The sequence below is a fragment of the Phaethon aethereus genome (genome assembly GCF_964289735.1).
Source record: "Phaethon aethereus genome assembly, chromosome: 14".
NCBI lineage: Eukaryota > Metazoa > Chordata > Aves > Phaethontiformes > Phaethontidae > Phaethon > Phaethon aethereus.
Genome location: NC_138590.1, coordinates 7,033,354 through 7,177,532, shown reverse-complemented (window position 1 = coordinate 7,177,532; position 144,179 = coordinate 7,033,354). Strand labels below are relative to the sequence as shown.

The 144,179-nt window shown below is 39.9% G+C and overlaps 4 protein-coding genes across 4 annotated transcripts; 3 read left to right on the top strand and 1 right to left on the bottom strand.

Moving 5' to 3' along the window:
- Positions 1-34,536: 34,536 nt before the first annotated feature.
- On the top strand, positions 34,537-37,428 carry CCNG1 (cyclin G1; the record flags this gene model as incomplete). The annotated part of the gene is made up of 5 exons (XM_082006019.1): positions 34,537-34,800; positions 35,883-36,136; positions 36,736-36,814; positions 36,897-36,995; positions 37,237-37,428. The coding sequence occupies 5 exons, from the start codon at positions 34,537-34,539 to the stop codon at positions 37,426-37,428; spliced, it is 888 nt and encodes a 295-aa protein (XP_081862145.1).
- A 4,026-nt stretch (positions 37,429-41,454) lies between these two features.
- NUDCD2 (NudC domain containing 2) lies at positions 41,455-45,923 on the bottom strand. Its single transcript, XM_082005953.1, has 4 exons — positions 45,587-45,923; positions 44,812-44,860; positions 43,407-43,558; positions 41,455-42,462 (listed from the first exon to the last, which is right to left on the bottom strand). Exons 1-4 carry the CDS (start codon positions 45,815-45,817, stop codon positions 42,379-42,381), a joined length of 516 nt encoding a protein of 171 aa, XP_081862079.1. The 5' UTR covers positions 45,818-45,923; the 3' UTR covers positions 41,455-42,378.
- Positions 45,924-46,007: 84 nt separating this feature from the next.
- Positions 46,008-65,336, top strand: HMMR (hyaluronan mediated motility receptor; the record flags this gene model as incomplete). The annotated part of the gene is made up of 19 exons (XM_082006388.1): positions 46,008-46,053; positions 47,204-47,302; positions 47,756-47,832; positions 49,014-49,094; positions 49,824-50,012; positions 50,326-50,412; positions 50,943-51,043; positions 52,237-52,311; positions 53,312-53,490; positions 54,352-54,500; positions 54,823-55,037; positions 55,644-55,760; positions 56,579-56,737; positions 58,391-58,543; positions 58,653-58,752; positions 59,004-59,180; positions 59,712-59,874; positions 64,176-64,317; positions 65,138-65,336. 19 exons carry the CDS (start codon positions 46,008-46,010, stop codon positions 65,334-65,336), a joined length of 2,508 nt encoding a protein of 835 aa, XP_081862514.1.
- Positions 65,337-65,758: 422 nt separating this feature from the next.
- Positions 65,759-76,281, top strand: MAT2B (methionine adenosyltransferase 2 non-catalytic beta subunit). Its single transcript, XM_082006238.1, has 7 exons — positions 65,759-65,836; positions 69,191-69,385; positions 70,290-70,404; positions 70,704-70,856; positions 73,643-73,836; positions 74,777-74,890; positions 75,907-76,281. Exons 1-7 carry the CDS (start codon positions 65,774-65,776, stop codon positions 76,075-76,077), a joined length of 1,005 nt encoding a protein of 334 aa, XP_081862364.1. The 5' UTR covers positions 65,759-65,773; the 3' UTR covers positions 76,078-76,281.
- Positions 76,282-144,179: the final 67,898 nt, after the last annotated feature.

Here is a 144,179-nt window from a genome sequence, read left to right as displayed (position 1 = left end):
AAAAACTGAAGAACAGAAGAAAAAAAAAATTTACAAAGTCGCTCGTTTCATCCGCTGCCATTCCGTGTCCCTTCCCCCTAAGCCACACATTCCTACCTGTAGTTTGGAAGGGTTAGGAATTGCTTCCCCAGTGCAACGCAAGATTGCCACCTACAGGCCTCGGGAACTAGAGCACTCCGACAACAGCCTAAAATTAAAGAAAAATAAAGATTAAACAGGTTGTATTCTCCATACAAACTCCGGCTTCTTCTTTTTTTTTTTTTTTGTCTCAATACTTAGATTCAGAACATTAATCTACAGTTCACGAGTAAAAGTTAAGTGCTATGTGCTGTGGCACAAAGAGATTAAGTAGACATGATAAAAATTATTACGTTTTCAGTGAATTCTTCAACATATTCATGCCCCAGCTCTTATCATTTTCTTCTAGCTCTAGGAGACTGTGATATGCTCTTGCCTTTTAATTTTTTAATAGTTTAACTTTCCCTGTTCATATTTTGGTAATAAAGCAGAAGCTAAGAACATATCCACCAGGACTCTCATACATGGCAGACAAGATTATCACAAAATTGACTGGGTCCACACTGATTTTCAGAAGGAACAGAGTTTGTTACTACTTTTATCTTGGACTGACACCAAAATGATTTTTACAAATCATTGATGAGCATGCTTGCTTCTACAGACAAAAACCTATATCCCAGTGCACCCACAGTGAATACCAATTCCACATAATATTATTGAGAACAAAGAAAAAGCACCAGAAATTTGCTTCATATATGCTCTGTTTATTTCAAGTGGACATAAGTTTGGACAAATCTTTTTACCATTACACTTGTCTCAGTAAGACACTGTAGAATAAGATGGCAGAGATGACCAGTATGCAACTTAGTAAGAGGCATGTAGCAGTGAAAATTATCAATTCTACACACAACATACGTAAGGAATAGTTAAAACCTGAACACTTGTCTGCTTCAGGGACCAAGGAACCTGGAGGAAAAGCCCTTGACAGGGGCAATTCTAATCCTCAAGACAAAAAGCTACATTAAGTCATGGCTCGGAGCATACACTGCGGCTCAAGAAAAACAAACATTACAGGGATACAGATATCTTCTAGAAACCAAGCACCACAAATATCAGATTTTCAAAACTCAACTAACTACATTTAATAGGAACCAACCATATGAGGCAAACAAGTACACTGGTAATGCATCAAGCAATTTCAAACTCAGTCTGAAGCAAAACCAAACCAGCAGCTGGTGTTTCTGGACTTACAATGGTACAGTGACTTTCTGGAGAACTGTATTTTCTGTATTTCTCCTGTTTATGAAGAAAATGCAATCAACCCACAGAAAACCTATCTAGCTGCCTCATTAGAAATCCAGAAGCTTTGCAAATAAATGAAAGCTTCTTCATAAGGGACCATTCACTGTACATAGAATGTACATTCAGACAAAGTAGAATGTCTACACGCTATGTAAGTGCCTTCAACAAACAGAGCTTTTTTTTTAAATTTAAAGATGTGCAAATTTTACCATTCTGGAAAGAATTTATATTGACTACCAGATAGCAACAATTCACCAAGCACATTACACATATTTTTCTGAAGTCAAGAAGTATGGCACAAAGTGATATTTAACTGGCTCTATTTTCTAGTTCCTTTTTCACACTGTTTTTTTAACTTACAAACAACCACTAGAGACTTCAGTAGCTTACGTGAAGCACTGAAATCATCCTGCTAGATTTGGTCAGTAGTCAACCAAGTGCCACAGAGCAGTAATCCAAGTGTAATATGGTCAATGAGTTTTTAACAAAACAGTGCAGATTCGAGTGTATTTCAGCATAATGTTTTAAACAGTTTAGATTAAGCCACTTTAGAGAGGGATAATGATCTGCAGATCTAGGTTTGGGGGGGAATTGCATTGGTTTAATTTGGTGAACTTAAACTGGGGCAATTTTTTATGGATACACTGACCTGCCTGCTAGTGGCTGGCAAGGAAGTAGTGAAAAACTCAGTGAAGACTCACTGAATCTCATCCTACATTTGTTCTGATAGCTTGCTCATTTTCAAACAGAGAAACAAACACTAAACAAGAACATGAAAGAGACAGGACTTGCTGAACACACACAGCTTCAGCTGAAATAAATGGTGATGCTGAGCCCTTTTCAAGATGACTTCTTAAAATCCATGGTTGGTCTAGAAACAAATGCAGGGAAGATGTATCTTTGAAAGCAATACGAAAAGAAGTCTTACCAGCTGAATAGCAGCCTTTCTTGAAGCAGAAAGACATGAACTGAGCAGTGACAATATCAAGAGAAATCACCAACATGAAAGCAGGTTGCAACAAGTTACCTTAAGTGAGCTCTGGACTATCAGCCATTGTTGTTTATTTCTGGCTGAAGGAAGACTTTAACTTATTCCTTTCCTTCCCCAGCCATCATCTACAGCCTGAAGCAGAAAACATGAACACTAATCAAATGCATCAAGCAGAAATAAGGTGAAGAGAGAAACACTGAGTGATTGCTACTAGCAACTGCAAACAGAGATCACAGAACAAATTATGATGAGACATGCCCGACCAGAGTCAGAGATGCACGGATAATGGAACGAAGTAGTGGTGGGCAGAAAACCAATCCCACAGACAACATAGCAGATGGACCAAACTAGTGACAGGACAGAGCCCTGAAACTGGAAAAGTCATGATATTTTGTTTGATCTCTCAAAGTAGAGAAACATTACCTTTTTGAGAGAGAGAAAGAGAGGTGACATGATGCTCAGAGGGACTAAGAAAACTGCAAGAGGCAAGAAATATTTTTCAGGGTTCCTTTTTGACGGAAAAAAAGAAGTGATGGAAGTTCTCTGAATTGTGATCCCTGTGCCTTTAACAAGTTCATCCTTCTAGATGCTAGGAGTTTTCAATGGCAAACAAGTTCTCTTATGAGGACAGGGGAAGCAAACGTTAATAGGGTGTTTTCTAGTAAAGAGGGCAAAGTATACAAGAGTCTGCAAATAGGTTGGATTGAAATACCTGTGCTTATGCCCAAGTATTACCTGGGACCAGGTTTTCCCTTATATTCCTCATGAATAAATCATTCTCTCTAAATTCAAAGGGAATACATTTTCCAGATTGTGAGTATTTAACAGAAAGAAGCAGCCCAGAGTTTTGTGTGTACATCAGCTGTAGTTTTCCAGCACAGCCTCTAGTTAGCAGCTACCATGCACTCATGCTTCATCCTATAAACTAGAGATAACAAGCTCTAGTCAACCACTGAAATCTGTGGTTAGTGTTTAACCATTACAGCAACTTAAACTATTCTTTTATCCCTTGGTGTTCCTCAGAAAAAGTCTCTATAAAAAAAATCTAGGAAAGATAGAAGCACAGTATGCGACACAGACAACGTAATAATTAATACCTGGACCAAAGCACCACTTTCAGTCAGTACTCCTTTCACACTAGGCAGTACCCAAATATTTTCTGTAAATCTATCTTACATTAAAAACACATAAAGTTCTACTTTCCTCCTTTTGCCAGGAAGGTAGCAAAACCCTTTCCCCCGCTCCCAACCCTCCATACAGCTCTAATTCTAGTTTTCTTTGAGAATATCAAGGACCTTTGCTCTTTTCTCAAGAGCCATGGTTGAAAATAACGGGCAGGGATCAAGGGCTACAGCACTTAGTTACAGATGGTAAAGCATTTCCACAAACGTCTAATCTGTGAAAGGCCTGGGTTGCCTTATTCACAAAGGGTGCATGACACAGATTTATGAACTTTGTGGTCCCAAGAGATCTCACCCACCTCTCCTTGAGGATTGCTCTCATTTTCCCCCTCAGCATTAGCTTGCTGCACCTCTCTCTCTTCCTATGACCTTCTGCTCCCTATATCTCAGCCTGCAGAATACAGGGGGGAAAAACACAAGAAATCTAATGACCTTCCTCCCAGGTAGCCAGCTGCCTCTTCCTTTTCACATCCAAGGCTTCTGATCACCACCATTTTTCTTGAAATGTATTCATCTTCCTGCTCAGCTCAGGTTCCCAGGGAATAAATATCCCGTAAAAATATTTCCATCAAAGAATTTCACACTTGCCTCCTAATAAGACCCAGAAGAGAGACTGAGGAAATACCACAGCCTATCAGTAAAACCATCGCTAAGTGTTACTTATATCACTTTAGAGGTTTGAATGAAGAGCAGCCTATGATTTATTGTACTGCAGGAGGCCAAATACTTATTACATATCTCCACTGTTATTACATGACTTGACAATACTGATGATCACATAAATCACCATATATTAAAACTACCTATGTAACTATCAAGGTCTTTTTGGAGGTGTTTCAGTTAGAACCCAGGTGTCCGACCAGTCATTCAGAATTAAGGAATTTCAAGTACCTAGTGAATAATTTACATTAATGTAGACAAAACTCTGCCTTTGAGGCCATACTCAAAGTAGTAGTTTTTTTTCAGTTTTTAAGGGCAGGGCAAGGGCTGAAAAGAGAAAGGAAGAACAGAACATTTAGATATAGTGAAGCAATGCCTAGGTACCCAGACTATGTTTCATGTTAACTTCTATTTGGCAGATTTGTAACGTGGTGTACAACTGATCATCTTGATACTGAAGGATCAAAATATGAAGACATAAGGACATGTGTTTGCCTTACAGTGTTGAAGTAGGGCAGGAATTCACACCCTTCACGAAAAGAATCAGAACACAGTTGTTTTGAAAAAGAAAATGAAGGTTTTTTCCTTATTACTCTCCCTGGCAGTCAGGCACAGTGAGACTAGCTACGGGCCCATAGAGACTGACATTCAAATCAGTACAGAAGGTATCAGATGGTATCGCGTGTTCCCTTCATAGCACAATTTCCAGAGTTAGCAAAAGGAGACAAGCAAGCGAGTATGCCATCCTGCCCTTTTAATTGGGAAAAGTATGTGCTAGATCAGCATCACAGGTAGTCCCCAATACAAAGCAAAGGAAATGCATTAACACAAGCTGATAAGAGTTACTATATCCTTCACAGAAAAATGTCTGTGTGTCTGAAGAGAAATCTGAACTAACAGGTAAAGATCTTAAAATGTGTTTGATCTCCGAAAGTCATAGAACACTATGCATGTTTTCAAAGGGGGCTTTATAAAATAGCTATATATGTCACAGCAGAATGAACAATAAGAAGCCCTAAATTTCTGTGGAATGACCATAACAATCTCCATTCCCACACTTTTGATAACCAGCAGGTGGATGGGAAGACCTCCTAACAATGTACACTCAGTCATATCTTTGAGAGGCTGCCAGAAGATCCAGTCATTGCATTGATTCTGATAACAAACATCTTTAAAGACACTCAGGGAATAAAAAAATGGGTAGTTTGCTCAAAAAAAAAAACCATTGATTTTACAAGCTGTTTAAGGAAATGACGGAGGAAAAATTATCTAAGCAGGGACAATGACCCCGTGTAGAGAAGACAGCCTGGATGACAGGACCTTACTGAAGCTGTATATATAAGAGCAATGCAGTTCTAGAACAAGAACCTTTGCTTGTCTTGACAGTTGTATAACTGAATCTGTTTGCAGTTCAGATTGGGATGACTATTCTCTGTTATAGCACTTCTTTAAATTGTCTTTCTATAGAACCACAGAATGCCACAAGTTGGAAGGGACACGTAAGGATCAAGTCCAACTCCCTGCTCCTCGCAGGACTACCTGGAGATAAACCATATGACTAAGAGCATCGCTCAGATGGTCCTTGAACTCTGACGGGCTTGGTCTTGTGACCACTTCCCTGGGGACCCTGTTCCAATGACCAGCCACCCTCTCAGTGAAGAGCCTTTTCCTGATATCCAATCCATCCAATTCCCCTAATGCAGCTTCATCCCATTTCCTGATGTCCTATTGCTGGTCATCAGAAAGAGTTCAGCACACACACACACCCCCACTGTCTACTTGAGGTGGTTGTAGACTGCCATGAGGTCATCCTTCAGGCTTCTCTTCTTCAAGCCAAACAGGCCACATGACCTCAGCTGCCCCTCCTAAGTCGTGCCCTTGAGACCTTTCACGATCTTGGTCGCCTTCCTCCAGACACACTCAGTTCAATGTCCTTCTTAGATTAAGGCACCAAAAACTGAACACAGTACTTGAGGTGGGGCCGCACCACTGCAGTGGAGAGTAGGACAACCTACATGTTATAATAATAGCACATTATTATGTAGTATCATAATACTACATTACTCCTGTCTTCTTAGACAAAAACATACTGTCTTCAAGATACATCAGCTTTCACTATATGAAAGAAGAAAATTGTAATATGTAAGATAACAAAAAAGCCATACTACTAGGACATTTATAACAACATCTTCTAGATAACCTGCATAATTTGTAACAAAGCACAAAAGGCATAGCTGTCTTTCTAAACGTTTCTAAAACGATATGCAATCAAAACTTTTGCTCATAACGTCAGGTTTGATCATAATGAATGCTTTCTGGCACTGCAGGCTGACAAATCCAAATTACATTAACTAGTTCTAAGTCAAATCAAGCTCAGCTATGTGGCTTGAACTGTACAGTCAGCCTGGCTACACATACAAATTACTCCCAAGTATCAGAGATCAAAGTCTAATACACCTTCCAATAAAGGGGGACTGGTCAGCAGTAAGCCATACATTCCACAACAAGAGCACAGGTGATAAACATCATGAGAACATTTGCTTTGCTGCAGTATATTTTCTTGCAACCATTCTACCTGTCCTCCCAGATTCTATTAATCTGAATACCATGACAATCTTGTATTCTTGCACTGACAAAAAACTTTTCTCCCATATTATTTCTAATTCAGAGTATAATATGAAATAATTTGGGAAAGCCAAGCTCAGCTTTATTCTTTCCAGTGAATAATCAGCAACTTGGCAACAAAGGACGCACTCTCTCTCTGCACTGAGATGTATTCCAGTGTTGAGACATCTGCATTTCCACAAGGTACTTAGTAATGCTCTGTACATTGCATTTAGTGCATACAGGCTGCACTGCTGTTCTGCAGTACGGTATTTGACATCCATGAGCTCCATCATAGATATCGGAAACAGCAGCAGTTTATTGCTGGTGCAAAACTACCTGCTACGTGATGTAAAAGGGATCACTACTTTGCATGTACCCAGGAGGGAGGCCTACCTGCCTTCTTTTTGAAGAAGTTGATCACAACTGACCTTTGTTTGGACATAACCCAGTTGTGATGCCTCCACCATTACATTGTGCATGTGAGTTTTTTAAAAGCCTAGAATTGTCACTGAAGATAAGAGGGGCAGTGGAGCAGAAGAAGAGAAAAATCAAGTAAAAAAACCAAAGTTAAGCAAAGCCATATGGCTGCCTTGAGTCAGTGTCAAGGCTAAAAAACACAAGCTCCTGGTTTTACATCCAGTTCATTAAGCAGGTGTCCTTACCTGTAGATCTGGAGCTACAAACAGTTGAGGTGCTGAACTTATATCTCTGTTGCACCTGATGAACAGTCCTTACATGTTTATTTCAATTTAACTGAGGGAAATACTTTAGATAAAACCTACTATGTGGCAAAACTTAATCCCATACATCCCTCCAACTCCTCTGTACACAAGGGGGACTAGTACAGTGTAACCGAAATTGTATTTACTGTTTGTTCAAGGCAGTAATTAATTCAACTAAATGAACTGAAGGGGAAAATTCAAGGATAAAGACTACACAAAAGCAGTAATTTAAACTTTTTTCTTCAGCTCAGTCACCAAGTGAAACAGAGAAGCTCTTCCATGCCTGACAGTCATAGATCAGTATGAATCTGGAGAAAACAGTAACTGGCCTTGAATTATCGAAATGGTGACTATCAGGGCCAATGAAGCCTTAGTGTCAATTTTGCAATAGGGGCAGAAGCAAACTAAGTTATCATTTCTACATCAGGGTTGGTCAACAACAATTTAAATGAACCAAAAAAACCAAAACCCAAAAAACACCAAAGGTTTGAATTTTTCCCCAGGTAGACCTTGCAAATCAACTGAAAAGTGACTTGCATGGGCTTGCGTTTAAGGGCGGGGGGGGGTGGGGGCGGCAGCGGCAGAGCAGAAAGGAAAGTAGACTCTAGTAGGAAAGAATAAAGAACTCCTCTCTAATAAGATGTGGAACAGTAACCACAAAGGAACAACAAACATTTCATCACATATTTGTAACATTAAATTACTTCAGCTAAAGAAAATGTGTAAGCTGTTCAGCTAGGAGCCCTGATCCTCATTTACCAAGGAGTTTGCCTTGCTCTCTCAAGTACTTGACAACTTCCTTCCATAACAAATAATAGAGAGAGGCTGGAATTTGAGAGTTCACATTCGCTACTACTGAGCATGAAGTTTGGATTGAAAAAGAAAACCAGGACTCTTGATGTGGATGCTTATACCCTCTTTTTAATTTGAAAGGAATGAATGAGATGTCATTTTTCTCCCTATTGCAACAAGAACAAGCTAGTTTCATCTGAGAAAGTTGCATGCACCACAGTTACCAGATAAACCACATATTAAACAAAAAAATTGACATGGCTAGGGCAAACAATTAATCCAAGCTTCTCCCAGGTACTTGTGGTCAAAAAGGACCTATAAAGTTCAAATGAAGTCTCTGAAGGATCTTCAACTGTTTCTAAATTTAACACCTCTCACACTTTTAATGTATTTTATCATAGTATTCTTTGAGAAATACTCAATTCCTACTTGGCAGATACATCCTATCCTCAAGAAAATATCCTTGGCCTGGTAGGCAGCCATCAGACTGTTACAAAGACCAAGCTAAAAATACGCAGTTTAATATTTTCAGAATTTCCTCTTTCCTGGAAGAAACAAAACCAGAACCAGTATTGCATAAACACAAGAGGTTATCCCTCGATACCAGTAGCATGCAGGTTCTAGTCACACAGCCATAGATGGAAAACAGTGAAAGAATTTGTTTGCTTGTCTGGTTTGAGTAGGGATTTGGGGGCTTGTGTTTGTGTTGTTCGTTTGTTTCCTTTTAAACTGAGAGCATAAATTGATAAAAACAAATTCATAAGAGTTCCTATGACAAGGTTACTGAAGATCAAGTGTAATTTTAAAAATTTGTCCATACACAGAAAACAGAATGAAAAAAGAACAGATAATTTCTCTCCAATGTGGCATAAAAACAGGAAAAAGAGATCTGTTTTTTATTTCCATTCCAGCATGCAGGAATACTGAAGACATAACTTAATTAACATGGGTATGTTCTGTACAACGTAAATTGGTAAACAATTTCTATGCTTAAGATGTACCAGTTATATGACTGAATTCTCCCCCCTCTTTAGAAGAAGGCTAAACTTTGAATAATAATTTCTTAGGCATTTAAAGAACATCAATTCTGAAAATTCCTGAAGGTACTTATAACCTTTCAGATTGCTTTGAGAAATGTCAGGAACACTTCATCCCCCACTGAAAGACATTCTTCAGCTAGGGTGGAATACAGCAACTCTTCTGCAGGCAACAAGAGGAAACACAAAAAATATCAATCCAGGAAATTATATGGATACCTGAGGCAAGGAGAATGAAATTACCAGAGCTAGAATTTGATCAAGGTACAAAGATGCTACTGTTGGTAAATGTTTTGTGAATAATGATGGTCTGAGGGTCCTTTTTTTCAGCACCAGCAACTTGAAAATGCAGGGCAAGATGAGAAAAGAGAATTACAATTGCAAATGCCAGCAGTTACTTGAGCAAAAAAGGGAAGAGAGCGCATTGCATTGGGTTATTGTGACCATCCACATTTATTGTGTAATTCAGAAGGTCAAAGATTACAGGTGATAGGCAGACATCCCTTTTAGCATCTGTATATTTTTAAGTACAAACAAGCAGAAGCAAAGTTTCCAATCCCAAGTATCACCTTTAACCTATGCTGGCACATAAATTGGCTCAAAAGTATTTAAATGAGAAAAAACTATTTACATAGGAAGCACCAACATGAAATCATGTTATGCATCGCGCTGGTGTTTCTGTACACGTTTTCCACTTGATGGGAAATGACACATAAAATTAAATTAAAGACAAATAATGGCACAGTGCCAACATGTATGAAAGAAAGGGGAATTCACATGAGGCAGTCTAACTTTGTAATCGACTTGACCTTGTGTCAGATGTATGTGATGATGCAATCCTTGTGAAGTGCTTGAACTGTTTATGTTATGCCTCTATCCTCAATTTTCTTTTCTAATGGTGGGCGCATCAATCGCTATTAGAACTGTACAAAGGCACTAGAGTTTTTTTTTTTGACAGTTAAAAACAAAAGAAGCCTATGAGAGTGAATTTATCATGGCCTTTGTGTCTTAAACTGCATCCACCTCAATACAGATGAGTCCAAATTCGGCTGCTTTTCTTCACACATTCCTCTAACTTTGTCTTCCATTTCCTCATATATTTACACTTTCAAGAAAAAAAAAAAATACTCTGTCAATCTCTACTGTCTACCCCTTACAGCTACTTTAAGCCTTCAATAATTCATTACCTGATAGTATTAGCATAAAATACTTGGAATTCAAGGCAAAATCATAAGAAAATTTGCATCAAAAAAATTTCACTTAAAGATCTTTCCCCCCACCCTTCCTTCCACAATTTGATGTGTAACATGGTTGGTTTACATCTTAAGCTCACTGAAGACAAATGCTTTCTAAATGTAATTAGTAACTCTTTCCCAGACCTCTTTTACTAATAAGAAAATCTGAAAATTTTAACAGTAATACTTCACTGCTCAGGAACTGCATTTCAACCTTTGCATAAAATAAGCATGCAAGATCATTCACTGTTGTAATTTCTCTTTTGAGTGCCTAAGACTACCAGTACGTCCAACACTCATCTCAGAGGTTAACTTAAAATACAGTACTTCCTTTCAGAGCAATGGAGTTCATGTAAATTGTAGGTTAAAAGAATACATGTGGACTGACAAAAACCTAATTTAAATTTTAGTGCTGATCCAGTGTAGGATTAAGTTAAGCTTTCAGTGAAACTACTGCAAATATGCACTGAAGTATCAGATCAGAAAAAAATATCGGATGAAATTTTGAAGTCAAGTGAAAGCTTTTGTTTCCAAAGATAAGGAATAACACTTACACACCACAGGTTTATTAAGTCAGCACCTCTCCTAGGCTTTCTGATACTGTTTTCATTACCATGATCTTTTCACTGAGTACATATATGGACATAGAAATCATGCATTCAGTTCCTAGGTAAGCAACCAATTTTCACTTCCTTAACTATCTTCTGCATATGATATACACAAGCCTAAAAAGGTGGTTACGGATATAGTGTCAGGTATTAACTTTTACAGGCAAACCAGTTTTATCTCCTCCTGTATTTACCAGCAAAGTTTCAATAAGGTACCTTTGAACCACACTCTAGTATAGGCAAAATTTTCTCATAGTTTCTGAGTATGCATAGGCCCCAAGAGTATTCTAATTTCTATGAATTCCTTCCCAAATCTCTTTTAATATTTTAAGTTACTTCTGTAGTTATTAGGCATTGATTTGTACACTTGCCTTACGACCAAGCCTTCAGAGCTCTAGAAAGTAAAAATAGAATTTTTATCACATATCCTACTACTTTTACTGCTGAAATAATTAAACCTTGTATAAAGTATTAATTTCATTGTAACAGTTTATTACACTATTTCTTCCGGAAAAGCCATTCAAAACAAAACTATGCAGACAATTACCCAATAGAATGAAGCATTAATGCTAATTAGCAAGTTAATGTTCAATTAGATTTAACAAATATACTGCTGGGAATTTGAGAAGAGCCATAATACTGATGGCCCTTTATTATTAGAATGATAGCATACAACAAAGCAAGTCCTGCTACCAACAAGACCTCAGACTAGATAAGAGTCCCAAGAACAGATGACTCATCCTGAGATTTGAGCTTCCCGCAATCCCTACAGCTCCTTGGGGAGCCATGTCAGTTATACCATCATCAATGCAAATGGCATTTTAAAGAGTGTCTGCAACAGGCAGAGAATGCTAATGCTGATCAGAGGTAACAGTGTACAGCACGTTTCTCCCAAAAGCTCTTTAACTTGTTGTGCGTCTATTCAGTTGCTTCTAATCCTATATTTTTTGTGACAGGCCACTGGTGCCGTCTCTGCCTTTGTCAGTCAAAAATCAACCATTAAAACCAACCCATTTTCCAACATCAGAGGAGTGTGGAATGCAGTAGTGGCAGCAAAAAGATAAACTGCTGTATAGAAGTGTGATAATGTGAAGTCTGCTGGCTTTCTTGCTTGATAGGTTATTCTTATTAAGATAAAATGTTTTCTAAAAAACTACTCTAAATAGAAAGTTAATAAAAAAAAGGAGTGATGGAGCATGAAAACACTTAATACTGCTATGTGGCATGAGCAGGAAGTGAAACTTTGCCTGAAATTTAATTATCACTATTCTCCAAAAAAAGAAAAAGTCCCACATGCTCATTTTCCAATGGCATTTAATCTATATACTTCTGAAGCTCCACTCATCATATAATATGGCTCTTTAGGGAATAGATGCAAAAAGTGTAAGTGAAGTAGCCGTACAAATCAACAGGAAAATGCAGTATTACTGAAGTAACTGTCACATCAATTTGAAAACAAATGAGAACCCAGCAAGCCACCCCGCTGCAAAAACATTCATATGAGATATATCCACCTGACATAGAGGAAAGCCCAAGTTAAGTTTCCTATGATTATCAGTGTTGAGAAATTGTCATGTCTACCCCAAATGTTAAAGCAATTCCTTTTGCCTTCATCAAAATTTTGTATTGACTAGCAATCTAATGAAGTTTAATAACATAGTTCAGTTAGCCAGCATTAGAAGTTATTTTCTAAATTACTTGTACATAATACCTACAATTTTTTTTCTAAAGGCTGTTTCTAATACTGCTTCACAGATGGACGAAGGTGAAGTCATTTGGTAAACCATGCAGATCTGCACAAGAGAAGAAAGAGCAAAAATAGAAATATTGAAATAAGAAATCAAGAGCACAGGTGGAATAAGCATTTAAACCTTCCATTTTAACAAAAGCTGAGAGGCTTTTTGAACTATGCTGTGATAGGTGATGTTCAGAGAAACCAAGTACCCGATCCTAATACCACATTGGTATTGAATGACTATCCTTTCTGAGCTGAGCTTTAGCCACACTTGGCGGTATATGCACACTGTTTAGGCTAGAAGGTGGCAGAGGGGAGAGAGGAGAGAAAAAAAGTTAAGAACTTAAATCCAAACGTACTTATAGAACAAGTGTCATGTTCAAGATCGAGGTTCCCCCAGTGCCCACATCTTGCTTGGGATTATCTTTATCTTAATTATGAAAAACATTAAGAAATAAGTTCTATTTCAAGGACTGTAAAACCTTTATAGTGACACTGAAGTTCGACAAAAATAGAAGACATCACTGGAAGGTGAACTTCCCAAGGGATGTTTTACCTTGCAGAAAGTCATCTGTGCAAGCTCTTCTGAACACATTTCTCCATGCGCACTCTTTCAAAATACAGGAAGGGGTGCTACTGGGCACTTTCCCCACTTAAATATAATTAAAGTTTATGTAACTTTCTGGGAACAAATGGTGAGCTATTTTTATTGGTTTGTTTCCTAGCACACAGAGCCCAGCGATAAAGTAGATTACTTTTAGAATTCTCATGCCTTTGAAGAACTCAACAGCTCTACATCAGTTTCATAGCTTTTAAAAAGACATAGTCTCCTTCTGCAAGGAATTCTGTTCTTCCAGAAAATACCATACTTTCCTAACATGAACTGAACATCATTTTTGACTTCAGTAAGAAATCCTCTGTTTTCAACACTGAAGTCTGATAACTCCATGTCAGTACCAGAGACGTTCCACTGATCAAACCGTGCAAGCATCAAGTGTTGTACTTTCCACACAGCAGAAGAAAGTTTTTGATTAACATGAAGTTAGAGTGGCATTCTGCCCTGCCCTCCCCCCACCCCCAAAGGTAAACTCTCCAACTCTTCTAGCAGAACTTACTGGTCAACTGACCAGTTTACATATCAAAATAAGACATCAGTCCCTTCTGCACAACATGGCAGCAATGCTTACTGATGGTAGTGTTACATACCTCCCAATGTTCACTGTGATGCTCATTTGCAGACATATGCTGGGCTGGCCTCAGCTCAACCCTCCCATCCCACCACTCCTTTCTGTGGCTGTGCAGATGGAGCCAGGAGAGCTCTACAGGCAGCACACATCAGCAGCAGTGATCCCAACTCCCATCCAAGCACAACTGCCTAAAAGAAAAGCTGCTCTGCCAGAGATGTGGCAGTACTCACAACTTCTCCTTGTTGAAAGCTCTCACACATTCAAGAGCACTCTGCACTTTTAGCAGGCAAGGCTCTGGGCACACAGATGCCTTCCCTGCAATTAGGTTCACTGGTTTATAGACTTCTATACCTTTGAGAAATATTCTTCTTCTCCCACAACATATTTTGTCAGAATATGACACCATTCAAAGAACCAGTTTTATCTATATGCACCAATAAAGTATTTGATGTTACCAAATGCAAGTTAATTTGGGGAGTTTTTAGAGTATCTACATAGTATTTCTAAAGGAGTTTAATCTGTTCACCTGTATTTAGATGTAAAGAAAGAAAATACATTGCAGTTGAGCCCAGCTCTCCAGTATTGCTGTATTTATAAACACGGAAGGCTTGGTTCCATAATCATACCAATTCTTCAAAAACCAAAGCACAAAAACCTCACCAGAAGCCATGTGAACTGAACGTTTCAAGTCCACTACGGAACAGGAATCCCTAACGCAAATAGTTTATTTTAAATTAGCTTTTAAATGAGTGAGATAATCCCTATTTTTAATTTGATATTTCAGTAAAGGTTTCCATTGATGTCAGTTTTCCAAGTACACTTGAAAGCTTCTAAGTAACAGCAGTAGGCTGATTTTTAATTTTGCTTTCTCACCACTTGAGTGGATTCAGATTCTATGAGGCAAAATGATATTTGGCAGCAAATGACACAAGATACCACTTGGCATCTTCTTCTGATTTTTAAACAGAAGCTGCTGGATGGTTTGAAATAAATTATTTGTCTTACTCTATGGTATCTGAAATACAGATCTAATTTGTTAGTAACACTGATACTAGAGCGAGGAAGCCAACACATTAAAACCGCCTCTTTCTGTGATTAGAAAGACATGGATTATATCAGTTTAGGCAAAGTTCAAAACACAGCAGGGTAATATGTCTGAACAGTAAGATCTACTATATGGTCAAGAAAAGCTACAGACAAGTAGAGTTTCTACAGTTCGGTGACTTATGATGGTCAGTTTAGTAGTTACATGCATATTTATAGTCCACTGCAAACTCAAAGAATTTGGTCAATCTATGATTATATCATGAACACTATTTAAATCAGTATGATTGACTTTGTTTTGTCTAGCCCACATGAACACTTACCCCATCTCAGTTAAGCTGCAGTACCACTGAGTACTATGAATATTATTTTCATGCGTCCCGCCCCCAACTTCCACTATTCTTCTGTTATCCTTGCCTTCATCTTGGTGACTTTGCCATGTATATGGCAATTTCTTCTAAAAGCTTGACTCATACTTCCAGACTGCGCAAAATGCTGAACCAAGTAAAACAAGTAATTCAGGTACTTGGAATACCTTTAGGAGGACTGTACAGTCCTTCAACAAGCATTAGCTAAGCTCCTGAACAAACAGTATTTATTTTGCAGATAAGTTATCCCTATGGTCACTGAATTCAACAAGATCCAAAAGCAAAACCAACAATGAAGCATCCACAAGGAACAATTTTTCTGTTGGGGGACCCCTCACTGGTTGGAGAGTACACAACCAGACTTAGGAAAAAGATGAATGGGAATTAATGCTTTAAAGCAGCACTAGTTCTCACATTTGTTTCTGGTAATCAAGCTTATCAGGAAGAGAGAAGAATAGAGCAGCAATAACACACCTCCCAGTCTCCCTCTGGTACTCCAGGGAAGGATCCATCATTAGGTGCTGAACTGCCAGGAGGCAGTACTTGCTAACATCTCTTCATATTAACACATAATGCAGTGGTCAAGGGGTAGAGTTTTTCATACCTATATTTGGCCAGACTTCATATCATTAAAGTTGAGACATTTAAAAAACAGTAATATCATTTGCTTCTGAAGATTCAGAAGGACCCAGTGTTAGTATGTTTGTTCTGGTTTGTCACCAGGGATGTAGAAAAGACCCATTCAAACCTCTACTTTATAAGTGTCCAAATAGCATAGGGTTCGACCCAAGTTCCCCATAAATATGGAAGTAGAGCATCGGAGCTGCTGATGGTAGGGGTCTCTCCTTTGAGTTCTGACCAGAAGTAACACCTTGACCTTTTCAAACCAAGCCTTTGTTGCAGTTGGCCTATCCTAAGAGTTATTTTGTCAAAAGTTTCTTAACCAGTTCTCACTCACCAGTTAGGCACTTAGTTTCATAAAGGCAGATGTTTAATTTTTATTTTTGCTGTTGCTACTCCATACAATTTCAGTAAGAATACCCCTATTTCTCTCAAGCAGCTTATTAGCATGCCTTCGCACAACTGCCTAGTAATTCAGCACATGCATTTGAGCATAATACATTTTCACATTAAAGAATGAGAAATAAGAGCTTGGCAGCTGCTATTTGTACACACAAGCAGCAAGATTTATTTCTGGTAGCTGACAAAAATATGCAGAAGCATAGATTTAAAACTTAAAACACCACTAAATAAGCAGAAGGAACCAAAACTGACAATCAGTTCAGACTGGCCAAGTATCCCTTCATCTGTAATTCAACGTTACACAGCTGTTACAGTTTGGAGCTCTGGAAGAATCCAGATCAAAACACTGACTCATAAAAACACAGTAAAAAAACCCCAAAACCTTGTGACTACAAGTGACTGGGGTCTCACTGCAACTCGGCTCCCCAAGGTATGAAAGAGAAGCTGTTTTCTTTTTCAACGAACCCCAAAGTTACACTGGAACATTTACTGCCTTCATCAAAAACCCTTGCCCTACTACTTGGCATCCAAAGGAGGCATAAGAGGATCCATCTATTCAAAGGTCTGTCCAAGAGTACTAAGGAGAAGTCACTCAGGTTCACCTCCTGTAATTACTTCTTTTGAACACTAGCTAACCAGAAAGCCTGGCTCAGACGCAATGTGCTGAACAGGACATCGAAGAGACCTGGAATAACTGCAGAGGGGAACAAGTGCAAAACAGTTCCTACATGATTATATATTTGCCCACTTTATAGCAAGGGCCTGTCTGCTTATGTCTCAGGGAAAATCCTATGAAGTACACAGTTTCTAAACCAACAAACAGCACACTGAACTTTGATCGTTTTTCAGAGGTCATCATCAAGAAAGACACAAACAAAACAGTGCCACACATGCACTTTACAGAGCTTGTGCCAGAGGGAGCTCTCAAATGTTACATTTGAAGGTGCTAAAATGATTGTTCAAAGAAACAAAGCAAAGCAACAGAGGCAGAGAGGGCAGGCAGGCAAACACAGACTAAGTCTGGACAAGAGCCAGTCCTGGAGCTGGGCAGGAATCCAGTACCTCATGATATTCCTACTCTGACTTTTGCCTCAAAAGACTTTTTGTCCTCAGTCCAGCTCCCACTGCTGCCAGCTTTTTCACTGATTTCAGCAAAAGGTTGATTGGGCCTCAGGGCTTAAGTTTCAGACATGCTGGATGTGCACTGACTTCTGCTGTCATTATGAATGCACCACACATGTGGAAGGGCAAATTCTTCGCATGCAGTCCCTAGCTTATCGGTAAAATAAGTCATGGCTTACATTTTCTTCTCCATTCAAAGGTAGTTGTCTGCTGTTGAAATTCTTGCTTCCATTAAAACACACAAAAGGCACTTAGGTTAGTTCTTAAAAGGTACTTCTGCAGTATTTGATTTGCATATAGCCACAATACAGTGACCACCATGTCAGTTTTTTCCTTAAAATATTTTTTAATTACCTGAGAATTTACATAAAATCATGTAGGAGACCATCTAGAACACGACAGGCACTGTATAAAGCTTTTCTAGAAATTTTTTAAGTGTTAAAGTATCCCAAAGCCTCAAAGAAGAATTTCTAAGGGGCAGGGGGAAAATCAGGGAGTTTAGTTCTCTGGACCTATTAGGAAAAATAGTTGCAATAACGACATGTTGCAAATGTGTGATTTCTATGACACAGGGAAACTAGTTCAGATTTTCTCAACGTATCAACCGTTCTCTAAAAATTTTATTTCAAAAGCAAAAACCAAAAAACACCCCAAAACAAATCACCAAACCCCAAAACCCATCTACTACTTCCTTTATAAATCCTTCTGTCCTGCTCATCAAAAACAGCCTTTTTAATTACAAACTAAATGCTGCAATGAATTATAGCATAGAAACTTTCTGAAGTACTTCATGAAATCTACTGATTTTCAGTTCTGTCTTGCAGATGTACCAAGTGAGAGTGACACACTTCATTAATTATGAAAATCCAACTAGGATACAGGTACAAGCATTGCTAAGTAGAAACACTATTGTGTTGGCTTTTAAAAAAAATAAAAGGTAAAGCATGTTTCTGATTAAACATATTGAATAAGAACGTAAGGATTCACAAAAAAACCTGCCATTTTACCTCACCCATACTTAAGTCTTGACTAGTTACCAGCTATTCAAGATGGGAATTCTTGCATTATGTCTAGTCAATGCCTGGTACAGTGATGACTACAAATACTATTAGGATGGGATTGCAAACAAGTGTCTCGCTGGATCCTGGAATGTTAATAACTTTCCATGCACAGGGAAGAACAGAACACAAGTGTCCCAAATGGTTTCACTTCAATAAACTCTCCCATTATCTACGGCAAATTTACCTGGTTAAAAACTGTGTGCCATCAGCACATTGACGTAGCAGACAAGCAGCAATACTGATTTTCAGTAAAGCTCTGGTTGAAAGGAAATAAAAAAGCAGAGCTGAAAATCTTTGGCAAAACAAAAATCCTTGTCACATTGCCAGGAGCTACGTGGGTCTGCAGTAACACACAAAGTGGCTCTTGATTGAGGGATATGGGTCTACGCATTTTAGCGGCATAAGAAGCACTGCAAATGGCAAGTATAGCTAAGAGGTTGTAAAGAAGTCTTGGACCAGGAGAAGCAAAGGTGGCTGATAGCACACCACCTTGGCTATGTAGTCCTGCCAGAAACAGGGAAACAGACAGTTAGTACCACAAGACCCAAGAAATTACAGGTCAGGTTGTCTGTGGACCGTTTTAATCACAAACCCTCAGATTATTTCTGTTAGCCAGTTTTTCCCCCTATTCTTTTCTTAGATAAACTCGGTTGCAACTGATGTCTCAAAATTTACAGAAGTAGCTATTGATTGTGCCTTTCTTACTCTTTAAAGTTTCAGTATACTTCCTAAGAAAATTAATTATTTCTTCTAGAAGATAAACAAGTAAAATGTATTTCCAGCGTATCTACAGGAATAAAGAAAACAGTTATTGGTAATTAATCTCTTGACATGATTCTTTTCTTCAGTAGGAACTGGGACAGTAAATCGGTGAGCACAGAAGGGAAGAATAGCAAAAACTCCTTCCAACATGCTGCAGGCCTTTATTTCATGGCAATGATTATGAAGACAGCCTCTACAGGTCTCCTTCTGTCAATCTGAAAGATCTTCCACGTTACAATTACATCAGATACAAGAAAAGCAGAGGCTAGAGAAGTAGAAACTTAAAGATGCTCATTACTCTGAAAGAAAAGTGAAACTGCATACACAGAGTAACTGAATAAACTGTATGTTCTCATGTCACCAGCCAATACAAGAGGCTTTATTGATATGTATTTTTCAAACTGACATTACTTTGAAATAACGTTTTCAAACAATAGTCCTTTCCTACTGTTTTTCTCTGCAATCCATTACCATGAATGCTATAATCTTTGAGCCAGCTACAGGGTTTTAACCTTCCAAGATGTCTGGGAACAAAGATATGACAGTTTTCCTGAGCAGCATTGATTGCCATGTATGTTAAGTTATTCTGAATGGGAACACCAAGAAAATAGCTTCTAGGTGCATAATGTATAAGCTCATTTACAGGAAGCAAATTGAAAAGGGAGAAGTGACACAGAAGAACTGATAGAAGCAACAGTAATTTTATTGAAATAGATAATATAATGGAAATTTAACCTTTTTTTTTATTTAGAGTGGATGTTTGATAAACAGCTTTTTATTTCACAAATTGTGCTTCCCCGAGATCATAGAGAGCAACCAAAATGAGGAGAAAGAGTCTTGTCCTGTGTTTCTGGGGCCACAGCACACAGACAACCTGTCAAAGCTCCAAAATGCAGGCTTCCTCCCACAAATGCCCAACTCACATGAAACATGGTATATGGCTTAGTGGCCATCAGGCATATTCATAAACCTAATGATAAATGTTAAAATAGAAAGTTTGCAAGCAAAACACTACCTTAATCCTGGTGACACCCAAGTAAGATCAAGCCAAACCTCCAGTGAACTGACCAACCACTTCTCACCCAAATTCAAAGAACAGCAACACCAGCATGCACAAGAGTTTAGCTCTCCTAGTTTGTCCATGTTTGCTGCAGTTATTCGGACCTATACTTGTGCTAGATTCAGATAAGCTGCTAGTTTGGTCTAAAGGCCTACTAGGAAGGGCTTCCCAAGTAAAGATAAGGATAAATTGTATTTCACAGTTTTAACCCAAAAGACACACTATGTTACAATGTAACAAACATCCAGTCAGGAGTGGGAAAACATTTAACTCATCAATTTAGGTTCTGTCTCAGCTGGCTTGACAATTTACAGCTAGTGTGCTTTATGAAGCACAGATTCTCCAAGCAGCCACAAAGCTCAGTAAAACACGGCAGCGGTGTTTTCCCTGTCTACTTTTTAAGAAAAGATTCTCATATTCCTGTCACTGACCATTCTGTCCTAACCATGCACATATACACCAACCTCAAAGGAACAAGCCAGTCCCTCCTGGCTCCAGTGACGAGTGGCAGACTGTGCCTCGCACACTACTTCAGGCACAAAGAAGTGACGAGCAAGGATGCTATAACCTACACATTCCTTAGCTAGAGGTCTACAGAGTGTCTGAAGACATACAAGAACCAAAATGGCAGCTTCAGAATACAAAGTATAGTTGTACTAGGAATAAATTTCCACAGAAGAGTGCAAAGTTCAGTTAAAAAGTGCCACTTCCTCCTTTTATACATTATGAAGGCAGCAGCCGTACATTAGAGCATAACATGTAGCCTGCAGTTACCCTACAGACACTCCCCCAATGTTTTCCTCATCCCATCAAAAGGTTGCTAGCTACATACATTGGAAAACATGAGCTTATATTTGCCAGATTGGTTTTTATTCACATTTAATTTAGACTCCTGACTCCATCCAATCCATTGCTTACCACGCATAGAAAGTAAGGAAGTTATTATTCTATGGTATATTAAGACTCCTTTGGCATACCGGCAGATTATCCAACGAAGGAAGATTTAGCTAGAAAAAAACCTTGAATTATATTTCTGCTTGCACATAATTTTAACTAATACACTTTTTTTTCTTCAGCCTAAAACAAAAGCTATGCCTAACAGTTACCACTTACAACAGAACTGTGGTTTGTCCTCCCTTGCATATCAAAGCCAGTAACTCCACTTTACCACTTATCATCCAGACATTAGATATACTTCTTTCACATTGCTTTAGCAAAGCCTTAGGGAAACTCTCAAAAGCTGCACTGGTGCTAGCGGGCATGCAAATACAAACACCCCACCATTGACAAGTCAGCAGCAGTTGTGCTTGCGTGGAGTTACCCTTTCCACTTCATTTAATAGATCTAGGGAGTCTTCTGTAGAAAGACCTCGATTCCCTGTTCTGCATGATTACTGGCTTGCAACGGCAGAGTTTCCAGACTCAGTGGCACACAAGGACAACAAGCTTATGTAAAGCTCAGCAGTCACAGAGGAAAAACCAAAAGCAGATTGGACATGATATCAGCAGTTTCTTAAAACCATATTATCCAATTACATAATTAATACTATAATTCAGTCTACTAGGCCAGTCCTTGTGCCACCTCAGCAAGATACCTGTCCAGCTGTAATCTAATCTTCACTGCTATATTAACTGCTCCCAAAATCATGTCACTAGATACCAAAAAGTCCTCAATTAGTAGAGAATTCATGCTTCAGAAGATGACACTCATTAAAACACTTACAACAACATATATTGTTTTCTCAGAAATCTACTAATGCTACTCAATACTGAAAGTCAATCAAGAAAACATAACAGGTCTCATGTTGAGGCAGAGCGAGTGGTAATTATTCACCTAATACTTCCATAACTGCTGCTGCAAAGCAGCCACATGAGGATGTAACAGTTAGAAGTACATGATTAAGTACATGTAAATAGACTTGGTGGGTATTGAACTAAATTATAAAATTAAACATTGTGTGTCAAAAAACCCTTCAGTAAAAATTGGTCAAGTTTTACAGAAATGAAACATCTCCTGAAAACCTAGAAAACTTTAAATGCAGATTTGCCAAATCTACTTGTCAAGTGATAGCATTTTCTTCTCTTCAGCAAGTTGTCTTGCTTTTTTTTGGAACTCAAAAATCATTCCAGTGGGAGGTTAAGCTGAAAGTCCTCTCTATAAAAATATGTCCCTTCACAGTCTTTTTTGGTATTTCTCAGCTCTGAATTTATAAAAGCAATTCCACAACACATTCACTGAAACACCTAATATAAATATACCAAAGCTCACAGTGGTTAATGAGTGTTATATTAAATATGAATAAGGACTATTCAAATCATGTGCCACTACTGCCCTCATTCGGCAGAAGTCTGAATCTCACATTCTTCTTTCCCAAAAGACTGTAGTTTTCCACACAATTATTTTTATTATTAGTTTTTATAGTGTAGATCTGAGCACATGTACTGTCATTTACATTTTCTTTCCACTTGAAGTGTCCTCACCTAACAAGAGGTATTTCTATTAGATCCCAGAGAAAGGCAGGGAGGAAAACATGTTAGTACACTAAAACAAAAAGAAACCGAGAAACCCACAGCACTTGCTTAGACACAAGTGATCACAAGCAAGTGATTTCAGTGCTGAACCCATTTAAGTACAAATGCAAGTACCAAATAGATAAAAAGAAGTTTCAAAAGCTGAAAGCAACTTGGATTCAGATTGCATAGAAAGAAGTATTAGAACTAAAAATAATGACAACGGGAATAGTTTAAATATGCTCCACTGTTGTTCATGAAGGCATAATTACTCAAAGGTGGATAAAGAATAAACCGGGGTGGGGTGGGGTGTGTGGGTGTGTGTGTAAAAACTGCTGTTGAACAGACATGATTAAAAAAATAGTCAGAAAAGGCAGACAAATGGAAACATAAGTAACAAGAGTTTGGTTAACCATAATTTTAAATAAATTGATATGTCACAAACAATAAAGAGCCAGATCAGTTTAAAGGAGCAAAAGGGATGTAATAGCCTTGGCCCACTATGACACAAAAATAGTACAACGATCAACAGAAGAAACACTGACCGAATATTGTTCTGCTCTCCTCTTAAGTAAATCACTGCCCTAACAAACTAAATTTAAACAATATAATTTAGCTATTAACATTTGATTTCTAAAAAAACACTTGAAATGGCTCTATTCCAGAAAACGTGCACTCATAAAGACCACCCTGTACTATTAAAGTTGATTTCTAAACACTCCTAAACAAGCTGCAGTCAAGATATTTTAAAGGAAATACAGTCAGTCTAAATCAATCCCTACTAATATCATTAAATATTTGCCACTTATTCCTCCAATGCACTACTCATTTGGTCATCTTGACACAAAAGAGAAATCATTCCATTCCAGTCTGATAGCTCAGCCTCTAAAACTGGCAGCTAATTCTAAGACCCGCAAGCTAAATTTTAACTGTTTATTAATCAGTGCTAGTTTCTACAGAAAATACTTCTCTCAGCTTTGTTTCAGAACTTGTAACGGGGAGGGAGACACAAGGAGAGGAGTCAGTGAGATTGCTCACACACATTTTATTTATTTAACCAAGGAAGAATGCTTGCTTTGTTTTTATCAAGCACAGCCAGCAGCTTTGGCCATCTGCAAGCAAGTTGCAGGGCACTTAGCCCACTGCATAATTACTGATTTCTTCTACAGTTATTCAAGCCTGAACAAAGTGGTATCAATGAGATCAGTGACCAAAAAACTTCGAACTCCAAATACTGTAATTTAAGAAAACTGTGCCAAAAGTAAGTAGTGATATGTGTGGGTTGGAGGGCAAGGTAAGGGTGCCACTACAGGGACTGCAGCAAGCTCTTCCCATTACCAATTTTCAGAGCACCTCTCTAACCTACTTATTAAAAAGCAAAAATAGGAAAAAAATACACTACCTTTGCCCTCCTCTGGAACCTGCTTTCCAGATGTGCAGCACCAGACAAGCAGCACAACAGGGCTCATGTTTACCTCAGAGACAACACTGTCACTCCAGCTACACTTGTCTGACATTTTACATTCACACATTAGGAAACGATGCCTATTTCTGGACTGTAAAATGCTATCTGAAGGACAAACAGATTATATACCACGCATTCTCAAGTGGCAGGTTGCTATGGTTTCTCAGTGCAAGAACAAAATTCGCTTCATTAGGTTATCTAAAGATCTCCTCTACTAAGCCAAAAGGGTCCATCAGGGAAGCAGACTGGTCTTTATTCACAGCTCTGTCTTGGTGAAAGCCAGTCCATTTTCCCTCCTAAAACAGCTTTTGAAAAGAAGGATGTAGCTCTGGACATGAACTGAAATATCCTAATGTTTCATTTTCCAAACTGCGTACCAACCACTGAGTTCCCACAACAGCAAGGACGCTATCTGACTTGCAAGATACTGCACTCTAAATCTGTCATCTGGAAGAAGATATTTGACTCTTGATTGCTTAAACTATTACCTGGACTACTCAACTTATTAATTTGGTAAAGCACTTTAGCAATGACAATCCATTAGTAGACTCTCTTCGCTTGAAAATCTGACACACATAGCAGAAATGAAACTATTTCCTCGTAAAAAAAAGATGCATCACTCTTTACTCAGGCACTGGAAGAATGAGTTATTCCAATCTGACATGAAGTGATCTTCTGTATACTCAGATCACTTATGGGACACTCTGCAGAGTGTGACAGAGCAAGGTTTATTGGAGGACAGTCTTCAGCAAGATATGGGTATGGGCCTTGCTTGAGAGGCTTCTTCCTTTCCATCAAGCTAAGACATTCACAGGATCCAACCTTCAAAGATACTCTTCTACTGTCACTTTAATCTAGCGATTTAGAAAAAGAATAGGTTTCAACTGAAGCTGCTCTCCAGCCTAACTTACCACTTAAGTGCTAAAGCTAGGCCAAGAAAGGCCATTCACATGCAACCAGGGATAACAGCCAACACTTCAGTGTGGAAAAAACACTCTCAGTCCCATAATTTTAAGAGATAATAAAAAGGAATTTGCATTACAATCATCAGACAGTGACATTTCTCAATCAAAAATCTTAACATAATTTCACCATAGTGTTTGCTTATTTGCAAATACATCTGAGTTAGTAGCTCTTGAGGTTGGATGGAAATAGAGTCAGAGGAAAAAGCTTAAGCTGTACATATTACTCTATCTTGAGATCAAGGCATTAATTACTTGAAAAAAAAAAAAAGGCCTTGAGATCAGATCCTGTGGGTGGGGAGGAGAATCAGCTCAGAACCAAGATGAGTGAATGGTGCAAAACCTATACCCACATTGTATTCAATTCCAGTTCTTCAGAAAGCACCTAATCTTTGTGACACAACACCAGTAAACATCAATTCTACTCGACAGTACTGCCAAGATGTCACTTTGCTTCTGGAGAGTGTGGCACAGAGGATGCCTTCAGCCAGTTACTTTTTTCCCCCCACCAATCTTTTCCGTGGCTGTTTATTTCCAAGTACTACATGATCTGTCGTGATCTACCAGTCAAAAAACGAAAATACTTGTTCAGTCCATCTCTTTGTGTTCATCAACAAAATATGGAACAAAAGATCCCCAGGTATTGCTTTTAGCAAACTATTTGCAACCATTTTTAAGCTCCTAAGCTGTCAGTCTTTCAAGTTGCATTAATTTAGTATGTATTGAAAAGTAGAATTTTTTGTTAAAAGCTTCCAAATTCAATTACTTTGCTTACTAATATTTTTTCTTAACAAAAATGACAAGCCACGTATTTCCATGATGTCAAAATGCAGCTAATAGGGTTCACAAACTGGTGTTCCAGGGTATTCATGAACAATCAGCTCAGTATCAGTAAGCGCAGACCAACTGTGCAGCACCCACACAACCACTGGAAACATTTAGTCTGCAAGCAAAAAAAGAAACAAAAAAACGACTCTAGCACGAAACATGACTCTGTACTGTCTTGTAATGACTGAAGTATTTCAGAAGTTCTCTCTGAAGCAAACTGGCACTGTCCCCAGACTGCTCCTCACAGGGTGATTAACAAAAACTCACACACCTTTGTAGGCTTATTAGCACTCAGAATTCCCTGGTCTCAGCTTTTCCTACTCAGGAAATGACCCTGTGTTCTGAACCCCAACACTACTCTTACTACTCTTCCTAGAAAAGAAGTCCGGAATCTTTTCCAAGTGGGAGGAAATACTGAGCTGAAAAGTCAGGGCAGAGAAGACATAATCATGAAGAGCTCAGGACTGCTGCTGTTTTTTAAGTTTTTGCCAGAGCACTTAAGTTTTCATACCCCATGCCCTTTTCTTCTAGGACAGCTAGGTACACGCTAGTCCACTTTACAATGCTTGTTGACTCTTTTAACAAAGGCTGGGGAAAATGGGTGTGAAACAAAGAATTTTCCTGAATAACTTTTAGTTTAAATACCTTGGGGTAAAAGCAGGCAAAACACATAAGCAAGCATACAGATCAAATACCAGATCCATACAAGAGACTGGGGCATTTAGATTACATGTTATTCCAATACACTAACAAAAAAAGCTTGATAGAAGTCCATTGATTTCTATCATCCCTGTCCAAAACAGGGGCTTGTGCATTATCATTGCAACCAAGGGGGAGAAACACACATGTCTGCTTAGCTTGACAATTTCACTTAAGCATGCAGTAAGAAGTTTTACAGTTTGAAAAAGCAGATATCCTGTTATTACTTTTTACATTTTCTTTATTAAGAAAATAAGGGGAGAAGAAAGCATGGAATAGATGTGTGACTAAGATCAGTATAAGAACATCAGGTAAGAACTAATTACAACTTCTAGATACATTCCAGGTTTTGGTATTTATGGAAAGTGTTAACAACCTCCATATTCAGTCTGACAGAGCTCATTACCTTTCTTTCTGGCTTGTAGAGTTCTTTCTGTTTAAAAGCTGAAGAATGCAGCGGAAAGCAAAAGTCACAAGAAACTTTTGAAGTCATTTAATCTAAACTTCAGTCAACTCCATGTATCAATGTCAGGGCTAACTGATCCCCCTTCTGATCTCCATGACCTTTCTTCTCAGATTAAGTTTAGACACCTAAATCCTTTACATTAAGGACAGTGGGAGTTAGATGCATAAACACCTTACAAAGCCTGGATCTCTGTGAGTTTAAATGAGGCCTTTGAAGTTAGAATCCCACAGCTGTCCTGTGCCTATGCTGGACTTCAAATTATGAACAGACTTTCCCTAAAGCAGGTCCAAATAACTTAGAGACTTGTCTCCTCAGCCTCTCAGGCTGTATTCACCAGCACTTGTACTTAAATCTCTTACAGGTCCTCACACTGACTTGGAAAGCTTCACCTCTTTACTTTTATTTCCCTTTCTTTCTCATGTGCAATTCTTAACAATTATGTTAATGAACTAACTCAAGACAATTATTACAATAAGGGAACAAACATGACATAATTACTGACAACTGTAATCAAAACCCTGATTGATTGTGGGTTGATCTGAATTGTATATGAAACACAAGAGAAGGGGCAGGGGAGAAATCCTTCTGGCTCTTACAGTAAGTTTTTTTTACTGAAATCCCAGAAAAAATAGTTTCAAAAAGATTTATCTTAATTCTGGTGTTATAGTCATAAGACATTACATGGTTAAGTGTGAAAAGCCAACATTAATGTCAGTAGCTGTCTTGAAAACAGGATGATATTTGAGACCTCTGAAATCAGAGGCCTCTCTGCACAGAGGTAAAAATAATACAATAGTATTTCCCACTCCCAAGGACTCAGACTGCATACAAACATTTCTCCAGTTACGACAACCATGTTGCAATGCTTCCTGATGCTGTTCAGGCAAGTCAATATATGTTCCTAACACATCACAAACTAATCATATTTCTGCTACAGCAGAAATTCCTCTAACTGATAATAACAGATTTACAGTCTCCAAAATACTTAACTATAGCATTTATCCTCTACCATAAACTCTTGATTTTGTCCAAAACAGCTCACAGAAAAGGAAGCCCTATTCATTTCAACAAATATCCTTGCAGAAGCATTTTTTACAATCTTATATAAACATGTAGGCGGAATTGTCAATGTTACTTAACCTAAATACAGTAGAAGGATAATGAGAAAACTATATCCTAAAAAGTTCTAAGACTCCCCCATGAAAACCTGCTTTAGATTAAAGCTCTTTCATTTACAACAATACTACTTAGAGCGAGAAACATACAGGATTTTTCCCCTTACTAGAAGGCATTTCTAGCTGAACTGAAATGGAAAGGACAGAGGATTTTCTATAGAATCAGGCAAAAGTTTTGAGGACCAATTCATAAAGATGAAAGAGCCAGCAAGCAGCATCGCTCCACCAGGCGAGACTAGCCAGAAGCTGAGGACAACCCTAGCAAAGGCAGGGCAGGACCCTGCCAAAGACACCGCCCCACAGCAGAGTGAGCAGAGCCGGTCTGGTGACAGCCACAGGCTGTCTCGTTTGACCAGACAAATGAAAGGTGACAAGGCAAGTCTGAGGTCAGTCTGGGAAGTCCAATCAACAAGTATGGACAAGAAGGGGAGACGGCTGAACACAGTCCTTCCTAGACCATAGCTCTGAGCTTAAGTGAGGCTCCTGGAGCTCTGGGCAGAGAGTGGAAGTCCCAGCTGAGCCCCATCCAGGTCACGAAGACCTACTGGTCCTCTCTGACTGGCAGTAGGGATTAAACAGACACTTACACAGACTTCTGAAAGACATACAGACATATATGAAATAGAAAAGAGACGAAGATGTCACTCCCACAACCTCCTGCCCCTGTAGCAGCCCCAGGGCTAGCGCAATCCTCAGCTTGGCAGAGCCTTATACGCTGGCTGGGATCAATGCGCCTTCAGCTACCAGACTGATTCACAAGAAAATTGGATGTTCTTGCCTCAGGAATGAAACCACCAAAGAGATAGGCTAGACCTACAGAAAAGAAGATGTAACACCTTTAGCTATCCGGTCTTAATCCACTATCTCATATCTGCCAGAGCTGCTAGGGAACAGCTGCAGCATTTAAGAAGTTACTGGTGCCCTCACTGCTTGCTGCCACCCTCTTCTGTGAGTCTTCTACCCACAGGCAGCAGATTGCAGAGCAGATGGAGTGTGTGCACTTGCTCCAGCCCCTTCAGCACAACGTCTGGCACCTTAGAGCAAGAAGCATCTCACAGCTGCGGCCCAAGTGGCTAACAGCAGCCTAGACTCCTCACCACACTGATGAAGGTGTTTTGGCCTTCCGCTTGTTAAGTGTCTAAGCCCTAGGAAAGTTTTTAAATCAAACGTGTTACACTACATTTAGTGACATCGGTTTTCCTTAGTATGGCTTCAGTCCAGAATACTTATGACAAAATCAAAAAAATAGGCCAGTGGCTTCGGCTTCTGTCAGTGGCTTCCAACCAGCTCCATGGCCTACTGCTTTTTAGAGTCCTCAGTCTATTTTTAACAGCAATTTAAGAAATAAAAGCTATTTAAAACCAGCAGCATAAAAAGAAGTACCATGTGCTTCACATGATTGTTATGTGCATAGTAATGACAGGAAGACTACTGCAAATGTTTTCCAACTCTTAAAAAAAAAAAGGAAGAATGCTTCCTTTGCAATATATAATTTTGAATTTTAATTTAGATAACTCATATTATTTACTGGCAACAAAAATATGCATATTCATGAGATCTGATTTACTATAATCTTTATTTCTGACATTCTGCATCTGTGAGTACTTGAAGTACTTCAGTTGGCATTCATGGGCAATTATACAGGAATCTTACAGAGTAGCAACAGATTGATTTATAGTTAAGAGTTTGTAGCACAGAAAGCCAATCCATTTCCTTTCAGAAGGGCTATGGCATGAGACCCGGGATTGATGCTTCCACCCTCATTTTTGAGCAAATTACTTTTTCTTGTCTAGTAGACATACAAACCAAGGTCATTATAATGAGGGTCAAAGCAGTGATTTTTTTTAAAATGCATTCACTCTACCAATAGTTAGCAAAGGTCTGAGGAAGAAAATTAAATAGACAGCAAGTGGATACCTAGAAGGTAGATGCTATGCAAGTGAATGATGCTTTCGAGGGGAACAATAGACACACCGTTTCATCATTCCACCTTCACACCCAAGGACTCCTCAAATTCCCTTATGCTGACTTCCACAGAGCCTTCTAGAAATCAAAGCACTTATAAGCAAAAACTTTTTTCTTAAACTCTGCATCTGTAACTACGCTTCTTTCTGGTTTTGCCTTTCTTGTCGTTCATTCCAGCTTTCTGAAGTACAAAGATTCTTCTAATAAAATCAACTTTAATTTCTAAAAGTAAGTCATAGGGAAAGCGAAACAAACCCATAATAAATCAGTGAGAAGTACAATAGGATGAAATAGGATAAGTACAGCTTTTGATGCATATAGTTAGTAAATAAGATGATAAAGCTTCATGCATGAAACAGTCCCTCGGTTTTACACACACACTCCTTCAAATGAAGGAACATAACTACAGAGGCTTCCCAGGAAAGCTGCTCCCTCATCTTCCTCTCTTTGTGTGACAATAGACCAATGAATACCGGTAATGACAGCCATTAACACTGAAACGGGGAGGATGTGCAAAGTGCTTTTAAAACTGAGTTTGGAACACCGTATTTAGAGCAACTCAGACAAACTGTTGCTCTGATGAGTCTCAGTCTTGCTGAAAACACACATAATGCTCTTGACAGTATTTGGCCAGTGTTTCTAAAGAGTAAAACACACATACGAACAATTTCTGCTGAACAAAAATCTTTCGTAACTAATCTTTATTTTCCACACAGTCCGCTTTAGGGTTAAAGTATTTCCACAGTATTATTCCAAGACATACAAAGATAATGAAAACAACTGGAGTTTCTCATCGCTATAACGCAAAAGACCTGCCTCAGAGCAAATCCACGATGCTGTTCATTTCAGGTAGAAGGGACCAGAACTTATGCACACCAGTTCCTTCTTGGGTGCAACTGTATTAGACATACCCCAGGCTAACAAAAGTGCCCTGGTGTAAACAACTGCATCACATCAGTCAGTTAAACTCTCTCATGCGAGTAGATACCTACCTTTTTTTTTTGTCTCACAAATATTATGCTAATTTTACCCCAAAGGGCTTTAAACTCAACTTGTCCTCCACTCGTGGCAGATGTGATAAGCTCTAATGTTATGAGTATTATAAAGAAAACGCCGTGCTATAGCGAAAGGTAAAATGTTGCCTGGAACAGGTGTTGGCTGTTTGCAATTTGCCACCACTTCAAGTGCAACTCATCCTCCCTCCATTTTTAAAGAAGGGCATAAAGTACTTCAGAAATAATGCTTACAGCAAGTGCAAAACGAACACTTTCATAAGCCGAAAACGTAGAGGCACGAAAACACTCTGTCTCAGAGGACACAGGATGACTTCTTTGACTTGTGCATTCAGTTGTAGACTGTCAGTAGAGCTAGCTAAAAGTGGTGCCAGGAATGCTGCCTAAATAAATCATTCAGACTTCCATTCAGGAAGATGTTTTTAAACAGAGAAGACGACAGACTTCACTGAAAAAAAAGCATTCTACTCAGGATAGTTATCACCTAGACTGTACTGAAATCTTGGGACTTCCGGAGAGAAATTACAAAAACCATAAAGCCCACCCAGATTTGAACTCTTTCAACCCCTTCTGAGATTCAGAGAACTTCCTCCCATGTGCAAGGTGTATACCTTCAATATCTATATATTTAATGATAAAGGAAGTTTAGGGCTGCGTATCACCTCATTTATTAGTCACATATCAACACGTATTTTCTTTGAGGAGCCAGAAGATCAAATATAGATAAGAGGTTTCTCTTCCTGAAAACCTTGCTTTGCAGAAAATGTCAGTTCACACCTTCGGAGAATTTTAAGTCTTTCAACCAATTCATAGGCATCATCACAAAATAGCTTGAAAGTTTTAAACTGAAGTACAAATAACAGCCCAACAGTTTTCGGAACGCAAGTACTTCAGCACCTTTAACCCATTTGAAACACTAGCATCCATTATAGGTCTGCAAAATACCTCCTTCAGCCATTTGTCAGCTTTTATAAATAACCAGTATTCACGTTTGATAAATGTTGCATTATCTGTTATTACATGGATAAATCAATAAAGTCTTGAGCCTCCAGCATGCCCTAAACAGACGCTCTCTATAGTAAGGAACCCCCTTTACTTGTCTAAAGTCAGTTCAGAAGGGGACTATTTTCTGCTCCTGGAATAGTTTAAAACACCATTTAACATGTTTTTCAACAATACCGTATGTTTTTCACATCTTGTAACATAACTACTTACCTCAAACAAATAAAGTTTATACACAACATAACCCGGTACCTACAACAAACTAGAATTAACTTTCCTCGGCAACACATTCAGTTTAACATAACCCCAAGTAATTCCTTTCAGTTTTCTCCACAGGAAGAATATTTGTTATTTAATTCAACCAAACACACACAAACGAGGAAAATGAGGGCAAATGTATTTGTAAACGGCCGCCTGAACCCCAGACAAAGCTCGCCAACTCAGGCTACTGTAAGCGAGAGGTTGACGGGGTCCTTCGGTTAGTGTTGACCTTCCATGAATATACAAAAACATTTCTGAAGGACTGGAAAGTGTTCAGAAAAAAAAAAAAAGTCTTACTAATTTATACCTGACAGATTCAGCCCTGCCGGGGACAGGAACAGTCACACAGCTGTGTGTATCGCCCACCGTCCTCAGCCCACCAGAAAAACGCTTTCAACTCCCCCGACCTGAACACCCAGCGAGGAGCTGTAACAGAGCACCTGAAGGTGCCTCAGACACAGGCCGGGGCGCTCGGCCGACAAGCTTCCCGCGACCAACGCGCGCCCGTGCTGGGCCCCTCGCAGCGCCGGGCGCAGCCGCCTCAGGCGGGAGGCGGCGGGTCCGGACCTTACCGCGGGCCTCGCCACAGGGGGAGGCAACAGGGGGAGGCAGCAGCGCGAGCACAGCGCGAGCCCGGCGCACACCACTCCGCCTCGCGGCACCCGCGCGCCTCCCGGGTTAGGCGGGACGCGGCACGCGGAAAGACCGCCAGAGAGCGCCACTGTTCCAGCCCTGCCTACTTCCTAGCGACGGCGCTCCGCCCCTTCCCTCCATCCGCGCCCTGTGATTGGCCTGCGTGGAAGTCTGTCACCCCCTCGGCCCCTCCCCCCGGGACGGGCGGAGCGGGATCCGGAGGCTGGGGAGGACGGGGCAGGCGGGTTGTTTGCGGGCTGGCGGCTGCATGGCGTTCTCTCGGTGGTCGCTAGTGCTCGACGGACCAGCGGGGCAGCGCTTCTGAGTGACCCCTTTGGCGCTGCCGCGGCCGTCACTGCGGGTCACGCTGGCTCGGGGCCCTCCCAGCAGTGCGAAGGGCGCGGGGCAAGAGGGACAAGGTAAGGACGCGGGCCCGGGTCCCCGCCGGCGGCGGGTCTGGACTGCTCCGCGCTGTGCTCGGCCCGTCCGTGGGGTGGGCGTTGTTCCTCCGTCCTGCCGGCGGAGCCCCCGAGGCGGTGAAGGGCAGGCCCGGGCATGTCCCGGGCAGGCGGCGCGTGCGCGGGGCGGCGGGTGCTCGCCGCGGGACTTGGACTGTGCCCGCATCTCTGCGCGGTGCTGCCCAGGACGGTGGGCCCCGGCGGGGGACACTGTGTGCCTGGTGCTGGCCCAACTGTGGTGTCAACCGGCCCCCGAGGTGGGTGGCATAACTCTGGCGTTTAAGGGGTAAATGTGGTGGCGGTGAGGAGAAGGGTGGCTGAGCTGCCCCGGCCTCCCAGCGCTCTAGGCGGGGGGAGCTTGCTGCCTGCGTCCGGGGGACCGGTGCCGCCGCTGTTGCCCGAGCGTATCTATTCCAAGTGTTGCACACGTGTTGCTAATTGGTAAAGTACTTAGACTTACAAATGAGTAGCTCACATCCCAACAGAGGAAGGAGAGTTTCTGTCTTTGCTGTAGAGACAACTGGAGCTGTGTAAATTTTTCCCCTTTTAGGCGTTTGATACATTGACTTTTTTTCTCGGTACAGATGATTGAAACACTTGTAACTACTGAAGCTCAGGAACTGCTGTACCAGCTCACAGCCCTGTTGGAACAGGAGTTAAGATGTCAGCCAAAGGCCTCTGGGCTGAGACTAATAGAATCTGCTCATGATAATGGCCTCCGAATGACTGCAAGGCTGCGAGACTTTGAAGTGAAAGATCTCCTCAGCTTAACTCAATTCTTTGGCTTCCATACAGAAACGTTTTCACTAGCTGTGAATTTCTTAGATAGATTCTTGTCAAAAATGAAGGTAAGGCTTTTTAAAGTATAAGCTCTCAGTCATTAGCTTCTGCTCATTGCAACCGTGTTCCTAGTATAAGAATAACATATTGGCTTTAGATGGCTAAAGGTTAACCTCCTTCCAGAGATAATGATTGCAGAAGAGCTAAAAATTAGCTTTCCCTGTTCAGATTTTAGTATTGTTAAGCAAGCTGTTTTCTCTGGAGAAGGATCTTCTCTTCTGGAGGAGTTTCAACTTGAGGATGCCCATAGGCTTGGAAATGCTATGTTAATAGGTTAGATTAATGCCATGTTAATAGGTTAGATCAATACAGGTTGTCTTGCCTGTTGCATGTATACAAGAACACCTCAAAATACTTATTTTACTGCTGTTTTGACCTACCTGTAAGCCTCGTGTATGTCAAGAGGCTTGATTCTGTTCAGCACTTAGAATCTGGTAAAACATTTAGTTAGCGCTCCATTCTACCATGCATATGTGGCATGCTGACCTAGGTTGTTTTTAATTGTCTAATGAGACAGGATTACCACTGTACTATTTGGTCAAGAACAAAAGCTTGTTTTCCTTGTGTGTTAAAACAAAAATGAGAAAGCTAGATGGAGTGGATAGGAAAATGATGATTTGAAATTCTTCTGAATCCAAAATAAGCAGTAAAAATGGGGACTGTAATGCCTATGGAATAAAACAAGTCAGTTAATACATATATGTGTACATACGGAGAGAAAAGAGTAAAAAAGAAGATTTTTGTTTTTGCACAAGCCAATATGTACAACACTTTTAAGTCCTAAAAGCTTCTGATAGGCTATTATAGAACCTCATTAGGAAATCAGTTCTACCTCAATCAAATTTTTAGATAAATGAGGCAGAACTTATAGGGTGTAACAGTCTTCTCATTTAGTTAAAGAAAGATAAGAATGTAAGTAGACAAAAGCCTTATTTCTCGATCTTCAAAAAACAGAACAGGCCCCTCTCTCCCCTCCCCCATAGTTTTTTCCTAAAACACATTGTTGACTACATAGTTTGGTACTTAGATGTTGAAATGGCTGATCAAAGTGCTTCCTCTTTGAAAGTAACAACAATTTTCTTTTCTTTAGGTACAGCCTAAACACTTGGGCTGTGTTGGACTTAGCTGCTTCTACCTGGCTGTGAAGGCATCAGAAGAAGAGAGAAATGTTCCCTTAGCCACTGACTTAATTCGGATAAGCCAGTATAGGTTCACTGTTTCTGATATGATGAGAATGGAGAAAATTGTATTGGAGAAGCTGTGTTGGAAGGTCAAAGCTACAACAGCCTTCCAATTTCTACAGTTATATCATTCACTCATTCATGAGAATTTAAGCTGTGAAAGGTAAAATATTTAATATTTATTTTGCTAAGACTGTATATGATCAGGAAGCCTATGTGGAAAAGTAAGCAGGGAAATTACTTGAGTAACTGGCCTTTCTATACTCAAAAGGTCCCACAAACTTTCCCCCTTAGTGGTAAATATAATAAATGTGAATATCTGTGGTTTAATTTTATTTCAATTTTAAATGTTCTTTGCATAAATTGATCTAGAAAGTATTGCACTCTGAGCTGAAAACCAAACTTGCTCAATAATGATGGGATAATAAATCTCTGCTTATGCTGCACCAAGTATTGCCTCATTGCAAAGATTTCAAAATCTGGCTTAGAAAGAGATTTCTTTTGCCAGTAAGCACTAAAATTCCTTGTTGGTAAGCCTGTTTTGACAATGCTACTTTCCCCAATGTTACACAAGATTTATTTTTGGCATTAGGACTGCCAAAACTGAACACCCATTTGACTGTAACCCTAGAACTTCTGGGAAAATGAGGCCTTTGTTTAGATAGAGAAGCGGTGTGCATGTTCCTTGAGTTTCCAGGGTGCTGCTGCCTTGATCAAGCTTGCATTTTTTTTTCTACATTCACTCATCTGTTTTTATTATAGGAGAAAATACCTTAATTTTGAGAGACTTGAGACCCAGCTTAAGGCATGTCACTGCAGAATCATGTTTTCTAAAGCCAAGGTAAATGTCTTGAAAGCTCAAAGGTAACGAGACTACTGAAACTTAACAAAGCAGTGTTTAAAAACATTTTCTCTCTCTCTAGCCTTCTGTCTTGGCGCTGTCTATTATGGCATTAGAGATAGAAGAACAAAAATTGCTGGAGTTGACAGACGCATTGGAATTTCTGCAGTTGCATTCCAAGGTATGTATAGATAAAGTTTCAGGGTAGGAAGGAAGAAAAATGCATGCAAGGGCCTATACAGTGGGGAACAGGGAGGTCCATTGGTATACTGGTTTCTTTTGTGCCTTTGTTGGTTTGGGGTTTTTTTCCCATTTGGCTTGGGATCTTTGGCTTCCTATCTTATGTGAAGAAGCTGAAAGTACATGAATGAAATAAGGATTTAATGAGTTATTAACATACGAGATTCTGTTTTGCTACTTAGATAAACAACAGAGATTTGACCTTCTGGAAGGAACTGGTGTTAAAGTGCCTTACAGAATATTCCTCGAGCAAGTGCTCCAAACCAAATGTCCAGAAATTAAAATGGATTGTGTCTGGACGTACAGCACGGCAGCTTAAACATAGCTACTACAGAATAACACACCTTCCTACAATTCCAGAGACCAGCTCATAACAGGTAACTCCTTCTAAAAATCCACTTTTGATAATGTAGAAGTAATTGATTGTTAAATACCTCAAACTTTCTTATTCCATATAGGTAACCTCTTGAAGACATGTAACATAAATGTAGTAGGCCTGTCATAGAGGCTGGTCTGTTTTCGTGTTCGTGCTTGAGCCAGTACTGTACCTAAAGAAGTGGAAACCTAATGTATGAACGTTGGAGAAAGAACTGATCCTCTGGTGTGCTGTGGGAGCAGACAAGTGTTCTACAGACACTGGGACCTCATTCAAACTAAAATGTGGAGTAAAATTGGTAAAAAGGCAGAGAAAAATCTTGGCTTGCTCCTATCCTAAAAAGCATCAGATAAGAGGAAACGGTTGCCTATTAGAATGACTTTTTTGTTCTCATTCACTTAAACCACTTAAAAGGAAGACAGTTTTCTACAGTTTTACTTGTATAACTGGCTGTTCAGTAGAGTCTAAAAAGTGTTACTCATATTAGTTTTTTTACTCTGTGAACTAGGCTTTATCTAGACTTTAATTCCAAAGGCTCCATATTTTCTGTAACAGCTGTCTTGCTATATGGAAGTCATGCCTTGTTTGGCTCTTGTAGATGGCCCTTCAGCTGACTGGTTTTTGGTTGTTTTTTTTTTTTTTTACAGGACTACAATAAAATGAGGAGAAAACTATCCTGTGACCTTGTCAACAGACACATGAATATTTGAGAAACAAAGTCTGAAACATGATCTTAATAATGAAGAACTCAACTCATGAAAAGAATATGTAACATTTCAGAGTAAAGATCCTTCCTGTAAATGTGTTCTTTTCATGATGATTACAACAATACTGTGTCAGTTTTCAGTCTTATTTGTTAGACTGTTTACTGTTCAGTGAAATGCCACACTACCAATACGAGGAATTTTAACACCTTATAGTTTGTAGAGCAGCTTGTGTAGTCTAACCTTGGTTTACTATAACTGTGGGTGCTGAATGATACATTTAATTTTTAAAAACCTGGTTCACTTTCCAAAGATTAAGTGACACTAGGAAAATGTCATGTGTAGTAGCACAGTGCTGCAGTGTCTCAGTCAAACTAAAGACTAATCCCGCTCAGTATCGATGACAATAGCAAATGCCTGTCAGTCCACCTGACATGCTGTTTGGGCAGTGTCACGCGTCTGCATGTTCCTGCTGGGCAGGGCACTGGCCTTCTATCACAGACACATTAAAAACTAGGCTATGTGGTACCCATCAAACATGTCAGGTATAGCAGCAGCAAAGAGAAGCAGTATTTTGTTGCCTTGTAAAGGGTAATCCCTAAGACAGCATCAGTAACTTCAGTATTATGTAAGAGGTGTAGTTTGCTGAGATTACAAGTTACTCCATAGAGTATAAAAACTTCATGATACCTAATGAAAGCTGAGGGAAAGTACTGGGTCACCTGTCCCAAACTGGACATCAGTCTTCCAAAGTCTCACTGTACAAGAGGTGAATGCTGATGCTGAGCAGGCATTTTTATAGGCACAGTAGGAGCAGGCCTAATGCCCCATCTTGGCCTATATGTAGGAGCAATCTAGTTGAGAAACACTGAAGATTGCTTCACCTCTGATCTCTTTAATGGTAATCTTCATAAAACACAACTTTTTTCTGAAGACTAGATCAGTACTTGAGGTGTATCATGCTTCTGGTGCGAACAAGGAAGTCAATAATAAGAATGTATTGTTGTATGTAAGACGAATAGAAGTGTTGAGGGAATGATGCTAATGACCTCCTGAATTCTGGTCACTGCAGAGCAGAGGCTGTTAGTGATGGGCTGTTAATAACTGATGGCCATATGAACTGGCTTAGCAGAGAAGAAGAGATCAGAAAATTCAGAGTACAGTGTGGGCTTAGACACTAGCCAGCAAACCCTTTCCCCTTTATGCTAGTAGCTGAGGGGAAACCATTCTTTGCCTGTCTCCAGAAGCCTCTCACAGAAGACATGATACCAAAGCTCTACACTGGACAAATCAAGCTGCCTTATGAACTCATGGGAGCGACTGCACTGCATAACACGTAATTAGGTTTTGCATCTGCCAGTGCTATCTGTGCATGGTGCTGGCCTCTGAAAAGCCTACAAGGGTTTAGGGCAAAAGTGTGGTTGGCCTACTGGGAGAAATGGAGTAGATGCAATGTGCAATTCTGATGGTATTGTCATGTGTCAATAATATGTACCTTTCAATTAAACATTGAAATGTGTTTAACTGAGTAACTTTTTTCTCATTTGTTATAAAACATTGTAGTAGGAAGCCTATGAAGTGACTTAAATCTGAACAGTACCTGGAAAACTTCTGGGTGGGAGGTAAGAGATTATGGAAACTTTTCCATTGTCTTTTTGTTTTGTTTTTAAGAGATTGAGGCTGCATGGAAAAGGCTAGAGGACCAACAGGAAAAACTCAAGGTGCTTGATTAAAGTTATTTCAATTTGGTTCACGATTACTCTGAATCCTTTGAGATGTGAAAGTGTCATGATTGAAAAGACTGACTCACAGCTTAGACTGTTCAAATTTGACTTCAATTCTCTTCCGTTATTTATCTACTAATATATATCACCTGTTTCTATATATTGCAGTAAATATATGGATGATGCTTGCTTAAGAGAATCTGACGCTCAGATTTCTAATCCCAAGATCTGAGGACCCCAGTTTGGCTAGGTGTAAGTTTAGCTATAGATTTCTGTGCCTAACAATGACTCGGAGGTGCTGTGGTCCTTTTGATAAAGAAAGCAATGCTGTGGCATTACTCTAAGCTGATCTTGAACCAGGTACGTGAAAACAATGCCAAATAGACTGTCCTCCACTGCTCTCCAATAGCAGAGCAGCATTCATTTGAATGAGTGCAGAGGATTATTTTCTATAGAGTGGGTTGCTGTAGACACTATCACATACCCAAATTTATGCATCTGTCAAATACCTGTTACTGTTTGTCTCAGAAGCAATGGATTGAACCCAGTAAGACACAAACCACTGTCTGTTAAAGTATAGAGTAAGAACTGAGTAGAGATACTGATTAAGGAAAGTCATAGTATCAATACCTTTTGATTTTCATCTAGATTCTTCCAAAATTGGAGGTCTGTAACTTACAGTAAACACTAGAAGTAGCTAAGTAAGTAGTTCAAATCTTTCCTCTTAAAACAATTCAGAGCTGTGATGTCTGAATACATACTCCACAGTTGCCCTCCTTCCTTGACATCAGTCTTGGACTTAGCTGTAGGATGAGTTTCATACTACTTCATAAAGCAGAAAATATGGGAATAAAGTTTAGCTTTCAAAGCACATATAGTTAAGTCATGCACTGAACTGTCAGATGCTATTCTAAACTTCCCCTATAAGCAAGATGTACAAAACTGTCCCATGTAAACCAACTGCTGTAACAAAAAATGCTATTTCACTGGGTAGTACTGCAGCATTTTGATGCAACTTCAAGTATTTTCTATATTCCCTCTGTCTTCAGTTACTTTTGCAGCGGTTTTGTTCATTTCTTAACTATACCATCCACCTCCTATAGTAGGATCATGATGAAGATACAAAACTTCATAGCCATAAATCAGCGCTTGATACCACAGTACTTCCCTTTGTAGAGTACAGCAAGTTCTCTAGAACCCACGCACAGTGTCTGGACTTAACTTTACATTCTGTAAAGATGACACGGGTAGCAGGAGCACACTTGCGTATTTTAGGACTACTTAATGCTTGATTGCTCGTACAACAAGAAAGCATTGCATATAATTACAATGGAAGCGTTCTTCCTCAGCTATTGCTTTATTTTTGCCATATGCCAGCTGAAATAATAATGCAATTATAGAAATAAGACTCAGCAGTATGACAGACAGCTGCTGGCAATTTATCTGCAGTGAGGCTTCTGCTTAGAACTTAAGTATAGGCAGTACTTTCAGAGTTCAGAATACAATAGGACTTGGCAATCATGTTTTTTTCCCCTGTTAGTCTGTTTGACACAGCATTCATCCTATATAATCCTGTGGTTGGAGTGCTTCTCAGCTGCATCCTTAAAAATGAGTAGAAAATTTCTGATACATAATTGGCACATGCAAAATATTATATCATGCAATAGCTAAATTTAAAATGCGTCTATTAAATTTAAAACTACTATCTACAAAAATCCACAGCTGCTTAGATACACTATCAACAATTTGTGCTACGTGTTGGTAATGAATAGATACCATTTCCTACTTAGGGACTTCCTTTGAAAAGTCATTATATGATCTTACTTTCAAAATTTTAAATATTTGTACTGAAAGGTTGTATAAACATGTATTACACGAACACATAAGATTATTTATATCCAGATTAACATTTCAGTTTGCTAGTATCACTTACCAGGGAGCAAGTATTAATCATTAGTGCTATACTTGACAGCACAGTAGATTGTTAAACCTTATTTGAGGCAAGATACGGTAGTTTGTTTTAAACCACTATTTTAGAATGACAATTAATTAGTTCTCAAAGGGCTGCTACAGAGGGAAAGTGTAGCTGTAGTCGTTGTAATACCCTTCCTGTTGCAAGTTAAGAGAAAATATTAAATATCTTGCTTATGAGATTTATTCTTTAACGGTGAATAGAATATTATTGCATGAAGACAAGTGGCATATTCATAAGTGACTAGTTTTCTATGGTGTTGCTAAAAAAAAAAAACCAACCCAGAACCAACATTCTGCTTGATGTTACTGTTTTGTGTACACTTTTCTCTATAGTTTGTCCCTTAGTATTAGAAAATTATCACAGCTTATAAATCAGCTGGTAACACTTTGTCTTCATTCTACTGGAAGAAATCTTCTCTCTTTTGACTGAAGTAATTACTTGACAGCAATCTGCTGAAGAGATCACTGAAGTCTGCACCAGTTTCCATGATTCCAGTCTTTAAGTGTAATGTGTCATTCCTTTCAAGGAACACAGATACAAACAGTTTACTTTTCAAGACTAGAAAAGTCTGGTCCTCCTTTGCTGTAATTTCCAGAAATTTCTGCACCGCTGAAGTCAAATCCAGGGTTCTGATGGAAATAAGAGAAAAGTTGAGTAGATAGATTATTCTTAATAAAAACGTTTAAAAAAAAAACCCAACCAAACAACCAAAAAGCAAAAAGGCCAAAGCTGTTTCTGTTAATATTCTGCCATTGTAACAAGGACATACAACGATCAACTTGTCATCCGTGTGTCATGTCACTGAAATTCTTGGAAAATGCATCAGCAAATAAACCTCGAATTGTCATTGTTTGGTTGCCTGCTGCTGAGGTGACTTTGTAATGCTGTTCTCAATTTGGCAAGCAGTTAGATCTCCGAGTAAGGAAATATTAATGAAAGTTTAAGAAAGATTTCTGGCTTCTGGTGTTCCTTGAAATTCCTACTTGAAAATATAAGTACCTGCCATACTGGATAACAAGTTTCATAAAAATTATGTTCTTTGTTGCAGTATGTAGTGTGCTGATTCAGCTGTTAAGTAGGAAGTTGTAATTCTACAGCTCTGCAGACATGCATAGGAATACTTGCTCACTGAAGGTGTACCAAAACAATGTAAGCAATTTTAGTAAAAGGGCAAGGAAAATATTTCCCAGCTAACTATTCTACATCATCTGATGTTATAAACAAACTTATTCAATAGAGCTTGATGTTACAAGTTGTAAATATGGCTATGTCATAATTCTAGATAATAACTGAAATTGTGTGTAGCCTAACTTGAATGAAAAGTTGTTAGTGTTATGCAACAAACCCTAAAACAGCAATACCTTCCACAAACTCAACTTATCACAAAACTTTCAGACAGAATAACCTCCGAAAAGGACACCGATAAAGCCTCCTGAGTGTTCTATATATACACTGAACTACAGTATATGCTTCCATGGCATGGGACAGCAGAACAATTTTGCTCAGCTTTCATGGCCATAACTTCTATGTGCAAACACAACATATAAGAAGTAATGACGGTCCTTCAACTTGCCTCTCTTTGGAATCGCTCCAGTGTAAGTTTCCTTTGCATCTGGTCCTGTACCCAAGGATCAGCAGCATATTCATTTTCTAACAGAGATGTCCAACAATTTCCAGCATCTCTATTTGTCTTCATTAGAACAATTCGAATGAGCTTCCTGTCTTCTGTTGAGTGAAGAGACACATAAAACAACTGTTAAATTTAGTCCTACGCGCTAGTCTTTTCTCTCGTTTTGGTGCATTCACCATTAACAAGCACAGGATTCTTGTGGTAAAGTAATTTAAATTCTTAACCCTGTTGCCAATGCCAACAGGGTTATTGACAACTAAATAAACATTAACAAGAAACAGAAAGGCTGAAGCAAAGATAGAGTCATCTCTCCCCTTTCTGGCCTGGAAAATGCTGAAGCTCTTTTAAGGGAGTAAAACACAGTTCATAAGTACTTCTGCTGCAGACATAAATTAACCTTTTACAGGGGTTCACATCAGAGGAAAGATTTAAGCTGTAAATACATACGCCTCAGCCAAGGCAATAATGAAGGATCTGAGGTCAGGCTTTACAGAAAGTTATTACCAATAAAAGCCAGAACTATGTTTTAGCAACATATGGGGGTCTAATCAATGTACTTAAACACTGACAGTATGCCTATAGACCATATAGGGGAAGTACATTTAAAAGTTAACATGTAGGATGTTTAGTTCTACTTAATTGAATAAACAGCATTATAAAGTGTATTTTGAAGATTATTTGCATACTGGAAAAGAATGGGCTTCACTTCACAACATTTGTTTACACTTCTAGTTTTCATGTTTAAGTTACTAAATTATTAATCAATATTTATAATAACTACTGAATGTAAAACAAAATCCATCATAGGAAAACACTGAGAGGCACAGTCCACAAATACGATTGCTAGAACCCAAAATATTCAGAACACTTTACAATATTTATGATGTAATGATCAGAGATTTTTTTTGCTCATTATCTGTAGATACCTCAGTGTGACTTTTAGATTGCTTTTTGATTGTCTTGGACGGTAGGTTTTGTCACCTATCCCAAAAATATAATGCATAAGAGAAGGAGAAAAACCAAGGTAAGTAACAATTACGGAGAAGCACAGACCATATAACTGTATTGCAATTGTCTAGCTTTAATGAGGGTTTGCAAAAACCTTCTCACTGTATGGAAGTGTTTGTAATCCATTGACTACTGCCTTCCAAGTTACAACATTTTTCCATTAACCTTAATCTCTAGGGCTTTTGTCCTACATCAACTCCTTAGTCTGGCCATACTGATTGTTGTCTTTACAAAGCCAAGTAACTTTTCCCATCAAAAAAAGAGGGGGGTAAACTCTTCTGCAGCGTATTTTAAGAGGTTCTACCGCCCGTGTAATGTCATTGCAGGTGTAAGTTATTACCTAATGTCCATGTTCCTTCATCAGTTATTGTAGAGTCAAAAAGTTTACCCTGCAAAAGACATGTACAATATTACAAAACAGGAAAACCTGTTCAGTATCTGCTTCGTATTGAATTGTTAAGTTTTACGCACAACTTAACCTTCTTGTTTTCTACTGGTAACAAATAGGGTAATCTGGCCCCATAAACACAGACTTGCATACGGACGATCAAAGAATCATCTTTTGTTACACAATTATCTTTCTTTTAATTAGAGCATTTAATGCTGTAAAAATACCTGTCACCATTTCAGTATCTCAATTCATTGAAAGGGGTTGTGTTTCTCAGAGGGTAATGCTATTTTTAATAGGCTCGCCACGAAAATGCCAAGGGAAGGTACAGCGACGGTGCAACGTATGTATATTACGCTAGGAAGAACTGTTCATTACTAGCGTAAACCTGCCTCTTGATCTGGCGGTTTTTTTGCCTTTCAGCAGTGAGCGAAAGCATGCGCTCGAACACCGCCCAAATCCCTACGAAAGAAGAATGCAAACCCACGTCAATTTATCTTTCTTTTTCCTGTCGACGGTGCAGTTCGACGGCGCGGCTGCTAATAAACGTCATTCTTCGCTTACCAGACTCCGGACACTTCATGAGGAAAAAGAAAGGGAAGCGTGGCAGAGAGCTACGCTAACCCCGCGGGCCCGCGGCGGGGCTGGCTGCTGCCGCCAGCGCCCCGAGGCCCTCCCCGCCCTCCCGCCGCGGCGCCCTCGGCCGCCCCCGGGCCGCGGCCGGTACCTGCAGCACCTCCCGGCCCCGCACGGAGAGCGCGATGTGCCGGCTTTGCAGGCTGCAGCGGACGTCCTTAGGCCGGGTGCCCGGCGGCACCTGCACCTCGACGAAGACCTCCTCCAGCGTCTGATACCAGCGGCCCCAGGGCGTTCCGCAGGGCACCACCCCGCTCCGCTCCTCGAACGGACCCGACATGGGAGACGGCCAGCCCGCCCGCGAGCAGCCCGCCCCACGCATGCGCACAGCCCTCCCGTGACTCTCACCCACCTCCGCGCGCCTCCCCGTGACGGCGGTGCGCGTGCTCCGCGCTAGGGGCGCTGATTGGCTGAGCGAGCCTTGAATGAGAGGAGGTGATTGGCTGATGGGGGCGCGTGGTGGCGGCCGTTGGCCCCTTTGAACGCTGAGGTGCGGAGTGGTGCCCGCTGCCATGGCCTTCTCCCGTGCTCCGCTTCGGCGCTTTAACGACAGCTCGGGTACGTACGAGGCCGCTCCTGTTCTCGGTGGGGAGCGGGCGGCGGGGGAGGAGAGGGAGCCCGAGCCCTTCGCGGTACTATCCGAGCGCAGGGGGCCCGGCCGGCTGTTACCTCCGCCTGTCCCGGTCCTTCTGCCTATGCTCCCGCTGCGAGGGCAGTCGCATATAACGGCGTATTCGCGGACCTCTTGCCTAAGCGCTTGCAGGACTTTCCTGCTGAGGAATAAAAATGCCGTCTTCAGGGCGAATCCTGGTTGTAAAGGGCTACTAAATGCAAGTGTGACAGTATCTACGTACGTAGTAAGTACACCGCTGGCAACCCAGGATTTGCTAGCCTTCTGATCTCATGATATAAAGCCACAAGAGAAACGTACAGAATTAGTCACACTGAGTCAGTGCTGCTGAGACGGTTTTCTAATGTAAAAGTTTCTCGGGATGAGTTTTTGGCTGTAGCTGAATGCCTCTGCTACCGCCGCCTGTTCTCGTGTTAAATGAAGTTGCTCTCGTTTGCAGAAAGCTGAACAAAGTAGAGAAGCGTTTACTGGTCTTGAGACCACCTGACCATAACGATAATTGTGGAAAGAATTTGTAGTTATTTTATTTCTGTCTGCTGTTTCCGTTGAAAGTGTTTAATTAAAAAAAAAAACACACGATTTTTAATTTTTTATATGAGTAATTTAGTTCCTTGGAGGACAAGTTTGGCATTCAATAACATCTAAGTAGTCTCTTCTAAACTGAAAGAAGATGTCGAAAAAGTAATAAAGTTTGCTTTTTATTTTTTAACACTTTAGACTGGCTTTTTTACCAATTAGCATTGAGATGCTCTAACCATTTGGCACTTTTATTTATGGAAGTTAATGCACTGCTATTACTAATAAGATGCCTTTACAATATTGTATATGTAAAACACAGTTTCTGACTTTGTTAGCAGTGTAATAAACCAACCCTTTCCCCTGCCATGTGTGCTGTATATTTTCTTCATGTCTATGGGGAGGGTGAGGAGAACATGGACTCCAGTTGTTGGTTGGGGTTTTTTTTCTTTTTTTAAGCAGGTTTAACTTAGGTGTGTTACCAGCCTTAACTCACTGAAGTTGAAAACCCTATCATTTATCTTAATAGCTTTCTGCTGTTCTAAAAAATTTCATTTCTAGTATGTACACCATTGCGAGGATCCTATGATGTTAAATCTTCACATGCGCTGCAAAGTTCTCTGTCCTCTGGAACATGCCAACGGGTTAGGAAACAGAAGAGTAAGTAGTCTTAAAAGTTGCACAGAACACAATGGTATCATATCTTTGAATGCTCCAATTGTTAGTGCTTACACACTGTTACTACTCTGTTCTTACTTAGAAATTGTTTATAAGTCTTTCAGATATCGGGCGTCTCTCAGTTGAAAACTGACAGCATGGATTTGGGTGAGGCGGAAAGGGGGATGGGACTTGGCAGAAGCTGAATTCTCAAAACTGGCTGTCATCTGGTAGTCTCTCTAAACTCTATCAGGTGCCCAGATAACTAATATTGAACTGCCTGACTGCAGTAAGAAAACAGCTGGCGCTGGGATGTGAAGTTGATAGCGTAATAAGTGGGTGGAGCTCTGTCTTTTTGTATAAAGTCAATTAACCTTGTCTAGTTTGGTTAAATTTCCCTTACTGTGTGCATGTGCACCCTCTTCCTTCACCATTCTTTTCTGCATCCTTCTGTAGGTGAGACAAATCTGAACAGTGAGAAGAATGCACCTACACCTGTAACTGGAAGGAGAATTGCATCTCTCAGATCAACAGTAAGACTTTTCTGTGGTGTCTAGTCCTGCTAAATTCTGGCTAAAGCTCGCTGTAACTAGTCACATTATCACAGAATCATGAAGGTTGGAAAGGACCTTTGAGATCATCAAGTCCAACCATTAACCCAACACCACCACGTCCCCTAAACCATGTCCTGAAGCACCACATCCACACGTTTTTTGAACACTTCCAGTGATGGTGACTCCACAACCTCCCTGGGCAGCCTGTTCCAATGCCTGACCACTCCCTTGGTGAAGAAATTTTTCCTAATATCTAGTCTAAACCTCCCCTGGCGCAACCTGAGGCCATTTCCTCTTGTCCTATCACTAGTTATTTGAGAGGAGACACCAACATCCACCTTGCCACAACCCGGTTTCAGGTAGTTAGTTGTAGAGTCTAACATAGTCCCTTTCTACTATTACTGTTAACCTACCTGAGTAAACTATGTAACACATTATTGTGCCTGTATTCCTTAGTAACTAAGGAGGAAAAACAAAGTTACAGTATCTTTGGGAATCATGTGATGACTACTTGGCACTACAGAGTAGCTTGTTGTCTTTGGTGTTACGATGTTGGGGTGTTTTTGCCTCTCGCTCACCATGGAATTGTGGTTTGGCTGCCTCATTTTAAGAAGGTCTGTGTTTCTGTGTTCATACAGAGGACAGGGCAGAGCAGAAACATGGAAAAACAAGCCAGGAGGGGATGATACTGTAAATACAGGTTCTCAGTGCAATGTGTGAGGATGTTGACTTGAAGGTGCATAGGTTAACAAGGTGAAAAAATATAACTTTGACTTATTAAGTTAGTTTACTAGTACTCATGATGTAGGATGGAATTCTGCAAACAAACCTGTGGTTAAGAGATTAAAAGTTTTTTTTTTTTATGGGGATTAGGGAGTCTTAAATGTATCAAACTTTCTTAATTTTCTTCCTGTCACAATGGTTATGAGCTGTCCATTCAGAGTAATGCTTACAAGAAAGTACTGTGGTAAAACCCATCCTAACCTGATACTTGTCTGCCCTATGTGTGGGAAGGAAGATGTTTGCTTTTTATTTTGTGTGTGTATATCTTTAATAGTATTATGTATATGAAAGCATCCACCCTAGATTTAACTGTGGTGTTAAACTAGTATGCAGCTAGAGACCAGTTTAAATATTTTGAATATATCTGTTTTCAAAAGCCAGCTAATGGGATTCTGAAGCCTAAAAAAGATCTTATCCTTATGAAGGAGAGAAAGAAACAGAAGACATTGGAGAAGGAGGTATGAATACATTATGTGAGTGCAATCCTGTAATATGTTTTAAAAATGCCATCTGGTAAAATTAGCCTCTTCTGCATTATATAGCATAAAAGTAGTTTGCAAACAGCTCTGTGCAGAGCACAGATTATCAAATGTAATGGTCTGTAGAAAACATTGGGTTTGTTAATGGAATTACATGAATTCCTACTCATATTGAACAGCTATGCAGTCTTTTTTTGAAGAAGAAGAGAACCACGTCTTATGTTCTCTACCCCAAAAAGGTTCTGTTTTATTTAATGACTGTTTGCTGAGATTTTTGCTTAATAACTGACATAACTTTGCAGTTTAAGTGGCATCTAGCTTTTCCTTATTAGTATACTTTTGTGTACTAATCCATGCCTTGTGTGTCTCAAATGCCACATTATGTCTTTCTATTCTATACTCCAAGAGGAGAGTTGACTAACACTGCAAGTTGAAGCTAAACTATTCAAACTTCAATGTATTATACTGGCTCAATAGCATAAAATAAGTCAGATGAAATGCTAGGACTGCAAATCTGTGGTGTGTAACAATAGAGTATTGTGATTGTTATCTCTTTTCTTGTGAACAACAGAGTTTAAGATACGTATTCTGAATGAAAGTTAATAGAGTTTGGGTACTTAGCTTTGCAAAGAAAACCGCCGGCATCAGCTAATGATGTTATTTAAGAAGAATGATAGTAGGAAATTAAGAAAATGCCTCTCATTTTAGATCCGTGCATTAGTGAGAGAGCGTGGAGAGCAGGATAAAAAACTTCAGGCTCTGGATGAGGATTTTGTGAAGGTTGAAGCAAAGCTGAGTGCTGCAGTTCAGGAGAAGACATCTCTTATGGCAAATGTCGCATGCTTGAAAAAACAGCTTCTAGAACTAACAAGAACCAATGAACTACTGAAGTCCAAGGTATTCAAACAAATAAGTGCGTATTTGCTTTGATTTTGCTATTATTAAGCTCCCTGGACTTAAGGAACCTGTAGTTGCTGATCAGCATCTGTGTTCATGTTACCCAACCCCCTTCACTGGCACAGGGATAGAGCATGTTTGGTTTGGGATCTTGCGCGCTTCTGTCTAAAGACAGAGCGGGACCTGCTAACATCCGTCTCGAGGACGAGTAGAGATCGGTGTTGTGGGTGGGAGGGGGACGCTTTTAAAAGCTTGTGTGAAGAATAATTTGTATGAAGGAGTTACGCTTAGTGCTTTTGTGTTCATCTCTAAGCTGTCTGAAGATGGCGTGCAAAAGAAAATGAGCAGCCTATGCATGGAGTTAATGAAGCTCAGAAACAAGAGGGATGCTAAGGAAAAGGTATGACCATTTGTACTGAACAGGATAGCAACTCTGAGCTGTTCAGGAAGAGACAATGAAGGGCTTACAACAGAACTGCAGATCATGTATTCTTTCTGTCCTCAACTCAGTAGTTCCTTTAACTTCCCATGGAGAGAAAATGAAGAAAGATGAAATTATATATGTTCTTGATATTGCCTTTGCTGTGCAGAGTAAATCTGAGTTCAAGTAGGGAAGCCTAGAAATACATGTTACAATATCGATCCGTTGGTCAGAATATTAATTTCTTGGAAAGCCAGTGGTCCTAAGTATAGCTTGAAGCTCTTATACATGTTTGCAATTTTCCGGTGGTGATGGTGGTGATTGTTTTTAACAAATGGCTAGTATCTGTACAGAGGGATACTTTGAATCACATTTAGCCTAGTGGCAAGCGCTATCATTAAATTGTAGCTATGAAATAATTTCCGTTTACTCCTGTCTTTTAGGCAAGGAATATTATTTTTCTACTAAATCTCATATTGGTGGTAATATTTGTCATTTTTTCTTTTAAGACTGCACTTGCAAAGCAGGAAGACATGGAAATGAAGTTGCAGGAAGTACAACGGAATCTAGAGCATTCCAAAGGAAAAGTAGCACAGTTAGAAGAAAAACTGTAAGTAGTAAGGAAGGGAATTGACTTAGATGACATTTTATCATCTAGCTGTGCTTACATGATTATACCTTGTAGAGAGCAGGTAGCTTAGGGAAAATACAGGTGGTCTCCCTACTGAGAAGGAACAGACATCATTGATATTTGTGACCTGGAATAAATTTGATGGAACGAGGTTATAGGAACTGCTGTATTCTTACAAAATGAACATACACTAGAGGAAGAATATTTTGTATCTAACCTTTTTCCGAAAGACAAACCATATCATCTCAACCCTTTGCCTTCCAGTGTGGTACAGGTGGAGCTTTCTTGGCTGTGGGGTGGGGAGGGAAGACATGTATCTTGAAAAGAATTGTCATTCATCTTAGAGCAAGACATGCATATAGATTGGATGCTTCAGTGTCTGGCCCTTTAGACTGGTAAGTTAGGAATAAACAAGGATGAAAAAGCATTGGACCAGGAGTTGAGATCCTAGTTCAGTAGCCAGGCATTTTACACAGAAGCGGTTGTGGTCTCTTCAAAGTTTCTTCATAGTAGCTACATCCTCTGCAGAAAGGCAACTGCAAAGTGTCTTGGCTGAAGCAGGTCTCGTAGGAGGAGAGGGTTCCAAATCAACACTTTCTCTTCCGCCCAAATACTGTGATTTGCCGCACAGGAGCAGTGCGCTAACACAGAGGCTATTTCTGAGAGTGGTGACCTAAGAAAGATAAACTTAAAGTAAGTGCAAGCTGAGATAAAAATGTATAATATGAGTATTTTAACTGAGCTTTTATATTTTATCTCAATTTTGTATTACTGGCACTGCAGCATCCTTGTTATGCTTCCTGCATTTCTTAACATCTAAGTGTTCAAATGAGCAGAATTTTGATACTTACATCAGAGTTGAAATACACAAAGCTAATAATGCAGGTAGTGCAATTCACAAAGGGAGGAAATGATAATTTGTCTAGCTAATGCAGCTGTTCTAGCATATTTCCTTGTGGCAGAAGACCATATGGAACAAGTATCAAAAGAGAGTAGAATCACCTCCTAGAGCCAGTACCCATTTGCCAGCCCAACTGGCCTATGAAAAGTATGCACTGCTCCTAAGTTGTGATTCAGTGGTTTATTTCTACTTGCTTACCTGTAAACGAAGAGCTTACAAGTAGCTCTGAATTTGCTTAAATAAATCCATCATTAAAACTTCCTGGTTTTAGGTCTGCTACTGAGAGACGAAAAGTTGAAGAAAAATCTGACACTGAAAAACTCCTGGAATATATCACAGAGCTCAGGTAACAATAAATTGTTCTTGAGTTGGACTGGGTAAGTTAGAAGGCAGCAAAACTAAGTCTCGTTTACAACTGGTGAAGTGGAATGTTGGCAACAATTCTGTTTAACGGTATTAAAATAGAGGGAGAAAAGAAATTGGATATTTTTCCACACAATGGAAAGGAAATGTAAGATTATTAACTATCTTTCTAGCTGTCCCTGTGCTTTTCTGGGCTAAGCAATACTATGGGAGAGTTTTGTATCAGGGTCCTGAAATGTTATTTGTACATAAATGAAGCTAAAAGCTTTTCCTCTAAGGTTCTGGCGGTAATGTCTTTTAGCCCTTGCTTGTAAAACAATGTGCAGTAGGAAAAAAAACTCAATCTTGGCTTCTGGTGAACTTTACAATAGTCCAATTTGCATTTAAGAGTTGTGATGAATTATGTATGAATAAGCATCAGTCTGGCTCTAAAAATTACTAATCCAGTGCTTTGTAACTGACCAAAACGGGAAGCAGTCTTCACAGTAATGTGTCCTTAGCTGGGAATGTGGTGAAAATGCAAAAGTATTTCCATTTAACTGGTTCACTGTTCGCACGCCCCCCTCCCTGTCAATTTACTCATTAAGAAAGTCCTCATTAACTGGCTATATACCTTAAGATTCTGCTTATTCTTGTAAAATCCGGTTTATTATGTATGCTTTTCTGTCACAAATCAGCTTTGTAAGGAAACTGGATGTAGCAGTCATCTGTAAATCAATTATAGTGACTAAATCTGTTTTAATGGAACCTTTATATTTTATTTGTGTGACTGTAAGTTTCATTTGCAACAAAACATCAGTGTTGAAATAATCAGCTTTTATTTTTAATTAACCTGTCTTAATGTGCGAAAAATTGCCTGGGAAAGCAGATGAAGGCAGTTTTCCTATTGGAAATCAACAGTCCTAAGTGTTTCTCATCTGTGCTGAAGTGTAAGCTTACAAACAAAACCTAGTGGTAACAAATACCTGAATTTTCTCCTACAGTAGTGTTGCAGAAACAGTTGAGAAATACAAACTAGATGTTGCTCAGATGGAAGAGAATTTGATAAAGAAAGACCAAGATATCAGCATCCTAAGGGATACCCTCAAAACAAGAGAGGAAGAATCGCTTAAGCTCATAAAAGACCTTAATGAAAGGTGTCAATTGCTTCAACAAGAAAAAGGTAATTGTTAGTGCTTGTACACTGTTCACATGTGTCAAGACTGACACATCTTAAAGCATCTCAGATAGGTTTGTTCTGCAAGGTCAAAATTGATTTTTGTTTGTTCCAAGTTGTCATGTCTCTGAGCCCCAGCTGAAAACAGCTAGGCATATTTCTAACACAATATGGAAGCTACCTTGGATCTGACATCTTAACCCTACATATTGGCATATGACATATTAACCCTAAATTTGTATTTCCATTGAGGGTACCTAAGGTAGACAGTATAGAAATTAAAATTGTTTACATAGTAGGAATGGCTTTAGTCTGAAACCTGAACACCAATGAGTTGTTCCTTACCCTTCATTAAGAAGCAGTATGACATTGTTTCAATCCACTGTTAGCAGCATGTGCACAAATTCATTGAGGTATTGCAAATGTGTCTAGGAATCCTTCTCACCTTTTTCCCTTCCTTTCCCCTGCTTTTGCCCTGAAAACCAGCACCTCTGCAGCCTGAGACTGGTACTCTGTTCTCTGTGTACTGGTTGGCTTGGATATGCTAGTATCATGTGGAAGCAGCTTTGGGAAACAGTTGTTTTTCCCCATCTATACAGCTGTCGTGATGAAGGCTAACTGCATGGTCCAAAGATTGCTGATTTGTAAAATTATTTTTGACGTGGTCTATTTTCAGCCAATTTTGAGGAGTTTCCAGATGAGTTGAGAGTGTGGTTTTGCTTGTTTTTCTTTTTTTTTTTTTGTTATGTGGTGTTCCTGCCTTGCCTAACCAACTTTAAAGCGAGAATGGAAGCACTAAGAATAGATGCTGTAATTCTTTCGGATAGAGAAGGAAATTTGTGTTATATTGACAATTCCTCTATGCAGAGAAAGAGTTGGCTGAGAGCAGAGGAAAATTCCTGATTATGAATGTTGAAATAGAAGACCTGAAAAAAAAAATTGGCTTGGAAGAACAAGAACACCAAAAACTGCTTCAGAAACATGAGGAGATGGTCTCTCAGCTGCAGCAAGAGAAGGTAAACACAGACTATCAAGTAGTCTAAAACCAGACTCTAAGCCCCATGATTGGTGCTAAAGTTCTGATTTTGGCTACTTGTGAGATTGCTGTATTACTAATGGTCTAATCTGTGGAATGTACAAGTAGGTGCTGGCCCGCCGAAACTGTGTTGTCAAATATTGTTGTCCAATAAGAATCTTATCTGGTATTGTTGGGTGTTTTGGTTTTTCCTGTATATTTGACCTTATTCTTGTGCTTTTAAAGTATGAATGCTGCAAATAAATCTTTAATATCTAGAAAAGTACTGGTAGTTTTAAAATTTGTGATACTTTGGCATGCAGGAGTCCTCTGCAGCAATGCACCAGAAGTTAGTAGAGTTTCAAGATGAAGTAACAAGTGAGAGACATCTTCTTGAAGAAGAGCTGAATGATACAATGAATGAGCTGAATAAATTACATGCGAAGGAAAAGAAAGCTGAAAAGTTGGTGAAGCGGTTGGAACAAGAAATCGAATCTCAAGCTCTTGAACTTGCACAGATGGAAGTGAAGTTGAAAGGGTTGGTAAAAACTTTCTCATTCTAAAGCTTGGAAAGGAAAAATATTAAATCAGTAGCGTAAACAAAGCTTCTGAGCCCAACTGAGGTTTTAGAGAGACCTGAACAGATATAAATCTATTGCTTGGTGGTTGTCGATTATTGATAGTGATTGGACCTAATCCAGCTGAATGACTTGAATAGCTTTTATACTGTCTTAAAACTGTTTCATTATCATGCTGAGGCACGAAATGCCAGTACTGTAATAATATGATGTTGCTGTGAAGGGTAAGCTACATGCGTGTCGTATTAGATGTTTCTGCCCTGGAGAGGGCAAAGGCTAGGAAAGATTTTAAAGCAAGATGTTTCTTCCTTTCACATATTGCAAGTTTACTATTAGGTGTTCAATCTATTCTATAGTGATTTTGGAAAATAAGGGGAGGGGGAAATGCTTAGTTAAATCTGCCTTGAAGGTTGTGCTTTAACACATGATAAGTTGTGGCAGGGACGTTACTGGTTTGTCACAATTCATTTATGGTTGCCACTGCAGGCCTTCTGTAACATAACAGCATTTGGTAATGTGTTCAGACATACTCATCTCCAGCACGGAATGTTGAATTTTTATTTCAGGAAGAATGCCAAATTGGAGCAAATGAATGAAATGCACAGCAATGCTATTGTGCAGATCGAAGAAGAGCATAGCAATACGCTGTGTAAACTTGGAAAGACTGTTGCTGAGTTTGAAAGGTATTTAGGTTTCATTATGATCTAGGATGGGGATTATCTCCAAGATACAACAAAATACGCTGTTTATTCATGTGCCTTGGTACTTAATGCTGTACATAAGTGTTGGTACACTATTAGACTAGAGGATTTTGTGATGGAGTATGTGACAGCATTAAGAAATGAATTTATTCCTTTTGAGTACTAGTGAAGTGTAATGACATACTCAGTATTTAGTTGGGGCAACTGGATGTTTCTTCTTCCAAAGTGTAACCATATTAGATACTAAAGTGCTGTTGAATCTCAATGAGAGCTGTAACTAGCAGTGGTGTTCTCTTTGCACTAAAATTTCTTGCAAAAAGACTTTGTGTTTAGGCTCAAAACTTGCACTGAACTGGGACTATGTTTCTACAGCTCTTAGAGGTCTTTTCTCTCAAAATATTCAGGTTGTGGCAGTATTTAAAAGGTGATACTGTTGTTGCGGAGTATGCAAGGCGCCCATGAAGGATCCTGTGGGATATTTGCCAATGCAAGCTGCAGATATGAGGTCCTTTCGTGTTTAAAATAAGCTTCAGATATAGTTGGTCTTTTGTGTTTTAAAGTAACTACCAAAACATGAAAATATCTACCGCAGAATTTGTTGTAGTGTTACTCCTTATGGTTTTGTGAAATGTGTTTCTTTAGGTGTTTTATTTATCTGTGCCAGAACACTGCCATATCTCTAGACTACAAAATCTTTCATACCTGTTAGCATGAGCTTGTACTGCTCTTGTAAGGCCTGAACGTCAGTCTGTATTCTATCTAAAGTAACAAGATTTTTCTTACTTGCATTGGAATGCCAGCTACAAGAAGACAATATCTGAAGAAATAAGCAGTCTTAAACTGGAGAACACTTCTCTGCAAGAAGAAGTTGCCAACCTAAAAAAAATAGGCCAAGATAACTTACAGCTCCTTCAGGAAGCAGAATACACTAAAAATAAAGCAAAAGAAGAATGTGCAAGGTACTACACTGATGCTTTTCCTTAAGCTAAAAAATGTCAATGAAGGTTTGCCTTTTTAACTAGAACTTAACATGGTGCTCCACCAAATAAAATCAGTATTTGGTGTAAGCTTAAGTTTCCTCCTTTTCTCAGTCCCCAGAGGGTTGAAAATATTGATAGACAAAACTCACTGAGTTTAGATATATTAGAGAACTGGTCAGTTCAATCAATGCTTTGACTTCTTCCTTTATGTGGAACATAGAGGAAAAGGCAAATACTGAACTGAAATATGTTGGAATATTGTATTTGTCAGATATGTCTGACTGCTCCACAACTAGGATCCACAGGGGCAGACAAACAGATACTTAATGCACATCTCACCCTTTGCTACTCTGAATAGTATGTCACCTCAAATTTGCATCACAAGTAGAAATCAATTAATGATGTGAAGTTACTAACTGCAGCGAGGTAAACAAAGGTGTTCTCTCTGCCTAATATGAAGCACCCCAGTGCAGCTGATTAAGTAGTAACACCCAGGAAGTTGTCTTAGGCCACGAGCTGGGAACATGTTTCTCTGACTCTCTAACAGCTGCTTAGTGGTGTATGTTCTTCTTCCAGCTCATTGCACAGAGCACGGGAAAGTCCCTTGCTGTGGGCAAGTAACTGACCATTTGAGGAGGTGGGACAGTTTGGTCTTAAAAGGTCTCAGTGTACAATCACCTGTATTGTGTGCAGTTACCACAGTTACCTGAGTTGCATACTGTGTATGTGCTGGAAGACTTCCTTTCCCCCTTCTAATGTAGTTCCTAGCTTCCTTCTGAAGTTGAAGCTGGATTTAAGTCAACAACTACGCTCCGAGTTTTTTAAATGCATGTGTTTAAGTGACTTACTCAACTGCAATGAAACACTGTTATGTCCAAAATGAATTGGGCATTTCTGATATTCCCAGCTCTATCTCTTTCCTGATTTATAAAATGCCTCTGTGAAGTTTTGTAATGCTATTGCTGTCTGTTCACCCATAGCCAGTATATTAAGATTGTCCAAAGGACCATTACAGCTTACCCCAGCTTACTGTGCTCTTTAAGGTGGTGTCCTTTCTTTCCTCCCCACCTGCTTAATATTGCCTCCAGCTTCTATTAGAGCTGGTAAAAGTAAAACAGCTGAAGAGTTATTTCTAGCTGGATTTTCTGATTGAGTGTGGCAGGGAAGGGACTCTTAGTTTCCACCTTGTTGATATAAGAAACAGCTGGGGTTGGAGAAGAAAGGCAATGCTTTAGGTGTCGAGCTTTTTTGAAGCTTTAAGTACATTCCGCACTGAACAATTTTGACTAGTTTCTGCTTGAGCAAACCTCTCCATGTAAAGTGTAACTACTAAAGTGTCTTTTACTAAAAGCTGCTAGCATTAGAAGTCATAAATGAGAAACACATGATTGTTCCTTGCTTCAAAAGCACTCTTCATTCCCTCATTGGAGAAGTGAAAAATACTGTACATCTTCAACTTGATTGCTTTCTGTATTGTTGATCTTCTCTTGTAGCGCTATTTGGGCAAACCTTTATTTCAGGTCTTCCACTAACAGCTTTTCAATTGCAGTTACTTGTGTTTTCACATTTAGAATAGTGTAAAAAAAAAAAAAGTGGGAAGAGATCATTAAGGATGGATGGTATTTTCCTCAGGATGCTTTTAGAAGTCCAGACAAAGCTTGCACTGAAAGAAGCAGAAACAGAGAGAACAAAAGAGTCTTGCCGAGCACAAATGACTAAATTTCAGGAAAAACTGGAGGAACAAACTGAAGATCTGAAAAGAAAACTTGAAATGGAAAGATCAAGGTGATGTTTCTCAAATTAAACCTGCATTTTATAGCACACAAACTTTTAGTGTGAAGAAGTGCTTAGAGCTAACAGTGGACATAAGGAAATTCCACTTCTTACTTTTTAGGAAAACCATAAATGAAGATGACCTGTCTAGCTTAAAAGAGGAGATAAAGACCTGGCGTAATTTATATGAAGATTTACATAACAAAACTAAGCCTTTTCAGGTGTGTTATGCAGTAGGTGTTTATTAGTATCTGTTGGCTTAAGATTTATGCAGTTGACTCAAGTTCTACTCTTGAGAAGTAAAACATGCTATTTCCCATTTTAAGGTATTTATTCTGCAGCTATTTCTTAAGTTACTGTCCCTTGAGCCAGCTATTCCCCTGCCCAAACCAATTGATCTTGATATATTTTAGTTCAATAAAAAGTGGTGTTTAATTTTAAGATATTCTGAAAGAGTTAATATTTATTTCAGCAACAACTAGATGCGTTTGAAGCAGAGAAGAATGTGCTCCTAAATGAGCATGGTGCAGCCCAAGAAGAACTAAATAAACTAAGTGATGCATATGCTAAACTGCTTGGCCACCAGAACCAGAAGCAAAAAATCAAGCATGTTATGAAGTTGAAGGAAGAGAATATCCACTTGAAGCAGGTTTGTGAAGTGAAAAGTTAGAAATCAGAGTTATTAATTTGCTTGATTCTTTTGTTGGTCTAAATATTTACTGATTAATCCTGCCAACTACTTGCTTTCTGTCGTTCTTGAATTTCCTGCAAGAGCTAGACTAGAACAAACCACCAGGCTCCAGAAACAGCAGGAGAACCTGGCTTTAGTTTCAACTGACTCTATGATATATAGAGGGCTCACTAGTGTGAATAACTACCCCTACTCTTAGCTTGGCTGGTTTCTCTTATCTCTTACCTCTTCTGGAGGTTCTAGGGTTAGCAAACTATCTGCTGAAAGGAGCACCTGGAAGTTCCAGGCTACCACACTGCTTAGTGGTGTTACATGGCAATTAGAAGGCTGGTTTCACTACACCTGTATGTTTAGTTTTGTTTTGTTTTTTAATGCTACCAATAACTGTGTATGTATGTGTTTAGAGTTGCTCAGAAGGGCTAATTCAGTAAATGAAGCAGCGTTTTCCCCTGTTACCAATCTAACTTTCAAGTGTTATGTTGTCTTTAGGATGTCTCAAAACTGCGTGCATTATTAGCAAAAGAAAAGCAAACCAACAGAGATCTTCAGGAGCAGCTATATACAATTCAGGGCATTAGGCGTTTTGATCCTTCCAAAGCTTTCCAGCATGATAGCAAGGAAAACATTCCTCCAAAAACTCCTTTTAAAGAAGGTAAGCTTAGATATTTATGTAATGGTGTCCTTGTACCTCTCGCACTTAACCAAAGAAGGCATGCTGCATTTGGGGAAGGAAGGAGAACGGCATCTCTTGGGTGTTGCACAGCAGATGTTGGACGGCTGCATCAGCGGGGACCTTAGTGTACAGTGTGCTACTGCACTTTCCAGCCCCGGTTCTCACAGCCTGACTTGAGCAGGTGGTACAGCTCATGTATTAGAGCTACTCGGGGGATAGGCAGTGTCCCCTGCATGGGTGGCAGCGATAAAGGTGGCTCGTCTAGGGGTTTCAGTCCTGGTTCTTCAGCTGCTGCCTGGCAGGATGTTACGTTGCCGTAGGTGTAAAGGTAAGATGCCAAGGCCTGCAGACGAATGTGGAAGGAAAGATGGTAAGAGCATAGGGGTGCACGAAAGGAGGCTGTGCAGGAGAGAGTGTGGGAGGGTAGAGATCTCAGCCAGACCTACAGTGTATGACAGGGTCTGAAATTCTGCCTTGCCTGTGGAGTGTAGTGCCTTCCTTCCCCCAGGAGACAACTAATTATTCAATGTGGTGGGAGGAATAGTGAAGAACCCAACTTAGTAACGTTTTTCCTTTGCAGGTAATAAAAACAAAATTTAATCTCTTCTTGGTATTAAGAAAAATATCATGAATCACCAATAAATTCACGTACTACAGAAGACTTCAGCGGACTACTTGTTCAAGGTGAACTTGGATGCTATATATGATGGAATTTAGCAGGAGTACTGGAGAAGTGGTCTAAAATGATGTATATATTGAAACACTATGCTTGGTCATAGTCTCACTGAGAAGCCATAGGTGACTGTGTTCCAGACTCCTAGTAATATCACTGCGCTCTTGAACTCAAAAGTGTTCACTGCTTCACATTTCTTGTATGCTGAAGCTGCGTAGTTTGTTTTTGGCAGAGCAGCTTAAGTTCAGAAAAGGTAAATAAGCACTGGAGAATAAGGATGACAAATAAAATCTGATTTCATGAAAGACGTGTTTTTGCATCTAGCTCATGTTCATAATTTTATGCTACATTACTTTGGCTCTTTATGGTTGTTTTGATACCAATGGCAGGAATGCTGCTAAGAGACCCTTTTTTCTCTGTGACCTACATAATATTGAACCAATGTAGAAAATAGGACTGTACTGTTTGTTTTGGTATTTTTAATGGGTTCTATATTTGGAACATGCTAATTTAAGTCCTGGAACTAGGTATTTCAGCTGTTGATCTTGAAAGAAGAGGGTTTTCAGGTCAAACTCAAATTGGCTGCGTTTCCCTACATGCTTGCATACTGTGGCTAATATTATTGTTTTACGAGAAATATGTGTTTTACCAAGGCTGTGCTCACTGGACTCTTAAATTGTCATAATATCTTGGTGAGCAGCTGTTGTAGTTGATCAGTGCTGCGTGAAAGGGAACAACACCACAACTTGTCCTAATTCAGTGGCAGGATATCCACTGTACATGAATTTATTGTACAGACTTGAATTTTGGTGAGATGGAAGGAATCTGTTTAACTGCATCTAAAATAAAGAATGTTTTAGCACAACAAAAATTTTAAATGAAATAATTTGTCTATTTCCTTTACAAGCCAGGGATAAAAAACCAAAATCAAATTACATAGTGTACATGACCTAGTGTTGTTTGTGGTAGTCTTAAAATCTCATAACCAAGCCCACCGTTAGTCTTGCCTCAAGAAACATGTATTCTCTATTCTTACAGAAGAAATTAAGCTGAACTGTACAATACATGGAACCTGCACTTCCCTTATCCTCTTATTTCCTGTGAATTTGTCTGAATATAAAAATAAATACTGGAACTGAAGTGAAATGTGAAAATGTTCTTGTTATTGCATCTACTTTTCTGCATATGGTTGCTGCAGAGAGACAGGACACAAAGCTTGGCACGTTGAATATGTTGTCATTTATACTGACGCTGTGAGTTTACAGAGGATTGGTAATACCTAGGAAATGAGATACCAAAAATGCGTATTAAGACCAGAGAAAGAAATTGCTAGGTCTTTTCTGTTGATGTCATCTCTGTGTATTTGCTGGATTACTTGAAATTTTGAAGATTGACGATGAGGATTAACTGCAGGTGTTTGAACTGAAAATACTTAGTGTTCATTTAGCTGTTTGCCTGAAGTGTTGAGGGGCATATTTTAGTAAGGAATTTGCTGAAAGAATTTAATACTGGAGTTATGTCTCTTTGTGGGGAGAAAGATAAGTTTTCTTGTCTGAAAGATGTAAATGGGGTAAAAGAAAATTGTAGAGGGAATGTACGTTAGTGTTAACTCATTTGATGAGAACATGGTCTTACTAGAAGTCCTGATGTTGCACAGCTGGAGTATCCACGAGTCAGTGGATGCGAAATGAGCAGTTGGTTAAACCAAGCTGCACTTAGTGTGTAGCCGGAGAGAGAGGGATGGGGGTGGTCGGGGAAGTCTGTAAACGAACTGAAAACGGAAGTAATGCTGTACAGCTATTGTACTGGAGTTTTTCTCGTCAGATGGCATCTTTCATGCAAGGCTGCTGAAGGTTGCCCGCTCTCTGCACTGTTCTACTCATGGGATTTTTGAAGGCAGAATCACTACTCAAAGTCAGAATGTCAACATCTGACGAAAAGCCTTTATGCCTAAAAATGAGACATCCTTAGTTTAATGTGTTCTTAAAAATGTATATGAGCCTGTTATTTCAAGAGAGATTAGGGCAAGTGAATGTTAACAGAAGGTTCCACAAGAGTCAAATAATGGAAGTGGGAGTATGGAGATAAAGTACACTTTTAACTGCACCTTGTTTTTGGTGTTTGACATGTCCTGCATCAAATTAGCAAGAGTTTGTCAACGGGTGAAAGTATACCAAGTGAACGAAAACACTGTGGGTATCACAGGCTTATGCTTATGATTGCGACATACTTTTTCACACAGCCTTAATTCTGGAAACTTCCTAGCTTAGTTGGCAGTTTTTCCTAAGGGTAGTTCTAAATCTTTTTTAGACAATCAGGACCATGCTTATATTGACAAAAAAAATATGGAAGCTCTTGCAAATGATTATGCTAGCTTTACAGCAATGTTGATTTTTGTTTTAGCTTTAAAATACAGATAAATGAAGTAGAGCAGACTGGTGAGAGAAGTAAAGAGTGGAAATAAAGGGGAAATTGAGTACTTTGTGTCACCTTCCATCTAAGTGGTTTTGTTGGGATGCACATACAGCATACGTATTGAAACGTCACACCTTGATACTGGTAGTTCAACTGACTGACGTAATCACAGTAGGGATTAAATTACTTTCAGGCTGTGGAACATATTTTATAAATGAGAAAGAATTACAATAAATTATTAGAGATCATCCCTCTCGCTGCATTGGAGCAAGATATGGATTGTACTTAGCTTAAATGTAAAATGAAGAGCTGCTAGAATCCTCAACCTGGCTGACATGAATGAGAGCTCTCCTCCTGTTTCCTGTAAAAGGAAAACTGCATAGGTCTCAGTGGCAGTGCTTTGAATAAATTTTACACACACAATGGCTGCACTTTCTCAGGCTAGCTGTTAGAATTAAAATTCTAGTTCATACTGAGCTGCTTCAATGGTTCCACTGGGAATAAACCAAAAGCTTAACAGGATGCGGTGCCACACGTGACCTAGGGCTTGGATTAGCCTTTTGGTTTCAAAGGTTAACTGAGCTATTGCTTCTCCCAGTGCATGTGCTCTCTGTGGGCAAAAGCAGACAAAGGGACGAACAAGCAGTTGAGCTGCAGAACTCTCCTAGGCTGAAAATTCCTTCTGTAGTTTGAGGCGATGCCTGAAATGCTGGTGGAGAGGGAGCAGGTACAGCTCTGGGTATTCGTGTTAGTAGATTGCTGCCACACCTCGATTACAGGTAGAGGGAAAAGGAACCAGGAAGAGAGAGAGACGTAATTACACTTTAGTCTCTCCAAATTACAGTCTGAAATCTTAGTGGTGCATTTAGTCACCTAGTGATGCATTGTGCTTAAGTGACTGTGATATGGACTGTAAGTTTTGTTTATCTATTCCATGAAATGGTAGTGTTTCACAAAGTGAAAGTATTCATAATAAGGAAATTGAAAATATCAATTCGAATGCTACTGCATTCAATGCAAATATTTTAGAGGAAAAACCCCAGACTATCTTCTGTTACGAAGATAACACATTATAGGTAGCTTTTGTAACTTATACTGGCAACAAAACAGTGAAGAAATTTTACAGTCTGATTTATGGTTCTAGCTTGAGCCTCCAGTGTCGATGCCTTCACTATTTGCCTTTTGCTCTCAGCCTGGAAGGCGCAACCGCTCCTTCCACGCGCCGGTTTCGGTGAAGATGTACAACCCGCTCCTTCAGCCCGGGCCGGGCGGACCGAGTGTGATAGTCGATGTGCTGGGAGTTGTTACCTCGGTGCTGCGGAGCAGTGCAGTCAGTATCTCTTTGCAGATTTTTCTTCTGAATGTCAACATACGAATTATTGATATTTTTAATAGAATTCTAAGATTAAGGAAAGGGAAAGAAACACCCCCTTTTTCCTTGTACGAAGCGAGGGACACCTGTATTCCAAGAAGGCAGAAATTGGCTAAAGCAGTTTGTGTGTGTGTATACTTATATAAACACAGATATACTTCTTTGTCCTGTAAATGCCAGCTTTTTGTCATCTGTAAATGCCATGTACCATATGTTTCCATTTGATTTTTTTTAGAAGATTTCCCTTTAACTGTATGTTAATTGCTGTTTTATCAGCTGTTTTTCTCACTTGCTTATCACTTAACTACTGTTTTCATCAAATCAAGCTGAAGTAACTTTGAGGCGAAGATCTAACTATGAACATAGCTCAAAACATCTTGGCCACTCATTCTTATGCATGTACTTAAACTACTGTTGGTAAAAACAAGGTCTGGCATGCAGGGCCGGCCTTGCTGTGGGTCAGAAGTAGTGCAGCAAAGAGCTTTATTTATTGTTACTTCAAAGACTTTCACTAAAAAAATAAACTTTGTCATCTTGTAAACATAAAATGATGTAGATAAGTGCTACAAGCAGCGCTTGCCTTTGCAGAAGCAACCTCTGCTGCCCTGGGGGGCTTTTATTTCAAGCTACTGCTGGAGTCAGCTTGAAAATGTACCTTAGTTTCTGCGATTGGAACAGGAAAATGAAAAAATCTCTCTCGCAGAGAGACAGGTCTATTAATAGTGTCTCTTAGCAGTAAAATACGGTACTTCAGTCCGATAATGAGGTTTCACTTCGTAAAGGGCGGAAGTGAAAGGTCACAAGTGCCCCACGGTAGCAGCCAGCCGCTGCTCGGGCTCCCCCGCGGCGGCCGGGCGAACACGGAAGGCCGGGGCGGTGCTGTGGGGCTCCTTCTCCCGCAGGAGGCGGCGAACGCTGGCGCTTGGCAGCCGCACTGTGTCTCTGAGCGTTAAAGCCCTCTGGAGACGAGGAGGGCGCTAGGTCCGCCGGCGGGTCCCCGCTACAGCCCACTTCCGGGTCCGCACCCGACGCAAGAGCCCGTCTCCTGCTCGGCGCAGAGGCCGCCCCGCTCTCTGGGGTCGCTCCAGCAGCGCTTCGGCCCTGGCCCCGGCGCTCAGGCTGCGCGCGGCTGCCAGCGCCGCTCCCGCCCCGCCCGGCCGCTGCGCGTTTCCCGGGGGACACGAGGCGCCTTCCCTGCGCGCGCGGCGCCCACGGCCGCCCCTTTAAACCCCCGCTTGGCCCTACCCCCTTCGCCGCTCCTCAGCCAATGGGCGCGCGGTGGCAGCGTCCCCACCGCCCAATGAGGGCCCGCCCTGGCGCGCGGCGCACGGCACGTCCACGCTCCCGCAGCGCCAGGCGAGTCCGGCGGGCGGCGGAGCAGGAGGAGGCCCAGGCCCCGGCGGCCCCGCGCCGCCGCCATGGTCGGCCGGGAGAAGGAGCTCAAGATCCGCTTCGTGCCGGGGCGCTGCGAGCTGGTGGAGGTGAGCGGCAGCACCGGGACCCGCGGCGGGGTGGTTTGCTCCGGGTGCGCAACAGCGGCCGGCGGCGGCTCCCAGCCGCCACGCCCTCGCCTGGCCCGGGCTAGCTGGGGGACGGGACCAGTAGAAGAGGCGCCGGGTGGGGCCGGGGCCGAGGGGGCGGTTCTGCCGCCCGTCCTGCGCCTTGGGGTGGCCGCGGCGCTGCGTGCGGCGGCCCTGTCCTTTCCCCTTCGTCCCGGGGTGGGGGCTGCCTGCCTGCTCTAGAGATCCGCGTCGTGCGGCCTCCCGCGGCGGAGTCTCTCCGGTACTCTCGGCGGAGATGTTCTCTGGCCGCAGGAAGCTCTGTCCGTTCAGCCTCGCTACTCGTTAAACCGCGGAGCGCCAGCGGCCGCCTTGCTTGGGAAGGGTTTCTCTGTGATGGGGAGCGCCGCGTAACCCCGCGTCCCGCTGTTGCTGGAGGCTCGTCGTTTTCTGTTGTCGCGTTTTATTATCAGCAGCGTTCCGTCAGTGTGTAGCTTCTCACCACGGCAGCCGTGAGGGACACGCAAGTCAAACGCGGTGGCAACTTCGTGTCACGGCTAACGTGTGTTCGCTTGTCGGCCCGCGACTGCAAGAAAGCCTCTCGGTTTTCCTTCTGCTTTCTCCTGCTGTAGGTGATGTCAAACCTGCAGGAAGGGCTCAGTCTTGCAGTGCCTTTTTGTCATCATATCATGTCGCAAATCTCTGCTTTCCCAGTAGCTTCCGTTTTTTGTGGGCGTTCCTTAAAATCGGTATTTTTGAGTTCATTGTCATTTTGTCAGGTTCGGTTTTTAGATGAAGCTTAAAAAGTACTTGTATCTTGGTTTTCTGCATGAAATGCAGGACACTTTAGTGTTTTTGTAAATTATACTCTTAGTTTGTATTACAAAGTGATCTTAGGTTTCATAAATACTATTTTTTAGTCTTATGATGCTGTTGTGTATTTTTATGTGAATGAGACTGCTGAGTGCCGTTCTTGTTTATTATGTTAATTCATAGTGACTACTGAACAGCAGATAAAGCAAACTGAAATTGGATGCTTTATCATAAAGCTCAAAACTCTGTATTTAGGTAGTATCATTCAAAATTAGTTGCTAATAGAACCTTTTGCACATTTGATGACTCTGAATATAATTACCTTTTTAGCTGAAAAACGCGTGTAAAAGACTTGTTAGCAGATAGACTAATCTGAACAAGAACTTGCATTGAAGCCTATAAAACAAGCAGGCAGAACGATAACGTTTGAATTCTAGACTGTCCTTTATTCTTTCCATGTAGTAATTCTCTATAAAATTACTGCAAATTCTACGTGTGCTTTCTGCCTCGTTAGGAAAACAGTTAAGAACAGTTTTCTCTTTCAGTTGCATTACATTACTAATATGCCAGCCACATCTAAGAAAAAATACGTAAACCAACAAAAGTAAGATGCTGCACCATATGAGGTTTCAGTGAAGTGCTGATACTCCTAGACAGGAGTGCTAACTGTTGAGGACGATCTGGCTGCTACCCTGAAGTATGCGGCGCTAACGCGTGCACAGCGGTGAGGCAACAGCAGCAGCTTCTGCAAGTCTGCGAGAGCGTGTGCGAAGAGCGGCGGTGGGAACATGAGACCTCAGAGGTCCTTTGGACTCAGAAGTTCTGTTGTCTGTAGTTACTAGGTCCAAGACAGAAATACTGATGCAGCTGGGTGGTGTTTGGCGAAGGAGTAAGGCAGGGAAAGAGTTAATCTGTGCAGGTTTTGTATTACCAGACAGTTTAACTTCTGTCAAGGTGAAATATGTTTAATCTGGTAGTTGCTTTGTGTTAAATTTATGGGAAACATCTATCACTTATCTTGGTGTCCCAGAAACAAGTGGCTAAAATCTATTATTCTTGTAGATGAGAGCAACAGGATGCAAACTGTACTTGGCTTGGTACAAGTTGTGATTGTGTTCTGTTCAAGCTGTGCTGCTAATGTAACATCCTCTTCATGATATGTAGAATAAAGAAACTTAAATGAATGACGCTTAAAAATGACACATTTTACCAATGACACATGTTTCTGTGTTGGCTGCTTTCTACTTATTAGAGACATTCTGTCATCCTTGGCCTGAAAATTTAGAGTTGAGGAAAATCCCAGTGCGCTGGGAACTTCAAGCAGTTGTTTTGGGATAGGCTGTTTCCATAATGCACTTCTGCATATACCCTTATGAACAGAAGCTTTCTAACTTTAAGGGTGACAGATGGACAGTAATTTGGAAGCAATTTCTGTTGCTTCCTGTGCCACAATCAAAAAGCAGCGGTCTCTTACAATGCTGAAAAAGTAAGAATGCTGAGCAGTGACTGGGCCATTTGAATTGCACAGCAGAGAGCATTTACGCAACTGTAATCAATTACCACAAATTGTCCTTGTGTATGTATAAAGTGGTCAGGAAATCCAGGACTTAGGGATTCTGCACACCTGAAGTTTTGTTCTGTACTGGCATGTAGGGATATGTTCTTATTTTTGCTTTTAGCAGGCTCTTGTTCATGATACATGCAGAAGAAAAGCATGAAAGTAAAATAAAGATTGTACAGACAGTCATGAATCTTAAGTTTTCTGTCTTGAAACTCGATGGTCTAGTGAGGGGTGGGGAGGAATGAACTTAGTGTGAACTGATGCACACAACTGTGAAGTACTGAAGTGCGCAGTAGCTGAAGTAAAGCTTTAGTACGTTGTTTAGCTTGAGAGTTTAAATTATCAAATCGCTTTCAGATGCACTTTGTAAAACTGAGAGGAGAGCTGTATCTTGGTTTTACTTATTATTAGGCTGTTCTGTTGAATAATGATGAACTCTTGTTCTATTTAATAGTAAAATTCAAGTCTTTAAGTTCTTACAGTCATTGTAGTTAGGCCCACAGGGAGTTATACTGTATTGCTGCAGCCTTTAACAGGCACAGTCTATCTAAAATTACTTGTTGCAGGATGTGGACCCTAAATGTTATATAATTTGGGTCCATTTTCAAAATAATTTATTTCCCTCATTTGAAATTGTATAATGTTATCAGATTTTGAATGAACTTAAAATTCTGTCTTCATTCATGGTTTGGTTCGTTTTCCCGTCTTGTTGTGGAAGTAAATGAGTTTCCCATTTAAGTTTTGTTTTCATTATCTTCAAAAATATGTTTAAAATACTTGACTAGGTGCAGTATCAGTGCTCCCAGATGTTTGTGTTCCGTAAGACACTCCAAGAACACTCATGTGACAAGGAAAGCTATTTAATACAGTAGCACTGGCTGTAGCCTTGCATACTAGTTATGAAAAAAGCCTAGTAATAAATAATAGTAGAAAAAAAACTTTTCCTGTTCTTGTTTCCCTAGGAAGATGTTGATATTCCCAACAGGCGAGTTTTGATTACTGGTGCTACGGGACTTCTTGGCAGAGCTGTGTTTAAGGAATTCAATGAAAATAATTGGAATGCAGTTGGCTGTGGATACAGGAGAGCCCAGCCCAGATTTGAACAGATTAATCTTCTGGACTCTATTGCAGTTCATGACATTATCCATGATTTTCAGGTAAGTTTTTGGAGCATGAAGTAGATGGATAGGATACTTGATACATCTTGTCATCAGCTGTCAGTGCTGTTCTGATACTGAGTTCATGTGGCTTTAGTGGGATGAATGCTTGGGCAGGGCTCTGAAAAATGACATGGCTGCCTTTTCTGCCACATCTGGGGTGTCGGTTTGCTCTGCAAACACATAGCTCTGAGCTTTGCTATCATCACCATAGACGGGCTGCAGGTAACAGATGTACGTGTCAGGGCACTGGCAGTGAGAGTTGAAAGAAAAATGTGAGTTATTGAAAGAACCGCTTCACATTACTATGTCAAAGTTGAAGAATACTTGACTACAACATCAGTAACCGCATGTCTAGCGTGCAGTGCGGTCAGAAGTTCACTTCTTTTGAGTCTGATTTGCAAGGGGAATATATAAAACCTGAAATACTTTATGCAGGGTTCCATTCCATAAAATGGCTTTAAATATCTTGTTAATAGTCTGCATGTGTCAAATAAGCTGTGTGTAAATGGCTTATCTAAAAATAGTTTGGCTAATGTTTTTTCAACTACCCTTATGTATGTGAGAGAGAGAGAGACATAGTATACAATTATACTTTATATTATTATACTGAGCTAAAAACAAAAAAACCCCAACAACTTCCTTTTTGCTGTAAAATCGAAGCTAGTGAAGATCACAATAGCAAAATTAATTATCCTTTTTTTGGTATCTTGATGCAGCATGGTTCTGTTTTACTTCCTAAGAAAAACATCCTCGGAATGCTGTGATTAAAACTATACTACTACTTTTATTACTTCTCGGAATGTAGTGAGATGCTTTTTTGCCTGAGGGAGTCCATCGCTAGAGTTAGGATGCGACTGCAATCTCTTGACAATGTTGTTTAAAATCAGTCTTTAATTTCCAGCCTCATGTTGTAGTGCATTGCGCTGCTGAGAGGCGGCCAGATGTTGTAGAAAGACAACCAGATGCTGCTTCTCAGCTCAATGTGGCTGCTTCAGGGAACTTGGCAAAAGAGGCAGGTAAGGAGCCGCCCATCTAATGGGTTTGGTTTCGTGTTAAAATACTGCATTTGTTTATACAGGAACATAAATGTGAGTTAAGTTGAAGTGCTGAATATCACTTGTGTGATCAGTGTGCCATCAGTCCCTTTTCTGTAAGCGTAGCATGTACGTCCACATGAAGGATCCGTGAACAGACAAAGCAGAGGGAATGAATGGGGGTAGAAGATGAAGTCTTCTGGAGACTTGTTTAAAGGTTTCTTGGGATTTCAAACATGGCATGAATTAAAATAGACTGTGTATGAACACTTTCTTCCTAGCTGGAGTTGGAGCGTTTCTGATCTACATTAGTACAGACTATGTATTTGATGGAACAAGCCCTCCTTACAAAGAGACTGATGTACCAAATCCCTTGAATTTATATGGTAAAACCAAACTAGAGGGTGAAAAGGCAGTCCTGGAAAATAATGAAGGTAAGAACATGCTCACGCATTTTTAATAGAGGCTTTCTATTTTTACTTTGTTGTATATTAGCTTGATAGACTCAAAAGTCAGTGGTAAAGTTGCAAGACCATGGAAACAAGATTTAGAAAACAATGTAATTAGGAGTCAGTCTCCTTGCTCATAAATGATTCCTCTTTTTTTTATAGGTTGACTAAAGCTTTATTTCTTACTTGTTGTGACCTTCATTTGTGTTACTAGTCTCTGATGTATATTCACAAGCCGTTGTCTACGATGAATCAAGTATACCTGAGGAAAGATAAAATACATCATCAATATATTGTAATGGCACAAGCTTTACCACACTTAATATATAGCTGCTGTTATTTAGGGGGATGCATTGCAATTGTTCTAAATGTATGTTTACTTAAAAGGAAAAACAGACTTCCAATTCAATAATAATGCAGATGAAATCAACATAGGCTTTTGTTGTTACTCTTTTGGTTTACTTGCTGATCGCCTGTTTTGCTCTCATTACATAAGCCATCCGGCCACCCATTTTATTTTTACCCACCTAGCTTACCACACACATCAGATTCCTGCTTGTAACACTTTCTAAAGGGATTAGTAACATAGTTCTGTCCTTAAGCAACTAATTTTTAATTTTTTTAAAAATCTTTTCCTAATAAAAATTGGCATATGTAGAATTTTTTAAATTATGTTTGTATAATACAGGGAAAAAGTGTGGGACTTGACCATGGTTCCTTGCATTTAGAACTTATTTCTTGTACAAAAGAGAGGTTTGGTTGTTTCTGGTTAGTATGCTGCCACTTTCCATTCACAGATTGTAAGGAAAGAAGCAGTTCCATTTTCTCAAAGTATTTGAAGAAAATAATCTTGGCCCACTTGCAGAAGTGGCTTCTGATATGTCAGTATGGTACTAGCACTGTGATTCGGCTCTGACTAACCGGAGAATCGAACAATTGATAAATTAGTGTGATGGTCTTTCAGTAGGTGAATATATACTGTATTTGAAAATGATAGGCCTTAATATAGGTTTGTCATTACTAGTAAGAAACAGACCTTTGAAAAACACTTTGATAGGAAAAGTCTTATTTAAGTAAAAATAAATTTAAATCGGAAGCTATTCACTCTACCTCTTACTTAAATATCATCTGTGAATTTGACTGTGGTGCTGTTCGCTCCCTCTTCTAGATTGGGAATGAAGGTCAGACTGCACCAAATTCAAGTACATGTGGGTATCTTGCTCAGTCCTTCCCCCAACTCAGCACTTCAGTTTCCTAACCTTTTTGAGCATGATCTGTCAGGCAGTAGTGAGTTGTAGCAGTGGAATTAGCAGAAGGAATTTTGAGACGGTGCAGAGTAAGATGCTTGAAAATGTCAATTCGATTGTTTCATACAAATATAAATATTTTACTCGTATTAGTCTTCCAACCACTAATTTGCTAATATTGTATAGGTTAGAATTCAGTCTGTCAGATGTCTGTAGCTGCGTGAAGATTTCCTTGTACATTTCTGTTGTATAATGCAAGAATCTCCACTAATACTTTGGTGTTTTGCTTATTTTTTAAAAATATATTTTACTTTGATTTGGAGAGGATACAAGTTGTATTTAGCACTTGTGCTTATAAAACAAACAAGTTGCAGTAGGTCTTCAGAACCGTTGGTAATGAAGGTTATGCTCTCCAAGTCTCAGATAGCTCTCTGAGAACAAAAGGCAGGCAGTCTTTTTCTCAAATATGAATACTTCTAAAGATATTTAAAAGAGGCATTTCAAGTGGTATTTAAGGAGAGGAAGAACATATTTGCTGAGTGACCAAATAACTGTTTTTACAGCAGTGGGAAATCAGTGTCATGTTGGATGTTTTATTGCGTGTGTTTCTCCTGTGCAAGTACTGCTTTTGGTTTATTTTTCTGCGAGAGTAATTTGTGTGAGCTTTTTCTTTTTGTCTTTGTAACAGCTGTAGCATCCTCTTACAAATCTTTAAGAATTGCAATGATTTGGTGACTTCCACTTCTAATTTCAGGACTGATATTATCTTTTTTCCCCTTACGTAAAAGTATCTGTATTACTTCTAATGAATTTGTCATAGCCTTCTTGGATTTCTCCTTGAAGAGGCCTTTTGAGTCTTCATGACTGATATAGACTAGTACGATGTATTTCCTCATAAAATAGCCTTCTCTTTGCACTTTTTTACTGTTTAATTTCTCAAATCGCAGTCTTGAAATCTAATACTGTTTAATACTGTATTCTGTGAACCTATTCCTTACTTGTCAAGCTTTTTAATCATTCCAAGGTTCATGTTTTTTCTTCTGGTAAATAATACCCTCGTTTATGCAGGAAGTGTCTGCACGCTGGGTGAAAAATCTTTGTAACTGATGCCTGAATACAGTGATTTGTGATCACTGGGAATCTTTGTTCTTGCTCTTACCCAGGGAGGGTGGGGAGTGCTGGAGCAACTGCATAATACAGTTATGGTTTTTTAATGTTTGTTCTAACCCAAACAGGCCTTCCTTTTTCACTTGCAGTGTTAATGAAAGCTTGTTAACTTCACAGAAATCAATGGCATAAATGAAATTAAGTTTATATAATGTTAGTGTTTATAAACTGTTTTTGTTGGTATAAATTAAAATTATATTTTGAGGGCAAACATAGTAATTGCATTTTCTTTGTGATTTGTAGATGGTTAATATCACCAACATATTTCTGAATGCTACCAAAACACTTTTCAGGTTATGCTACAGCATTCATACCTATTCATAACAATGTTAATACTTGTTGAAATATTCTTTTTAGATGCTGCAGTACTTAGGATTCCTGTCTTGTATGGAGAGGTAGAAAGACTGGAGGAAAGTGCTGTGACTGTTATGTTTGATAAAGTGCAGTTCAGTAATAAATCTGCCAACATGGACCACTGGCAACAAAGATTTCCTACTAATGTCAAGGATGTAGCAGCTGTTTGCAGACAACTAGCAGAGAAGAGAATGCTGGTAAGAATTTAAAGAAACAAGCCTCTTCAAGGTAGAAACAGTTTGAGTTCTTGGCTTTGTTTCTGAACAACTGAGAACCGTGTATAACCTGCATTATTCTTTGCCTTTCTGGAACACTGCAGGGAGGAAATAACTAGCTGCAGTACTACAGGATCTTTACATGACAGTGTGTGGATATTCTGGTGTTTGAAACAAAAGTGAGTGGGACAGGTCCTTCTGAAAATTGTCATGTGTCCTTTAGTATACAGGCGAGAAATGCAAATACCTACCTTACTCTAATATGCCTTTTCCGAATTGCCATTTAGGACTTAAAAAAACCCATAGTGGTTGAATGTCATTCTCAAAGATGCCCTTGGTTATTGTATTAAGAATGCTGAGGTGGCAAAAAAAAGCCACTGGATTTGAATATTTTATTGTGTTTATTCACCACAGCACCTTCAGATTACTGCCTATGCAAGGTAACAAAACCAACCACCTTTATTTTTCATACCATGGACCATGCACACGTGGTGGACATGGTGCAATCCATTTGTTTGACAGGACTTGTACGCGGTTTGCAGATAAACATTCAGAATGTCTGTGGTGCCTTTTGCATCTGTTTTTGAGTAAGTGAATAGTATGGAACAGCCCAGTTCTTCCTCCCCAGCTATTTGACGTTGCTTGGTCGGCTTGCTCCTTTCCCTCCTGTTAATTCTACAGAATATAAGCTGTTCCTGAAAAGTCAGGTCAGATATGCGCAACACAAGTTTTCAGTCTTAGTCTCTCGTCCGGTGTTCTCAGGAAATGCGCGGGACATTTCCTAAACATCAGTGAGATGCTGTAACATGCCTTTCAGGACAGGATCTTGCTGGAAGACTCTTCTGCACAATTCTTCCCCAGGAACTAGTCTGAGGGCTAGCTGGCTGCTTTTTTTCACCTGTGCTTCCTGTTTCTTCTGTAGGACCCATCAGTAAAAGGAACATTTCACTGGTCTGGCAATGAACAGATGACTAAGTATGAAATGGCATGTGCAATTGCAGATGCGTTCAACCTTCCCAGCAGTCACTTGAGACCAGTAAGTCACATGTTGTTTGACACGCAGAAAGATGGAGGTACTTTATCGTTTCAAGCAGTACATCTCATGCTAGCTATAAAAGTAAGCTTCTTCCTCAGGATGATCTGTGTGAGTGTGTCTAGCACAGCACATGTAATGCTGAGGATGCTGTCTGGTATCTAACTCAGGAAAACAACAGCTGCTTTGACCTGCTGAATTATGAAAATTACCCAATCAGTCAGTAACCGGTTTTGCAGTCTGTAGTGTAATGGTATTTCTGCAGAACGGTTCCCCTTAGTCACGAGTAAGTCTGTATTTTTTATGTTGTATTTTTGTCCTCAAAAAGCTTACAGATCGGCAGAACATTAACTTGAAGGTAGGAATCTGTAAGAACTTTTCCAGGTCCAGATTTATTTTTGAATACATGCACTTAAGAACTTCAAATAATTTTTGCTTTGCTTAAAACACCTGTCCTGCAGTTTTATTGACACTTGAAACTAGGACTACTCCTAAAGACATACTTGATAATATTGTGAGAATATAACATGTAAATAAGATTTTATTTATATCCAAAATAAACTCCAGAGATTTTGAATTAATAAAAGCTGGAACTCAAATCTGCCTTGGAAGATGGAGAGAAAAGAATGGAGAACTCAAAGTTAGTCTGAACGTTTTCTGCCCAAAGAGCATTTTTTACCTTGTGATTATAGTCGTAAGGTGAAAATTGGAATAAAATGTAGAAAAGCGTAAATGGTGAGCAGTAATTGAATGAGAAAGATTTAACTTAAGATACTTGATAACTCCGCCTGACATCTCTTACATTGAAATGAAGTTAACCATAAAACAAACAAAAAACCCCCACAAACCAAAAACCCTCAACAAAATAGATGGAAGGGAGGAGAGGAATGTACCTATATAGAAAGCTGTGAAGGAAAACTTCTATATGAGCATATATAAGAACAAATACCTTACTGTCATTTCTGATTACTTGTTGGTGTGTAGGTTGTTTGGTGGTTTTTTTTCTGTTTATTTTTTAGATTACTGATTGCCCAGTTGTGGGTGCGCTTCGTCCGAGGAATGCTCAGCTAGACTGCTCCAAGTTGGAGATGCTGGGGATAGGTCAGCGAACATCATTTCGAGCTGGGATCAAAGAATCACTTTGGCCTTTCCTTGTTGACAAGAGATGGAGGCAGACAGTCTTCCATTAGTTTGTAACTTTTTTAGAAAAGTATGGTATGTGGCACTTTTTTAAAAGAAAAAAATAGTTTTGTATGAGTGTTCTTAAATTGTGACATTTCTGAGTTTTCATTTAATCAGGTAAACACATGGTCTTGCACTAGTGAAACTGTTAGCCTAAAAAATGTTCAGTGACAAAAACTGAGCCTGTTTGATGTCATGGATTTTTCCTTCCATTCGTACCAGTCTAACTCAATGTCTATTCCTAGTGGATTATGGTTCTTAGTAATCAGTACCATTTGATGCTAAGAATGACTCGGATCACTTGTAGACTTACTTTTGGCTGAAATATGTTGTTGATGCTTTAAGGTCTGTGCCATTGTTGTATATACCATTTCTCTTCATTAAAAGACTGGTCAGTTACTTTATCACCAAAAATCTGAGTTTTTTTGTTTTTAACTTTGGAAGGTGTGGCATTCTTATGAAGTTAAGCTGAAGTAGGAATCGTTAAATGTTTGTTTTGCTGATCAAAATGTTTTTTAAAAGAGTGAGACTTTATTTTTGCAATTATCAAGTGTACTTTTTATGCCTGAAATATTTTCAGAATGTTATGTAACTTTAATGCTTGCAGCTTCATATTTGTACAGTAAGTTGTATGCATTTGTTTTAATGGTGACATAAAAAAGCTATAAGATGGTTGGGAGGGTGGGGAACAAATACTTTTGACTTGTTTTTTTTGGGGGGGGAGGGGGGATTGCAGTTGGAGGATTTTTTTTTTCGAGTTGGGTTTTTTGGGTTTTTTTTATAAAACCATGAAATATCTTCATCTTTCTTTTGGGTAGCACTTGGGATTGATGAAATTAGTGGGCGGAAGATGTTTTTAGTCAATACCTGTGAGACGGAGCGGAAGGTATTTGAAGAATTCGTAGCACTGTGGCTTCTTTTGCACAGACTCTCAGATCTTGCACTGATGTACCTTGTTCTGGAACAGCGAAGTGCATATGTTGAAGATTTGCACCATAATAATGTAACCGCAATAGCCTAATATAAGCAAATCTTTAATCTGCTTTAGCCTAGTCCTTAAAGTTGGACTCAGTAGCCAGCTAAAGTGGAGGAAGAACATCGTTTGTAAAGATTAGCTTCCTTCGGACGTTGCAGAATCAAAAATATAAATGTTCTGAGATTGCCAGCAGATCATTAGTATAACTAGGAAAAGCTGCATTTGATGATCATTTATTTTTTAGAGGTTGGAATGCAGGGTGAGGGGAAGATGTTCAGCTTCTAATTAAAAAAAAAAAGGGGGGGGACACGACATGACACAACAACACAAAAATAGACCACTGAAGATCTTGTAAAGGTCAGCTTTACATTCAGTCATTAAATTTCCAACTGGCATATGCTGGGTTCATAATCCCGATTTGTTTTCAGTCTGAAGTCTTGACACATGGTAATCTATCTCCAGAATGACAATAAATATATATTGCCAGCATGAGAAACAGTTGTTGATTCGTTCTTTACCATCGGGATTTGTTTACCTGAATGATAAGTATATACAATTTTTTTTTTGAATCTGTGTGCCCTTTCAGTGAAGAAAAATTTGAAAGAATGCTGAGGTGGACAGTAGAGTTGCTATTCCATTGTGTGGTCGTTTGTTTTTTTGGCAGGGCATACATAATCAGTAGTAACAGTCCTTTATTAAAATCAAGTAGCTAAATAATTCTCTTTTTATTTAATTTCTGTTTTAAAAACGTGGGGAAATACATTAATATTTGGAAGGCAGTATATACCATTCTGGATTTATTGCTGATGTTTGTTAAACTGTTCTCAAATTGCTTGTTATTAGATCCACAAAGAAAAAGAATATTATGATAATGAGGAGGGCAGTATGCAATTCTATACTTTTTTTAAATGAAAGGGGCCTTTTTTTCCCCCCAAGATTACGCAAAACTGTCTCTTGCATCTACAGGAAAGTGCTCTAACTATCCATTCTCTTCAGCTGCTGTTGAAATTGTTGTAAATGGAGCAGTTTGACCAGAAAGTGAAAAGGACTTCTCTCCCAAACATCAAGTACCTCACAGGGATGAGCTGGGCATTTTACTGGGAGAGAAGATTTGGGTTTTTGAATTACTCTCACACTGAGCACTTTGCAGAATCATTTTTGTGTTGAGTAAAATCTGCAGTTGTTCAAACAGGATGGGGTGGTTTGGGGAACTCTTGCTTCCCAGGCAGCATTCCAGACATTTTCGTATAAGGTGTTGGCAGTATGATTCAATTCGTGTGTGTTGCACCTTATATATATGTTGTTACCCAGCCCAATATTTAATTTTTCCACTCAAAAAGAGGAAGAATATATTAATTTGAGAAAGAAGGGTCTAGAGCTAGTTACACTAAACTGTTGCAACCCTGGAGTAAGGTTCAAGGGCTGACAGTATGATGAAGATACAAAGACAACAAGAGATGTATGAAAAAAAGGTGTGATTCTCTTAGTTGAGCTCTTGAATAGCTGGATGACCAAAGATACAGAAAAATCAAATGTTAAGACGATCAGAGTTTTCCCCCCTCCTACTGCAGCCCTTCTACAAAAAGTTGTTCAGTTATATTCAAAGGCTATGTTCAATGAAAACTAAATTCCCAGCTAGATTGCAGTCCAAGACACTTGTTACTAGTGCTTTTACAAAAATGCCTTAGGTGTAGTATTGACAATTCAAAATTTATTTTGAAGTTTAAGGAAAATCAACCTAAAAGGTTTTGAAGTAAGTCACACTGACTATAACTGGGTTAAATGGGTAGCTGCTTTCATTCATTAACTTTACAGCATGGTTCAAAAGTGTAAATTGAAGCTTCACTATGTTAATGTTTTTGACCAGGAGTCTGGAGGTAATTCTGCCTAAATTCTGGCAAGGTGTCCTAGTTTTGACCTGGGATGGGGTTGGGTTTTTTTCTTTCCAATAGCTGGTAGTATAGTAGTAGTAGTATAGTGCTGTCTTTGGATTTGGTCTAAGAATAATGTTGATAACACACTGAAGTTTTAGTTGTGGTTAAGTAGTTGCAGTGCTTATACTGTCAAGGACTTTTCAGCTTCCCATGCTCTGTCAGTGGGGAGGTGCACAAGAGGCTGGGAGGGGGCACAGCCAGGACAGCTGACCCAGACTGGCCAGAAATACTCCCTACCAGATAACATCATGCCCAGCACATAAACTGGAGTTAGCCGGGGGGCGGGAATCGCTGCTTGGGGACAGGTTATCGATCACTGGGTGGTAAGCAATTGCTGTATTGGGCATCACTTGTATATTCCTTTGTCAGTATTATTGTTATCATTGTTGTTTCCTTCTCTCTTGCTGTCCTATTAAACTGTTTTTATCTCAACCCATGAGTTTTTTCCCAATTCTCTCCCCTGTCCCATTGAGGGCAGGGGGGGAGTGAGTGAGAGGCTGTGTGGTGCTTAATTGTTAGGTGGGGCTAAATCAGGACACAAAGTGATCATGAATGTGAAGCTGTCAAATAAGTGAGAAGTCCCCAGCTGAAACATTCAATCCTTTTGTATAAATGTGAGTTTAGATGTGGATTCTGTTCAGATAAATACACATTTTACTTCAGTACATTAATGATAAAATTTAGTAATCTATATTATTTAGCAATGTATTTTCCATTTTGGTCCATATGTAGTCTATAAAAAATAAAATACCAAACTCCATCTGGCTATCACTTATTTATTTTACTACCATGATCCGAAGGCTGTGACAGATTACAAAGGCGAAAGGCAAGTACTTAAATGTCATGTCTGTGTGCTACATAGTTTTCCTGCCAAGAATAATTGCTTTTAATGCTTAAAAGGTGAAAATCATAGCTTTTACATATGCTAAGTTAAAAAATCAGTTAACAGTCTATCATCTTTGACATAAGTATTTAACCCAAAATACAGAAACAACAGTACCTCTTACCTTTTTCGTACCAAGTCAAGAATAAGGAATCCTATTTCCAGGGTTCCAGTAGGAAATGAAAAATTGGCTAATTCCATCATTTCTGTGAAGAAAAGACTTATCGTTCAGTAATATGTTGTCAGAGGCCATCTGCACCCTCAGCATCCCCCCACCATAATGCGTAGTAGAACAGAGTCTCCAAGACTCTTCATTACTAGCCAGACACCTTTCATGACATTTTGCTCCTTCGGTTATGGATAGCTAATGGCACTACAGATATTGTATGAGGCAGTGGAACTAGTACTGTAACTTTCCAGTCACTTCTAAGCTATGTTGCTTTTGAAAGAATCGGTCATACTCTTTTCTTCTTTGGCTTTGTGTTTCTGGCTCCATGGCTCTGTAGCTATTTGTGTTGGTCAGCAAGAGCCCAGGAACTCTTTGGGGTCAAAATCCTTGTAACTGCATGTAACACAATCTTCGTGTGCGGAGGAAAGAATGGCTTCTTTTTGCAGAAGCAGTGCCAACATCTGCCAGCTCAGTGATTGTGAAAGTATGGCATTACAGAGTCACTCCTGCTTGAATCCTCATTCTAGGGTTATTTGATGTTTATATTCATTATTCATTGCGCTCTGTCAGCTAAGGGGGTAAAGAAAGGTCAGTGGTTTTAAAGTCTCATTTTCTGTTTAGACTGCAAAGATGCACTTCTTTTTTTATCTTCCAGACCTTCTAAGCCCAAAGGTCACGTTTTCATGAATGAAATAAAGTTTCTTGTATTATGTGGTTTCTCCTGATTTATGTCTACATAAAGATGAGATAAAGACCATAGAGATTTGTTCCTAAAAAATACGAAAGTAAAACAGACTTGATGTTAGCATTTTATGTACGTTTCAGCTCTTTTCTAGGTCTCCACTATTGTTCTCGGGAAATAAAATATTGGAATTAAAACAAAATTAATACCTATTTACTCCATTTTGAGAGAAATGTAATGTGTTGACTTAGTGTTGCGCCCCTTCTCTACGTTCTAAAGCTAATTTTATTCGCATAGCTTCACAGCAGTGATGTCTGTTAGTATTTGGGAACAGAGAAGAGTTTCATGTTGTTCTTCAGTGACAGAACTCTGTTTTTAAACTGTGTGCTCTCTGGTTTATTGCTAGGCTGAGACACTGCAAAAAGGTTGTCACTGTAAATCTTCCCAAAGTTGTCGTTCTTTCCATGTGACTCCATTTTGCTGTTGTACTTCAAGTAACTAAAGTATGGATCGGTGCCAAAAATGGCATACTTCTCCACTCATAACTGATGAAGTGAAAAGCCATCAGGCAAAGTAGAGAAGTCTTACTAGATGAGTGGTCTTGAAGCCATGAAGCAATATCTACTACCAGTTTCCCAGAAAGCTGGGGTCCTGCAAGTTCAACAGAAACCTGACATTTTTCAGGAGGGAGTCATTTGAAGAAATTTCTTGGCTGTTTTGGGAGGCAGTAAGGTATAAAAAGTGTTTGCTCTCCAGTAGAAGCTGCAGCAGTGCCAGTGATGTAATCTCTAATGGCTTTTGTGCACAGCTGGACTTTTCATGCCCATCAGATTTATGAAACAGGCTGTTGCCTTTTTTTTTCCAAAAAGAAGCTTTAAACTGCCTTGTTGCATTCCGAATTTCCAATTTGCTAATAGAAAGATTCCCAATTTGCTAAGCATTTTGCAAACAAATTCCAAAAATAAAAAGTAAATGTATGAACTGAACTTGCTGGATTCTGAGGTGCTAGATTCTCTTAGATTACAAAATTCAATATTTTCTTTGTTAATCACTGAAGGAAAAGTAAAACTGATGTCATAGCTCTACATACTCATTCTGCTTTGGTACTCTGGGATTCATAGTTTATGGGGTGAAAGCGTAACAGGAAAATCACATGATGCATGAAATCCTTTTGCCTATTAAGAGCTAAATTTTTGCAAACGTATGTGAAAATCTCTAAGAAAACATAATTTCAGTTCAAAACAATCTTTTAGCTTCTCTCATTTTCTCCTGTATGTTACACAGTAGATGTCAAATAAAGGAAGGTTGTCAGAAGTTGGTGACATTTCTCATCCCACAAAAAGAAATGTAAGTTACAAAATACCAGATTGGCATTTTTCCAATCTCCTGGAAGAGGATCTGGCCAAGTGATCAATGCACTTGTCAGCTCCACATTAAATTACAATAGCTGAAGGAAGGCAGAAGCCATTTGCACCAAATGCTGCATCCCTGAGCCAAGGAGAGATGACATTCTGATATCCAGATCACTCCACTAGGCTACAGTTGCTCTGGGGTCCACTCCAAACTAACATACTCATTCATCAGGTTACAACTGGTTTAGGATGCAACCCTATCAGTAGCTTTCCCCTCCTCTACCCTTATGGGCCTTTGAGAAAATGCATTGAAAAGACTGTTGTGAAACAGGGGGACTACAATTGAAGCAGTGGGGTTGGGGATTTTAAGTGTGTGTATTTTATAATGAGAAGGATACCCACTCGGGAACATCTCGAACTCTGTGAAATACAGTAAGCGGACTGCTTTATAAAATCCAGTCATCTTGCTGTCCCGGCTTTCTTTTGCTTCAGTATTTGTGTAATGTGTTAGTTAAGTTCTTAATAAATATTCACATTAAAAATAAATCCTATGAATGAAGTTCCTGTGTGCACAAGCTTTCAAGAAACAGCTGAAATAATTCACTCAGCCTTGCCTGATACCACCGACTTAGAACAACATCACACACAATAAGCATGTATCTGAATTCGTATAATTTGAATCTTTTCTGATACAGAGGTGAATATGGGTATCTGAATTGGGACACTTGGCTCAAACCATTTTTTCAGTAGTTAATACCACAAGAAATAACGAAGTCTGTTAAGGAGGATTCCCCCCCCCTCCTGGTATGTGCTTTGGAGGCACTGCGTGTCCTTGGGAGGCTCAGAAGGTATGCTGTGTGTGGAGATCATGATGGCAACAGGCTAACTCTTGCTCCAAACCACCCTAATGTACCTTCAGGAGCTACCTGCGGGAGCTCCACGGTGACCTGTGCCTATGTGGCACCTGTCAGAGCAGGCAAAAAGCAGGCAGGAGGGCAGAAGTGGATGCTCGCATGTGCTGCTGTGCATGGACGGGTGACAGAGCTAGAAGCTGCAGGGTCATGAGGATTGAGGTGTTCTCTGTTATGTTGGGGGTGGGGGGCAGGAACCAAAGTCTCAAAACAGTGTTTCATTTTGCTTTAGAGTTTTTCTCTCTTCGATTATTGGCTGCAATAACATGCTAAAAAGGACAATCCAAATTTAAATCCAATTTACTTCCTAAATGAAAAGAGAAAACTCATTAGTGAACTGTGGCAGCCCTGTGCATACCTGTCAGATAACTTAATTTCAAATTATATTAGTGATTTCTGACCTAATTTTCATGAGGTTGATTTACACTAACTCACTAATGACATAAATTATCCAAGTTTTTAACCATTCTGTTCCCACATGCTCTACAATTAAATCAAACCTGGACAGTCTTTTTAAGTGGCACATCTTTATTTAAGCTGTTGGTTTAACGTGTTAATTTCACAACCAGTCACTTGCATATAAAAATGTTTGAGCATCTTGGGATTACAGTGTAACAGGAGCTTAGATGAACTGTATAATAAGATAGAAATATATAGCCTCCTATGATAGACACTGTTTTTGATGAGATTTTGGAGTTCAGCGATAAATTGGATGGTAAACTTAGCACTATCTTAAGGGACCTTGAGTTGCAGCTTTGGGCTCAGGGAGTTTGTGGCTTTGCAGTGTTGTCTGTTTACTTTATAACTTGTATTTGCCTGAATTTGTATTTAATTAAAACCTTAGAGAAATGAGACTTCTGTCTGAGATGGCTTCTTTATAACCTGAGAAAGGGCTGTTGAGCAGGATTGGCTGTTTTGTGACACTAGCTTCTAAAATAATGACTGCTGTGTAATGTTATAGGGCATTTGCCAGCATGAAAAATTGTCCTTAGCAGTTACAGAAAAAGTCTGTAGACAGCAGGGATTAGGAATTACATTAAGAAAACTATTACAGAAAAGATTTCTGTCTGTGCTTAATGTTCCACTGATTTCAGTAGGGTTCCTTACCATGCCTACATTTAAGCACAGGCATAAAACTTGGAAGCATCAGTGCTTGGGAGTATCTTGATGACGGGTGAATAAGGATACAGAGACCGTCCCCTTACATGTATTTTTAAGTTTTGATGGTGTTCTGTTGGGGTTACTGTAATTCATGTCAGCATCAAAGAGTGGAGCAGTTAAGTTCCAAACCTTCTTACTGCTGTCTAGGAACTGGTAGTGATGGCAGTGAGTGTAATCACAGGGGCATGGACCTGATTAGATCCCCAAAGCCACTGCTCCTACCCCAGCCCCACTGACAACTCTGTACTAGTAAAGAGTATGGGCAGATAGGGCTTGCACTGCATTTTATGGAATTGTTGTATTGGTAAAAGGCAAAGCAGGGGCTAAAGAGCTTGTAGATTTTACTTCAAAGAAATCTAGGAGAGCTAATTGCTTACACCGTTATTAGTAGTAGAGCAGAGATATGAGAGAAACATTTTATGGGAAAAGGTCCTCTTGTACCAACACACAGGCTTCTACCATTGCAGCTAAGGGAACACCTTATGTGCTTAGCAGTTGTGGTAACAGCCTCTTGGTCCTTCAGGCTGGCCCACTGCCAGAGGACAGAAAAGACATATTTGCCTCTACGTCCAGTAAAAGCTTCTTTTGAACCTTCGGGGCTGATGTACTTTGAACCCCTAGTTGCACATAAAAACATTTTCTGACCTCCTGCTGTCCTTATCCTCCCTCCACCAGCACTCCAGCACAGAAATCTTTTTAATCATCAGTAGGAATTTTAATTGCTTGGAGTTTCTGATCCTCATTTTTTACATGTATGTACTTTATTTGCCTGCTGTGTTTGATGCACAGCTTGTTGTGTTTGTTGCCAGTGCCTGTGTGGGAAGTTTCCAAAACAGCCCTGTAATTTACTATGTCAAATACCAGGTTCTGTTCTTGCCTGTTGATTCAACCAGTGTATTTTTATTTTTAACTCAAACAAGCAAATGGTCTAATTTTCAGAATTACTGATCATCATCTAATAGTGAGTGCCTTGGCAATTCTAAGTCATCAGAATATAGGAAAATCAGGACAGTAGTTTTGAAATTCCCGAATGACGGATGGGCAAAAAAGGTATGGAAAAAAGGATTAGCAGGAGTCAAAGTTAAAGAATCAATGAAAAAGAAACTTAGATTTGTATACCAGACCTAGCCACTTAGTTCTGTTGACTCGGGAGATATAAAGAGCACAAATATCCCATATAAGTTCAATTAGTTCAACTATAACCCCGAAGAACTCATCTCTGAGGCAAACGCCAACCCTGAGACAAATACTAGAAGGACGGTGTCAACTGGACCATTTCTACTGCGAAGAAGACTGTGTCTTTCTCTCTAACACCTGGAAGAAACAAATGAGATCAATCTATGACCTGGGGGAGGTGATGGAGTGCATGCTCAACAAGTCTGCAGATGGCACCAAACTGTGAGGAGCAGCTGGTACGCTCAAGGACAAGGTTGCCGTTCAGATGGATGTAAACAGGCTGCAGGAATGGACAACTGGGACCTTATGAAATTAATCGAGGACAAACGCCAAGTGCTGTACCTGGGAAGGACGAGCCCTTTGCAGTTCACAGAATCACAGAATCACTAAGGTTGGAAAGGACCTTTAAGATCATCAAGTGCAACCATTAACCCAATGCCACCATGTCCCCTAAACCATGAAGCGCCACATCCACATGTTTTTTGAATACTTCCAGAGATGGTGACTCCACCACCTGCCTGGGCAACCTGTTCCAATGCTTGACCGCTCTCTCGGGAAAGAAATTTTTCCTACTATCCAGTCAAAACCTCCCCTGGCGCAACTTGAGGCCATTTCCTCTCGTCCTATCGCTAGTTACTTGGGAGAAGAGACCAACACCCACCTCATTACAACCCCTTTCAGGTAGTTGTAGAGAGCGATGAGGTCTCCCCTCAGCCTCCTCTTCTCCAGACTAAACAACCCCAGTTCCCTCAGCCGCTCCTCATAAGACTTGTGCTCCAGACCCCTCACCAGCTTCGTTGCCCTTCTCTGGACACGCTCCAGCACCTCAGCGTCCTTCTTGTAGTGAGGGGCCCAACACTGAACACAGTATTCAAGGTGCGGCCTCACCAGTGCTGAGTACAGGGGTACGATCACTTCCCTACTCCTGCTGGCCACACTATTCCTGATACAGGCCAGGACGCTGTTGGCCTGCTTGGCCACCTGGGCACACTGCCGGCTCATATTCAGCCAGCTGTCGACCAGCACCCCCAGGTCCTTTTCTGCTGGGCAGCTCTCCAAGGCTGTAGCGTTGCATGGGGTTATTGTGACCCAAGTGCAGGACCCAGCACTTGGCCTTATTAAACCTCATATAGTTGACCTTGGCCCATCGATCCAGCCTGTCCAGATCCCTCTCTGCAGAGCCTTCCTGCCCTCTAGCAGATCAGCTGATCCAGTTGATCCAGGCTGGGGAGCAGCTCTGCAGGAAAGGCCCTGGGCTCCTGGCAGACAGGGAGCTGTTGAACAAGAGACAATGGACATCATAAACTGAAATGTGAGTGGTTCAGACTGGACATAAGGAAAGCCTTTCACCCCATGAGGACAGTTGGGCGCTGGAACAGGTTGCCCAGAGAGGCTGTGCAGTTTCTGTCCTTGGAGATTTTCAAGACCAGACTGAATAAAGCCACCTGTCCTTACCTCAGAGCTGACCCTGCTTAGAGCAGGAGGTCAGATTAGAGACCTCCTGTGGTCCCTTCTGACACGAATTGTCCTACAATCCTATGACAGAAAAACATTAAGAGAATTAAGAAAATATAGAAATAAGTGAAATGCTATTTTATGTTTATAAGCAGCAAATAGCCAGGGGGAAACTCAGAAAAGATGAAGATGACTGATGCTGGCACTGCCAGTAGCCTAAATGAATTTATTTGGCCCATTATTCATGAGAAAGGCTATAGAAGGTCAAATTCTAGAAACTGGAGCAAGTGAGATATTAAAAGGTTTTATGATTATGCTGGAGCAGAAAGGCAATTAGAAGTATTAAAAGCTGACAAGGCACAAGGTCAAGATGAATTATATATTTCAGTATCCTAGCAGGAGTAGCAAGAGAAATATTTTGAGCAGCACATGCTTTGCAACAGTGGACCTTCAAAAGATGGATGTAGGTCTGATGAACTGAAAATGAACAAACATGTCCTTGTAGACAGGGCCTTATTTTGCCTAAGTTCAATTTCCACAGGAAGACAGCAGGAAGGGAAGAGTTTGTGAAAAGGAGAAGGAAGGGTCCAAATGAAAGCAAAACATGTTCCCTGTGTGACGTTCTGTGTATTTTCTCCAGGTAATTAATCTAAATTGTAAATCAACAGTCTTGCAATAGTTTTACTGTTCCTTGCAAGAACAGGCAATACAAGTACACATAGCCCAGTGCGTGACAGCAGCAGGTGTTTTATTATCCCCGCCAAGGTGTGTGAACATCAAAGAGGCATTATGAAGAGCCGCGTGCTTCACGTAGATTTTCTCTTTGAGGACCTAAAGCACCATGCGTCCTGGACTATGGGGGAACTATACTTTCTCTGATTAGCTAAAGGAAAAACAAACAGGAATCAAGTCTGTGCATGACTGTTTCCAATCTTGAGTAGATAGTTAGCTCCAATATAAGTGCAACTTGTGTACACTGATGACAGCAATACACAGATGCAACAGATACTAAGAAGAAAAAAGCATAAAGAGACACAGTGAAAGTAGAAGATAACCAGTATCCGTAAACAAAGCCCTCTATCTGAAAACAAGTTAAATAACATTAACATAAACAAACCTAACTCAATAACTAAAATATTAATGTAATATTCACCTTATATTTTCATGCAACAAGATGTAAATAACAATACTGCAAAAGCAAACCTCTGCCTTCCAGAGGTATTTCATCATACTGAGATGTAAGCAGTGTTCAACACATTATACAATTTTCTTTTACAAAGGCATTTCAAGGCTGTTTGGGAGCCAGGCACCAAGTGGAACACGCAAATACCTATCTTATACACTAAGTATGTAACCATTCTGCAGCCTGCAGCAGGCAGTGTTCATTTCAACCTGACTTTCAAAAGCACAAAAGGAATATTATGTATCCAGTCAATGTGAACAGGATGCATAATACTTATTTGAACCTTTACTTGTACTTTTGACATCCCTCTCTTCATTATCTAGTTATCTACTCATTGCAATTAAGTGGGGAGATTTGCACAATGTTCTCCTCCCTCCTGCTAAGAACTATTCTAGTTTATCAGGAGAAAAGTACAGCTTCTTCACCTTCTAGAAACCTGATTCATCCACCTGGGTCCACAGGGGCATTCCTGCTAAGTGCCTGCATATCCCACAGATCCAGAGGCTTCACTTCTGGAGGTCAATGTTAAACTAATGAAGCGGAAGGGAAGAAACTGCGGGTTAGAAAGAAGAAATCTAGACAAAAGGAGGGGAACTCTGAAAATAGCGGCTCTGGGCCCCTCACAGTGCAGTGCAAAGGACTCTTATTTCCTCCACTCTCTGGGGCAATACATGAGCACTTCGATGGAAGTTCAGCAAAATATTACCCTCTGTATTCAGTCTTTCTTTTATTTCTATTTTAGTTTCAGATCTCAGGTTATGATTGGTCTCTTCATTTGATTTTTTGAAGAGGACTTCCAGTAGGGAAAGGAGAGAGATAACAGAAAAGGCTAAGAGTAGGACAATAACTACTAGGAACAATATAGGAAAGAGAAAGAATACCGAACAGATAGAAAAGATGCAAGGAATGTATTTAATAGTAGCGTGATAGCCTCGGAGATACAGATTTAGAACATCCGGGTATACCGCAGATAGATGTCAGGGCCCTGAGGATGTCACTGGCCCCGCAGCCCCTCTCCCTGGTCCTGGCTGGGTTTGGCTGCAGTGCGGGGCCAGCCCTGGCTCACCACAGCACACTCTAGGGCCAGGCTGCTGGGAGAGGCTCCACGGGGAAGAGCTATGGGAAGCCTCCTCAGGCCTTTGCCCCTGGGGCTGACTGCGGTGACCACCACCGCACGCTCGTCCTGTCAGATGCAGAGGGGCTGTGGGCAGCAGATGAGGAGCTCAGCCTGCTCGCCTGCTCCACGGGCAGCCCCTCCTGCTTCTCCCTGACCTGGGAAGCGTTCAGAAAGGCACTTTCAACTTGGCTTTTCCAAACTGTCAGGCCTGTATGGAAGGAAAAGCTTCCAGGCTGGGTAAGAGTAGAGACACATAGCTTAGAAAGTTTCCCTTCTTGAGTCTTAGTGGTGGCCATTTGGACTTTCTCTTCAAAAAATATATATTTTACTGATAATTTATTAAAGGACAAAGCACGGTATTAGGCACCAGTGAGCATCTAATAGAAGCAGAATGACTAGAAGAAGATGGAGAACACTGCAGGCTTGTAAATCTGATCTCAGCGGCAGAAAATACATGGAGAGCAATTATGCACACAGACCATTTAGATATATGTAATTGCTTAAGGGGTAGTCAGCATGGATCCTGGAAAAGAAGATTAGGCAAGATAAATATGCCTGGTCGCTCTGAGTAGACAGGAGAGAGAGAGTGGATATAATTTATCTGGATTACGGGGAGGGAGGGGAAAAGTTCTTAATCGCACATGAACCAAAAGATGACTCATTTTTAAAGTCCATAAACATAGTCTGAGAAAAAATAGCTAGTGAACTGGATTATGGCAGGTAGAAACAACAGGCATAAATATCACGTAACACTTTTATTACAAAAATTCTCCATCGATTTTCAGAGGCTGCTTAGTGGACCCCTGAAGCTTTGTGTTTCTATCACATTTAAGTAACCCCTACTGATTTTAGTAGTGTCCTAATGTAACCCAAGTGCCTGCAGCAGTTTCTATAGTGGAGGCTTGCTCCTGTATTCACTTAGGAATATCCGCTTTCACAGAAGTTAGGAACACAGGAAGGGCTCCAACTTGGCATCAAAGACCCTGCTAGTAATTAAGTCACCCATGTTAGAAAGTGTTGCATTAGCTCAGAGATGGAAACCACTGGAACCAGGACAACTCTCTGGGCCTCCATTTTAATTTTCATCTCCAGCAGCCACTTACGACTTTGCTTTTACTCTACATGAAAAATTTCAAAACTTAGCTTGGTGCACAGCAAGGACATTCTCACTTTAGAGTACTTTAGCTGGGCTGGAAAACTCTTCCCAGACTGGACCCCACTGGGTTTTTCGTATGTTCAGTTGCAGTTGTAGCCGGTGTCCATCTCAGGCAGGTCCTGCGTAAGGCCTTACTGCCGGCAGTGCCACCGCTTCCAAAGCCAGGCACCCAGCACTCCTCTGGGGCAGTGTCCTATGCCTAGAGCAGCTGGAGCTTTAAAACCAAAATAATTTCAAAAGCTCATTTTAATTCTGCACTGAAGGCACCACCCAGTTTACACAGGGAAATTAAACTGGGCAGAGTACCTTTCACAGTCGTCACTGTAATTTTCTAGTTCTCAAGCCCAAAGTGAACTGTTTCACAGGGCCTTCTAGCCCTATGAGAAAATGTTTCAACACACCACCTGCGTCTAGCCAGCCAGGCTTTAACCTTGTAAGCCCTTCTACTCAAGTTGTGCCTGACAGTTCCTTTCCTGTATGCAGATACTTTCTTGTACAAACCAATCCTCGAGTCTGAGGCCTAAGTCACCTTTACCCCTTAAAATGCATAGCAGCAATTAGTTCAAAAAAAAAACAACTGTGCAAGAGTTTTTATTTCATTTTTTCTTCTGAGGATGAAACCGCACAGTGCGCACCACACCTACCACGAGAAATTGCACCACATTTCACAGGAGAAATGTGAAAACTGAGACGCTCACCTCACATCGCTCGCCGCCGCCGTGGCGACCGCCGCCATCGTCATCACCACCACGATAATCACCGCCTCTGCCCCCGCCCCGCCCCGCCTGCCCCGGGCGGGCTGAGCGCGCGCAAGTGATTGGCGACGGTTCTAGAACTGAAAATGGCGGCGCCTGGGGGAGGGGCGAGGCCCTCTCGGGTAGGCTTGAGGGAGCGGCTGCAGGTTTGTTTTTGGTTTTTCTGTTTTGTATTTGCTTACGTGCGCTCAGGATTCTTCCAGGATTATGTTCAGGACTGCTGTCTTCTTGTTGTTTCGTTTGTAGTAAGCTGTCTTGTTACAGTTTCAGGAGGAATTGCTGTACTTGTTTTGATATTATGGGCTCAATTTTTTTTTTTTTTTTTTAAGGATAATGGTTTAAAGTGCTTACTTAAAAGGAGTCCTGAGGAATCTATTTTTCCTTGGTCTTTTAGTACTTCTGATTTCTGTAAGTTGTAAAATGAGTTGAGTGTTGAGGTGTTAAGCTTGATGTTTTTGCTGTGCAGTTGCTGCTGTGGTGCTGTAGCCTCAGTGAGTGCTGAGGCAATGAGAGCTTCTGTGGAGACTTAGCTGTGCCTCCAAGTGCTCAACATGCCGTTTTTGCTAGAAAAAGCATAGGTCTTAGAGGTATGCTAGGTAATGCATATGCTGTTCCGAGTTGGTGTGTTTTATGGCTACAAATGTGGCTTTATTACGTTTTCTTTTGGGACCATCTCTTTCTGTGGGCAGTGGGTTACTGTAATACTACTCGCATGTGTTTTGCATTAGCATATCATCAGGCTCTGCTAGCTCCCTGTACTTCCCCTTATTTAGATCAGATGAATAAAAATAATAAGATTCTTTAAGGTGTTAACTGAGGTTCAGGGTCGTCCTCTGTGTGGCAGTTCTCAAATGCAGTCTGTAGCAAGTACGAAGGTTCTTTGTGCCACAGGTGATGTGCATGAAAACTGGATGAGGTTTCTAAGTGGTAATTACATTCCTTTCACAGATTAAAGATAAGTCTTCAGAATACACATCCGTTTTGGTTTGTGATGGGAAGAGGTTCCAGCATAGAGAGTTATGAGCATTTCCACCTCTATCTTCAGGTGGGGGGAAAAAACCCATCTCTTTTCTTGGCTTTGTTCTCTAAGGTACGTGGAGCTAGCAGTCATCTCAATGCATAAAAAACGATAGTTGCTCTTTGAGCATGCCCTTTTTCTCTACAAAAGGAACAAGCAGTGCAGGGTAGACGCTAATGGCTTCTAGTAATGCATTAAGTACTGCAGCTTAACACGGGATAATGATGTGAACAGCCTGTGAACTACAGTAGGTGGAATCTGTGTCAAGCTAGCGTTTTTCAGGACAGGTGAGCTACAGATGCTGCCTTGGGAAGAAGCCTCCTTCAGCACCTAGTCCCAGTGTAAGAGCAAGCACAGCTATTCCTGGAGGAGTTCACCGAGCCTGTTCTTGAGACTAGCCCGTTCTGGAGAGTGTACCATCTCGTTAAATGATCTGTTCTTGTGTTTAACCATTCTACTGAGAGACAGGTGTTTTTGTGTGTGTATGTTCTGGGGGTTTTCTTTGGTTGGTTGGTTTTGGGGTTTTTTTGTTCCTTTTTTTTTGTGGGAGTCGGGGGCGTCATGTTGTTGAAGGTAAAACTCTGCCAAAGAGAAGAGAGAAATCGACTTAAGCTGAAGCAAGGCAGCAAGGATTATTTGCAACAGTCTTTCCTCTTTGAACTTTGCTAACTTCTTGTGTTGACTTTGACTTTGAAGCATGTGTCTGAGAGCGCCTGCCTGCGACTAGGACTTTCTCCTGTTGCTGCAACAACAGTGGTAAATGATGAGGATAGTATGTGGGTGAATTCCCGCGTTTTCCGAATTGAACCGGTTGCTTCTGGAGTTGTTTCTCTGCGAAGCTGCCACAGGAGGTCAGTATTGTCCCATTTACCTGTTGCTCTGGTTTATCAGCTTTCTCGGAACAGATGGCGTATTAGACTTCATTGAGTATATGTTTTCGTTTATTGAAGCGTGAGGGAGTTTCATGTTTGCAGGTAGAAGCAGAGAGGTATTTAAAATTTTATACTGTTTATTATTTCGTCATGTATTTATATTGATGGAAGCAGCAAAGTAGCTGATTTGTCTTCATTTGTCAATGTGATGGACACATGCTAATGGTGTGAGTAGGACGTTCGTTTCTCCTCTGATGCAACACTTGTAGAATAGATGATATTTAGTTGGTAGTGTGTACGCATCACTTGCAAGATGTTAACTGCCAAGCTTGTCAACACACCTGGGATTTCAGGTGTGTTTTTCTACATGGGGGTTGGCATGGCTGGAGGCGATAGGATCGGTTTTGGGATGTGTGTGTGGAAATGCGTCTGCTTGTTCCTTTTGTGCAGGATAGCTGAGAAGCAATAACAATAGCCCAAAATCTGAAAATTTCCGTGACTTGAAGCAAGTTGTTGCAGTGTACTTTTCTCAGCTGCCAATAAGGAAATCATGATCACGATTAGTTTGGGATTTTTCTTGTAAAACGTACTGAGATCCTGAGGTGGAAAACACTATGCAGTATTTAGTTTTGTTTATCTAATTAAAATATTAATCAATCTCATTTTAGTAATGTGTGAAATATCTTTGTTTTAAATGGAATGTTCATGTGATTCATTTAGGAAGTGGCAGTTACTCATACATGATGACAGAAGTGCATCAATAAAGAAGGCAGGAACAAAATACCAGAGCCTTCTCATTCTGCCTCTTGACACCCTGGAAATGCTAGTGTTTAATTTTCACTTACTACAGCAGATTGCATAAGCATTGAGAAGAAATGCACCTAATCCTGAAGTGCACTTTTGACCCCTTGTCTTTGACCCTGGCACACATGTTGGCATTGGAAATAACATTCTGGCAGTTTTGCTTCGTTCAGTAAAAGGCAAGTTTGTAGAGACAGACAGGAAATCCATTCCTACTCTGTAGATTTATCACAAAAGTGCCTGAAGCAAACAGCAAAGTGAGTTTGCTTTACTGGAGACAAACTCCCACCTTTGCTCTTTCAAAGACCCTGTTTACAAGTTAAAGCCATGGCTCGGTCTGTCTGTCTTCTTAAACTACCAATCTATAGGTGCTGCCTGAAGGCCCTTGCAAAGAATCCTGCTGCTATCATGGTCTAACAGAAGCGCTTGATGTTCTGAATATAGAATGATTGTGTTTCAGTAGTCTGAAAGCCTGGAGAGCTGAAGCTGAAATGATGGCACATGTGTGCTGTCACCAGCAAAATCTGATTGCTCTGCATAGGACAAGTCTGACTGAAGTTATCCAGACCAATACAAATCTTTCTGGTGCAAAATGCATTCCCAATAAGCCTGTTAATGGGCTATATCATGAAAAGATTTCAAAAAGGTCAGTTGAAATGACTCTATGTTATCTTCCTCAAAGGCTCTGCCTATGCTTGGAATAGAGTTGTGTTTGAAAATGGTGTTGAGGCACAGTTTGAGTTCAGCTCTTGCTGTTTCATTACGACAATGATTTGGCAGCCTGGCAAGAGCTCGGATGAGATGTTAGAAGCTATGTTTTCCTCTTGGAGGAGGAGGGGAAGGGTTTTACTTTTGTTATATTTAAACCAAGTGCTGTCTGGCACAGGTACTTTGAATTTTTAATTTTTTTTTTCTTAATATGGCTGGTTTTGTGCTAAACATTTTCCTATGTTACAGGTCATGGATGGCATGGCTTTGCTTCTCAGAATAGACACCATCTGTATTTGCAAGAGTCAGAGTTAAATGAAATTATTATAGATTATGAAACAGACCTAGCAATACAAGCATGTTATAAGCTTTTTATAACAAGAAATTGCTACTTTTACATGGTGGTTGTGAAAGTAAATGAATACAAGGAAGAAGGTGATGGAGAAATAAACGTGCGCATTTGTTACAGTGGCTGGAAAGTGAATGCAGCAAGCTTGTAGTACAATTAGGAAGAAAATCTAAGTATTCTTATACCCAATTCCGTGTGTTCTTTGCTGGAAATGATGGGTTTGTATTTAGGCACTCTAAGAAAATGGTAAGTGATGGTTATTTGTTAGGAAAGCAGGTAACTTGTCAGTTTTCCATTGGGCACTGTTGTTGGCACAGTTTCTGTTGTGAAACTCCATTTTAAGTACTGAAACAGATAGACTAAAAAGAAATAAGAATTCCTGTTTTCCCTTTCTGTATAGGGAAATGCTGTCAACATTTTTCTCAAACTGTTCCCTCTTTCCAGAACATGTTATTACACTTAATGAAGTAGGCACCATGGTGTGGTGAGCACTACCAAAAAGTAGAAAAGCTCCAAAATGCTTATCCATGGAAGCTGCTGATGCCTGCTTCTTTATTTGTATGGCCTCTTTATAGCTGGTTCTGCATCATCGCTTGCTTGTGTGTATGTATATTGCATTCTCAGTTATGTCATGGATTTTTTTCTTTGCTGTGAAAGATCACCTATAAATGTAATGGAAATGAAAGTGTATTGTTGCAATGCCAAATCCAAACATTTGCTCATGAATATGTGCCTTATCTTCAAAATCCTCTTGATGGCACTGGAGCCTTAGATATACATGCTCAGCAGCCCTTTCTTTTGGGTACCAAATCCTATTATCTGGGTTAGCTCATCTGTATTCAAAAGATCAGTGTTGCATTATTACAAAGATCCTTTCAAGTGTAAAAAGGATGGCACTTCATTACAGAAAGTAAAAGAAACTAATCAAACTTTCTTGGTGAAATCATTGACTTTTTTAAGTAAAGGGCAAATTTAAGAATTTGAAAGTCCGAAATGTAAGAGTCTTACAGTTGAGGCTCTGTGCTGCTCTAACTGCAATCTCCTGTAACACACTTCTTGGGTTTTCTTGTGATCTGAAGAAGAAAGGGGTGTGATACAGCTCTCCTGATGGCTTCTGATTAAGCCAAGTTGCCATTTGCCCTCCTGAAATCTGATGTGCTACATAGCTTTAGAGAACTGTCCAGTGTGCAAAGAGGTTCTTTATGTGAGAGAACAGAGTAGATCATCTCTTCATTCAGGACAGTTAGTCTATGCCGTAGCACTGTGTGGGTTTTCAGTAAGCCTAAAATCATGGTGGACTTTGAGTTCTTGTATAGGTTGTTACATAGGGTTGTGCAAGTTGTCTTAATAAATAATCAGGTATTTTATCTTCGTTTTGTTTCATTCGTGAAAGGACAGGAAACAGTTGTACGGTTCCCTGGCTTAGTACTGATGGCTAGCCCTCCTATCTCATGCTCTTGTAGCTTTCCAAGTGCTTTGTTACAGAAATGGTTATTACCACTTTACACTGCCTGCAGATAGATACAGGGCAGAACCCAGACCACTGAACTTCCACTCCTCAATGAATTGGTACTGATTAGGAGCTCATCTGTGAACACCTCACTGTGAATATTTGTAATTTGTGCTAGATTTACATATATTGCCTTTTTTTCTTGTTTCCCTTGTCTGATTAGGTGACTTGTGTAGCTCACCAGCACTGGCAGACCTTGCCATTGAAAATGCTGCTCAGAATTCCCTTTTGGTGACTGAGTGCTCAGTTCATTTTCATGAATACATCTCTAGCATCTGATCATCCAGAGGAATGAACATAAATGGGTTACAAATGCAGCCAAATCAAAATTCAGCTTCAGTTTTCATGCATATTCATGAATGTTTCTTCCCACCACTTCCTTTCTCACTGACAACTTGCACGAGTCTAACCGAGTTGCCAAGGCTCGGTGCAATACAAATTCTTGCAGGCACTCAAAGCAAATCAGTCTGACCAACATGTACCAGTTTTTACTTGGAACTTGAAGGAAGCTGGTTTGAATTCAGGACATGATTGAGGGCTTAATGAAGTCATTTGGAAAAGGTAGAAAGTATGCCTTAAGATTATGAACCAACCGACTTGCTTCAGTGATATACTGGGAATGAAGCAGACTAGCTTTATTGGCTTCCAGCCCACATGTTGTGATTAATAAGTAATAGCATCACAGTACCTACCCTCTCTATACTTTTTTCTTTTTCTTTTCTTTGAGTTCCATGTTATCTAAAATGACCTACGATGCACATGCTAGGAGAGAGCTAGAGAGAGTTGTTTTAAAATAGGAAACTTGAAAATTAATCTTGTGACATATCTAGGAAGACTTTGCAGGAAGATGTAACTGGAAGATGTAGTCTTGGATGCTGACATATCCACACTGAGCTAAGGTAATTCTTCCAGTTTGTTCTTACCTGCTATTTAGTATTGAAATTAGTTTTTGTGTGTAGTATTTTCAAGATGTGTTGACTTGAAGTCTGAGCATGCGTTTCCTCAAAATACATGGCTAGCGTCCCATTCTTGACTTTGGGTACATAGGATGTCATCATGCTGTATTTAAACCTCATCTGGACTTAGGCCAGGGCATCTTTCTCTGTTTATGAGCTGTTTCATAAGTGTTGCGCTCTGCCTTCTGACATTGGAACACTGGAGTGGGTTCTCTTATTTAATTTTGTAGATTCTTTTCTTTACTTTGTTTCTGAGAAAGCTGCATATACTCTGTCCACGTGAAGGAAGCTGAGGCTTGTTTGTATGAGGAGAGAAAAATTCTTTCTATAAAATTGGTTTCTATGACTGTGGTTAGTTTCAGTTGAATTTCTCAAAATTAGCTTCTGTAAGAGAAATAAATATTCCTTCCCAGCCAATTTAGTTTACAGGTAACTATGTAAAAGGCTTCTTCAGATGATGTGATTAAGATGAAATGAAAAGCCAAGGTAGGTCACAGGAAGAAGAAGATAAATTTGACGATACACTGTGATTCAGTGACTGTTTGCTTGCTTTACATACAAGGTCTGCATATCAGTGAAAACGCTAAAATGCTGTAGATGTGGGTGAGACTTAAGCAGTGTATAGGGCTGCAATTGTTTTTCTGCATAGTGGTGTATTTTACACTAAATGAAGGGTAAAAATGTTCAAATGACTTTTTTAATGCTAAGCAAAACTCAGTGCTAAGTCATTTTCAGCAGTGTGGGTATCTTAAGCTAGTGCTAAATCACTTAGTTTTCGGGTTGATGTCACTGAATTCTCCAGGAGATGAAAATTTTCATGTTGTGGCCAAGGCGTTGATGCTTCCATGCTGTCTCCTCAGTGTATATAGGATTTAACACGTGAAATGGCGGACTGGTTTTACATGGAGCAGTGCTCTATTTATTTTTCTCTCTGTATCCCAGAACTTACTAATTCTAAGAACGATGATACAGTCTGATGTGTGGTAGAGATACTTTTTTATATTCTTCGATTACAGTAAAGACACTGATAACGTAAGTCCCTCTAGGTAGCTTGCTCTGTGGTGACTCCAGCTATAGGCTTGTTTCCTGGGGGTTGGCCTATTCACATAAGCACACCACTCCAACCTTTCTACCCCTGCTAGTATGTCCAATAAAGTGAGCCTGACCTATCATCCATAGGGTCATGTATTATATGTCACCTTCAAAGCTTAGCACTTGGTCAGGAGGGCCTTACATGACACATTTTCTAGTACTAATGAACCAGAAAATACCCAAATAAGGGTGTTGCTTTGAATGGTGAACCTCTGTCACTTTTTAACGATCAGTGGCAAAGATCTTAAGAATAGGAATAGTCTGATATACTAAAAAAATAAATCGCTAAGCTTGGTACTAAAAAAATAAATCTCTAAGCTTGTTTGCGTGAAAAAAATTGCTTCAGACTATTACAATGCAACTTACACTGCATCCTGTTTGCAACTCGTATTAAGTATATGTACCAGTTTTCTAGAGCTCAAGAGTATAACACTTTGTCTGGTCTTGGGAACATACTCCCATGATAACACTTTACTTAGTTTATGTTCATTAAGAGATTACATTTACAAAATAACCTTGGCATTTTGGTTGTTTGATAGATACTTAAAACTGATTAAAAGCACAGGGTATATGAGTGACTGTAGGATGAGGCAATAATTCTGTCCAATTGTATTTAAAATTCAGTTGGTTTCAGACCTCTAAAAAAGGACATTGCTTTTGATTTCAACATGCAAAGTGCTATTAACTGTAAAATGCAGTCTGGACTTCTGTCGTGGTGGAAAGAGACCTTTTTATACTTTTGATGATACTATTTACGCCAACCTATTACTGAACATGCAAAGAGGTGACAACATGGGTCTCAGTGCTGTAACTGTTTCTTAAATCAGAGAAACTTTGCTCACATGGATGGTGCCATTTATTGGAGCCATAATTTGCTCATTCAGCCATAGTACAGGGTACCACAACAAAACAGTTATGAAAGAAATTATAACCCTCCTAACATCATAACATATAACATCATAACCCTCACCTTGGGAGGTGCGGTATGGATTTGTTTATGTCAGTATGTTCTGCATTATGTATCCAATAGATATAAAAACATAAAATGTTTTTTTGCTCTTCAGTTTGTTTAAAAAATTTTAATTGGAAAGACAAAATTAAGTTAACATCTCTGTGCTTGTCTTCACGCTGTCTGCTCCACTTACATCAGCTGGACATCGAACTCTCATACACAGAGGCCAGAAGAAATTTCCAACTGGGGAATCCAGGTAATAAACATACAGATGTTACAGCATGCTCTAGAGCTGGGCAGGTAACATTTTAGTACCAGCACCACAGGACTGTGATCGTTTTTCTTCCGTAGCTCCGTGAGGTTTTTAGTTTTCTGACTTTTTGCTTAGGGATCAGAAAATAATGAAATGTCAGGAAGAACCACAGAATCATGAAGGTTGGAAAAGACCTCTAAGATCATCAAGTCCACTCGTCAACCAAACACTACCATGCCCACTAAACTATGTCCTGAAGTGCCACGTCTACACGTTTTTTGAACGCTGCCAGTGACGGTGACTCACCCACCTCCCTGGGCAGCCTGTTCCAATGTTTGGCCACTCTCTCCGTAAAGAAATTTTTCCTAATACCTAGTCTATACCTCCCCTGGTGCAACTTGAGGCCATTTCCTCTCATTCTATTGCTAGTTAGTTGGGAGAAGAGACAAACGCCCACCTTGCCACAACCTCCTTTCAGGTAGTTGTAGAGAGCGATAAGGTCTCCCCTCAGCTTCCTCTTCTCCAGACTGAACAACCCCAGTTCCCTCAGCCGCTCCTCATAAGACTTGTGCTCCACACCCCTCACCCGCTTCGTTGCCCTTCTCTGGACACGCTCCAGCACCTCAGCGTCCTTTTTGTAGTGAGGGACCCAAAACTGAACACGGTATTCGAGGTGCGTCCTCACCAGTGCCGAGTACAGGGGCACAATCACTTCCCTACTCTTGCTGGCCACACCATTTCTGATACAGGCCAGGATGCTGTTGGCCTTCTTGGCCACCTGGGCACACTGCCGGCTCATGTTCAGCCGGCTGTCGACCAGCACCCCCAGGTCCTTTTCTGCCGGTCTGCTCTCCAGCCACTCTTCCCCAAGCCTGTAGCGTTGCATGGGGTTGTTGTGACCCAAGTGCAGGACCTGGCACTTGGCCTTATTAAACCTCATATAGTTGACCTCTGCCCATCGATCCAGCCTGTCCAGATCCCTCTCTGCAGAGCCCTCCTGCCTTCCAGCTGATAAACACTCTGGCCCAACTTGGTGTTGTCTGCAGACTTACTGAGGGAGCACTCGATCCTCTCATCCAGATCATGATATGATACTGGATGTAAGATTTTTTCTAAAGCGGAACCAGTGTTTGGCAACATTTGATAGCTGATTGTTCAGACATACCTGTAAGCACGCTGTTTATGAGCATGCAACTCCTCATGCTGTCTTCCTTGTTTAAGCTGCTGGAAGAAAAACCTAGACCTAACTTAGATGTGGCTAGGTTCTTTAAGTCGTTATAGAGCAGAAGTGGGTGTTAGACCAAGGCCATGTATTTTGAAATGTCAGCAGTTGCATCTATTAATGTGGCAAGGTTGAATTGTCCTTGGCATCTGCTGCTACAAAGCTCTGTCCCTCTTGTAAATTTTTTAATTCCTGGTTGTTTTCTGTTTTTTTTTTTTTTTTCTTTCATTCTTTGTTCCTTCCAGGTTGCATTAGGTAAGACTAGACTCCTGCATACCACTTTGAATAGTAAGCCTCCCTTCTTCAGGCCTATATATCTCCATAGGCAGCTTTTTTGTAGTTCTCCAGTGTTTGTCATTACCCTCTGTAATACTCATCAAGTGACTGAAGAACAGGACTAGCTGGAGATTCCTTTTTAAAGCTGGAGATTTGGGTTAATATTTTAGTATAATAGTAGGGGGGGAAAAAAAGAAGAAAAGATGGCTCAAATGAGGCTCTAGTCAGATATACTAACAGAATTTACTCTCTAATTTATGATGTGACTCTGCTCTGCTCACAAGTGGCTTGAATTCAGAGATAACATCTCCCTTCAATATGAGCAGTAATTCTAAATAGGACTGTGAATTTTGCTGCTGCAACTTCAACAAAAAATTGGAAAATGTGATTTTATTTCCTAGTTCTTAGTGCTTGCGCTGCCACAAATGCAGCTGACTTTTGATGTTGGTTGGGTGATGTGAAGTCCCCTCACTCCTCACTCCTACTTCCCCATTGCCTTTCAGATTGGCTTATATCTCCTTTGCACAGGGAATGCTAAACTGGCTGCCTTGTGCTGTAGGTGAGGTGCTGGAGACAGCAATTCTGAAATAAATTATTGTGAATATAATATTTGACAGTCTAACTACTCTGTCCTCAGTTTTTCACTTCAAGCTAATAATGGCCATTGGAGAAAAGTGAGCATAAACTAGTATTTACCTTAAGAAGAGAAAGAAGTATCTTTCCTTATCTGTTATGATGTGTTCGCCTAGGGGTTTCCTTGTATTTCCTGAAACATTTGACATTGGCTGCTGTCAGAGATGAGATGCTGGATTAGATGAGCATTGGGTAGTTGTGGATTTTGTTTGTTTTTTTTCCCCTTCTGGAAAACGTTAGCAACAAATGTGCTACATAGGTTGTGCAAGTATATTAAAGAGTAGAAATGTGTCTTGGGCTGGGGTTTTGAATTATTAACTATCCCATTAGAGAAGATTTGTAAGAACACGTAGAAATGCAGTTAGTAATTATTACATTATTGGTGGGTAATAATGGAAGGACTAAAGTAAAAGCTACTTTGTCTCACTTAGTGTTTGTATCTACCGTTTGTAACATGACTTCTGAATTATGTGTTAGATGTGCTTTTATTCTCTACTTTTTTTGGTGGGTATTAACGTTTTATCCAGTTTGCTCAGGTCATGTAACAGTTCTGTTACAAGTGTCCTTGGCACTCCTGCCTTAGAACAGAATGTGCTAAAGGAAATAAATGGAAGTATCCTAATTTTTTTTTGCTGTGGCTTCTATTTGCCATTTCTGTCACTGTTACATTGCAGCCTTAGAGGATGCAGGACAGAAATCCTCTGCCATTTTACTGTGGCTTACAAAGGCTAAAGTAGAGTGCACAAAGCTATCAAGCCAGTTCGCAAGTTCTTTTATGGGGCTGTTTTCTTTACATTTCAACATTTTATTTGCTCACCAACTGGTTTGACTGATTCATCATCTTCAGGAGTAGATTTCAAGGGGAATGCTATGCTTGATCTAAAGGAGGACACAAATACATGTGGATTGTATCTGTATTCTGATTTTTTTTTTTTTATTTTAAATGCTCAAAGTAGTCTTGCTATGCTTCTACAAAAGTAGCGAGAATTGAGGGAAAACGGTGTTTTTCACTACCAATTTATGTTGTTATTGTCCATCCTTTGCAGAAATGACCCTGTTTAAAGAGGTGTATTAAGAATACTTTTCAGTATTTTTAGACTTCTCTTTCTGACTTAGGCAAATGACTTGCACAAAACCTAATGAAGGCCAAGTCAGATATAACTGGCAAGTGCAATTATTTGATTTCATAGTTAATTAAGCTATGATTTTGGTTTATTTCTCTTTTAATATAAGGAAATTAATCCCCTACCTAATTTTTTACCTCTTAGACTTACTGTCTGTAGCTTAAAATTTGTCCTTGAAGTGCCTGACTCCTCTTCCTGTGTCTGGATTTTTCTGGTGCTGTATGCCATGCGAATTAGAGCAGCGAGGGGTAGTTCCTAACATATGCTACTGGTACATGGTACTAGGGGAAACTGTCCTTAGAGGATTTTGTTTGACAAGGATAGGATGTTTCTGTATCTCCAAACAATAATGCCTTAATATTAGCTTTACTGTTTTGAACTTTTATTATTAAAAAGTGCTTCCTAAGGTTCACTCCTTGGGCTCAAGGCACTCCTTGGATTGTTTGGGGTATTACAGAAACTCTGTGCCTGATGGTTTTTAAAAACATTGAAAGCATGTGTATAATTCAGTTATATCTTCATTTTGTTTAGCCATGCCCTTTCCTTGGTGTTTTAGCCATGTGTCAGGGACCAACTATCTTAGCATGCAAAACCAGCACAGGCCAAATCCCTAATAGCTTACTTGTCTATTTTGTGAAGGGGTTCAGAGTACAGTCCCAAAATAGCTTTGATTATGGTAAAGAGCTGTGTCTGACTGAGGTTAATTTTCATCTTGGTTATGATTTTGACTCATGTGGCCCTGACTATGTCTGGGCTTCCTGTTAATCCTTACAAATAAAAAACCCCAAAAAACCCCACCAGAAACCAAAACCCGAGATACATCTGCATATTCTATTAAGCCTGTCTTCCCATCACTTTATCTCATTACCTGCTTGATCACTGTTGGGGGAAAAAAAAAAATCTTCCATTAGCTCTTAACTTCAAAAGACACATTTTCAGATCAAACAGTCCTTCAACAGCTGTTAAAAAATCTTTAAATCCAAGAGGTTAACTTCAAAGAACACCTTGTGGGTGTTTTGAACCCAGTTGACAGGTAAACAGTAATTCATGACTGAAGATATGCATTAATGAAATGCCCTTGAACTGTGGGCAATCTCTTGCTCTTTCACTTTTGATTCTTGCAGAAGGTTCCTAGATTGACAGCAATACAAGTGGATGGCTTAATTAGCCATGGAGCAAGCAGTGACATTCCAGGCTTCTTACAATACCATGCTACCAACATGCTTAAAATATGCTTCATTTAGAGTGGCAAGCTACTCCAAATAAAAAAGGAATAGCTAAACTTAATTTTCACTTGATTATAGACCTTTTTGTTAAGGCTAGTCAAAATAAATTTTGAGGCCAGTGGGCTGATGCAGCAAAGCTTATCAACAGCCAGTGTTCTAGGGGATAGTGGGAAGAAGGAGGAAAACCAGATGATGTTGTACTGACCCATACCTATCTTAAAGAAAAATGGATGAGAGTGTTATTTATTCCGTGACTAAGGAGGTCTAATTGTTCCTTGGGCTATGCATGCAGAAACTCATTCACACAGAATGAGTGGCAGTTGGGAAGAAAATGTGGGTCTTTTGGCACAATTGCCTGTTTCCAAATGCTGAGAGTATCCAAGGAAAACTGAAGTGCTGTGGAATGTCGTTGGACTAAATTAATTTATTCCTTTCCTCTGAGATTTGAAATCCATCACCTGGTACAATGCTGGGAATTTTGGATGTTTTAAAGGAATACAAAGTTAGTATTTGACTTTAAACTTTTTTTGAGGTAGAGAGGAGTATTGATAGCCAAAATTTAATGTGACTGACTGCATAACGGTGAGATACTTAGGCATCATTCCTGTTTCCTTCCATTGCCTGGCATCTGGGCTGTGGTGGTTTAACCTGCTCTTATGAAACGGCTCAGAAACAGCTTAAGTACTGTGGTAGGCAGGACAGTCCCCTGATCTCTTCTTTATGATCACAGAGCTGTTTTTGAAGTTTGTTAAACTGTTTTCTAAATAGTAACTAATTAGAGACCTTTGGAGTTAAAGAATTATCCATTACTAATTGGTATGGATTATAAACATTATATGTTTGATAACAACTAGATTTTTCTGGGACACCTGTTCCATTGCTTTACTCTTGAGGTTTAATAAAAACCAACCCCAATGAAAACCAAAAACTGCACATATACAAACACACACCACACAATTTTGAGCATGTTTCATATCCAAGTATCATAAGAGAGGAGAAAACAAAAATTCCTGAGTTTTAAAGACAAAGAAAGGGAGAAGCTCGCTACTTAAACTGACTAATTAAGTGTCCAGTTATTCCACAGTTAGTCTCAATAGGACCTAATCTCACATTTGGTTCATTCCTTTAACTGGGATGTTTCAATTTTGAGTATAACTGGTAGAATTTGTCAGAGAGCATGTACCATTTAAAATACTTGAAGTAACATGTGCTGTACGACTGAATGAAGGGATATATATTTGCATAGAGTATTTCAATGTCAAATTGTCACCTGAGTAGGTAGGCTCTGCAGTTTGGTGGGATTTTTGCCTGCTACTGTTGTGATAATACCAGAACCCTCCAATCAAGAATTTACACTTTTCTTTCTAAAGCTTGAATGTTTTGGAATAAGCCCAAGTGATCAGCTTTCATTCTATTCATTCTTCACCTCCCCTAGCAGATGGCTGGGTGGCATCAGGTCTCTCATCTTGGCAGTATGGCTGCCACTACAGTTTAGCTGGCAGAGAAGGAGAGGAAACAGAGCGGTATCATTAGGTTACTAATAATGTACGAGAGAAGAAAATTAAGATCACTCTCCTGTTTCAGAAGAGGGTTGAGAGTGAGTTCTGCTGAGATGAGTGCTTGTCAGTCCTGCCAGCGCTTGGAATGGGGCAGCCTGCTCAGTGCCTGTGGTCACGCACTCCCGCCCCCCTCTTCACCTTGTACCTGGGCCGCTCTAAGTTGCCTGACAAGCCTTGGCCTCTGAACAAAGGGTTTGGCAGTTGAGAGCCCCTCAGCCGTACCAAGCACTGTTGCGTAGCCAAGGAGGAGAATGGCACTGAGTGTATCAGGAACAGATGGCCTAAACAAGGTACAGAACAAGAACAGAACTAATCAATTATCTCCAGACAATCTTGGCAGTGGTACCATCAAAAACTTGAGAAATCGCCTGCGTGGATTGTGGAAACTCACTGATGCCTAAAGTCACTCGTCTCCCAGTCCTATAAATAATGGTCCTGAGTGAGACCCTTTGAGCTCTCCTGGACCGCAGCGGGCTGCGACCAGCACCTCCCTCCGAGTGGGACGCCTCTCGGGGTCAGTGAGCCCTCAAGTTCGCGATCAACTGAGAGGCTCGATTGCCCATCCCTTGAGCGACGCGAAGCACTCGATGTGAGTATTTGACCGAATTCGAGGGGGATATTTAATAGGGACCTTTGTCCAGATCTCCCTCTTTTTCTCTGTATCTCTTCATGGGTCTCTATCTCTACACCTATATGTGTGTGTGATTAAGGAATCTTAGTAAGTTTAAGTTGATTATGCTGCTGAGTTTTATATGATTTGATACTGTGATTCATCTCAATATCGTTAATGAATTTGATCGCTGTTACTTTGTATTAGATTGTTGCCATTCTAAAGTTACACCAAGCACAGCATGTATCACCACACCAGAATCCCCGGTACCCTGTCCCTTTAGTCGTAAACCGTTGACCAAGTGTGGGACTAGGAGCGGATTGAGCCGCACCTAGACTCCTCTCTGAGAAGGAGTTTAGAAAGCAAGGGGGTCCACGCTGAACCTTGTGACTGCATGGGAGGGCATTCCTTTACTTTCCTTACCTAACCTTAGTCATAAACTGTTGACCAAGTCTGGGGCTAGGGGTGGATTTTGGTCCACTCTGAACCTCATGACTCAGGGGAAGGGTCTCCCCTGCTTTCTCTCCTCAATATACACATTAACTCGATTCGATGCACGAATAAATAATTCCAATTTAATTGTAATTTGGTTTCTCTCTGTATACCTTTTCTGTGTTGAATAAGTAATAGAGTGAACCTCACCATCGAATTCTGTTTAAGTTGCACTTTTTACAGATTTCTATTAAAATCATTTGCTTTCTGATATCTTTGGTGGTGATTTTTAGGTGGCCTAAATTATCCATTCGTGACAGTGCCACACCTACATGCAGAAAAGGGAAGACAGTAGGTGTGAGGGGGACATGTTCTAAATGAAGAATTAGAACTGGTGAGAAGCAAAGAACAGGAAACACAAATTGAGCAAGTTGTAAGAGGCAGACTTTTCGGTGCTCAAGTGGATAGAGTTTGCATGAGTATTTAGCTTCCATCATGCATTTATCATTATCCAGTCAATATGATAACAAAATGGGCTATCAAAATACTACCCTGTCAGTTAGGATATTTGTAGGTAGCCTTCCAAAGCAGAGGTAAAAATATCTTTATTTATGATAACTAAATTATTCAGTAGAACATAATGCACTAGGAATCCAGGCCTAAGGAGAGGTAAATAGTAAAGACCATAGCAGGTAATTGTTTCTGATGCTTAGGATTGTATGTTTCGGAATGGAAACGTCTGAATCATATTCTTCTGAAAGACAGATATTAGTATGTCCCTCTGTAAAGATGGGGGAAACGAATATTGCTTTTAGTTAGCAAGAAATTAATACAACTGTTTTAGAGCTTTCCTCTCTGAAGTTTTTGCAACCATTTATTCTGTTGCATAAGTAGTTTTCTCAACGCACTATGGGTTTTTAATTGTTTGTGCTTTGATGCATTTTATGTAACAGCTCAATCTTGTGTAACAGTGCAGGGGGATGGGACGACTTCTTACATGATCACTTCAAGTTCAAATGGGATTATAAAGTGAGATACCATCCAACATTGGCTTATCAGAACCATAATGATACCATTGCTGGAATGGAGTGAACAGAAAAGATTTAATCAAAGACAGTTCTGTTCAAGAAAACCTTAAGCAATTTCACCCATAAGAATACTTTTGAGCTGAGGATCATGGGAAAAGCATTTCAAAAAACTTTCTTTCTTCCTTCTTAGTCCTTCAGACTTAAAATATTTTAGATACTAGACTGAGCAGAAGTAACCCTTTGTGTTCCTCTGTTACAGTGTAAATGGTTTCAAGCAGTGGGAAATCAAATGTCCTAGTATGTGGAATCAAGATTTCCATGCACTAGGCTGCCCATGCTCAGCACAGAAAGGTGGTCTTACACAAAAGGTCTTGTAGGGGTAGCACTTGAGGTTACAGCTGTATGCTGAAGTAGAGGCTTTTAACTGGGTTTACAACTAATTAGGTAAATGGTTAAACCCATTTCTAACATAAACTGAATCCAAACACTCATGAGCTGAACAATGTATCAGAGCTTATACCCTCTCAAATTCACCCCTATAGTTACATAGTCCAAAATGTATGTGCAATAAAGTTCCTGGTGTGTGGCATATTAGAACAAACATGTTTTTATTTTCCTCCCAGTATTGTTTTTGCATGGAGTTGAAGTGGTAGCATGAGATTTATCATTGAATAAATTATAATTCAATGTGGATACTTCCTGTTCTTCCAAGGGCTAGGTTTTGTGAGCTTAAAGTATTTTGGTCACTCAGTCTGAACAAGAAAGCAGACAAATCTTGAATAATACACAACCCAAAGGCACTACATAGGTAACTCAACTGGACAGTGTTTTCATAAAAATATGGGACTGTGGATTCATTCATTGATTATTTTTAGCATTCCACATATATGGGACAGTGGTTTTTTTCTTCCCGAATGATATTGGGACTTAAGGATTTTCATGGAATGTCTGGCATGTGCAAAGTCACTAGCTCCCATTGCTTTCAGAGGTATTATACATAGAGTTTCTTTTGACCTTGGTAAGAATTAGTTGGTGATACTTTTCAGGGAATTAAGGTTAAGATACACAGGAGCCAAATAGCCATTAAAATCTGTTAGGAAGTAGGCTCCTGAGATGCCTTTGAAATCCGAACTTCCATTCTGTGGGTAAGTGATTGCCTAGGAGTAGTCTGCCTGGCTCTGAGAGAAGTGCCGCAATCAGCGACATGGGCAGAAAGAAAGAAAACAAAGTGACAAGGAAGAATACTTTAAAATCAAATAATGGCACATGGATGCAAACATACCACAGAACTATTGAAGTGCAGCATGAAGCTGCAGAATGCAAAAGCAGTGAAATTTGTGTTACAAAGCTTCACTGATGAGTCTGGCTTCAAGCAGGAATCTCTTTTGCAATGCAAGAAAAAGTTTTGTAGGTCTTTGGGATAGCTGAATCAGTGTGCTCCCTTAAAAACACTTAGGATATTTGCCAGAATGGCAAATTCTGAAAACTCTGGAAAAAATGGAGATGGGAAAGTCTGCCTGAGCGATAGTCTAGCTGAATTGTGGGTTAACGTCAAAACATGGAAGAGCCAGCTTTTTTTAGTGTGAAAGAGGGGGATCTAAGAGCCTGACTTTTAGCTCTAATAACCAGTCTGAATAGACGTTTCAAGATCTTAACATGGATCATGATATTTACTGAAAGGAAAATGTTACTTGTTTATCTGGACTGGTGACTTTTGGCAGCAGGGATTGTTTGCAGTACCATATGGATGTTTCTGTTGACTGTTGTCTATAGCAGGATAGGGCCTGCAAATATTTGTCTGCTTCTGGCAGTTTTTGCCTGTGGTTGTTCAGGCATGCTTTGACAGAGTTTCAAAGTCTGTTTGCCTTCAAAATGCATTCCTAAGATTGTTTTGTGTTTATTCTTTTAAATTATTTTTTTCTTTTCTTTTTCTTTGAAATTGGCTCAGCTTCTCCTTGCCTGCTCTGAGGTAGTATACCGGTAGCCATTATTTCTGCTGCAATATTATGAGTGTGTGATCAAACAGAACTGTTACAGAAGCAAAGGGAAGACAGACATTTAGCAGGTAAAGCTTTCCATGCCACCAATAATGAAGTTGCCTAGAAGAAGTTAGTAGAAGACAAAAAGCCATCTGCACTTGTCTTTTATTGGTAGTGGTCCCATACATGAATGCAGAAAAAGGAGTCTGCGGGCAGCCGTGGTTTGGTGATAGCCTTGTCTCTCCTGACAGGCTCTGGCTTCAAAGCTGTTGACACAGCAGCTGGAAGTTCATCAACAGGGCATGCTATCAGCCATTCGTCCCACTGAGGTTTTTCTTTTTCCCCAACTCCTTACAGTGTATAATTATGTTCAGACATATTCCTGTAGTTGTATAGAAGCAGATAGATTCTATTCTTTAATACTAAATACGTTTTCCTTCACTCACTTATCTGCAAAGACTTAGAAGTGATGGGAAAGAATTGCAGTGATAGCAACAGAATGCAGTGAATGAAGATGGCAGCTGATAGGGTGTGACAAGTAAAAACGAAATCGTTCTAACTCATGTTTGGGTTATTAAAATATGGCACCTGCACAGGTATTGAAACATAATTAGCTAACTGAATTGGGCAAAGTGGTATGAGGCATAATTAGCAACTCACTACAGTCCTTTCAGCCAAGCTGCCTCTCGGGAAAGAAAATAAATGCTTAAAATATTAACAGTGTATCATGCATATTCAGTATTTCAGTTTCTGTTGTTTTTATGAAACAGATTGGAGTGTGAAAAGTCAATGCCAGTTCAAAAGGGGAGTTGAAATGAAATTTGTGGATACGAGATGCTTTGCTTATATTTTGTTTTTTCCTCATTCTCTAAGCCTTTGTCATTCATGGTTTGCTGACATTAATTACACAGGTATTTCCACTCTGTCAACTTGATCGTTGCAGTCCTGCGTCTTAGTTCACTTTTTTTTTTTTCTCCCCGATGTTTTTGCATCTAAAATTCACTGATGCATAGTTCTCAAGCTTTCAAGGTTCAGGCTCTAAGCTCACAGATTGTTTATTACCTCAGCCTTTCCTGTTGTGTTTAAACTTCTTGGATGGGCTGTGTTAACACATCTCCTGGTGTTCAGTATTGTAGGAAGCTAGCATATGGAATTCGAATGGAGGATCAGGCTGATGCAGGTCAAGTAGCTGTTATCTCAGACCAGCAAGTAAATGTAAATGTTAAGGCCCTTATGACTTTTTTTTTTTTATTCGGTGATTTTGTGACTGACTAAACAGTGTCATACTTAAAGCCATCAGCTGTTTCTTTGGGATCTTTGGGTCTGTGTTACTTTTACATGCGAGCAATATAAACCTTAATCTGGGGGTAAAACAGAAGTGAAAGGATTAAGTCCACAACTTAGCATTTTCTCCAACAGTTTGGATATAGTGGAATACAACTATGGTGTCATTGTAGCTATAGTGAGATAGTGGTCTGGAGTAAGCCTTAAGCTGGCCATTTTCTTTTTGTAACTGCTTATAAGGAACATGCATAAAAGTTATAATGTCTGAACAAGGGGGATAAAAGCTCTCTAAGAAGACTTGCATCTCTTCTTAGACGTTTTCCTAAACCCAAGGGTGAAGCTCGGAGTTATAACACACTGCAGTAATCTTTATGCCCTACTAGCAATATGTTTGCAGAACAGGGCTCTAAAGGTGGTCGAAGTAGTTGTTATTCAAGTAGTATTCCAGAAAGACTTTTGCTGTAATTTTCAATGACAAATGAGTTTACTTTCTTGTTTTGTTTGGTTTTTACTGTCTTATTTGAAGTATGTGAAGTTACTCTGGCTGGAAAGAGATTCTCCTGGTTTTTTTGATCCGAACTTTTTGGTGATTTGTTTCAAGGAAGTGACTTCAGTTTTCCAGAGCCTTACCTCTACACATTGACTTGCAATAATTTCTTCCTTCCAGATGTATTTATTTTCTGTCAGTGATTGATACTGTAGAGCACACAATCCTCAGTGAAAACAGCCTCCCTGATTCTACAACAACAATGAATGTAAATGACTTGAGATCGAAGTTGTGAGTGAACTCACTTGTTCTATCCCTTCCATTTTTCGTTAACCTCTTTAAGTGAGGAATGTCTATTGAGAAATCTTATTAAATATCAAAACTGAACAGCAGGTTTTTTTCATGAATCCCAGAAACTGTTTTAAGTAGGGGGGGAAATCTTTAACCTTCTTTGTAGCATCCTGACAGTTGTTCCAGAAAACATCTCCTTCTGTCTCCAAAGTATAATTGCTTTTTGTCGAAATCATTAATTTTCTCACTGAATTTTTTCCCCTCTTCTGGATCTTGTTCTTCTATCTTCATTTTTTGGACTTCTTACTACTTTGGTGCTCTCTGCCTATTACCAACTGTTTAGCATCAGCTAAACTGATGCTGTTTAGCTAGATGATGTATATCTTGTTTGGCCTGTATATTTGTTGATAGAAATTAGATTGTCTGTTAAGATATCCAAAATACCTAGTAGTGTCAACAAATACCTGACCTTTTAAAACTTTCCAGTATGCTTTTTTCTGTCCATGCAGGGGGCCATTTCAGTATCTGAGGTACTTGTATGTATTATGGGAAAAAGAACAAATCTCATATACACATTTGTTAATCCTGAACACGAAACATCTCTTCGGGTTTTGAAGGGTTCCTGTCAAACTACGGATGGATAGTAAAAGCTTAATGGTCTGATTATAACAAAACTTGCCTATCTGAATCTGTTCTGCTCCTGCATACCAATCAACCTGAGAATGGTGTTTGTAGTAGTTTCAAGGCTATTATGCCATTTGCAAATGAGAATTTAGGAGCTTTAGCTGACAACTGAACATGCTAAATAGTGCTCTAATAATAATCTTGGTGTTTGAAATCATGAAAAAAAAAAAGTAAAAAAAGAGCATCAACTAGATACAGTGCTCAGAAATAAAGGAATGATGTGGAGAATGATGTACCAAACCTGGAGAACCTACAGTGTTTTGCTTGTCTTTCATGTAACTATTGTATAAATTTTTCTCATGTGACATGGAACATATCAAATTAGACTTTAAGGCAACCTACTGATTTCAGTAGGATTTGATGTAAAATTTATGTGTCTAGCCATATGATTGTACACGTGAATACTTTTGTCTTGCTTTAGAGATTTTTTTTTTTTCCTTCCTCACTTGCATTTTTATGTGTTCATTTAATACATGTTAATACGAGAGGTTAGGTTTACGGTACCTCAACAGTCCCCCCTGAGGTTTTTGGCTTTTTTTGGAGATGATTCTCCAAACTTGATACAGTGTCTGTGGCTTCATTAGTTAGTTAACTTTTTTATTTTTTGATGTACAAAGTCTTTCCTTGATGTCTTCGTTTGTATTAGCAACATCTGCCCATGCAGCTAATACTCTCTGTTCATAGTGTTTTGGGCCCAGGCAGAAATGTTAATATTAAATAGATGTTTGAAAAGGTGTTGAAATACTATGGGTGCCTGGTTTCAGTCCTTGAAAGCATAATCCATATGTTGATTTTTTTGTCTGTTAATGTAAGTAAGAATTTTGTGTCTCTGTGAAGGTTTTGGTTTTTAGAGCTAGACACCCATGGAAGCTCTTCACAATACCTTTGAAATTGGTTATCGTCATATGAGTAACCAAATCTTTGATGGAGATGAGCATAAAAATAAAAAATTCCCATCTCCTAGCTAGAGTAGGTTGCAGAGTTTCCCACGTAACATTGCTTCCACTGGAAGAATGTCAGTTCACTTTAAGTGAAACATTTGGAAGCAACATCTCTCTTTTGATTAAGATTCAGTAGAGTGAGGTGTGTCACAGGAAAGCAGGCTAATATCTCTATACTTCCTTAATAGCCTACCTTAAAAAGTAGAGTGGAAACCCAGCTTGAACAAGGCTTTTACAATTTCTAGGCTTTCCAGTGTATGGTGGAAGAGTTATTTGACAGCTAAGGATTTTTCAAGTGGATCTTATTTATCATGTTTTCCTTTTGGGACTTGGCACAACTAACCATTTTGGTTTTTATTGAAAACACTGCAGTTACTTGGAAAGGAAAAAATAAAAAATTGAATGTGATTTTTCAAGGTAAAAATGAAAATTAAATTCAGAAATTTTGGAAGAACATTAGTCTGTTTCTACACCCTTGCTATCAGCAGAACTACAGATGTGCTTCTTCAATCATGGATGCTTTTGTGTTGTTAAAAAGGTGCAGACAGAAGTCCTGTGGAAAGTCGGCTTGGTTATCTCCGCCTGCCTTACAGCATCAGTAGTAATGTGTTGGTAACAGTCAGATAGTACCAAAGGAGTAAGAAGTCCAGAAAAATGCCTTGCCATGAAGTGGCCTTTCTGGTGTGGAGTAGCTGCGGGCATCACTAACCGTTTTTCTTCTGGCCCCCTTTTATAACCGGCAATGAATGTGTGCGTCTGTGTGTCTTTTTGATGACAAGCCTCTGCGAAAATCCATGCAAAGTGTTTGGTGTTTTAATAGCCTTATTTATATGTTATATAAAAGAGGCAGAGGGCAGCAAACAGCACTAATGCTTAAAGCTTCTTGCTCTCTGGGCCATTAAACCTCTAGGTTGTTTTTAGTTAGCAACATTATACAATGTAAATGATGGCACTGTTGAGGCAGAGAGGTGTAGGAGACAGATAAGGTGTCTGAAGTGATTAATTAGTGCTCTAGTGACAATACTAATTGCATGGGATGTTGGACTCATGTGTGTGTTGTCTTGTCTGATGGTAACAAATACAGACATATCCTCCTCCCTCTCCTCTCATTTAATTATGGTCCATAACAACTAATTCTTTTCCGTAGCCTGAGAGCATCCGCCTCTTGTGTACTTTGTGAAACTGGGTGACTCTTCAAGGTAAGGCACAAAGGCCATACGCACACAGTTGTGTGTGTTCAGTAAAAGCACAAAAGCCTTGTGGCAGGCAATTGGAAGTGCTGGTCAAGTTCTTTAAAGGTGGATGTCAGTGTTATTAAGACCAGATAAAATTGCCTGTCCTACTGCTCTTCGGTTGCACAAGAAAAGTACATTTAATTCACACCCAACACTGGATCCATACCATGTATTAGTATTGTTAGCAGACTCAGCAGAGAAGTCTCAAACGGCCTATGCTCAGATGCTTCGGTAGCCTCTGCTCTGCTGTAAGTGACCCATCCATCTCGGCATCCAGGCATGCTGATGGTGTAAGCCTTCAAATACTGCCCCATCCTTGCCTATACTGCATGTATCTTTTGGATTTTCTGGAGAACGTCTAGTTTCTCTTGCTGGCTGCTGCTTTTTTCCAGTATCTAAAAAACAAAAACCTTTTAGAGTGTACTTGTATTATCTCATAGCTCACAGTGATTGATCAAATTATAGTACTGAACTGCTGTTTAATGTGGATCTGACAACGTTGTAGGACAGTGTTGTTCAAATGAAAGACTATATCATGTCAGTTAATGTAAGGGGAACTTAAAGTGTGGTACCCACAGAAGAAGAGATGAATGCTAAAGGGTAATTCTGGGCTAAGCATTGGCAGGGCAGACATTAAACTGGAAAAGAAAGGCAGAGTATTCAAAGGCAGTTGAGAGCAGAATGAATCAACAGCTGGATCACTGAAAGTTATTCAGAGGTTAATTCAACAGATAGATTTGTATGGAAGGTTGTTTATATTTTCTGACTTCCATGGTGAGTTTTGCCTAAATAAGCAAGATTGGTTGAGCCTGCAGATGTTGCCTTACAAATAAAATTTTTATTTGCATTATGTGAGATGGACATTCGGATCCCTTAGGCAGGGAAATGTCACCCCTACCCACATCATAAATACGACCCGTGTTAACCTACTGCGGGACTTTGTTTCCCTTGTTCCTGGACTCTTGAAAGAGACTGTTAACTGCCTTCAAGATAACTGTCCTGGTCTCTTAATGCAGGCATAGAAACCTCTGCATTTGTGTACAAAGGTCACAGATTCAATATGACCAGAGAACCTAAATCTGGCCATTCATATACAATGAATAAGTCAATCAAGTTTATTAATGACCAAGCCACAGAGACAATACCTTGTTATAGGTAGGAATCTGTTCCTGCTGCATCTGATTTATGGTATGCTGATGCAAACTTAAATGTCTTTATCCTGATGCACGAGAACATCACTAAAATTAAAAAAACAAACAAACAAAAGAAACCAACAAAAAAACCAAAAGGTAGGTAATAGATGATGAGGAAAGCTGAAAAGGCTCAGTATTTAGACTGAGCTCAAGAAAATAACCGGATAACAGGTCTGAAATTATATCCACAGTTTGTCCAGTGTAGCTGCATTTTGTGAAGTGAAAAAGCTGAGAAGGTGTCCTGTTGTTGCCTAAGTTTGCTTTTTAAGAGCTGAGAACTTAGCATTTCAGGTTTTTTGGCAGTTTGTGTGTGCACGTCTTCTGTGTCTTTTGGAAACATGTGGACTGATTTGCATGTCTGTAATAAGAAAAACATAGGCCACAGCTTGAGAACCACCTGTAAGTAACTTGCTCTTTTATTTTTAGCTCGTTTTGTGATGTGTTGGCGTATATTGGTTACATGGGTAGATTTTTAAAATGATGAGCTAAGGAGATTGAGCAGCACATGCAGTGAGAATAAAACAGTTTAACGAGGAGTGCTGTTTTTATCTTCAACTTGGATGCTATTTGCATTGTGTACTTCTATCTTTACCTGTTCACTGCTTGACTGCTCTATTGTAGTCTTAAGTAGAAACAAATCTGAACTTAGCATCACAAAACTACTTTTTTCTTGACTTTTCCTTTTTTTCTTAGACTTTTACTTTCTTATTTTGCTATTATTGTCAATTTAAACTGACTGCTATACTTCTTTCATGGTGAATAATTGTGAAGTTTTATCTATACTGATTCCAGCTGAATGATGTGGAATGGAAGTGGTAGGATAGTCAAACACTATTCAAGGGTGGTGATGGGGAAATGACAGGAATGCTTAATACTGGAGAAATTAGTACTAAATGGTTGATGGAAAGAGTTTTTCACACTGTACTTTCTCATCTCGCTCAAAATCTACGGAATGTGAGGATAACAGTACCAAAATATGTTAACTTGTTAACTTGCAGAATATAGAACCTGGCTTTTCACAGGGACATACTGAATTTCAGGAAAAGCATGTACCAAACTAAAGAACACTTTTACTATGTTTTAAATCTTGTCTATCTTCTTATATTCCTTCCACTTACTGATTATTTCTTGTTGTTATTGTTCCAAAATGAATTAACTAGAACAACTCAAACTGCCATAGGACTTAGGATTTACACCTGAAAACCCATTTGAGGATGGTCTTCATCTCCCTGTGCTGTATTACAGATAGTCAAGTGAAATTGTCTGATTATTGTTTTCCTTTCCTCTAGGTTATGTGGCATTTAAGACCATATTCCTCAAATGAGTTCAGTGCACTAAGCACTACATTGGTTAGAGAAGTATTCTTTCACTTGTCTCTCTGTACGATGAGGACTTGTAGTTCCTGTGGAGCTTCTACCAGAGTGAAAGTCATCGCCTTGCAGTGGAGCAAAGAGGACCCTTGTATCCCAAGGAAACATGCCTCACCTTGTCTGGAGGTACTGATTGGCCTGTGTTTGAGGCAAAGGTTCCTGCCAAGTGCCTAAAACCAATGTCAGTGCAGCAGTTTCCCTACAGGCAGCATCTGCTGAGCTTTGAAGTAATGTTGTGGCAATATGGCACATTGCAGTGCATCACTGGCAGTGAGTGCAGACCCGCTTGAACCATCTGAACTTCTTGACATAATTTATCACATTATGCTTGTCTTCCTGTCCTGGAGTTGTGCCACTGAGACCAGAAAAACCAGCTATAACCTAATGGAACTACAGTGGTAAATCACTGGTATTGGAAGTTATCCTGTTCTGCTCATGTGTAGCTGCACTCGGGATGGGGGAACCTGCCATATTTCAGTAGTTTTTCTTTCTCTCGAGTGGAGAAGCATCTGAAAACTTGCAGATAGATGGAGTAAAAGAGGGAATACCATGAGAGGCATGTTCTTATAGTGCTATTTGTGCATTCCTGGGGGCCTTTAGCAAAAAGGTGAGACACTGCAGTTGATAGATTTTTCTGTTTCATGCAGCATGACAATTTTGTGATTTCCACCACCACCCTCTGATTTGTCTTCTGCTAATTACTCTGTCCCTGCCAGGGGGTCTCTGCCAACCTTCTCGCTCCATGAAGTAGGAATGACTATGGTGAAACTAAAACAGAGGCGGGTCCTTTCTGTGTGGTGAGTCTGCGTGTTTGAGTGGTGCTTTGAAGAAAATGTTGGTAAGTCTGAAGATGAATTCTGCAAAGGGTAACAAATGTAGCATGTAGTATAAGCTCGTTGATGGAATCAGAATTTAAGGGAGTTGTAGGTACCCTGTGTGTGTGGGCACAGAAGTGCTCTCCTGTGCTCTGGAACCTCTACCACCATAGGTGGTCCAGCAAAGCTCCGTACTGCAAGTATGGCACATGGTAACAGAATTCTCGTTCCCCAGGTAGCTGTACTGCACTGCAGACTACTCAAGCTGGAGAAGAGCTCTTTTCTGTCAGCTTAGTTATGTTTTCTCCACTAGTCTTGCCACAGTGGAGATTTTAATGACGTGATAGAAATTTTTGAGATCCTGATTTGAAATTTGAAGGGAGCAATGCCAAAACTTCTTTGGCTTTAAAACTAGCCTGAGCTGCTTTTTATGAAAAGACTTTTAGTGCTATTGCAGTTGAGCTGCGTGGTTTAGTTTAGTAACATAGTTCTGCTAGCCTTGCTTCAGCTCTGTGCCATGAAGACAAACCTAAAAATAATGCAGAGCATGACTGTACGCAGAGTACTGCTTATACTGCAGCACCACAATGTAGTATTAGTTTCTTCAGCAGTTTGACAGCATTTTACACTTACAATTACATGTAGACGAGACAACCTAGTTCCCTCCCTCATCTCGTGCCTTGTGATTTTTTTTTTTCTTCTTCTATACTGAAAATTCGTTCAAAATACTTAGAATACTTGTGTTTTACAAGTCAAAATTTAAACTTTACATTAAGTTAGCCTCTATGGCAGCCTAAGTTAGACTACTATGCAGTAATATCAAAGCACGTAGGGCACTTCCCGCCCCCCAATGTCCCTTTCTTGCTGATTGCTGCAGCAGTCTATAATCAAGTGCTCAACCATTGTGAGCATACTTCAGCTTTTTGTAATTGCCCTTTGTTTCAGTGAAGAGACTGGTAATTACTCCTGTGGGCCATGCCTTTTGCTTTAGCAGCGTTTGATTGAAACCAGTCATTTATTGTGGTAAAATCGTAAGGCTTTCTGCAGTGTTTACAGATAAGCTTTCTGTGTGACAGTCATTTAGTCTACCCAACCATCCATATATTAAAGATATTGCACATTTTCCCTTTCTCTATTCAGACAGATCAACTGCTGTTTTCAGTTTGATTACATTTCAGTTCATGGAGATCATCCTATGAGTTTCCTCGCCTAGCTTCTGCTTGGAGCAAATTAGCCTTTTGCTGGGCCTGTGTTAGTTTTTGGCTGTTGGAAATTACCGATGTGAAACTTGTTAATAAAACGAACTCAATACCTTTATGTATTCTTTATTATTATTCCCTTTTCCTTACCACTGCATAAAAGAATATACCACTGCTTCATGAGGCCTTTTAAACATTAGTGGTTTGGAGCCTACCGATGCTTGCTTTATCACTTACTCACAAATTACTAACTAGAGTTCATTTACAGTGATATATGCTTAATACCAAGTTTTCTTGGTAACTAAGTATCTTAAATCTGAAAGTGTTTTAGTGTTTATGAAAGAAGCCAGAAAACCTCGGAAGAAAACTGGAATGGAATTCCTCTGAGCACTCTCAAATAGTGAGATGGCTGATATGTGTCAGAGGGTTAATTGACTTGTTTCTGGGATGGGCAGTCTGGGTAATACAGAATGTTTGGGTGATTTGATATTTGAAGAAATTGAAATGTGCATGTTTCACATGACTCATTTAAAATTGGATTAACGCGAACTGTTGATAACCTGAATCTTGTTAGAACGTAGAAGTAAAAAAATGTACAAGTTGGATTCAGTGACCAGTGGGTCATTAGGAGCTCTTGTGTTCATCTTGGTGAGCTTTGTGCAAGGCATTACCTATTACCACTCTCTCGAACATCTAGGGTTCTTGCTTCCTTTAGAAAGAGGGCACTCAAAAAACATTATACCTTTTCAAACTTTCTTCTGTAAATGAAACAGGTAATAGTTCAGTTTTTGACATTTGAGACTGTACCCTTTATTATGCAAATCCTTCCAAATTATTCTTAGGAGGTACAGCCTCAGTCTTTGTGCATCACTGGTAGTCAGATAATGTGTGGCCTTGAGGATTATGGGACTGGATATTTTGCTTGAGCCATCAAGGATTCTGGTTTTAGATCATGTGTAGCCATCTTCCAGGCTAACTTGGATTGGGATCACTTAAATCCGTAGTTTGAGGTCTGTAAGTTATGAGTCTGTATGGACTTCTTAAGTCTGTGTGATCTATCACATTGAGACACTGAGGCACATAGTGTGTTATGGTCCTTCATAAGCAAGTTGTCTTTTCAGTGCAATTTGTTTGACTTTTGCATAGCATTTTCTTTAGCAGCATTTTTGGTAGATATCTGTAACATGGTGCTTTTGTTTGCAGGGCTGCTCTTGAGGGATGTAATTTTGTAGAATACCTCACAAATTAAGGAGTTACATTTGATAAGTGGTGATTCAAATTGGTGGTAGTTGGTTTTGATATATTTTGTCAAGATTCAAATCCTTGTCTGTCTTGGTAGTTCAAAATGAAATTTTGTGCAGTGAGTGGCTGATGCTTTTTGCTTTACTGCTGACATGCCAGCTATTACCTAATGCCCTTCCATGTTTTATTATTCTGCTTGATCTTTGTGGGAGTTCTTATTGCTGCAGTTAAATGTCTGAAATCTGGCTAGTGATAGAGTTATGCACGGAGAATCATTTTTGTGATAAGTTTATAGAGGTTTTTAATCTGTCTTTACCATTGTCTTCATTATAAGTAAAACCATTCTCTCTGGCTTGTTGTTTTGGCTGTGTGTTGTTGTGTTTTGGTGTAGTGTGTGTGGGGTTTTTTTTTTTGTGTTGTTTTGTATGTTTTGGGTTTTTTTTTTTTTTTACAACCTTTGCTAGTATAGTAAAGGTTTTGGTTTGAACAATAACTAATCTGAAGGGGATAGGTGACATTTGGTAGGCAAATTGGTTACTTCTTGGATCCTAGCCTGAATGATTTGGCTTCCTTTGCTGTGCTATGGAAAGGTGAGATCTAAGAACTAACAAATGGGTATGATAGAAGGTACAGTGAGAATTTGAACTATAGGCTATAGCATTTTGTCATTCTTAGACGTGTGTGCGGGGTTTTGTTGGTTGGCGGGGTTTTTTGTTTGTTTTGGTTTTTTTTTGTGATTCTGTTTTATGGCTTGTGCTTTTTGTGTTTGATTGCAGGGGATTAAACTTGTTCCATTTTTTTCCGATGTTTTTTGTTTGTTTCTTCATTGTAATACTCATTCCAGTTTGTACCTAACACTGTCAAATTTGCAGGTTGCTGAGTCCACGGGATTTGTTTGGTCACAAAGGCCCAAGTTTTCTTTCCTCTCCATTCTTCCACAGGTTTTTCTTTCAGGAGCTTTGTAGTTCCAATGTCTTAGTCGGTTTATACAAGATAGTAGGAGAAGATGGGAAGATATAATATAATATGTTCATGTCTATATTGTTGCCCTGCAATTGTAATGATAAAGCTGATGGAAAAACCTGTGGCTGGGAATAGGTGCTTCCACTGAAGAAATTTTCCTGCAGTGTTGTATTTTCTGCAAGTATTTCTTGCAGTATTATTGAAATATTTGAACAGTTAAAAAGCTTTTCTTCATACATCTGAAGTGGTTGCACTGTTGTAAGTTTGTGCTTATTTGCTTGTTTGAAAATACGAGTGGAAAATTAATGCAATACATATACTGTTGTCTCTCACTCTGCTGCTCCTCTGCTACAACCACGTAATGCAAAATCTCCCAGAGGAGGCCTGACAGAATAGTCAGTAGAGGGTGGGGTTTAACATTGAATCTCTTCCTTTTCTGAGGTTAAGTAAAAATCAGTAAGAGTCAGTGGTGAGATCAATTTGCAGTGTTCCATAGATTGGTCAAGTTAGGCTTTCCTTGTTCGTGAGGAGGGCCTGCAGTCTGTGACTCACGGTGCTGTTGCTACTAGATTCTGCTCTGAATTACACAAGTATTTAGCAGCAAAACCACCTGGAACAATGATAGCGTTTTCCTTTGTGAAGGTCTAATTAGATGTCTTTCTCCTTCAAGGCTTGCATACCATGACTAAGTGCATACAGTAAAATACTTGGGCATTTGAGAGTTGTATTACAGGTCCTAAAACAAAACTGTTGTGCAAACTATTAAATGGAAGACTACTTCAAATGAATCAGTCCTCCTCAGCAGAAAGACAAGTCTCCAACTCTTTCATACAAAAGAAGCAAAGACTTTGATCAGCTTATCAAAGCTTCTGTGTTTTTGCATACAGCAAACAGTTACAGTGCTGAAATAGGACACCCTTGAAAGTGCTGATGAAGGCAGACAGGTGAACAATGCTGAGAAATGCACCAGAAATACAGTAACAGGCAGGATATGGGAGCTCAGCCACCTTGCCAACAACTGTCTACTTGAATTATTACTCTGTATGTCCTCTTCATAAATATTGTTGCTTGGACAGTACAGTTGTTATTGTTAGTAGTAGAACAACCTTTTGGTTACCATCATGTTGCCTACCTATGTTCTGGTTAACTAATATACTGTGTAAGAACCCATCATCTGTATTCCTGCTCCTCAGTTGTCATCGTTATTGATTGGAATTAGCAATGACACAACATATGTGTGTTTAAAAAAAACCAGAAGCAAACTCTAACATCCCTGCCCCCCCCCCCCCCCCCGCCCCCCCAAACACCCACCCCTTTTACTAGTAAGGGCTTGGTCTAGAAACAAACAACATCTATAACACACACCCCCCCCCCCCGCCCCAAACCACCTGTTTAGTTTAGACTTTCAGGGCTATCTTTGTTAAAGGTGACAGGTTTGTGTGTTCTTGTGTGCACTGGCCTTATGTGGAGTGAAAGTTGGATTTAGTAGCATAATTCTGCATCAGAGAGTAGTCTTGGAGCAGAACGGAGGAGAGAAAGGCATTCGGAACAGAAAATTCGCTACCTTGCTACTCTCGTGTTTGCAAACACAAGTGACTTGGACAGTTATACACCAGCCTTGGTCACTTTGGATTTTAATGGGTGTATTTTACATCTGTGATCAACTAGTTTATATTTCTTAACGCTAAAATTTTCTTTTAGTGAAAACCTCAGTCTTGCAGTAACATGAATTTTCGAAGTGTTCAGATAAACAAGATTCTAATGTGTATACTGTAAGGAATGATCAGGGCCTAGCAAACAATGTTTATTTTAAGTCTCTTCCAATTCTACCTCTTAAAATGGTAATTATTAATGAGACTGTAAAGTGCATGATACTGCACAAACAAAAGGCTGAACACTTATGCTCTGGTTGACATGAGTTCATACTTACACACATATACAAGTCAATTTACACTGACAATGTGTTTCCCTATGTGCATTAGTTTAACTTCTATAACGATACTGCAGTTCTTTGTAGATGTGCCAACAGCGTCACATAAACTGGCATGGCTGGTTTATGGGTGCAGAAAATCTTGCTTGGAGATCAAAAAGGGACCCTTGCCATGATTCAGATAGGGAAAGGAACCCATATCCTCCCATTCTGGAAATAATTACCCTGTATTTTCATCGAGGCATATGTAGTCTACATACTTTCAGACGAAAAGGGAACCCAAGCTCAATATGCGGAAATTAAGGGCGTTAAAATGAGCAGCATCTGGTCTTGATGAAAAAATGAAATAAAATGAATCTGAGACATGGTGAACTTTAAATTATTTAAGCTCCTCCAGTGGCAGTGCTCTGTAATTGCTTTCCTTTTCTGTAAATGTTTCACAGCTGTGAAGTTTCCAAGTGAAGCGCTAAAGTACTAGCTATTGTACAAAAATTAAGGCCAATTTCTGCTTGCCTTGCTCACTTGTAAAATCTCATCAGGCCTGCTTCTCCCCATCTTGTGCTCTCTGCAGTCAATTACACCTGTGCAGAGTGGTTGTAAATTGCTATTCTTTATGAGCCGATAGAGTTTTATCTCGTGTTGTGCCCTCTGTACAAGACTACAAAAAGTAGCATGCAGTGCAGAATCAGGCCTGCTTTTCATACCACCAAAGAGGTTGTACTTGATAACAAAGACCCATAGTAAAATATGTGAAAACAGCAAGAATATTGGGCAGGTGTGTCAAAGACTCAAACCCCAAAAATGCCAAAGGGAAGACAGCAGCATGTTGCTTTACTTTCACTGAACACTTCAGAGATACAGTGCAGATAGTCTCTGTTAGTGGGCTGCTTGGGCAGTCAGGCTCCGCAAGGAGCGGAACTCCTTCAGTTACAAGACTTGAACATAACAGAGCCCCTTTGTATGTCTATGGAGTGTGAAGTGTAGGAAGTTTTAGTTTTTGTTTTATTTTTTCTTACTAATTGGTCTGGAGTAATGTCAGCAGTAGATTCCTTCTGCACTGTTTGAGAGGGATTTTTTTCAGGTAGCATGCAAGAGCCTAACATTACTTCTGTTGCAGTCCCTGCAAAGGATATAGGGCAATGCTGAGTAGTTACTTGGGTGAGTGGGGGGAACCACAAAAAAAAAAAAAAAACCACCCCGCAACAAAAAAACCCCAAGCAACTCAATAAAAGTGAGACTGTTTCTTGATCCTCAGAATTGGCAGAGACAGAAAAGAAAAAGGAATAATCATGCATTGGCCAACCAAACACATCTTACGGGGAGCACTGCAAGCCAAAGCAGAATGAAACACAGCAAGCTAATGAGATGGCCATTCCTGTCCAAGGTCCATCATGTGAATTGTTTGGTTTTAAACAAATGGCCTTGAAAATGGAGGTTTGACCTCTTGCAGTGTTTATCCTACAAGCTTACTTCTTGTCTTAAAATTGGTGCAGTCTGACCGGCTAGTCATTGGTTTTCTTGCAAGGGTTACATGTATTTAGTTTTCTGTGTGCTTCAGCTTCACTTTTGGATGTCCATTTCAGTACATTTCTGTTCATGATAGTAATGAATTCATGTGTTAGTGTTTTGTGTTAGTAGAAACTGTGTCTTACTATATGTTAGCATTTCTAAATGAGTTTACTTTACTCTGATTTTTAATGCTATCACATGGAATTTACAATAACCCAGTTAAATTAAAAAGCAATTACTGACAGCCCCATTTTGAGAAATGAAAGAGAATTTGGAGTCTTAATAGATTAGGAGGGATATACCATATTATCTGTCTGGTTTGCCTTATGTCTCTCTGGGTTTTTCAGCATTGGTGTACTGTTCATCTAAGCATGGAGAAATTACAGAATTTCTGTTTCCTCCTCCCTTGGAAAACATGCACCTTCAGGCCAATATGTTAAGCCACTCAGATCTTGAGCACTGTCCGGTGTTGCCTGGAGGATGGTAGCAGCGCTTACAACCTTTGCATCAGATGCGGTATGGAGTTTGCCACAGAGATGTTTGATAATGATGAAAGCTCCAAAAGACATGGGAGGGGTTGAAAAGCAGATCTCTTTGAGGAAGTAAGAGGAGAGGAGAGACTGGCTTTCTTTGATCTGATTCCTGGGCTCAAGAACACATAATTTTGTCTGCTTTTGGACGCAGGGACATTGTGGTATTTCCATAAGGATTTTTTAAATTTTACTCTTTCAGCTAACACAGATTTCTATTTTCCTGAGGGAGTGACTCTAGAGGACATGTCTCACTAGGGGGATGGTTACACTTCAATAGTAAGCAGCCTGGATTTTGTTGGAAAGACTCAAAAGTAAAACTGCACTGATCAAATGCGGGATCTGCCACAAAGTGTAATGGCATAAAGACTGGCTTTGCATAACTGATCTACAACCCCTATAGAGAGAATATGGCATTTTGTTACTTGTCTCCTGTGTTCTTTCTACTGCTGCACAGCATTTCTTTTTTTGGAAGGTGAATGGTTGCTGTGGTGGATGATTTTTAGTATCTTGGAATGTTCATCCCTTTGTTTATTGAAATACTGCTTTTGCTCTGGTACCAGGATACACTGTGTAAACCGTACATTTTGAGAGAACTTAAAATGCTATTGAATCTTTTAAATGCTTTAAAACAGTTATCTTTTTTTAAGAAGTGCAGCTCATTGGTGCTACAGAGAAAATTTAATTAGTTGGCATTTATCACCCCAGGCCTATGGTAGAACAAGCTAAAAAGCCTTACATAATCAAATAATCTTAAATTTAACAAACTTATTTATTTAAACAGAGTGTATTTTTTAGAAAAATCCATAGTCTCCTTTGTAAATTCTTTTTAGATCTTTTTATTTTTATTGATTTTGATTAGTGAACTAATTGGTACTTAATCAGTAACTGTGATTCTGATTAGCTCATTTTGAACCCTTAGCACAGAAGGCTGAAATGAAGAAGGGATTAGCCAAGTGTTTTGCTGACATTCCAATCTATTTTAAGTGAATGCAAGCTTCCTAATAAATATTTAATGGGTAGTTGTTTGTGGTTTAATAGAATTAGATAATTCTATTAGAATCCCGTTTGGAGATTTACATGTACCATACATCACTGACGAGGACACGGTTAATAATTTAGGCTAAGTGACTAGTAATTAGAAAGACAGTCAGATTAAGTAGGGACCTTTTTTTTTTTTTTTGAGGTTATCCAGGGCTTTAAATGGGTGTGTGTTTGCTATGTAACTGCAACTCCATTCTTAGGCTCTCTCTTGCACAGAAGAACTAATTTGATGAGTTTGGGACAAGCCTTAAATGTGATAACAAAGCATGAGGCCCCTGGGGTTTATTTAATATCTTATTCTCTGAGTTAATGAGTTGGAAAATAGTTCACTGTTTATCTACAGTAGATTGAGCAGATGTTGCCAATTCAGTTTTATGGAAAGTAATCTCTGAGATATTGTCTTCTGCCTATTACTTTTTCATGGGTTGAATCTCTGTTGTCCTCTTCTCAGCTTCAAGAGAACATTTCCCACACTGGTCATGACGTTGACAAAAGGTTAGTGCAGCAGAGGTTGGTAAAGCTGGTTAATATGAGGAGGCTTTGCAAAGATTGTTTGAAAATACTCTGAATTTAGTGTTGTAAACTGAATGGCAAGGAAAATGATAAGCAATTGAGAAGGCACTGAGGAAAGGTAAAACTAAATAAAATACAGTGTGAATATTTCTCTGTTGCTGCCACTTACATCAGCTTTGGCTTCAGGTGAAGCTGTACACAGAAATCTTTATAGACCTTTAATTTATGGCTAGTAGAGACCAAGCTGTAGACAGCTGCAGAAGGCTACTGGTTGTAGACCTAATCTCACTGAACCTTGGTGCACGTGGTTTAACAAAAAGGTGTCTCATCTACTGCAGCAATCTCAGAATGTGAGGACAATATGAATGCGTAGCTGAGTTAAGGGAACATGCCCAGCAAGAAGCTTTGCATCCCAGCTAGCTCCTCTGTGAGCTGAAATGAGGAAGCTGTCACTCATCTCTTGCGCTGTGTCTGAGAGGTGAGCTCTTCTTGGTCTTTCTTCTAGTTATTCGCGTTGTAATATCATCACTTTTGTGCATTTCTCATGGATTACAGAGTATTCAGTTACAATCTGTCCTATCAGTATAGGAGATGCTGACTATATTTCATGAGTCATTTCTTCTCTCATACACATATGTCTCTGAACATGTGTATTTTCTGTTGGGAGTGCCCGAGGCTGGTGTTTTCAAGTTGGCCCAGCACTTATGTTCTCGTGCTATTTCCTGCATTCAAGGTACCTATTTAATGGTGTAATGCAGCAGGAGCAGGACCACTGTTGTGCTTTTTGTGAGAGTTATGTCTCTAAAGCTAGGTTACTTTAATATTTAATTTTATAAGCAAGAGAGTTCAAGAGGCAATAGTACTGCAGAGTCTTTCTGCTGTCACTTCCCTTTCACTCTTAGCACTGTCTGTTCTTACCAGCTGTAGGATGTAAGAGTGTGTTATCTACCTGATATATATACACATTCCAGAATTCTTCTTCAAAGAACAGTCATTTTGTGAGGCTATGTAGTTAGGATTGCAATATGTGAGAGTTTGATAAAGGCTAAAAAGTCAGTCTTTCAAAAATCAATTTTTTTTTTTAACTGAAGATAAGCTAGTTCATAAGTGTGACTAAAGGTGCAGATTTGGGGAGTAGCATGTCATTGGCCAGTTCCACAGTAGTGTCATGTAATGTACAAGGAGGACAGTTTCACAGGAGTCTTTAACTTTGAAACGGCTGCATAACGATGTAGGGATATGGAAGTTCAAAACAGCACTGACAGTATATCTCTTTCTTCTTTGTATTTTTACTTTGCCCATCATTATACTTTTCAATTCTAAAAATTAACTAAGTGTGTTACTCCATAACTCTGTTAATGCTGTTGTGCAGTTATACTGGCTTGAACTGGAGATACGTACTGTTCTGAAGACTGCCAAGGTTTTGAAGATGGTTTCATTTCCTAACAAGTGCGAAGTCACTTCTGTGGAATTGCTATAATTCCTTGAGTTAAATCTGTTGGAGCTGAGACCTGAATCTGGCCTTGAATTCTAGTGTATGTAACAAGTGTGTATAAAGAAATCTTCCTAAAGCACTTTGAGCAGGTTTTGAGGCATTGCTGTTAACGCTGTACTCCCTAAGTATAATGAGGTTAATAGGCACTGCATTGGCACAAAAGATAGGATTAAAACTGTTCTTTTAGGATATTCTTTCTTAAGCTTCTCTTCAAATTCCTCTGGTCCTTGCATGGATAAAAGAATGGGATCAGCCTGGTTCCTGTGCTCATCTTGAGTTTGTTTGCATTCTTCTAGTTTTATTTCTTCTGAGGTGGTGATATGTATTGTGTTCTCTGGAGAACAGTTCCATTACTGTGAGCTGTTAGTTCCACTCAATATTCACTCCCTGGAAACAATGGTTTGATGGGCTAGGACATGGATTGTTATATTAAGCACGAAAATAACTTGAACTGCTCCTGCAATTACTTTGCATGCGGTGAGCCTCATAGAATTTCTGGCAAGCTTGCCTTCATTTCTATATATATAATGTTACAGTGCTTAGCATTTCTGCAACATGGCTTTACAACTTCAAATTGTTTTATAGTTATTAACTAATTAATCTCATAACACCCCTGTAAGGTATAGCTGTTTGTTTCTGCTTGGGTGACTATGTGGAGGATAATAATATGTGGCTTGAATATTAATGAACACTGAAGTAGTATACTGCATTTGTGTGGTGTGGGTTTTTTGGTGGTGTTTTTTTGTTTTGTGTGGGGGTTTTTTTGGTTTTTGTGGGTTTTTTTTGTTTTTTTTTTTTAACTCAAACCTGCTTTGTTAAACTTTGTTTCTGGTTTAGCTTGAATGATCACTGTCAAAGGCAATGCTAAAATGTAGTTTCTGGAAGGTACACATAGTCTAATTTTTCACTAGTGCTGATGATTGTTCGCACTGCTCCAGTAACACATCAGAAAAAATGCAAATGCTGCAACTGTGGGATCCCCCATAACTAGGGGCATACTCTTTTAAAGACTGTTGGATTTTATTTTAAATTTTTTTTTTTTTAGTATAAAGGGGAACTGTAAAGCAGTGATGTCTCTTCCTTGAGAATTTATGAGGGATGTTGATAACCTCCCTTAGCTTTGGCTCTTCACTATTTTTTTCAGTTCCTAGAGAACATCAGCTTATTATGCAGACATCTTATAACCCTACATCACAATAAGCCTGTGAAACACAATACTGTACTAGCTATGATGAAGAAAATTAACTCTATCCCAGCCAAAACCAGTAAAGGCTTTAAATTTAGTTCAGTTGCTGTGTTATTACTTGGCTTTTGGAAGTCAAATAGTCAACTCGCCAGGGTGAGCTAGGTGTTTGCTTCCCACCAGCGTCTTTGCTTCTAATATGGAATATTGACTTGTCCGTCCCTGAAGGGTGAATACAAATGTGCTTTTATGCAAGTGGGTAGTCCTGTGGAGGTCAGTCTGCCACAGATGTGCAAGGAAATATTCTTTAAGAAACCCAAACCCTCACAGAGCCTTCCTCCTCTTCAAAGGAAAAAAACCCCAACCAACCAAACCACCAAAATAACCTGACCCGAAAAAAACAAACCAACAACCCCACCTCCCCAAACAATGGCATACCCAGTCTTTAAATGTAGAAAGCACTTTATTTTGTAGGTGAACTTCTTTTGTATGTTTGGCAGGAATCTTATCCTGGTCTTTCCCTGACCTCACACATCAAAACTGGCAGTAATTTGCCTGCTTTATGTGCAGTTTGGGTATCTTCAAAATCTGAATCTTCACCATCTCTACTTTGGTACAGTGCCCTGTGCAGTAAGGGGATATATAATCCTATTTAATTTCATGTAGGCATTTGGGTGGTTGTTATAAGCAATTAACTGAAACCTGTGTGGTTTCGGTTGTTTTTTTGTTCGTTTGTATGAAGTAGCACCATTTTTCTTCCTGTCACCCAAAAAAGAAAAGTTTGAGGCATTCAGTGGAACTACAAAGAATTGTGTATTAACTATGGAGGACAGGCAAGGGAGAGCAAGAGGAAGTATTGACTTTCAGAAAGTGTGTTGGCAGCTGTGTTGATTATTGAAGAATATCTGTTTTGGCAGGTAAGTTGCAACGAGAGTTGCCAAGGAGTAGTTTGAGTAGAGACAAGCATCATTAGCCATTGTTTTCTCAAAGGTTTTGGCTAGGTCACTGGACTAACTGTGAATTTGGGTCGAGGACCTGAGTGGGTAAGGTAGCCTCACTTATCATCAGCCAAGGTTGAGATAATAGTCATCAGTCCATTTGACCCTAGCTGAGAAGTGAAGAACTTATTTTATTTTAGTAATGATATGAGAGATTCATCAATAAAATCACCAATACTCTTCAGTGCATTAATCTGTCCATGTCTCAGTGGCCAGCATGATTTCTTGGCAGAAAGGAGAGCAAAGTGGGCAAGCTGGTTAGGTTTCCTTTTGTTTCCTGTGCATGGAGACACCTTGGAATCTCAGGAGTAATTCAACAAGGTCATGTAAGACATGATTCTCTTACCCTGAAAAGCAGTCCCATCTTGTTGCATCGAAATACTGAAACCTGTATAAGGTATGCATACTCTGGTTTTATGCAGAAATTGTTCCTAGAATACTGGTATTCCTGCGTATTTTGTTTAATTATGAACAAAAAGTCTTCCTTGGAAATATTCCCAGTTCGTGTTGACATAGGCAAGAATTTAGCTAGGCCACCTCAGCAGGACACGGTGTTTTGCTAACACAGCTGTGGAACTTCCAAACCAGGTAACCCCATGCCAGTTTGGAGGGCAGGCAGAGCAAATCTGCATTTCTTTGCATGTAATTTGCCATTATAGCCTGACTGCATGGTGTTGAGCTGTAACTGTAGACAGAGAAACACTTGGCTTGATTTGAGCTAATTGAGTTGATCAAGTGTTGCCGATTAGTTTAATTTGCACAAAGTCCCGCTTGTCTTGTCTTCACTTGGAACAACAGCAGTGCTAGCAAATGACTTGCCACATCAGAGCTCCTGTTACATATAGACAATAGAGGGATACATTGTTTCTGTACTGGGAGACAGACTGACAAGCTTTTGAAAAGGTTTGGTCACTTTCAAAATTTGACCCTTAAGAGGTTTTTTTACTTACTCCAGAGTTTTCTGTAGGCTACTAGTGCCTCAGGTGTAGAATTTAAATAGTGGTAGCCGAGTAGCTATTGTACATTGTATTTGCTTTTTGTCGGGTGTTTGTATTTCAGTCTATGTTAATTGTATATTTTAATCTATGTTAATTCTATGTTTATGGTTTTTTTTTCATTCATGCCCCCACTTGCCACTCTCCAAAGACATCAGTAAAAATATCTTCATATTTGCAGTATGATTTTTGCTCTTCTAAGCTGTACTCAGTAAGGAAGGGAAAAGCACTTGACAGATACTAATGAGATAAGCTGTACAACACCTCAACCTATAGAGATAGTGTACTAATATTGCTATTTTACACATGGGGAAGCTGAGACAAAGATGGGTTAATTGTTTTGCTTCAGTTATGCAAGAAGATGAAGTTAGAGATGGGAATAGAAAGAAGCTAGACACTACACTGAGACCTAGGGAGATAGTCGTCAACATTTCTTCACTGAGACTGCCTGTGTCCTGTGTATATCTTAATATAGAGAACTCTTGTACAAGGTTAATCTTCCTGACGTAGCTCTAGGTAACTAATAGGACAAAATATTATTTGTTTGTTTAACACCGGAGAAAGAGAGGTCTTCTAAACTCTAGTAGGCCAAAACCATGAATGACAATAAATGTCAGAGAAACGTTCTTTCAAAAGTCCTGCTTGTTAGCTGTGTTGCATTCATCTGAAAAGAATGCTGCAAGGGTGTTTGCCGGTGTCAAGTGAAAGGCCTTGGCCTGCCTTACAGCAAGCAGGTACTCACTGTATCATCTCCTCCCTTGGTGAACTTGATATTAAAAGAGTTTGGGATGCAGCTGTAGGAGTGCAGAAATACATGCTCTCAAATGATTTTATTTATATCTGGGTCTCTTATGTGGATTATTTTGCTTGATGTCAAAACAAGTTCTACTACAATATTTGGAAATTAAGAGTTGTCTTGCAGTCATAGCAACAACAGAACAAGGGTTCTTCTCCTAAAGCACCTATTAATCCCTTTGTGTGAGGGTTCATAACATTTTCGGAGTGGAGGAGTTTCATGTCATCATTTATGTCAAACATTACCTTAATGCTTGATCTATGTGAAAATGAAGTGCTTTTCTAGCTTATAGCTATAGATGGAACAGATATCAAGATAGTTTAAAAAAATTCAGTAAAATTACTTTCTAAGTGTGAGGTAATGCACACAAGGCTACATACTCACTCGTGATGGAAGGTACTTAACATTCATTGATCTATACTTTTCCGTTTAGTGGGACTTCTTGAGGGAACGGAACTTATACATGGGAATAAATGTTTCTTTCACACAGATCACACTTTTCCTGGTCCAAGGTAAAATCTTTAAGGAAGAGCTCTAAAAATTCAGCTTAAAGTCAGTGCGCTAAAGTTTTACACTTGGACTGGAAAAATGGTTTTTAATTTTGTTGGAAAAGCAAAAACAATTGTCAAGTGATCTGTTTCACAAAATCCTTTCCAAAAAAAAAAAGGCAAAAACTTCTGCTCCCTTGCCTCCAAATGCTTCCACCAAAAATAGAAATATTTTGAAGTCTCATAAGATGACATTTGGTTGCTTCATGTCTCCCTTCTGCTAACAGCATTTCTTACGTTGCAAAATATTTTAACACCTTGTGCATTATGGCAGAAATATTTTAATTTTTGCGACAAATATTTTGCTGCTTCTCTAACTACCTACTGCCTAAAAGGATGAAATTGCCCAGAATATTATTTCTCCTTTGTTTATTGCTGCTTATCCTCTTCTGTCTCCATCTCTCTGAAGAGTTCTAATTCCACGTTTGAGTAGTATACTTCCTTAATCTTTTCTTCAAGTTCATTGCATCTGGAAAACATTTTTCTTCTTTCTTTTTTTGCTTTTTGCATTTGACAGCATTCAGTGCATAGGCAGCGTTGCTATTTCTCCTTTATGGCAGTGAGCCCTCTGTGGGGTTGTTTTAATGCATCTTTCATATGGTGGAAGGGGAGACAGAAATATTTAGAAAAAAATAGAAAACAGTGATTTTGAAAATGAGGAACCCCTGTCAGGAAGACCCAAAGGAGAATGTAGTACATAAAACTACCTCTAACTGTTCTTTAAAAAAACAAACTAATAAAGAAAAAATGCCCAGGCAACCAAACTTTGACTAGATTACAAATTGTCTCTGTCTTTTTAAAGAAGATGTAAACCCTGCCTGAAAGGAGCAGATGGTTTTGCTTGCAATGGAGATTTTTTTTTCCTTGCTAGTATGTACAGCTCTCTGTAAAAAGATGTGCTTTCTTTTAACGAAGCAGTACTTTACAGGTGGAGTGGAATGTACTGCATATGAAAATTTGGGGGTATTATTTATTCGTAATTTATGTGCGTGTTGGGTGTTTGCATCCAGATACGTTTGTACAAGAAGAGCCAACCCAAAGTTGAATCACAGCTTATCAGTAACTCCGTTGTGTTCTTCCACGTAAAGAGATGGAACACAGAGAGGGTGAGAGAAGCCTAAAGGGTTAGCCTTGCCATTTTGCTGCTACAGGAGAATGGGAGGTGTTGAGGTGTCACCATGGTCTCTACTTTGTGCAGTAACCATGAAGTAGCAGCACTGGTAAAGAATTTGCCTTCTAGGGTGCTGGTCCAGGAGGCAGCAGGACTTTGGGTGTTACATTATTTTTGGTGGTCTTTGGCCCAGGGCAGCTGCTTATTTTGCCTGCTTGAACAGCCAAACGTTGCCAATGTTATGTTAGAAGTGCAATAAATGTGTTGATAAGTTGAGAAACAGCTAACATCTGTGTAAGGAAGTTGAGAGTTTGTTGTCCAGTGGATTGAGCATTGATCACAGTGCTTTGTGCCTGCAGGGGCAAAATAGCCAAACGGAGCCTCTTACGCTTGTGTCAAGTGTGCCTGGTCACATCATCTGTTCAGGACCGACTGAAGAAGACTTTAAAAACATAGGGCTTGTGCAATGCTTTCTGCCTGTGACAGTAGCGTATTTCTGAGTGCCTTTTGTGGCAAATACTGTATTGCCTTCTTGTGGTGTATATACAGCACTCCACATTACCCCATTGATAGAGCCGCTACTGGCAAAAGGAAAAAAGTGTTATTTCTTGTTTATGAAATAAACACTGGTTATTATGAACACTTTATTATGAAATAACCACAAAATATTTCATTTAAATTCGGTCTTTTTAGGCCTTGGAGGTAATCTCTTTTCAAAAGTTCTTTAAGGTGTAACAAATGTATTACTACAGAGGCCCTAACACCGTGGAACTTGTCTAATCTGGTGGGAGTGCTGTCTTGCATATCACTGTGCCTAGTCAATACTCTTTTATTGCACGTTAAGTGGTTTGCTACAGTACCCTGTGCACAGGGTATTAGAAGACATGTTATCTAATTTCCTAAGCAATAGTAGTATAAACAGTATGCATTTTTTGTTATTAAAAAACCAAACTATTGCCTCCACTGAGTTAATGTTTCTTTTATATTCAGTTAGTACCCAGGAGACTGACTTAAAAATCGATGCAAAATTAAATGGAAAGTGCAAATTTTTGGAAAACTGGAATTTTTTATAGACCCAGAGTCTTTGACTGTACCTGCAAACAAACTTTAGCTTGCTTAATAGTATTTTTATTTGACTTTTGTATTCTTTATTGATTTTAGTAGATTAGAAAGAAGTCCAAAATCCCACCAACCTGTAACAAATAAGAACATGAAAATGGAGTGAGAGGAAAAGAAAATACATATTTTTATATTGGATGTTTTCTGCTCCTTCAAATGTTCCATCAACTTTTATTCAGATGGTCCGTACGAGCACCATTTTTATAGGTTCCTTATATTATCTAGTAGGATCTTTGTCTGTGGGAGTATTGTGTATTACTTTGGAATTTATATTTATAAATGGTTTTTGCCACTGCCTCACAATATAATGACACACAAATGAAACAATTTCTGTTCCTGAGTTTTGTTTTATTAATTCAGCTGAGGTAATGTGGTTTGTTCTGTACAACTAGTGTTTCACATCACAGGAATCAGAAGACATGAAAGTTAAAATGTTAATGTCAACACAGATGTGTTTTGGATTTGTTACCGGGGGCCCAGGTAAGGGAGTCCTAATCTTCAAAACCTGAAATCTTCTAAAACCTTATCTTCTAGCTTCACTGAGGTTAAATGTTTTGTTTTGTCTTTTTTTTCCTCTTCCCACTCATCCCTGTCCTGCCCAGGTTCATTCAGTATTGCTGTCAAAAGTAGGGAGGCACTTAAAGGGCTCCTCACAATTTTCTGTTTTGTTATGAATCATGGTTGAGTTCTACGTTAATCTGAGCTAAAGCATGGATTTGCAGTGAAAAAATCACACTAGTGTTTGCAATATGGAAATAACGTATGTTGGTAATTTGAAGGTAAAATAATAAAAACTGGTTTTAAAATGCAATTTTTGAGAACTAAATAATTATAATTTGGAAAATGCCTTTCGTGTAAATCATGAGCTGGTGTAAATCATACCTTCACACTTCAGAGCAGTAATTAGACTTGAAACGAGGTGTGAGTCTGCAAGACAAATGATGATAAGGTGCTGAGCTTTATGGGAGTTTGTTGTTTTTGGTTTACAAGTGGGATGAACAGTTCAATCCATCCTTTATGCTTTAATAGTAAGAGCAAATAGAAAAAAGGCTAAATATATAGGGGAACGGAGGGCTTTTTGGCACCTCGAATAAATGCCAGTAATTGCTGTAGAAGTGTCATAAATCAAACCTACAAAACAGAGGTTGACCTTAGCTCAAGATGTCTTAAGTTGGCATTCTTTTCCCAGAAAAATACAGAGAAGCTGCTATTAAAAGAATACCTTCTCTCACATCTACCTTTATGCTAAAAAACCTTAGGCCATTGAAAACTTGGACTAATTTTCTAATGGGTTCCGAGAGGATAATCCTAAAGCCGGTACAGATGAAAACATGTCATCTTAGAAAAGACTTCCCAGGGGAAGGGCTGTCTGTGTGCAGCATCAGAATGTGCAAAAGGCTTTCTGTCAGAGGCTTCCGGAGCTCCAGATGCATTACTGTGTGATGCAGGACTGCAGTAACTTGCCAGGAGTTTCTCTTTTAATTACCTCTTCCCAGTGCAGCAGCTTCATCTTAAAACAAAGAGACAAACAAACCAACCAACCCAAAAGAAACAAACATCACCCCAGAAAATTCTGTAAAACTGTGGGTGCCTTGTTTTAAAACTGTACCAATCCGAAGGTCTAAAATAATCTTTAAAAGAGCCATAAGGCAAGGGGAGGAACACGTATACAAGAAATGGTGTCAACTTAATGAACTTGGAAGTCGTAGAACTGCGTACTGAGAACTAGAAATGGAGGTTCTGCCAGACTTACAGGACTGGGAGAACTGGGGAGACCAACAGGGAAAAGGGTTATGGTGGATTACATGATAATCTTTTTTGTTTGTTTGTTTGTTTTATTTCTTATGAGTGGATAAGATTATACTGAATGTAGTGTGCTTTTCAGTTTGACAGACTATGGTTTCTTTTTTCCATCTGTATTTGTGTGACAAGTTTTTATATCGCTTGAGCATTAGTTTGGGCATTCTACACAAACCTTCCTGAAGAGCAGAGAGAGGGACATCGGCTTTACCAGGGAAGACTGTTTTAGGCTTTCATTGACTTTCTGATATGTTAGAAGACCCCAGGAGTTCCCTAGGAGGGTCTGTTAGAGCACCAAACTAATAGCGGTTGCTGGCTATACTGAAGGAAGCTTTGTTTGGGTAATGTACTCTAATCTGATTTTATGTCATCAGCAGTCCTGTATTCTATAGAAGGGAAGAAATTCTAGCCACATGTGTACATCAGCTGATGTGTGTGTGGTTACTGTGGTCCACAGGGCAGTATATAATTCTGTGTGTTGTTCAGTTAATCATACAAAATGCCTTAATACTTGACCAGCTTGTGAGAACAGAAGAGGATAACAAACAGGGTCTTCAAGGCAGTGTGGCTGAGATTTTGAAGGTGGGTAACCAGAAGGCAAGTCATGTGCCTGTAAGGACATTGCTCACTTGAGTGCACAATATGTTAACTGCATCTGGATTTAGCATAATCATCCTTGACTAATATGAAGAGAAGGGAGAGAGTTTAAGTGCTGAATAAATAAATTACTTAATTACATGTTATCAGAGAGGAACAGATGGTCAGTTCAGTGTGTTTTCTGACTGCTTATGCTTTCAGGAGAGGGTAGATCCACACTGATTCTTGTACAGAAGATTTCCCAGTGTCAGTAATTCATCTGTGGGTACATGGAACAACATTTTACTTGTCTTTGAGGTGTGCCTTGCCAATACCTATTTTAGGCGATTGAAGGGTCTCAGTGTCATCAGGAACTAACACTTTATAACACTTTTTCCTTTCCTCTTACAGTAACTGTGTGGTTATTGTAGTGCTAGTTATAGCTCAAGGTGAGAAATGGCTCAAGATACTGCACCAGATGCGTTGGATGGCTGCATATGCGTTGGATGGCTGCATATCCTCTCACATAGATATGGTTTTGTATAACATTTTGCCATATCTGTGGCCAAATCATAATTTGCAATGCAGGTTCCAGTTAAAGAAAACTGATTTTTTGTTCTTGGAATTGTCCTGTAATTTTCTGCCAGCTATTGAGAAATGCTTTCCTTGATAATTTTCTCAGATCCAGAGTTGAGTGCCTGCAGTACTTGTGCCAGGCCTGGCCTGCTGTTGCCACAGTCCTTGCATCCCTTTTTCCAGATTGAGATATATTCCACTTTCAGTTTTAGGCAGAAGAATTCTTCAAGTTTAGTTCTTTGTAGCCTCTCTGCCTTGCATAGCTTTCCTGTAGTCTGAACTTGGTGTGGTAGAATTGAGTGCAGGTGTGGTTTTCATTACACTTTTCCCTCTTCCCTTCCCACCTTTTTCTTCTCATGAGGAATTGTATGGGGAAATTAAGTGTAGGAATGTTTCACCTTTAATTGGTGATTGTTGCCTAAAAGAGGAGGAGGGGAACAAACTAGGGTTTACCTTTTGTACTCTTGTATTAGTTAAGAGAAAATAAGTAGCAAGAGGGAAGTCTCCATTCTGGAACAGCAGCAGTAGAAAGCAGGTTTCTCACGGTCTTCTCAAATAGTGATAAATACTTCTCTGTTACCTGTTGTTTCTTAAAGGTAGCACGTTTAGTACTTTTCTCTCCCTGTGTGTCTACATCAAAATAAAATGCAGTAACAAATAAATGCTTGAGCCTTGTTAATAAGGTATGTTCAAACTCTGAACTTGTAATTCAGGATCCATTCTTAGAATGAGCTTGATTTCTATATTTTGGTTTTCTTCTGTTAATCCATTATTTTTCTGCTTAATCTTTGTTTTAAAAAAGTCCTCTTTCTCACTCTCTATTTTTTTAACTTTGGTTTAATTCTGAGCTAAAATCTACTATTGATGATCAAACCAGAAATTTAGATATCAAGGAAAGCATTGGGCAGGAATGAGGGCTGACACTATGTGGTCACCTACTTGTCAGCATCCTTAATTTCCACTTACCTGCTCTATGACTTTGGTATCATGGCACTGAAAGTCAGGACCCTAGTATTCAGGGCTGCTGTATTCTATGGGCCTACAGCTGTTACAGGGGATTCCTGTTTCCTAGTGTGCCTGGTGTTTGCAGACCATAGCACCGTCCTGTAATTGGATTAATGATTAGTTTACATGATGGGGCAGGTTCTTTATTGCACTAGCTTAAAATGGGATTGCGTCAATGAGTAGCAGGAAGAGGAAGACCATGTTAGCTGCTATTTGCTACAAATACTGCTTCAAACTTCTTGTTCAGTATTTTTAGTCTTTATGTCAACTCGGACAATTACTAAAGTGAAGTTAGCTGTAAGTTTCTGTTGTAAGATGTAGCAGATTTTTTGACTGTATCCAAGTGGGGGTGGGGCGAAATTCTGTTATGTTGTTTGTTTACTTTTCCCCTAAGTCTTCTGTAAAACTGAGAGCTTTCAGTCTTCTCACTGGCAAAACACCAAAATGGGGAAAAAAACCCACCACCACAAAACACCCAAGCTGCAACTTTGAGTCACAAGATGATTTTGAAAGGTGAAAGACAGATGGATTGTCTATTTCTTTATGGGAGTGTTTTGGAAGGAACCATACTGAACAGCTAATGCCCTAGTGAATCCACAAGGACCTAAAGTGACTGAACATGTCAGTGGAAGATGTCAAACTCCTGTCAAAAGCATAGGCCTCTGTGGGATTTATATCTCCTTCCCTGCCTTGTTAAGGAGCCTCCATGGAGGTAGAAGAGTACACAGATGCTGAAAATATAGTTATAAAGCATTTGCAGTACTCTGAACTCTTCCAGGAGTCTCAGAAACTTTTTTAAAATTCAGTTTTGCCTGAAAAATCTGCATACAATTTGAATGAAATGGAGTATGTTTCAGGGCTCAAGCAGCATGTCTTCCATGTAGACGTGTTAGTTTTTATCAACGCTGTAGTTTTCATCAAAATTGCTAGGAAGTGTGATACGCATGACCAGGATTTGCCCACTACCAGCAGTGTGCCCATTATCTTGATTGGAAAAAAAAGTACAAAAGAATTAGCTTGATGCATGCATGTGTGTGTGTACATATATATCAGCTTCTCACTGTGAATGACTTAATTGTGACAGGTAATTTCTACTAGATTTTAAAGAAGATCTATTATGTATGGGTTTTGTGTATGTAATACGTGTAATGGTTTATATTCTTTCCATTTTCATGATGATACAGATTACTAATTAGGTTGATAAAGTAAATGTTTCAAGAGGTTTATTGTGACGTTGGCAGGGTAGTCAGTAGTTACTTTATAATGTCTGGTTCGTAGTGGTGTTCTGTTCTGAACTTGATTTTTATGGAAATTTTTTTCTGTGCCAATCCATAAAGTGAATCCTAGAGCGTTAGTATGAACTCAGGCTCACGGTCCACTCGGGCTGTGTTTGTCAGCGGCATCTCCCTACCTGTCATCCGAAGCTCTTCTGCCTTCCCATGGCTGTTGCCATGCAGGGATGTTGTGATGTCCTGAAATGGAGTCTCCCTACTGCCACACCATTGCCACAGTTAGGATATCTACTCCACACAGGTGGTGATAAAATAGATTCAGTTTCCATCCTTTCTCACTGATTTATACAAAGAGGTTTTGAAGATGTGTCATGCACACATGGGTAGGTTTTTTTCCTTAAGTAAGCAATCACTCAGATGTGGGCAAAACCAAATTTAAAGCCATGTTGAAATTCCTTGCTGTCTTGGGTTCCTAAGAGGGCAGTTTTGTTAATTGGTTTTGTGACAGCAGTATGATGTTTAAAAACTTTCATTAGTACTTTCTTGCTTGTCTGCATGTCTTTTTCCTGAGCACATGATTTGAGGTGTAGCTTACTGCCCTTACCCTGTCAAGATGGTTTAGGACTGTTTTAGTGTAGTAATGTAGTTCATCTGATGCATCATTTTGTTTGTAGGGTTTTCGATGTGTGATTTCTTAGTATTACCTGTGACATAGCACTTCCAGAAGGGACAAGTGAATTAGTAAGTACCGCAGTGCTGTTGAACGGCCTCGGTGTATTCAGGTATAGCTGTAGTGATAAGAAACAAAGGTGAAGCTGTGGTTCGGTGCTGAAAAGAGGAGGGTAAAATGAGGTGTTGAACTGTAGGTGTGGAAAGGGAGATATTTTGGTTAGGTTAATAAAGTGTTCCCTGTTCAGAGAGACTTGACAGTGCTCTAGTGATTTCTGATTTCCGTTTAGAGGAACGGGGATGCAAGACACAGAATCGTAGAATCTTTGGGTTGAAATGAGCAAGGGACATCCTCAATTAGGTCAGATTGCTCAGAGCCCCACACAAACTGATCCGGAATGTTTCCAGTGTTGGGGCATCTCCCACCTCTCTGGGCAACCTGGGCCAATTTTTTACCACCCTTATTGGGAAAAGCTTCTTCCTTGTATCTATCCTAAATCTTTCCTCTTTTAAAACCATTACCCCTGATCCTGTTGTTACAGGCCTTGCCAAAAAGTCTGTCCCCATCTTTCTTAGAAGCAAGTCCCCTTTAAGTACTGGAGACTGCAATAAGGTCTCCCTGGACCCCTCTCTTCTCCAAGCTGAACAACCCCAACTCTCTCAGCCCGTTCTCACAGCAGAGCTGTTCCAGCCCTCTGATCATTTTTGTGGTCTTCCTCTGGACCCTCCACTACAGGTCCATGTCTTTCCTGTGCTGAGGGCTCCAGAGCTGGATGCAGTTACTCCAGGTGTAGAGGGGCAGTTACTCCAGAGTAGAGTAGAGGGGCAGAATCACCTCCCTCGACCTGCTGGCCACGCTGCTTTGGGTGCAGCCCAGGATGCGGTTGGCCTTCTGGGCTGCGAGTGCACATAGCCGGTTCATGTCCAGCTTATCATCCACCAGTACCCCCAAGTCCTTCTTGGCAGGGCTGCTCTCGATCCCTTCATCCCTCATCCCTTCATGACCCAGCCTGTACTGATACTGGGGTTGCCCTGACCCAGGTGCAGGACCCTGCACTTGGCCTTGTTGAACCTCATGAGGTTCACACGAGCCCATTCCTTGAGCTTGTCCAGGTCTCACTGGTTGGCATCCCATCAAGCGTGTCAACTGCACCACTCGGCTTGGTGTCATTTGCAAACTTGCTGAGGGTGCACTCGATCCCACTGCCCATGTCACTGATGAAGATACTAAAGAGTACTGGTCTGTGGTGGTGCACCCCTCATCCCATCCCCCCTTTCCTTCGCCTTGTATGTGGGCCGGTCTAAGTTGCCTGACAAGCCTTGGTCTCTGAAGAAAGGGTTTGGCAGTTGAGAGCCCCTCAGCCGTACCAAGCACTCTTGCGTAGCCAAGGAGGAGAATGGCACTGAGTGTATCAGGAACAGATGGCCTAAACAAGGTACAGAACAAGAACAGAACTAATCAATTATCTCCAGACAATCTTGGCAGTGGTACCATCAAAAACTTGAGAAATCGCCTGCGTGGATTGTGGAAACTCACTGATGCCTAAAGTCACTCGTCTCCCAGTCCTATAAATAGTGGTCCTGAGTGAGACCCTTTGAGCTCTCCTGGACCGCAGCGGGCTGCGACCAGCACCTCCCTCCGAGTGGGACGCCTCTCGGGGTCAGTGAGCCCTCAAGTTCGTGATCAACTGAGAGGCTCGATTGCCCATCCCTTGAGCGACGCGAAGCACTCGATGTGAGTATTTGACCGAATTCGAGGGGGATATTTAATAGGGACCTTTGTCCAGATCTCCCTCTTTTTCTCTGTATCTCTTCATGGGTCTCTATCTCTACACCTATATGTGTGTGTGATTAAGGAATCTTAGTAAGTTTAAGTTGATTATGCTGCTGAGTTTTATATGATTTGATACTGTGATTCATCTCAATATCGTTAATGAATTTGATCGCTGTTACTTTGTATTAGATTGTTGCCATTCTAAAGTTACACCAAGCACAGCATGTATCACCACACCAGAATCCCCGGTACCCTGTCCCTTTAGTCGTAAACCGTTGACCAAGTGTGGGACTAGGAGCGGATTGAGCCGCACCTAGACTCCTCTCTGAGAAGGAGTTTAGAAAGCAAGGGGGTCCACGCTGAACCTTGTGACTGCATGGGAGGGCATTCCTTTACTTTCCTTACCTAACCTTAGTCATAAACTGTTGACCAAGTCTGGGGCTAGGGGTGGATTTTGGTCCACTCTGAACCTCATGACTCAGGGGAAGGGTCTCCCCTGCTTTCTCTCCTCAATATACACATTAACTCGATTCGATGCACGAATAAATAATTCCAATTTAATTGTAATTTGGTTTCTCTCTGTATACCTTTTCTGTGTTGAATAAGTAATAGAGTGAACCTCACCATCGAATTCTGTTTAAGTTGCACTTTTTACAGATTTCTATTAAAATCATTTGCTTTCTGATATCTTTGATGGTGCTTCTTGAAGCAGCCTAAATTATCCATTCGCAACATGGTCCCAATATGGACCCGTGAGGGACACAGCTTGTTTCTGATCTCCATCTGGACATTGAGCTGTTGACCACTACCCTCTGGATGTGACCATCCAACCAATTCCTCATCCACCAAACAGTCCACCCATCAAATCCATATCGGTGTACTTCAAGACAGACTATGGGTGCCTTTGGGGTGCCATATAAAATCTCTGTGTGAGACTGAGTCAAATCACCAGTATGTGAGTAAGTGCTTGGCTTTTAGTTTGGTTGTTTTTTTTAATGTGCCTTATACCTGAGAAGATGGAGTTGTGACTTTCTGCTGCTGAACAAGTTGGCATCTGCTAATTTAAATAATCTGTATTTTCATTGTGTGTCTCAAAGAAGCTGCATATCCTTGTATTTGATATTGCAGGGTGAATAATACTTTGTTTGTTCTGTGCTGCCACTGTTAGGACACCAGTCTTTCCTTCTGTCCTTCATTACTCTGATAAATGCAATAGTCCCACTAACGGGTCACTTGATTGAAAGTCAGTCTTAGCTAGTGGAGGTGTATGTTGCAGGCTGGAGCTGACTGGAATTCTTGTGTATCATAGCTTTGTCGGCTGCTGACATACGCTGATAATAGACTTTGTGTTAAGCAGGAACTTTCCTAGAAAAATCAGGTGAACCTAAGTAAGTGTGTCTATCTTATGCTGCAGTGAATAAAATTCACCTCTAAGCTTGTGGGTGAAATAAGGAGAATTCTCATTTCAGTATATGCACGATGAACTTTGAGAG

Coding starts and splice junctions, on each gene's coding strand:
- NUDCD2 (XM_082005953.1), bottom strand. CDS start 45,817: ATGCGTGGGGCGGGCTGCTCGCGGGCGGGCTGGCCGTCTCCCATGTCG. Junction 44,861..45,586: donor GGGGCCGGGAGGTGCTGCAG/GTACCGGCCGCG, acceptor TGTCTTTTGCAG/GGTAAACTTTTTGACTCTAC. Junction 43,559..44,811: donor TGAAGGAACATGGACATTAG/GTAATAACTTAC, acceptor TTCACTCAACAG/AAGACAGGAAGCTCATTCGA.
- MAT2B (XM_082006238.1), top strand. CDS start 65,774: ATGGTCGGCCGGGAGAAGGAGCTCAAGATCCGCTTCGTGCCGGGGCGC. Junction 69,386..70,289: donor ACATTATCCATGATTTTCAG/GTAAGTTTTTGG, acceptor TTTAATTTCCAG/CCTCATGTTGTAGTGCATTG. Junction 70,857..73,642: donor AGTCCTGGAAAATAATGAAG/GTAAGAACATGC, acceptor TATTCTTTTTAG/ATGCTGCAGTACTTAGGATT.